We start from the raw sequence: 141,811 nt of genomic DNA, 5'->3' as shown, positions 1-141,811 counted from the left end.
GTAAAAGAAAAACCTAATAAAAATGTATCACTTTATGAGTGGGGCACCTTTTGGATCCCAAATATATTTAGTGATTTTTTATTTATCTTTTCACTGTGATTACTCAAAAATATGAAAGAATTCAAATCAATGGTGTCCTGCATTATTGATCTTTTAGGGCTCTAATTACTAAATAGTGCATATTTCAGTTTTACTTTAAAAAAACTAGGTTGTTTTTGACAGAAAAGCCATAAAAAAAAATGTGTTTTAATTTGTATTACTTTATATAAACTTGAAGTTGATAAAGAGATTTACTGTAAGCGTTAAATAATTTAAAAAAAATAATAATCTGATTTATTTTTAACATTTTAATGACTGAGACCCTTTATAAATAAAAAAAAATGTATATATTTTGTTATGGTTTGAAAATGAAAAATATCAAAATGGCCCCCACATGCTTTAATTTTTCCGTGTGCGGCCCTCAGTGGAAAACGTTTGGACACCCCTGGTGTAGACGGTTAGTGTTGAAATACTTATCCCAGGACAAAACGAACAGATAATGATTATTGTAGTTATTTATTTGTATTTGTTTTGGGTCAAGTTTTTTTTTACACTGGGGATTAGATTGCAAACTACTGTCTGAACCACACTCCGGAACACAAGGTGGCGGTAACGCACCATTAAGCTGGATGCTTTGTTACCTTTGCGCATGCGCGTTGCACATATAGCGCATGCGCAAACTTATCGGGTGACACAGACATTCTAGCATTTGTTGACAAGTCGTTAGCGTGTCAGTGTGCTCGCTACAAGACATCAACATGTTGAAAGAGTTGGTGAAAGAGCGACTAATGGCGGCAGCTGATGAAATATTCGCGCTGTTTGAAAGCACGATAACGTCGTACGAGGAGGAACTTTCTCGAACGAGAAAGGAGAAGGAGCGACATCGACAACAACTGGAAGCTGCTCGCAAAACTCAAATTGTGCTACACGTTGAAGGTATTTTTACACTTTCATCATCCTCATACTTCATCTTTTACACGACGTTATGTCGCTAATATACGGGAGAGGTGAAACAACATGGAAGAGTTTGACATTCTGTCGATCTTGAGTCACAAATAGATGGTCGGAGGAGGAACTGTAGCTTTATTTAGAGATGTGAGAGAATCATGAACGACTCGTTCAAATGTTCTACTGATGAGAGGGCTTCGGGTTTTCCTACATTTCCCACAATGCATTGCCGTTTGTACCACGCTCATTACAGCTAATCGTTTAACTACAATACTAACAATGTGTGTGATCGTCAACTCCCACGATCGAAGTGAGAGAAGTAGTACTAGCTGTTATCGCATTCGTGAGAGTATTTATGGACAAATGGAAGCGGCTAAAATAAAAAATACATTTCTTTATTTTCAATTTTATAAACCTTTATTTATCATATGCAACATTTATAATAAAAATAATAATAAACGAAATTAAAGCTGCAAGCAGCGATGGACGGGACCGACTTTGACGGCACATAAAATCCAAACCGGAGCAGTATTAAAACTCTTTCATCAATTTTAATCAGAAGGGTTCAATTTCTCTCCTGTGGTAGTTTGAAGCCGACACGACAAACGCACTCAGAGGAGATAATGTTTGAAAAAAGGTGACTGTTTTTACTAAACTTTTGTTTTGAAGGGGGAATTGCAAACTTCCTGTTGATTTTTGCTGGGGGTTGTCAATATATGAAATGTAGGTCTAAGTGAGACCTACATAGAGGTTTTTGTTTCATGTCTCTACGACATTCCTACTGGAAGTTACAGGCAGTTTTGTCTGTGTTTTCTTCCTTGGAGCAGTTTTGTCTGTGTTTTATTCATAGGTGGCTCTAGAGCGCAATTTTGAATTTTGGGGTTTGGTTTTTTGATTAGATCGCAATTTTCGCCAGTCCTGATGTGTGTGTCGAGTTTGGTGAGTTTTGAAGCATGTTAAGGGGGTCAAATTACAGCTCAAAGACGCAAAGGTGACTGTTTTTACAAAACCTTTGTTTTGAAGGGGGAATTGCAAACTTCCTGTTGATTTTTGCTGAAGGATGTCAGTGTATGAAATCTAGGTCTAAGTCAGACCTACATAGAGGTTTTTGTTTCATGTCTCTACGACATTCCTACAGAAAGTTACAGGCAGTTTTGTCTGTGTTTTCTTCCTAGGGGGCGCTAGAGCGCAATTTTGAGTTTTGGGGTTTGGTTTTGTGATTAAATCGCAATTTTCGCCAGTGCTGATGTGTGTGTCAAATTTGGTGAGTTTTGAAGCATGTTAAGGGGGTCAAATTACAGCTCAATGACACGGCGGTATAATAATAAAGAAAGAAATAAAACCTTACAATTACAATCGGGTCCTCTGTCCCAAAGGGACATTCGGTCCCTAACAAGTACAGAAACAGTACAAAACAGCGCCAGGGGGTTGTAAACTTAATAAAGTAACTCGAATAGAATGCAAATTATATATATCCATCTACCGCATGTCCCTTTTGGGGTCGCGGAGGGTGCTGGAGCCTATCGCAGCTGCATTCAGGCGGAAGGCGGGGTACTCCCTGGACAAGTCGCCACCTCATCACAGGGCCAACACAGATAGACAGACAACATTCACACTCACATTCACACACTAGGGCCAATTTAGTGTTGCCAATCAACCTATACCAGTGGTTCTTAACCTGGGTTCGATCGAACCCTAGGGGTTCGGTGAGTCGGCCTCAGGGGTTCGGCGGACGTCAAGACACACCCGACTCATCGTGTAAATAAAAACTTCCCTCTAATGTATGTATGTACGTACGTATGTATGTAAGTGATATTTCACTTACTCACCCTGCTACTACTAGTTGCATTAAAAAAAGGAAACCAGGTAATAGGCTATTAATTGTGCAACTGTTAGTCCAACTGCGACTGTACAAACTTATATGAAAAAACAAACCTCGGTTTTTTGTGTCAAACCATCTCTCCTTTGCCCTTCCTGTCCGAGTTAAATCACAGTGGTTCGGCGAGAATTTTCATGTGTTATATTATGACAAAGTCAAGTACTTACGACCTATGGGTGGCAGTTAGGAATGTAACAATATGAAAATGTCATATCGCGGTTCTTTTGACCAAAATGATCACAGTTATCATTATTTTTGCGGTATTGTTGAAAAAAAGTACTTATACACACACTAAAAGTCTTATGAGAATCATATTTTTTAAAATAACAAAAAAAAATAGACTGGTTATTATTTTGCATGTTTTGTGTTTTTTTATGCTTTACTGATAGTGTTTTAGTCTTAGTATTGTATTTTAACGGCTAAGCTTTTATTGTTTCAAATATTGGTTTGTATTGTAGTCCTTTCAGATTTATTTAAATGAAAAGTGTGTAACAAATAAAATATGTTATTATTTCTGGCGTGCAATGTGGCGACCTACTTTGTTCAGCGGTCCTTAAACGCATCGTGAAAAAAACATCCGTCTATCACTCTGTTCTAAGAGAGCTCAGACTGTAGGTTCAATGTGCACAATTGAATATCTTAGTTACTCAGAGAGTAATGTGTTTGTACATGTTTATATTGGCGTTTGTGTTTTCTAAATGGGGAAAGAGCTTAATGTCTCTTGTTTTCTTGTTAGCAATTAAGCTAGCGAGTTAGCGCCAGTCATTACGTGAGTTTATCAAAGGGAAGTTATCAATCACAGTTTTTCCATTTTAAAAGGATAATACTAACCATCGGAAGTTTTACCGCGGTTATCATGATTCCCGTTTATCAATACATCCCTTGTGGCAGCAATTTCATTGACCTGAGCTGGAGTTTTTGTTCCATCTTTCCGTATTCTCACTTAGTTTTCCTCAGTCGTAAAGTTGGTAGCGCTGGAAATGACGTAAAATTGGAGCAAATATGATCGGTTGGTCCGACCAGTAAGAGTAATTCGGCAAGTCTAACGAATCAGTGTGCGAATCTATCAATTTAAAAAATATTTGGCACAGATTAATGTATAACTTATATTTTAAAGGGATTCCAATTAAGTTTATACTCATTGTAGATTTTTTGCAGGGAGCCAAAACAAAAGTATTGCGTTTATCTTTTTGTTCGGTATCAGAGGTTTTCATATGACGTCACATCTGTTTTTCTTCTTCGCGGCTTAATTCACACGATGGTCAAGCAGCTTCAGCGTAGCATTTAAACAAGTGAGAGTGGGTGTAGAGTTTGATCAGAAAATGCCGTATTGCTGTTCTGTTCTTACAGTCATTCAAATAGAGAGATACGAAATGACTTTCATAGAGTCCCGAAAGAAGTGGCTCATAAAGGTAATAAAGTCAGGAAAAAACGAAATATGTTGGAAGAAATTGCTCTCCAAAATATCACTTTCGTCATGTTGTAAAATACAATCGGACAGTTTGTGTCTGCAGTGATCACTTTGTAAAATGTTTATTTGAACATTTGATTTGTTTGAGAAACTTTCTGTGATGCAATCAAGTGATAGCAGAACCAAACGTAAATAAATGACAATCGATCACATTAGTTTGTTGTTCTTTTGTGGTTGTTATGCCTGAGTATAACTACAAAGACCTGGTTGTGCAAATAAACTAATGTCATTGTGGAGGGGGGCGTGGTCAGCGCGCCTCCTGCGGGAAGGGCGTGTGTATGGACTGGCTTCGAAGCAGCTGACAGGTGAGTGGATTCCCCAGCTGAAGCGATTTATCTAATCACCTGTCTCCTTTATCAGCAGGGGCCGAGGCCATGAGAGGGAAGAGAGAGCACAAACGAGCGAGCAGGAGGCCGCGAGCGAGACAGCCCTGATCATCAGAAAAAGCAAAAAAAAAAGGTCCCATCCTTTTGGCAACCACAGAGAACCCACACGCACAAGAGACTTTCACAACTGCCTCTTACCGGGACGCAATATGTCTCTCCCGGGCCGGGGGAGGGCGCTGGAGGGCCGACAACCCGGATCACCTGTCCCACCTCCATGAGTGACCGGGCTGCCCGCACCTCCAGCATGCCTGCCCAGGTGTTCGAGGTGCCGTCTGCGGGGGAAGCCCCATATCAGCAGCGACCGGAACCTGGGAGAGGGCAGAGGGCAAGTCAGACATGCAGCGCCACGGAACCAGCAGCGTCACCTCTGGTTCGCGCTCTGTCTGCGGTCCGGTCCTCAGCGGTGCAGCCGGTCCGGTCCAGCACCGCCCTCCTCAGGTCCGGGAAGTGCACACGGGAGTCCGGGAAGTGCACACGGGAGGCCGCCGGTAGGCTAAGCGCTGCCCGCTGCGCCTCCCCTGCCAGCAGCGGCAGCAGGCGCACCCCCCACTCTTCTTCTGGCCACCCGCATGCTGCCGCCGTGGCTTCAAAAATACTCAAAATGCATGACCTGGAGATGGAGCGAGACTCCGACCGTAAGAGGATGGAGGAGCTGTTGGAGGAGAATCTTGTGCATGAGATGGCCCACAAACAGGGTCCGGGAATCCATTGCAGGTGATGATGGTTGCATAGGAGACAATGGAGGTCTTGGCCAATCGAGGAAGTTTGGGGTCGGAGCGATTGACGTAGAAAAAGCCAAACCTTTCTGAAAAGCCGGTGGCCCACTCCAGGTTGTCCTTCAACGACCAAGCCGTGTAACCTCTAACGTTCACGCCGTCCAACAAGTAAGCTTTCAACACCTGGTTGATGTATTTCTCATAATAGTAGCTCCTGTGGACGTCATTCAGGTCTACAGGCCCACGCTCTGAGATGCCATTCTCAGTGATAATGACAAGTGGATTTCAATATTCCTCCTTAATGAACTTTAATATTCTTCGGAATCCAAACGGGGAGACCTTTAGCCAGGATGACCCTGAATCTAGATAAGTGCGATCGGCAATCGTTCCTGCGCCTCTGTCAGCATCATAATGCTGAAGGTTTCCGTAACCCTCAGGGAAGGCCAGGACTGTAGTGTAATGGTTGAAACCAAAATAATCATAAGTTCCCTTGATTCTTTCAATCTCCTCTGAGGTAAATTCCGGCAACCAAGATTTTGGTAGACCAGCCGCTAAACTTCGCCTGCGAATGATCGTCTTCATTATATCGCTGTAGTCTCCGTTAAATATGGGATGGGCAAACCATCCGATGTACAACTGCACCACTCGTCTGGCAGCATCAATATACTCCTGCTTATATGGGTTTCTCGGCTCTGACCAGTCCGAGTTGATGGTGATGGAGATGATTCCTCCCTGTCTGGACCGGAACTTGTCATTGTAAAGGTGCCAGGCCTCAGCGTGAGCTTTTATCAAGTTATGGCCCACAATGTAAGGCAAAGTGCCCGGTCTAAAACTGATCCCTGGTGCAGCAGCTCCATAGCCATGGCCAATATTTGCGATATTGTAAGGCTCATTTATGGTAAACCAAAATTTCACTTTGTGACCCAGTCGGTTAAAAATTAGGTTAGCATAATCCCTGAATTTAACGATAATTGTTTCATTCTCCCATCCTCCCAAGATCTTGCAGAGCTTGCGGAAGATCCCAGTGGTAGAGAGTGATATGAGGTTGGATGTTTGCATCAAGCAGGGCATCTACCAGTCTAATGTAGTAGTTTAGTCCTGCTTCATTTATGTGTCTGGTGGTGCCATCAGGAAGAATCCTTGGCCATGATATGGAAAACGATAATGGGTCACCTTAAGTTGCTTCAACATGGAAACATCCTTGTCTATCTTGTGGTAACTGTCGCGAGCAATGTCCCCATTATCATCGTTGAACACTCGGAGGGGAGTGTGAGCAAACTTGTCCCATATGCTGAGACCTTTTCCGTCTGCTCTCCAACCTCCTTCGATCTGACATGACGCTGTTGCAATACTCCAGATAACGTCTTTGCAGAAATGTCCATAAAGTGGCTTTTCGTCCTCTGGTGTAGGAAAACCATTGTTCTTTATGACTTGGTAGTAATAGTGGGCAGAGTACTTAGGAGTTCTCGGGCGGTTTGGGTTCTGGAAGTCAACATGGTGTAACCCAAATCCAACTTTGAACCCATTAAGCCACTCAAATGAATCCATGAGAGATGTCGCTATGTATCCTTTCACCTTCACTCCATCAAGATCATAGGCTTTGAGAGCCTCATTAATATAGGTCTTTGTGAAAGTCTCTTCTGCGCGTGGGTTCTCTGTGGTTGCCGAAAGGATTGGACCTGCCGTCCAGGGCAAAGTCTTTTATTTTGCTATTTCTGATGATCAGGGCTGTCTCGCTCGTGGCCTCCTGCTCGCTCGTCTGTGCTCTCTCTTCCCTCTCATGGCCTCGGCCCCTGCTAACCCGCTTCAGCTGGGGAATCCACTCACCTGTCAGCTGTTCCGAAGCCGGTCCATACACACGGCCTTACCGCAGGAGGCACGCCGACCACGCCCCCCTCCACAGTCATATTAAAGGCCTACTGAAATGAGATTTTCTTATTTAAACGGGGATAGCAGATCCATTCTATGTGTCATACTTGATCATTTTGCGATATTGCCATATTTTTGCTGAAAGGATTTAGTAGAGAACATCGACGATAAAGTTCGCAACTTTTGGTCGCTGATAAAAAAGCCTTGCCTGTACCGGAAGTAGCGTGACGTCACAGGTTGTGGAGCTCCTCACATCTGCACATTGTTTACATCATGGCCACAAGCAGCGAGAGCGATTCGGACCGAGAAAGCGACGATTTCCCCATTCATTTGAGCGAGGATGAAAGATTCGTGGATGAGGAAAGTGACAGTGAGGGCAGTGGAAGCGATTCATATAGGGAAGATGCTGTGAGAGGCGGGTGGGACCTGATATTCAGCTGGGAATGACTAAAACAGTAAATAAACACAAGACATATATATACTCTATTAGCCACAACACAACCAGGCTTATATTTAATATGCCACAAATTAATCCCACATAACAAACACCTCCCCCCTCCCGTCCATATAACCCGCCAATACAAATACCAATACAAGCGATCAAATGTTTGGAAGCCACAGCTGCGTACTCACGGTAGCGCGTATCCAACTCAAAGTCCTCCTGGTAAGAGTTTTTGTTGTCCCATCTCCACAAGCATGCGTATCCAACTCAAAGTCCTCCTGGTAAGAGTCTATGTTGTCCCAGTTCTCCACAGGCCAATGGTAAAGCTTGACTGTCATCGTTCGGGAATGTAAACAATGAAACACCGGCTACGACGTAGCTGCTACGTGTTTGTGTTGCTGCAGCCGGCCGCTAATACACCGCTTCCCACCAACAGCTTTCTTCTTTGCTATCTCCATTGTTCATTAAACAAATTGCAAAAGATTCACCAACACAGATGTCCAGAATACTGTGGAATTTTGCAATGAAAACAGACTACTTAATAGCTGGCCACAATGCTGGCCCAAAATGTCCGCTACAATCCGTGACGTCACGCGCAAACGTCATCATACCGAGACGTTTTCAGCAGGATATTTTGCGGGAAATTTAAAATTGCACTTTACTAATCTAACCCGGCCGTATTGGCATGTGTTGCAATGTTAAGATTTCATCATTGATATATAAACTATCAGACTGCGTGGTCGGTAGTAGTGGCTTTCAGTAGGCCTTTAAGGGAGTTTTGTCGAGCGTAAACCTGCCAAATTTTGTCGGCACGTTGTGGTGCGAGTACTTGTCCAACCCGAAAATTTGGATGTCCTAGATAAACTAGGATACGATTCTACGTCATGAGTATTGGTGTATGTATAGCTGTGACGAAAAAAACAGAAACGAAGTTGAACTGTGAAAACAGCAGTGCGGTCGCTGCTCACGATGGCGTATTCAAGCGTGAATTGGGACGAGCGACCACTGCGGCGGTCCAGCCAGCGATGAATACACAAATACCTACCCCATGTCTGGAGAGACTATGTCTCACACCTGTCCTGGGGATGCCTTGGTGTCTCTGCGGTGGAACTGGAACTCACGATCAGGATAAGCGGAAGAAAATGGATGGCTCGAATCTAATAAATCTAATATTGTAATTTTGACCGCTGATGTATCAACAAACAGTCAAAAGGAAAACAAAACACATGTCCAAGCTACGGTGTGTTTGTGTCCTACAGACGTCCAGCAGCTGAGTGGTCGTCAAGAAGAACGTCTCCCTACACCACAGGAGGGAAGCTCCACTTTGAAGCAGGAGAATCCACAGCCCCCCCACATTAAAGAGGAAGAGGAGGAACTCTGGATCAGTCAGTCAGGAGAAGAGTGTCTTCTCTGGCCGCAGGAGGCTGATCTCACCAGGTTGCCTCTGACCGGTGTCTCTGTGAAGACTGTAGACCATGAAGACAAACCACAAGTTGACCACCTCTTAGCTCCACTATCAGATAGTGACAAAGTAACGTCACAATCTGCTATGGATGGAGACAAGGACTACACCCAAGAACCTTTGAGAAGTGATACAGACTCTGAGGGTGATACGAGGACTCACATTGACAACAAACACCCTGAACGCTCTGAAAAGAAGACCGGTAAAAAAGGTTTTACCTGCGCGTTTTGTGACAAAAGCTTTTGTAGTAAAACTAATTATGCTCGACACATAAGAACACACACAGGAGAAAAGCCGTTCAATTGCTCAGTTTGCGGTAATACATTTTCTTATAAGGCCACGTGGACTGCACACATGAGAACACACACAGGAGAAACCCCTTTTAATTGCTCAGTTTGTGGTAATACATTTTCTTACAAGGCCACCTGGACTGCGCACATGAGGACACACACGGGTGAAAAACCTTTCAAATGCTCAGTTTGTGGCGATCATTTTTCTCAAAAGGGCACCTTAACTGCACACATGAGAATACATACAGGAGAGAAACCTTTCATTTGTTCAGTTTGCGGCGATAAATTCTCTCGGAGGTTCAGCCTGAAATTGCACACGAGAACACACACAGGAGAAAAACCTTTCAGTTGTCCAGTTTGCGGCGAGAAGTTTTCTTGGAGGTCTAGCCTGTCATTACACATTAAAAAACACAGAATAAAAACATTTTAGTTGTCCAGTTTTGTGATAAAGATTATTCTGATAAAAAAGCAGAGTTTGACAGCACACATGTCGACACACAATGGAGAAGAAATGTTTTCCTGTCCAGTTTGTCAAGTTGTAGGAGTGTAATGTCTCCCGTGATAAGTAGTAGTAGTTTATTCCTGACATTTATTCTGCCGTGATGATCTGTTGTGTGTGTGTGGCGCCAGATTCCCTCATGAGTTCCAGGTTAGTGTGCCACTAAGAACAGCAGCTACATTATTTTAAATAAACTCTGAAGCAAATGGGAAATGTTGACTAAAGTGTTTAGACATTCTTCTGATTAAAGACAACATGGATGGAGTTTTCCCTCACATCAAAAGTGTGTTTGTTGTATTATCTGTCTTTATGTTGGCACAAACATATGTTTCATCAGTTCTTTCTTTATTTGAAGAACATGTATCATGTAATATGTCTTACTGTTACCTTATTTGCCTTCTGGCACTCTCTCTGTTATTTCTGCCTGCCACTGATGTGTGTTTGTAGGAAGTCTAATACATTAAACGTTCAGCAAAATGTGTTTTGTTGTTGTATTAGTTTTGTTGCTGGTCGGTTAGTTAAAAATATTAATACAAAAAGTACAGTGTACCTTTTAATATAGTGACATGGATTGTTAAAGGCCTACTGAAATGATTTTTTTTTATTTAAACGGGGATAGCAGATCCATTCTATGTGTCATACTTGATCATTTCGCGATATTGCCATATTTTTGCTGAAAGGATTTAGTAGAGAACATCAACGATAAAGTTTGCAACTTTTGGTCGCTGATTAAAAAAGCCTTGCCTGTACCGGAAGTAGCGTGACGTCGCAGGTTGAAAGGCTCCTCACATTTCCCCATTGTTTACACCAGCAGCGAGAGAGATTCGGACAGAGAAAGCGACGATTACCCCATTAATTTGAGCGAGGATGAAAGTTTCGTGGATGAGGAACGTAAGAGTGAAGGACTAGAGTGCAGTGCAGGATGTATCTTTTTTCGCTCTGACCGTAACTTAGGTAAAAGGGCTCATTGGATTCCACACTTTCTCCTTTTTCTATTGTGGATCACGGATTTGTATTTTAAACCACCTCGAATACTATATCCTCTTGAAAATGAGAGTCGAGAACGCGAAATGGACATTCACAGTGACTTTTATCTCCACGACAATACATCGGCGAAGCACTTTAGCAACGGAGCTAACGTGATAGCATCGTGCTTAAATGCAGATAGAAACAAAATAAATAAGCCCCCGGCTGGTAGGATAGACAGAAGATCAACAATACTACTATCAGGAGACACCGAACCAAACACTGGACCTGTTACTACATGGTTAATGCTGTGCCGCCTGTCGAAACCTAGCAATGCTGTTGCTAACGATGCCATTGAAGCTAACTTAGCTACGGGACCTCGTCAGAGCTATGATAAAAACATTAGCGCTCCACCTACGCCAGCCCTCATCTGCTCGTCAACACCCGTGCTCAACTGCGTTCTAGCAATCGACGGCGCGACAAAGGACTTCACCCGATCATCAATGCGGTTGGCGGCTAGCGTCGGATAGCGCGTCTGCTATCCAAGTCAAAGTCCTCCTAGTTGTGTTGCTGCAGCTGGCCGCTAATACACCGATCCCACCTACAGCTTTCTTCTTTGCAGTCTCCATTGTTCATTAAACAAATTGCAAAAGATTCACCCAACACAGATGTCCAGAATACTGTGGAATTTTGGGATGAAAACAGAGCTGTTTGTATTGGGATACAATGTGTCCGAATACTTCCATTTCAACCATCGACGTCACATGCATACGTCATCATACATAGACGTTTTCAACCGTAAGTTTCGCGGGAAATTTAAAATTGCACTTCATAAGTTAACCCGGCCGTATTGGCATGTGTTGCAATGTTAAGATTTCATCATTGATATATAAACTATCAGACTGCGTGGTCGGTAGTAGTGGCTTTCAGTAGGCCTTTACACACTGTCTAAATCAACAACATTGTACTCGGATCAGGGTTCGTACGGGTGCTTAAAAACCCTGAAAATGCTTGGATTTTAATGTTGTGTTTTCAAGGTTTGAAAAATGCTTGAATTTTGGGTGAAGTGCTTGGAAATGTTCATCATATTTCTCGGCACTCTGACTCAATAGGCTAATTATTAAAAAGGGGAAAAAAATAAAATAAGTTTCCTTAAAATTGAAAGCTACACCATTGATCTGTTGGCTTTGCACGAGCCCTTACATTAGGTTGTTGTCATGCCAGAGACGTATAAACGGCTCTGTGCCGCCCCCAAGAGGTCAGTAGTGCATCGGTCCATCATGCCGGGAGGTTGTCGTTTTAATGAACAATGGAAGGAAAATGACAAATGCAAACTTTGGATAAAACGTAGCCTGCTGCAAAGTATGTAAAAAGGAAATCCAACATGGTTCGATGTATTTTTTGCTCCATTATTTTGGTTGTCTACTTAACTTGTCTGACTACCTCAGTTAAAGCAAACAAGTTACATTTTGTCGTTTTGGTTAATTGCATTAAAATGGTTAAATTATTGGACTTGTTTCTACTGTGAAGGTCATGTAATGTATAATTTGTAACCTTTTTCACAACTTAGAGCTGAGTTAATATGAATGATGATGTAGTTTTTACACAACATGGTTGTATGCATTTCTTGCTCTATTATTTTCGTTGTCTACTTAACTTGTCTGGCTACCCCCAGTGAAAGCAAAAAAAAGTCAACTTTTATCTTTTTGTTAATTTGTTATCATAGCCACAGTTGTAAGGCTAGATATGCTTATTGAAAGGCGACTGAAGTCTTGTGAAACAAACAAAATATTTTCCTTTATTATATTATCCTTAAAATTAATGCAGTTCACCCTGTCGGATGAAACTGTTTATAGAAGCGAGCACAAAGAGAGGGCGAAACGTTGGAGTATACAGAAGCCAAAAAAGTGAGGTTGGCGTGACTCGAACCTGCAAATGTGGAACTTGAAGCCAAGCTAGTTCAACATAAATTGAGTGCTTGACCAAATAAACCATAAAAAAAATGTCCCCGGCCAGCTGGACCAAACGCCATCGAGTGAGTCACATTTTAATTTTAATATCGATCATGATGGATGACAAAAGGACGGAAAAACGCTTGCAGCAGGGAGAATACATTGTATAGAACATTTATAACACAAAGGTCTACGGAGGCAGAAAACAAGTACAAAACGTATAAAAACAAGCTAACTGCCATATTACGAACACGCTGCAGTGTTTATGGATTTATCAAAAGCATTTGACACAAACAATCATAATATCTTACACAAATTAGAATGATATGGCATCAGAGGGCTGGTCTTGAACTGGATAAGAAGCTACTACTACAGGAAGCAAACACACATCTACAGCGCTAAATATATCTTGTGGCGTACACCAAGGATCAATACTGGTACCAAAATTGATCAGTCTTTATATAAACGACATTTGTAAAGTTACAAAGGACCTAAAGTTAGTACAATTGCAGATGACCAGACTGTGTTTTATTCAGGAGAGAACACACAGAAGATAATACAAATAACAGAAGAAGTGAACAAATTATAAAGATGAGTTGACAAAAAACAGACTATCTTTGAATGTCAGTACAACAAAAATAATGCAATTTGGAAATGTCGAACACAAATACACCTGGGGATAGGTTGATTGGCAACACTAAATTGGCCCTAGTGTGTGAATGTGAGTGTGAATGTTGTCTGTCTATCTGTGTTGGCCCTGCGATGAGGTGGCGACTTGTCCAGGGTGTACCCCGCCTTCCGCCCGATTGTAGCTGAGATAGGCTCCAGCACCCCCCGCGACCCAATAAGGGATAAAGCGGTAGAAAATGGATGGATGGATGGATGAACACAAATACAAATAGACGGAGTCGATTTTGAAAGGGTAAAAGAAAATACACTTTTGGGTTTAATAATAAATGATCAAATGAATTGGAAATCTCATATAAAAAATATACAACATAAAGTAGCAAGAAACACATCAATAATGAATAAAGCAAAATATATTTTAAAACAATAATAATTCCATGATCTCTACTGCTCGCTAGTGTTACCATTTCTGAGTTATTGTGCAGAAATATGGGGAAATAATTACAAAAGTGCGCTTGCGGCTTTATTCACTAACGGTGTGACAAAAAAGATCAATTATAATAGTACATAATGTTGGATATAGAGAACATACAAACCCTTTAATTATTGAATCAAAAATATTAAAATTTAAGTGAAGTGAAGTGAATTATATTTATATATTAATATAAATTCAACGACTTGGTGCATTTGCAAAATATAACCTGCTACCCAAGGATTTACGACAATTCTTCTGGACAAAGGAAAATAAATATAACCTAAGAGGGAAATGTAGTTTAAAACATTTTGGATGCACGTACAACACTTAAAACCTTTACCATATCAGTATGTGGGATTAAATCAGGGCCGGCCCGTGGCATAGGCCGTATAGGCAAATGCTAAGGGCGCCGTCCATCAGGGGGCGCCACGCCAGTGCCACAAATGTTGGAGGAAAAAAAAAAAAAAAAAGTTGGTACTATTATTTCTAAATACATAAAATAATCCCACGTTAATTAAAATGCAAAGTAAAGCATATTTAATAGAAATATTATTTGTTACAACATTACGCCCCCCTCCCCCCGCACGGTGCGCCCCCTCCCTTCCCGTATCATGACTCTTTTTGGACGTCACCACATCAAAAAATCAACACAAGATGTCAAAACGGCCAAAACTGTCAGGTGCCCAGGGAAGAAAAAAGAGAAAAGAAGAGGAGGAGAAACGAGAAAAAGACAGAGGTAGCAGGGAGGTAACGTTAGCCTACATGAAATTATTTGTCTGTTACAGAATGTGATAGTAACCTTTAGCATTAAGCTAATGTTACGTGATTCGGCAATTGCTAATCAATAAACAGCTAGTTCTGTTTTAACGTCGGGTTAATATTGTGGAGGGGGCTAAATTGTTATGGAAAATAATAATGTAACGTTAGGTAATTACAGTACTCCCTGGTGTACAGTAATTTGTAAGTCATTCTAGTTAATGCAATATTAAAAAGCACAAATAGAGAACTCTGTAGGATCCCCTTTTTTGTAATATAGTTGTTAAAGTCATACTGGTTTGATATCTTGTTTTGTGCAGTGCCTTATTTATATTGTATTTTTAATTTATTTTATGCAACTTGTTGACACGTTTTATTTTGTGTTTATGTATGTAAAAAATATTGTATTTGATATATTCATTTTTTATTTTTTGTATTCATTTATTTATCCATATTTTTTTTTTATCTTGTTAACTATTCTGATTGTTAATTTGCTTTCTTTAAGTAAAAAAAAAGGTCAAAGACAAAGCTATTCGGTTTCTTGTGAGTATATACACTTCACTGCCGATGTGGGGGGGCGCCACCTAAAATCTTGCCTAGGGCGCCAGATTGGTTAGGGCCGGGCCTGTATTAAATTCAGGAATGTATTAAGCAAGGAAATCAAACAAAGTACTAATATGGTTCAGTTTAAGAAATTGTTCCAACTACAAGTGTTCACAAAGTACAAAGAAGAAGAATTATAATAAACATCTTGAACCTTAAAAAAAGAAATTGATAATGTCATTCATCTTCTATGTGAACCATAAATGATTTAACTATTTATTTATGAGAACTTTAATTATTGTGTATATGTTTTTACGTCTGTTTATTTGTGTATTTGATATGTGCTTACTTAATACATATTAATTGATTTACTCCTTTATTTATTCACTGTTCTGTTACAAACCGTGAACAAAGAAATGGGATAAAACTGCTATGATACCAAAAGGGCTTCTTCCTACTCCTTTTCGGACGTGCTTTCATGAAACAACTGGAAGTATGTGATGCATTACATTGTTGTGGTCACAGGCGTAGAGCGATAAACAAAAAATACGGCCTCTCTCCTGTTTCCTATTTCCTCAATTTGACAGGTCAAATGCACGTCCTTCAATACCCCCTGTCTAGTGAAAAAATACAATAACAACCTGATAAAGTATTATTCGTCGGTGGAGTTCCCAAAGATTTCGAACTATCGTGTGCTCCGAACATCATTCTACATGAAAAAACGGATAAAAACTTGGAAAAGCATGGAGGTCAGCAACTTGTTTGTGTGTGGCTGGGTCAAGGACATTGGTGTTAAGACTCTCCCAGGTAAATATGCACAGTTTTTACTCGGGTAAGGTTGCATTCCATGATTTAACTTGGTGTCTACTGCCATGTTTGTTGTTGTTGTTGTTGTTGCACACACTGTTTACGAGTAGCGTGTTTTTCCCCGTCTTTATCAAAATATAACTATAGATGTCAACATTGTGTATGTGCTGAAAGATTCATTAATGAATGTTTATCAACATATAACTAAAGATGTCAACATTGTGTATGTGCTGAAAGATTCATTTAAGATTGATTATTAAGATATAATTACAGATGTCAACATTGTGTATGTGCTGAAAGATTAATTTATGATTGTTTATTAAGATATAATTATAGATGTCAACGTTGTGTATGTGCTGAAAGATCATTTATGATTGTTTATCAAAATATAACTATAGATGTCAACGTTGTGTATGTGCTGAAAGATCCATTTAAGATTGATTATTAAGATATAATTATAGATGTCAACATTGTGTATGTGCTGAAAGATTAATTTATGATTGTTTATTAAAATATAACTATAGATGTCAACATTGTGTATGTGCTGAAAGATTAATTTATGATTGTTTATCAAAATGTAACAATAGATGTCAACATTGTGTATGTGCTGAAAGATTAATTTATGATTGTTTATCAAAATATAACTATATACGTCAACATTGTGTATGTGCTGAAAGATTCATTAATGAATGTTTATCAACATATAACTAAAGATGTCAACATTGTGTATGTGCTGAAAGATTCATTTAAGATTGATTATTAAGATATAATTACAGATGTCAACATTGTGTATGTGCTGAAAGATTAATTTATGATTGTTTATTAAGATATAATTATAGATGTCAACGTTGTGTATGTGCTGAAAGATCATTTATGATTGTTTATCAAAATATAACTATAGATGTCAACGTTGTGTATGTGCTGAAAGATCCATTTAAGATTGATTATTAAGATATAATTATAGATGTCAACATTGTGTATGTGCTGAAAGATTAATTTATGATTGTTTATTAAAATATAACTATAGATGTCAACATTGTGTATGTGCTGAAAGATTAATTTATGATTGTTTATCAAAATGTAACAATAGATGTCAACATTGTGTATGTGCTGAAAGATTAATTTATGATTGTTTATCAAAATATAACTATATACGTCAACATTGTGTATGTGCTGAAAGATTCATTTATGAATGTTTATCAAAATACAACTATATACGTCAACATTGTGTATGTGCTGAAAGATTCATTTATGAATGTTTATCAAAATACAACTATATATGTCAACATTGTGTATGTGCTGAAAGATTGATTTATTATTGTTTATCAAAATATAACTATACATGTCAACATTGTGTATGTGCTGAAAGATTCATTTATGAATGTTTATCAACATATAACTATAGATGTCAACATTGTGTATGTGCTGAAAGATCATTTATGATTGTTTATCAAAATATAACTATAGATGTCAACGTTGTGTATGTGCTGAAAGATCCATTTAAGATTGATTATTAAGATATAATTATAGATGTCAACATTGTGTATGTGCAAAAGATTCATTTATGATTGTTTATTAAGATATAATTATAGATGTCTTATTTGGGTGTTACCATTTAGTGGTCAATTGTACGGAATATGTACTGAACTGTGCAATCGACTAATAAAAGTTTCAATCAATCAATATCTGACAGGAATGGGTTTTTTGTATACATAGTAAACGTTTTAAATCTTTGTGTTCGACTCATGTAAAATGGGAGCCAAAACAAAAGTGTTTATCTTTTTGTTCCGCATCGGAGGTTTGCATATGACTTCACATCTGTTTTTCTTCTTCGCGGCTTAAGTCACACGATGGTCAAGCAGCTTGAGCGTAGCATTAAAACGAGTGAGTGTAGAGTTTGATCAGTTCTGTTCTTGGGTGTTACAGTCGTTCAAATAGAGAGATACGAAATAGCTTATAGAGTCCCAAAAGAAGTGGCCCAGAAAGGTAATAAAGTCAGGAAAAAACTGAAATGTGTTGAAGGAAATTGCTCTTAAAAATATCACTTTCATCATCTTGTAGAATACAATCAGACTGCTTGTGTCTGCAGTGATGACTTTGTAAAATGTTTATTTGAACATTTGATTTGTTTGAGAAACTTTCTGTGATGCAATGAATTGATAGCAGAACCAAACGTAAATAACTGAATCAATATAACTACTATGCCTGAATATAACTACAAAGACCTAGTTGTGCAAATAAACGAACGTCATTTTAAGTCCTTGTAATAAATGTTGTGATTGTTGGTCTGTATTTTTGTTGTCGATTTTCATAACAGAAACTAAAAGCTTAGTTGATGTTCAGGACAGTCAAGTGCTTTATTATAACATTGGTGATATTTGTTAGCATCAAGAAAATATACTTAATAGTATTAGTAAAGACATCTGCTGTCCTCTCCAAGGTTTCTCATTGTCATCCCAATGGGTTGAGTTTTTCCTTGCCCTGATGTGGGATCTGAACCGAGGATGTCATTGTGGCTTGTGCAGCCCTTTGAGACACTTGTGATTAAGGGCTGTATAAATAAACATTGATTGATAAACATTGAGTATGTGGAATTACATTATGGAATGGATTAAGCAAAGAAATCAAACAATGTACTAATATGATCCACTTCAAGAAACTCTTCAAACTTAAAGTGTTTACAAAGTACAAAGAAGAAGAACCATGTTCATTCATCATTTTCAAAATAATCTTACTCATTTCACCATATGAAATGTAACTTACTTCACCGAGTATTATTCATTTATTTATTTATTTTTATTGCGATTACTTATGGAGTATATTGGGAATAAATTTAGAACAGGAAGTGAACAAAGGTTTTCACAACTGTTATGTAAAAGAAAAGGGGTAGGATTAAATAAGCTCTGTTTCTTCCTACTCCTTTTCGAACATGTATGAAAAGAGAAACTGGATGTTGTGATGTATCATGTTGTATGCATGCATGTTCCAAATAAGCTCAAACTCAAATCTTTTTGTTCTCTAAATACCATAAATGCAAGTGAAGTGAGGTAGCAGTAAGTAGTAACCTCCTGGTGATGATAAATGGTTCAAATCTTAAAAATAATATATAGTGTAAAAATCCACTCCATCCCATTTTAAATATTTTTTCATGCTCGCTTTTATATTTGCCTCTAATCATTTCATAATGAACCTAAATCTGCACGGATTCAGGTAAATAAACAGTAGCCTAATGGGGCTGAGAAACCCAGAAGTGCCCGGATGTGCCTCTAAGTCACGTGATTACAACCCACCTTTACAAGCAACCAGCTCTATTTCTTCTTCTTAAGGTCAACTTGCAGCCATGACTTGAAAGATTCATACTGTCACCTATACTGTCTCCAGAGCGACCTGGAGACTGCTATCCACGCCTTCATCACACACCGGCTAGACAACAACAACTCACTGTACGCTGGCATTGATCAGGCATCACTCCGCCGTTTGCAGCTTGTGCAAAACGCGGCTGCCCGTCTCCTCACCAGCACCAAAAAACGCGAGCACATCACCCCAGTCCTGGCCTCACTCCACTGGCTCCCTGTCCGTCACCGCATTGGTTGTAAATTGCTTTTAATTGTTTTTATATCCCTAAATGGTCTGGGCCCACAATACCTGACCGAGCTTCTGCATCATCATACCTTGTCTAGAGCCCTAAGGTCAGCTGACCAAATGCTGTTGGCGGTCCCCAGATCCAGGCTAAAGACCAGAGGGGACAGAGCCTTTTCCGTTGCCGCCCCTAAGCTCTGGAACAGCCTTCCCCTCCACATTAGGTCAGCCCAGAGCCTGGGGGTCTTCAAAACCCTTCTTAAGACCTACCTCTTCTCGCTGGCCTTTGACCTGAGCTGAGTCCGCCCACTAGGCCACCATTTCTAGTCCCCTCACCACCCCTTCGCTTTAGTTTTATTTTTAAATGATAAATAAATAAATGGGTTATACTTGTATAGCGCTTTTCTACCTTCAAGGTACTTAAAGCGCTTTGACAGTATTTCCACATTCACCCATTCACACACTGATGGAGGGAGCTGCCATGCAAGGCGCTACCAGCAGCCATCAGGAGCAAGGGTGAAGTGTCTTGCCCAAGGACACAACGGACGTGACTAGGATGGTAGAAGGTGGGGATTGAACCCCAGTAACCAGCAACCCTCCGATTGCTGGCACGGCCACTCTACCAACTTCGCCACGCCTTCCCCTTTTTTCAATTTGTCGAACTTTTATTATTATTATTTTTATTTAGCAAATTTTTACTTTTTATTCGACCCCTTTTACCGTATTGCTTTTGCACTATCTTGTTCAGCTCATTCATTGTTTATGTTCTTTGTTTGTTTTTTTTTTGTTTTTTTTTTGTTTTTTGCTCTATGCTTTTTTAACCTGTAAAGCACTTTGGTTCAATTTAAAAGTTGTCGTAAACGTGCTATATAAATAAAGTTGACTTGACTTGATTGTACAGTGTAGATCAGGGGTGTCCAAAGTGCGGTCATTTGCGGCCCGCAGCTAATTGTTTACCGGCCCGCCACACATTCTGGAAATGCTATTGCAAACATTTTTAAATAATTAAAAAAAAGTGGACTGAGGTGAAATCTCACGAGAGAAAGTTGCAATGTTGATACAAAGCTGCCATGCAGGCTGTTTTTTTTTTCTCTTTTGTCTTTATTTTTCTTTTTTTGCTATTGCTCCCCAAAAAAAATTGTTTTTCAAAAATGAATGTTATAATGAATTATTGGCCTATTCAAGGCTGCAATTACTTAAAATATTTCACTTTAAAATGTTTTTGTGGAAAATATTGCATATGTGGTTGCGGTATAAAAACAACGTTTTCTTTGACAAAAGGGCATAAAACAACCAAAATAATAGTTCAAACGTAAAATTGACAGATATATCTGAGGTTGATCTCGTAACTTAAGTATTGAAAGTAAAACAAATAATAATAAAAATGTATCACTTTATGAGTGGGGGACCTTTTAGATCCCAAAGATATTTAGTGGGATTTTATTTATATTTTCACTGTGACTGATTACTCAGAAAAAATAATAAATGTAAATCCATGGTGTCCTGCATTATTGATCTTTTGAGGAATCCAATTACTTCACATCAAACATTCATCATCATCATCATCATCATCATTTCTTTTTATTCCTTTCATGAAAATGCATATATATACAAGCCATGTACAGTTGACACTTTCATTGTTTTTTATGTTTCTTATACATTTCCATGATCAGAAAGGAGCAGATGGAAGAATACTATTCTTATATTTATCTGCCCCCTTTTTAACACAAATTGTTTAGATGACTTTATCACTGTTCCCTCCACCAACACCCGAACTCCAACATACTTTTAATTTTCGTTTAAGCATTTTCAAAATGACACGTTCCAATCAAAATCAAAAAGCAGTTTGATATAATTCCAGTTGTCTCTTTTTGTAACTCTTTTTAAATTCAAAGATATTCTTGCAACTTTTTAAGTCTTTGTCTAGAGAATTCCATGCTTTCACACCAGCAACAGACAAGCACATTTGCTTCAAATTTGTTCGCACTCCTGGATGTTTAAAATCATACAGCCTTCTGTGGTTCTCATCTTCAGACGTGAACACAAATAACGTTTGTAAGTCCTTCGGAAGAACTTTATTTCTAGCTTTGAACATCACTAATAGACTATGCAATTCTACAATGTCTTTTAGTTTTAATGAAGAGTGGATTTGTGTGGTCTCTATATCCTACTGTAAAAATGATACGAATTACATTGCTTTCTGAATGTTTTGGGCTGTGGGGGAAATACTGCATATTTCAGTTTTACTATGAAAAACAAAGTTGTCTTTGACAGAAAAGGCATAAAACCTTTTTTTTTTTTTTTTTACTTTATATCAACCTGAAGTTGATATAGAGATTTACTGTAAGCGTTACATTAAAAATTAAAATAATAATTGGACTTATTCTTAACATGTCAATGACGGAGACTTATGGTCCCCGGGAGCCCTGAAGGTAAAAACAAAACAAAAAATCCATATATTTTGTTATGGTTTGAAAATGAAAAATTTCAATGCGGCCCCCTCATGCTTTAATTTTTCCGTGTACGGCCCTCAGTGGAAAAAGTTTGGACACCCCTGGTGTAGATGATAGTGTGGGCCATAGAACGAGGAACATTCCATTAAAGGCCTACTGAAACCCACTACTACCGACCACGCAGTCTAATAGTTTACATATCAATGATGAAATCTTAACATTGCAACACATGCCAATACGGCCGGGTTACCTTATAAAGTGACATTTAAAATTTCCCGGGAAATATCCGGCTGAAACGTCGCGGTATGATGACGTATGCGCGTGACGAAGTCAGTTTAACGGAAGTTATGGTACCCCGTAGAATCCTATACAAAAAGCTCTGTTTTCATTTCATAATTCCACAGTATTCTGGACATCTTTTGCAATTTGTTTAATGAACAATGAAGGCTGCAGAAAAGAAAGTTGTAGGTGGGATCGGTGTATTAGCAGCGGACTACAGCAACACAACCAGGAGGACTTTGTTGGAGAGCAGACGCGCTAGCCGGCGACCTCACCTTGACTTCCTACGTCTCCGGGCCGCCAAACGCATCGGGTGAAGTCCTTCGTCCTTCCGCTGATCGCTGGAACGCAGGTGAGCACGGGTGTTGATGAGCAGATGAGGGCTGGCTGGCGTAGGTGGAGAGCTAATGTTTTTAGCATAGCTCTGTGCGGTCCGGTTGCTAAGTTGCTCAAATAACTTCAATGGCGTTGTTAGCACAGCATTGTTAACCTTCGCCAGCCTGGAAAGCATTAACCGTGTATTTACATGTCCACGGTTTAATAGTATTTTTGATTTTCTATCCATCCATCCGTCAGGGGTTTATTTTTTTTGTTTCTATATGCAGTTAAAGCACGATGCTATCACGTTAGCTCGTAGCTAAAGCGTTTCGCCGATGTATTGTCGTGGAGATAAAAGGCACTGAATGTCCATTTCGCGTTCTCGACTCTCATTTTCAAGAGGATATAGTATCCGAGGTGGTTTAAAATACAAATCCGTGATCCACAATAGAAAAAGGAGAGAGTGTGGAATCCAATGAGTCAGCTTGTACCTAAGTTACGGTCAGAGCGAAAAAAAATATGTATTTCACTGCATTCTAGTCCGTCACTCTAACGTTCCTCATCCACGAATCTTTCATCCTCGCTCAAATTAATGGGGTAATGGTCCGAATCGCTCTAGCTGCGTTGAAAACAATAGGAAAATATGAGGGAGTGAACAACTGACAACGTCACGCTACTTCCGGTAGGGGCAAGGTTTTTTTTATCAGAGACCAAAAGTTGCGAACTTTATCGACGTTGTTCTATACTAAATCCTTTCAGCAAAAATATGGCAATATCGCAAAATGATCAAGTAGGACACATAGAATGGATCTGCTATTCCCGTTTAAATAAAAAAAAATTCATTTCAGTAGGCCTTTAAGTACCTGTGGAGGGCAGCAATACGCCTGAAATGTTATACTCGTCTGCTGGAAATTGAAAGAAGAAGAAGAAGAAGAAGGAAGAGGAAAAAGCAAAATGGCGTTTGACGGAGAAGGGTTAGACGTAGCCACTGGCTATTATATGTACTGTATTTGGAATTAGTCTGTACATTCACACATATATATTTCGTTTAATAGAGTAAACAATAACTGTTTGTACATTAGACTGAGCGCACTGTGACGCTTCTCGTGCTTGCTAGCTTGTCTTAAGCCTTAAGCTAACTAGTTAGCTTAGCTCGTTAGCTGCTAACAAAGCGACGACATATATTTGCACATCCATGCACGGCGTAAAAACACGGAACTGGTTCTCAGCACATCGCTAAGCAGATATCAGGTGTGCGTTGCGTGTAAAGTGTTGTGATATTGTGAAAGAACGACGGCAAAATAGGAGGAACTTTTCTCCAACAAAAGAGGACAAGGCCCGACAACATCAACTAGTTAACTCTGTTTTCAAGATACATCAATTAGTCTGACACAGAACAGGTTTGTTTACTCTTACTCTCTCATCTTTACTTGTTGATTTGGATTATTACATTATTTTCAGATACACGGTTTCAGAGACACACTATTTATGACAGTTTGATGTTCCTCTCACTTTGTAACAATGTGTATCAACATTGTTTACACAAAACTCACACAGTCAGAAAATGTATTTCACATTGTAATCAGTATAGTTAATATTTGTCTGACTAATTTGACCTCCCGATTCTGACCTACATGCATCAATAACTGAAAGTAAACATTTATTATCAATCATCTGTCAATAATGAAATGAGTCAGCCCTGGATTTATTAAAAGAACATGAAGGTGACTGTCCAGTAGGGCTGCGAATCTTTGGGTGTCCCACGATTCGATTCAATATCGATTCTTGGGGTCACGATTCGATTCAAAATCGATTTTTTTTTTATTCAACGCGATTCTCTATTCAAAAACGACATTTTCCCGTTTCAAAAAGATTCTCTATTCCAGGGGTCACCAACCTTTTTGAAACCAAGAGCTACTTCTTGGGTACTGATTAATGCGAAGGGCTACCAGTTTGATACACACTTAAATAAATTGCCAGAAATAGCCAATTTGCTCAATTTACCTTTAACTTTACGTTATTATTAATAATTAATGATATTTATCTTTGTGGAAACACTGATCATAATGATTTCTCACAATAAATATATATAGAAACAGATAAATATCAATATGCAACACTTTATTTTTATATTTTCTCTAAGTGCACATTTTTCAAATTGAACATTTTCAAATGATCACTTCTAAGACAGTCTTGTGAAATCACAATACCATTTTAACTAGCTAGCCACTAACATTTTTTAAAAAATCATGAATTACTTTGAACCATGTTTGTACAAATAATAACTCATGTAAAATACAAAAGTCAACTCTCAAATTTTTAAATAAATCATGCCACACTTTGAACTGGACACCAAATCTGTTATATGTTTCTTTGTCAGTTAGTGAAGACCAAGTCTTTAAAATATTTTCTTGGATTTTCAAATTCTATTTGAGTTTTGTCTCTCTTAGAATTAAAAATGTCGAGCAAAGCGAGACCAGCTTGCTAGTAAATAAATACAATTTAAAAAATAGAGGCAGCTCACTGGTAAGTGCTGCTATTTGAGCTATTTTTAGAACAGGCCAGCGGGCTACTCATCTGGTCCTTACGGGCTACCTGGTGCCCGCGGGCACCGCGTTGGTGACCCCTGCTCTATTCATTCAATACATAGGATTTCAGCAGGATCTACCCCAGTCTGCTGACATGCAAGCAGAGTAGTAGATTTTTGTAAAAAGCTTTTATAATTGTAAAGGACAATGTTTTATCAACCAATTGCAATAATGTAAATTTGTTTTAACTATTAAATGAACCAAAAATATGACTCATTTTATCTTTGTGAAAATATTGCACACAGTGTGTTGTCAAGCTTATGAGATGCGATGCAAGGGTAAGCCACTATTGTTCTTTTTTTTTTTTTTTTATAAATGTCTAATGATAATGTCAATGAGGGATTTTTAATCACTGCTATGTTGAAATTGTAACTAATATTGATACTGTTGTCGATAATACTCATTTTTGTTTCACTATTTTTGGTTTGTTCTGTGTCGTGTTTGTGTCTCCTCTCAATTGCTCTGTTTATTACAGTTCTGAGTGTTGCTGGGTTTGGTTTTGGAATTGGATTGCACTGTTATGGTATTGCTGTGTATTGTTTTGTTGGATTGATTAATTAAAATGAATTTAAAAATGAGAATCGATTCTGAATCGCACAACGTGAGAATCGCGATTCGAATTCGAATCGATTTTTTTCCACACCCCTACTGTCCAGGGTGTAACCCACCTTCCGCCCATGTGCAACTGGGATAGGCTCCAGCACCCCCCGCCACCCCAAAAGGGACAAGCGGTGTAAAATGGATGGATGGAAGGTGACTGACTTAACTTCAGTGTGCCGTAGATCGTCTCCAAGTGAATGTGGGGCCTGTGCTCTAAAAAGTAATTGATGATGGGAAAACACCATACAGTAAGACATGTTTTGGAAAGAGTTCCTTTTTGTGTGATGACAAAAACATAGTATGAATGTTTTGAAGTAGTTTACGAATGAGCATTGTTTTTATTTCCTTTATCCTCTTAAGGCCCAAGCTGTTTACATGATTTTTTTTTTATTTCTCTTTGCCATTTGGGCTTACTGGACCCTAATTAGAATAAAAACTAAAAATAATATTTTTATATGATGTACTTAGTCCATAAGTAACAAACGTGTACTTCATGTGTAGTGACTTGCTAATTTTTATTTATGCACTTTTTTTCCAAATTCCATTGTATGTTATACTCTTCTGACACCACCAGAAAGCAGTATAAGTGTCCATATGTCGGCATAAGACCCCAATTCAGTAGTGTACACAATTTTGGTAATAAGAGCTAAAAGGTGCTGTCCACGCATGTGGCCACTAAGGCCTTTAGAGGTTATATTTAAGTTAAGGACTAGTGCCATTACTAGGTTATTGTTAAGGTTGGAGATAAGGTTTAGATGTAATAGGCCGACATGTATACAGGAAAAAATGGTTACTCACTTTACACCAGTTAGTGTAAAGTTAAGAATGCCTCGATCAATGCTGGCTCGTACTTATAAAGGCTTTACAAATTTCCAAACCTGTTTTTTTTACTCACTGTACCACTTTCTAGAGCACCACCACCTTATAGGAAGAGAAGGAACTGTGGATCACTGAGGAGAGAGGGGGTCTTCTCGGGCAGGAGGAGACTGATCTCACTAAGTTTCCATTTACCGTTGTCTCTGTCAAAACTGAAGAACATAAAGACGAACCTGAGTCCTCACAGCTTCATCAAAGTCCAAGTAAGCAGAATATCCAGATATCATTTTATTCTCAAGGCATTCAATCGATCACAACTGGACTGTTCAGTTTGTCTTAGAAGACATTTGGCCTCTCATCCAAGTAGGCTTCATCAGTTCATGGTCATAGACTTAAAGTCTTAAATCTAATCATTTGAATTTAAGGCCTCACAATTCCTATCAAAATGTCGTAGAAGGTAATAAATATGTCCTTGAAAGGTCTTTAAATATTTTTATTTCAAAATAAAGGCTTAAACTAATTAGCTGTACAGCCTGGTCAGAATTTATGGAGGAAGACGAGTGTGCAGTGCTGTGTATGTTTACAGCAGAGTTGAGCTCGCGGCAGGTATTACGGAAGCCCACAGCAAAGCAGAGTCATTTGTGTCAGATGGTAAGTGCACGTTCAACCATTTTTGGCTGTAGAACAAATAACTTAATGTGTGATTGATGACAGTGAACAGAAACAAAAAAATTTCACCAATGTCACCACTCAAGCCATCGTGGAGGACAGTTTGTAAACATTGTGGTAAAAGGGAATGGAAAAATGATGAAAAAGTCAAAAATTCTGGACAAGTCCGTGTCAAATGATGCTGAAACACCTGTGCATGTAGATTATACTTGGTATCGACATTTGTATCGATCTGCCAAGCTTTGTTTACATTCAAGAGCTCTAGCTTGGGGTTAGCATATCCTCCTATGGGGTGTAGTGTAGAATGTTTAATTATTCCTCGTCCTCCAGTAAGTAATTAAGTACATTTTATTTATAAAGCACTTTTCACAGATACATTCACAAAGCGCTGAACAAAACATAGGTGAAGTAAAACAATTCAATTAAAACAACAGGGCCAACATCATAAAAAGGACACAAAGTGGATTAAAATTGATAGTTAAAAGGTGCATTAACTAAAATCTTTATTAAAAAGAGAAGTTTTCAAATGTTTCTTAAAAGTTTCAACACAGTCAAGATCACGGAGGGACTGGTGCAAGTTGTTCCAGAGTCTGGGAGTTATAGCCTGGAATGCCAGGTCTCCACGGGTATAAAACAAGGTTTTGGGATCTTAAGAAGACCCTGGCCTGAAGACCGGAGGCTGAAAGGGAAACTTCGGTTTTTTTCAACCTGGGCCCTGTTTTCATAATTTTTTCTGTATATGTGAGTGCTGGATAAAACATTTTTTGAGGTCGCGCCAGTATTGAGCAGGGCAGGCAGCCTCCAGCCCAGCTAACGCTCGTACACAGGGCAACTGGCTCTCGTCAAAATTCGGCCTATAAACATGCATTTTTTTCACACTGACAGGCTCAGATAGTTACAATGAGTGTCCGACAACATACTAGAAAGGAGAAATTAACGTATGTCTCTACCTTTAGCTGGAGATCGCTGTTTTTTGCGAGCTGTGTCCAAATCTCACCACGCTACAAATCTCGTTCCGAAATCTCGCGATAACTCGCGACAAAACACCGGTGGAAAAACAGTTACCTGACTGAGGTGAAGAGAGATGACTGAAGTGATTTTCTGTTGGATTACCGAAGACTGTTATTTTAGTTTTATAGAAAAGTTTGTTTGTTTGTCTGTCATGGCTCTCTTCACCTCAGTAGTAGGGGCATAGCAAGTCAGTGATGTACTGCAATGCACGAAATGTCAGGACTAAAATCTTAAAGTCAATGCGGAATTTAACTGGAAGCCAATGAAGACTGGATAAAATGGGGGTGATATGGGCTGTTCTGGGTGCACCGGTCAAAAGTCTGGCTGCCGCATTTTGTACAGTCTGAAGTCTCTTTAGCGTTGACTTGTTGAAAAGAGAGAAAAGAGAATTGCAATAGTCGATACGAGACGAAATGAACGCACGAATGATCATTTCGAGATCCAATTGACAACAAATTTGTCACTTTAGCAATATTTCTGAGATGATAAAAAACGTTTTTGGTCAGTTGACGGCAGTGACCCTCTAAAGACATTGACTGATCAAACACAACCCCAAGGTTTCTGAGGCTGCTTTTAACAGATGCACCCAAAGCACCAAGGGAGTTCTTGATCAGGGGGATCTTTTTATCCGAAGCAATTATCAGTTTCCGTTTTGTTAGAATTTATCTGGAGGAAATTTGAGGACAACCAGTTTTTAATACAGGATACGCACTCCAAGAACTCAGATAAAAAGATAAACTGAATCATTGAAGGAGCATAACAGTTGAATATCATCTGCATAGAAATGATAAGAAACATTTTTAAAACCACTGATCTACCTCCCAAGCGGCATCATATACCACACAAATAAAACAGGCCACACCACAAGACAGGTTGGGCAAATTGGACATTATATAATTAAAAGCAACATTAAAAGTTATTCCATGTATATAAGAAAGTGTTTTTCAACCACTGTGCCCCGGCTTTGTTTTATTGTCTGGTGTGCCGTGGGAAATTATGCAACTTCACCTAATTGGTCCAAAAAATAGTATTTGCAAATCAATAATTATAATCTGCAAATAATGTGCCGTTGTCTAGTGTCTGTGCTGTGTAAAACTCGGCAGGGTAACCATGTAATACTCCATATCAGTAGGTGGCAGCAGGTAGTTCATTGCTTTGTAGAAGTCGGAACGCGTCGAGAATGGTTTGTTGTGATCCCAATATGCAGAGCACAGCGGGAGACAGCGTGCAGGTAAAAAGGTATGTTACGCTTAAACCAAAAATTAACAAAGGGCAAGTCCCGCTAGGAAAAGGCACAGAAGCATAGGGATGGCTATGCAAAATGAAAGTAAAACTGAACTGGCTACAAAGTAAACAAAAACAGAATGCTGGACGACAGCAAGGACTTAGTGTGTGTCCGTACATGACATGTAAGTCACCAAAACCAAAATCACCAAAAATGATTCCCGGGCGCGGCCACCCCTGCTGCCCACTGCTCCCCTCACCTCCCAGGGGGTGAACAAGGAGATGGGTCAAATGCAGAGGACACATTTCCCCACACCTAGTGTATGTGAGACAATCATTGGAACTTTAACTTACCGTATTTTCCGCACCATAAGCCGCCCCGTGTTATAAGCCGCACCTTCAATGAATGGCATATTTCAAAACTTTGTTTACCTATTAGCCGCCCCGTGTTATTAGCCGCACCTACGCTACGCTAAAGGGAATGTCAAAAAAACAGTCAGATAGGTCAGTCAAACTTTAATAATATATTACAACCCAGCGTTCTAACAACTCTGTTCACTCCCAAAATGTAATGTGCAAAATTGCAATTACAAAAATAGTAACACTCAAAATAGTGCAGAGCAATAGCAACATCAATAACTCAACGTTGCTCATACGTTAATGTCACACAACACACAAAATAAACATTTAAAGCTCACTTTCTGAAGTTATTACTCATCCACAAATCCCTCGAATTCTTCTTCTTCGGTGTGCTTCACTTGTTTTTTGACACCATCTGTGATGTGGACGCGCATGCAGTCATAGATCAACAGGGACGGAGCTGCGTGAAAAAAGTCACCCGGTCTCCTCGCTCATTTTTTCTTCATCCATCCATCCCTTCGAGTTAGCTTTTATGATGACGCCGGCTGGAAAGTTCTCTTTTGGCAAGGTCTTCCTTTTGAATATCACCGTGGGTGGAAGTTTCTGGCCGTTAGCATGGCAAGCTAACCACAGTGAAGGACGACTTCTCATTCCCTGTGGTGCGAATATTCACCGTACGTGCTCCAGTTGTATCCACAGTGCGGTTCACATGAATATCAAAAGTCAGTGGAACCTTGTATGCGTGTCTCTTAGTAGGAGCCATTTTGTGGTCTTTACAGAAACACACAAATGAAATGAAACGTAATATCCGCGCGATTCTTCTTCTACGGGGGTGGGTGCTCACCTTGGCGGTTGCTTACAGTAGAAGAAGCGCTTCCTCTTCTATGGGGGCGGTTGCTTACCGTAGAGGAAGAAGCGCTTCCTCTTCTACGGGGAAAAAAGATGGCGGCTGTTTACCGTAGTTGCGAGACCTAAACTTTATGAAAATAAATATTAATATTAATCCATATATAAGGCGCACCGGGTTATTAGCCGCACTGTCAGCTTTTGAGAAAAATTGTGTTTTTTAGGTGCGGCTTATGGTGCGGAAAATACGGTAATGAAAATCAACAATGTCCCCACAAAGAAAGATATTGTCTGCACAACTGAAATAGTCTTGTTTGCCAAGGTCAGACAATAGCACTCAAAGGAAGGCGTGAAGCTGCTACAGGAAAACATTAACAAAACAAGAAGAGCCACCAAAATAACAGGGCAAGACAGGAACTAAAGCACTACACACAGGAAAACCACAACGAACTAAAAAAAAAGACAACCTGGTGGAGTTTCATTTTTTAACGTTTCTGCTGGTGGTGTGCCTCTGTATTTTTTCAATGAAAAAAATGTGCCTTGGCTCAAAAAAGGTTGAAAAACACTGATATAAGAAGTAAACCACTGGAGAACAGAACCAGAAAACCCCATCTCAGATTTGAGGTGATCTATCAGTGTACCATACCATACCATACCAACTTAATTTATAAAGCCCTTTAAAAACAACCACAGTTGAACAAAGGGTTGTACACCACAAAGAAATACAGGCAAAGGACAGACTAAAAAATAACATTTAAAACAGAGGTAAAATACACATTGAAAAAGCAAATACAATCTATCTTAAGAACAATTTGTTAGATAAAAACAGTTAAAAAAGTTAAAAACAGTTTAAAGTCTCCTGCTGGGTTAAAAGCCAGTAAATAAAAATGGGTTTTAAGAAGGGTCTTAAAAGTAGCCAAAGAAGCGGCCTGTCTCACATGGAGAGGGAGATCATTCCAGAGTTTGGGACCCACAACAGAGAAGGCTCTGTCCCCTCTGAGCTTGCATACCTCCAGGAGCAGCTGATCAGCTGACCTGAGGGACCGGATGGGGGCATAGAGGTGGGGCAGCTCAGAGAGGTAAGGTGGGGCAAGACCACGTAAGGATTTAAAAACGAATAAAATAATTTTTAAATGGACTCTAAAAGACACAGGCAGCCAGTGGAGGGAGGCTAAAACAGGAGTATTGTGCTCTCTTTTTCTTGTGTTAGTTAAAAGTCGGGCAGCTGCATTTTGAACCAGCTGCAGACGTGAGAGGGAGGATTGATTAATTCCAAAATACAAAGAGTTACAGTAATCCAGCCGAGATGTGATAAAGGTATGGATTACTGTCTCAAACTGTTGCCTTGAAAGAAGGTTTTTAACCTTGGCCAGCTGACGTAAATAAAAAAAGCTGGCTTTCACCACTGTGCCAATCTGACGGTCCAATTTAAAATCACTGTCAATAGCTTAATGACAATGAACAATGTCCCCACAAAGAATGATATGGTCTGCACAACTAAAATGTCTTGTTTGCCAAGGTCAGACAATAGCACTCAAAGGAAGGTGTGAAGCTGCTACGGGAAAACAAAACAGGAAGAGCCACCAAAATAACAGGGTAAGACAGGAACTAAAGCACTACACACAGGAAAACAACAACAAACTAAAATGGAAAAGACAACCTGGTGGAGTTTTATTTTTTAACGTTTCTGCTGATGGTGTGCCTCCGTATTTTTTCAATGAAAAAAATGTGCCTTGGCTCAAAAAAGGTTGTAAAACACTGATATAAGATGTAAACCACTGGAGAACAGAACCAGAAAACCCCATCTCAGATTTGAGGCGATCTATCAATATACTGTGTTATCCACAGTATCAAAGGCAGGTGTCAAATGGAGTAAAACCAAAACCAGAGTCGGCGGTCATTATCACGTCACTGGAAACTTTGAAAAGAGCAGTTTTTGGTGGAGTGAAATAACCTAAAGCTAGATTGGTATTTATCATAAAAATCATGCTGTTCCAAAAATGAGGTTAGCTGCTTAGCTACCATTTTTTCAATAATTTTTGACGTTAAGGGAAGTTTTGATATCGGCCAGTAATTTATAGGCTCCCCCGGATCAAGATTAGGTTTTGTAAGAATTGGATTCACCACAGCATGTTTAAAAAAGCTGGGGATTGAGACAGACTGAAGTGAAAGGTTTATCAATTTCACCACCCAAGGACCAACATCAAAAACATTTAAGAACAGTGGAGTAGGAACAATGTCCACAGGGCTCGATGTGGGTTTCATCTTGCCCACTAAAACCTGAACATCCTGTAGGCTGACGGGAGTAAAGGAAGACCATGTGTACACTGGAGTAGTGTACACATTTTCCAAGGGAGGACATACACTACCGTTCAAAAGTTTGGGGTCACATTGAAATGTCCTTATTTTTGAAGGAAAAGCACTGTACTTTTCAATAAAAATAACTTTAAACTAGTCTTAACTTTAAAGAAATACACTCTATATATTGCTAATGTGGTAAATGACTATTCTAGCTGCAAATGTCTGGTTTTTGGTGCAATATCTACATAGGTGTATAGAGGCCCATTTCCAGCAACTTATTGAACAACCGGGAAAACCGGTTTCGAGTATCATCCCTAAGCAGGACCAGGCGGTCGGTATATTTAAAAACAAAGTAAAAAGAGTGTTTCTTTCCAACCTTGCACGTCTGAAGCTCGAATGACTTTTACGGGTTCGTGTCCATCAGTCTGCAGCAGAAAGAGTCCCGTAAACAAAGACCAAGCCGCCGCCTCGGCGAGTAAGCCGAGGGGTCCCAAGCACAGAAAAAAGTACTCGTTCTCCCGTTGCCAAGTTTCCATGAGGCACATAAAATCCAACTCGCGGGACACGAATAGGTCGCTCGGGAGATGTGTTTTGTTAGCTATCAACCTGGCATTTTGCAGGCACAGGCGTAGAGTTGTTGCCTCGCTAGCCAAAGGAGAGTTGCGGCACAGCGGCCGGAGGCATCCGTGGTCCACACAGCGATGTCGGGATAGGCGTCCGTGCAGCGGCGCTGCCAGCGGTAGATGATGGAGGCAGGTGGCCAGACGCGCAGGGCTCACGGGCTGGATCCACCACCGCAATCTGTGTGTTTCCGGGTATTCGGGTGGAGAGGACAGGAGCAGTCCCAGCATGAGACTTCCAGTACGCCTTGATTTTTGCCAGAAGACCTCTGTGTCTCCCCCTGTTTTTGGCCCGCTTCCTCCGCAGGACAGGTGAGCGTAGCAGGTAGGCAGGTACCGAGGCTCGGTAGGAAGGCATTTTAGACGCCTGATCCCCAAAGTGTTGATTCTGGCACATCTCATACAGTCGATTTAGATCGACAAGTGCCTGGCGGTCGAACAGTATTAAGCCATTGCAAACCAACTGCATTTTTGTCTGGACTGGAGCCTGCAATGCCTCAGACTGGAAGTCTCTGCAGAGAGTGGTGAGGACGGCGGAAAAAATCATCAGGACTCCTCTTTCTCCTATCCAGGATATCGTAAAAAGCCGCTGCCTGACCAGGGCTCAGAAAATCTGTAAAGACTCCTCCGACCCCCATAAAGGACTGTTTTCACTGCTGCACTCTAGAAAGTGGTTCTGCGGCCTCTGTAGCAGAACCTCCAGGTTCTGTAACAGCTTCTTCCCTCAGGCCATAAGACTCTTGAATGCATCAAAAGAATCCCCTCAATTCCCCCCCAGAAACGGATTAACTCGCTGGAATATAAAGACAATATAACATAAATCCATAAACGTGGATGCATATGCAAAAGTGCAATATATTTATCTGTACAGTAATCTATTTATTTATATCTGCACCTCATTGCTTTTTTATCCTGCTCTACCATGAGCTAATGCAATGAAATGTTGTTCTTATCTGTACTGTAAAGTTCAAAATTGAATGAAAATAAAAGGAAGTCTAAGTCTAATATTTTGGCACAAAATACAAAGCAAAGCAGCAATAAATAGTTCAAGCAGAGCAGGCAGACTGCGGCCGATACGCGCTGGCGCCATCTTGTAATAATGATTCTTGTAAGAAACGTATTATATTTGTCACCATGGAGACGAGGACTGACTTAAAAGGGACTTTGCACTGTGGAAGGACATTAGCTGCCAGCGAAGACGCTCCAGTGTGTCATCAACATGGATTATCACAATATACCGATAACACAACACAGACACTGTAAACCAGGGGTCCCCCAACCTTTTTTGCACCACGGACCGGTTTAATGTAGGCATTATTTTCAGGCACCGGCTTTCCACTTGTGCCAGATAAATACAGCAAAAATAAGTGCGTGAAAAATACAACTTACTGTAACGCTGAAATAGTGGGAGACCTGGGCTTGTTTCTTTGCAATGAGATCATTTCATGGTCCAATTTGGCCGCCGGACCGCCAGTTGAATAACACTGCTGTAAACGGTAGGGCTGCGCAATATAGACGATATAAATTTGTCAGACGATAGAGCTTTTATTGCTTCCGTGATAAAAAATGTTGATGAAACGTTCTAGCTGTGCCCGCAAATTTGACGGCGACAAGCAAACAAACGCGTCCTCAACGCACTGTAGCATTCAAGCTAGCGAGCTAACGTCCCTACGAAGTGCAAAGCCACTTCTAAATCAGCCATCCTTGCCTCCATAGCGACAAATGAACTACGTTTCTTGCACGGAGGATATTCTAACAGCTAACCAGAAGCTAGAGCTCTTGAATGTAAACAAAGATGGGTGGATCGATATGAATATGGACAGTAATGATAAGTATGGTAGCATTATATTTTTAGTACTAGTGTGGTTAAGTTGGTATTTTTTTAATTACCGAAATCTTTTGTCATTTTTGTTTGCAAACTCAGGAAACAAGTACCCGGACACATGAGGACTTGAGCTAAAATGAAAGAATTTAAAACAAGGCTAATAGTGGGAAATAATTTAAATATTTAATTTATAGTTTTACACCACCATCCTGTTTTGGTTAGATTATAGTTGTGTTTAGAAAATTGAAACATTCAATGATTTTGAAAATATGAAGTATCAGTATCCACTTTGGTATGACCAATACTGCGCCTGTAACTACTTTATAAAATATCCATACAACTAGGGCTGGGTGATACGGCCTTTTATTAATATCTCGACATTTTTAGGCCATGTCACGATACACGATATATATCTCGATATTTCGCCTTAGCCTTGAATTAACACTTGATGCATATAATCACACCAGTATGATGATTCTATGTGTCTACATTAAAAAATTATAGTTCATACTGCATTAATATATTCTCATTTTAAACTTTCATGCAGAAAGGGAAATCACAACCAAGTCAATTGACCAAAACTGTATTTATTAATCAGTTATTAAGCAGTGGCACAAACATTCATGTAATTTATTCATGTATTTATTTATTTCAGGCAATGACATAAAAAAGTACAAAATTGACAACACATAATATAAATTAATATAGTGCAAAAGGTAATGTATAGTATGTAATGCATGATTGTCCAGTTTTGCCTGAAAGGGAGTGGGAAGAAGATCATTTATTTAATCCCACCCCCAGTTCTCCATTCAGTGATTATTCACATGAGTTTCACTCTTACTTTGTTCAAGGATTATAATACAGATGTTGGCACCGGCCGGAGATGTTGACATGCGGAGTTTCAAGCACTTTTTATTCTCTAGCGAGTGACTTTTCAAATGATGCTACAAATTAGTAGTGCTGCTACTTTTAGTAGCAACACTTTTGCCGCATACTTGACATATTACGGTTGTCTGTTCAACATCTTCCCGCTTGAAGCCAAACCACCGCTACACGATGGACCCCGTGCTGTTTTTCATGGAAATTAATTCCATCCATTTTCTACCGCTTGTCCCTTTTGGGATTGCGGGGGGTGCTGGAGCCTATCTCAGCTGCATTCGGGCGGTAGGTGCGGTACACCCTGGACAAGTCGCCACCTCATCACAGGGCCAACACAGATAGACAGACAACATTCACACTCACATTCACACACTAGGGCCAATCAACCTATCCCCAGGTGCATGTCTTTGGAGGTGGGAGGAAGCCGGAGTACCCGGAGGGAACCCACGCAGTCACGGGGAGAACATGCAAACTCCACACAGAAAGATCGGGATTTAACTCAGGACTACTCAAGACCTTCGTATTGTGAGGCACATGCACTAACCCCTGTTCCACCGTGCTGCCTGGGAATTAATTATTCTTCCTCCATTTGTTACCAGATTCGCATCGTTCTTTTTCTCGTATTACCACTCGTACTGCTCCGCTAGCACCACAGCTAACTTTATCCATGCCGCTACCTCTCTGCTCGGCGAGGGCGTATGACGTTGCACGCGCGACAGCATGTGACATATGTAACAAGGTGCGCTTGTTTTATGTCTCTGTGAGAAGGAGAGACAAGAAAGAGTGAGAAAAGCATGTAGTGTAATGCCCGCAGCTAAAAGCAACTGCGTGAGAACGTATACTTGAATACTCACGAAATAGTCATTTTCTACATCGCACAATGACAAACCAGCGATATACAAAATATATATATACACTACCATTCAAAAGTTTGGGGTCACCCAAACAATTTTGTGGAATAGCCTTCATTTCTAAGAACAAGAATAGACTGTCGAGTTTCAGATGGAAGTTCTCTTTTTCTGGCCATTTTGAGCGTTTAATTGACCCCACAAATGTGATGCTCCAGAAACTCAATCTGCTCAAAGGAAGGTCAGTTTTGTAGCTTCTGTAACGAGCTAAACTGTTTTCAGATGTGTGAACATGATTGCACAAGGGTTTTCTAATCATCAATTAGCCTTCTGAGCCAATGAGCAAACACATTGTACCATTAGAACACTGGAGTGATAGTTGCTGGAAATGGGCCTCATACACCTATGTAGATATTGCACCAAAAACCAGACATTTGCAGCTAGAATAGTCATTTACCACATTAGCAATGTATAGAGTGTATTTCTTTAAATTTAAGACTAGTTTAAAGTTATCTTCATTAAAAAGTACAGTGCTTTTCTTTCAAAAATAAGGACATTTCAATGTGACCCCAAACTTTCGAACGGTAGTGTATATATATTTATATCGAGTATATTCGATATATCGCCCAGCCCTACATACAACAGAAGAATAAGTGCTTTTAACATTTTAACAGAAGTGTAGATAGAACGTGTTACCACAAAAAGTAACCAGATATTAACCGTAAATTAGCAAGTAGATTAATTATAGTTTTGAGAAAATAATACCACTGGAAATGATGTAATATGTTACTGCATATGTCAGCGTTAAAATTAGGAGCCTTTGTAACCCATTTTTAAAATGTTTTTGTTATGAATGCTTTATTAAATAATATATACAAATATAGATTTTCCCATCCTGAGTAATAATAATAATAATACCTGGGATTTATATAGCGCTTTTCTAAGTACCCAAAGTCGCTTTACATGTTTTTCTGAACCCATCATTCATTCACACCTGGTGGTGGTAAGTTACTTTCGTAGCCACAGCTGCCCTGGGGTAGACTGACGGAAGCGTGGCTGCAATTTGCGCCTACGGCCCCTCCGACCACCACCTATCATTCATCATTCATTTCACCGGTGTGAGCGGCACCGGGGGCAAAGGGTGAAGTGTCCTGCCCAAGGACACAACGGCAGCGATTTTTTAGATGGTAAGAGGCGGGGAGCGAACCTGCAACCCTCAGGTTTCTGGCACGGTTGCTCTACCCACTACGCCACGCCGTAGTGGGTAGAGCAGTAAAAAGTCCCCCCGCCCTGACTTGTTCTTTCCCTGTAAATAATGTTGTAAAGAGCAGAGTGTTTGTCCCCCACTGAGATTTTAGGCCAGTTCATACAATAACTTGGTTTTCTTTGGTACATGTATGTGAATGTACTGAATGCCTCATGTGGCTGAGCAAATCTGAACGTTTCTAAAGCATGTGTTTGTCTTCTTGTGTCCTGCAGGCGTCTGTGAAGAACATCCTCTCCCTGAGCAGCACGAGTGGAGCTTTAGAATGGAGCAGGAGGAGCCACAAACCCCCTACGTTAAAGAGGCGGAGGAAGCGCCACAGCCCCCTCACATTAAAGATGAAGAGGAGGAACACCGCATCAGTCTGGTGGGAGAGCGGCTTGAAGTGTTGGAGGAGTTCCCAGTGATTGGTAAGATTGAATTGAATAAGATTAAAGGTGAAAGTGAGGAGACTAGAGAGGCGGAGCTTCCAAGCAGCTCAACTCAACACATGACAACAGAAGCTGATGGAGACCACTGTGGAGGATCACAAGTCGACAAGATCTTCGCTCCACTATCAGATAGTGACGACATTGATGATGAAGACTCTGATGCTGATAAAACATGCCACACTGACAACACACACTTAAAATGCTCTTTCTGTGGCAAAGCCTTTAAATACCGTAGTGATCTAAAAGTACACACAAGAATACACACTGGAGAAAAACCTTTTTCCTGTTCATTCTGCGGTAAAGGTTTTGCTGTAAAACATGTGTTGAAAGACCACATGAGAATACACACTGGAGAAAAGCCATTTACCTGTGCAATCTGCGGTAAAGGTTTTGTACAAAGACAACAATTGAAAGTGCACATGCGAACACACACTGGAGAAAAACCTTATACTTGTTCAATCTGTGGCAAAGGTTTTGTACAAAGACATTATTTAAACTTACACATGAGAAAACACACCGGAGAAAAACCTTTCTCTTGTTCAATCTGTGGTAAAAGCTTTATAAAAAGTCCCAGTTTGAAAGTACACATGAGAATACACACTGGAGAAAAACCGTTTAACTGCTTAATCTGCGGTAAAGCTTTTTCGCAAAGTCAACAATTGAAAGTACACATGAGAATACACACTGGAGAAAAACCTTTTACCTGTCAAATCTGCGGTCAAGGCTTAGTACAAAGTCAACATTTGAAAGTACACATGAGAAAACACAATAGTGAAAAAACGGATTCCTGTTCAATCTGCAACAAAAGCTTTGCTGACCGATCAACACTTGTAAAACACATGAGAATACACACCGGTGAGAAAGTGTTTAGTTGCAGTGTGTGTAATGAAAGTTTCGCTTATAAGTACCAGTGTAGGAAACACAAGTGTGCTGGTGAGAACAGCAGCAGCCAATGAAGCTCCAGGATTTTCAATAAACTGTCAACTTTTTGTTAACGCTGACTCTCCAACATCAGCACACATAACATGTAAGACATCATTGTTTGTGTAACACAATCTTGTTCATATACTTTTACCTCTTATAGATTAGATCAGAGGTTTTTCCAAACATTTTTCACCAAGTACCACCTCAGAAAACACTTGGCTCTCCATGTACCACCATAATGACCAACATTAAATTAAAGCAGCATAGTAGGCTTAAGTATTCCTTCCAAACAAGGCAGACATTTTATTTAACAATTATATTTAATATTTTTGGCCACTGTAACATTACAGTTTGAACAGTAACAGTGTTTGAATACAGGAAAATAATGATGAAGGGATTATTAGGCGTACCACAGTTTGAGAATCTATGGGTTCGATATTTTAAGATGTGCCTTTATTTCAGTCATTAATATATGTCATTTTTTCATTTTATTTAAAAATGTACAGAACAATTTGACTGAAAATGTTACATAAAATAAAAAAATATTTTATGTGTATATAGAGATGTATAATTAACTTTTGTGCTTATCCATACGAGTGCTTTTATATAAGCTTTCGAAATTGTCACATAATTTAATTTCTATTTGCAAATGATTCCATAGATGAACTCATTTATATGATACATATATTTTATATTTTTTTCATACCTTTGCTTTTGAATGCACAAACATTTCTTAGTAAATATTTACTGGTTCACATCTGAAACGTCTTCTGGACCAGTTCTGGAAGCATCTTATTTACTCAATTCATCATTTGAGAAGTTGTGTTTTATACAAGATCGTTTACTTTTGAAATGAGCACTTTTCTTAATTATTTGTTGGTTCTCAATAATCCATTCTAGTAATTCTCTTGATTACTCTCTTTTGTGATATGAATATTGTTTTGTGATTGTTTTATATGTATGTCCCCAGTCCTTTGTACAATATGTAATGTATGCTTCACCAAAAGTTGGGTACAATAAATGTAGTCAATATTTATTGAGTATATATTTTGTTGTATTTAATATTGCAGTCATTTTTGATATGTTGTTCATTGTATGATCTTGATGTAGTTCCCAACTCAGTTTTTGATCTATGATAAATTCTGATATATTTAGTTTTATTGAAGTTTAGTGACAGATTATTGAAGTCCAGCCATTGTTTTATGGTCAAGTTCTCTCAGTGTAAAATAAGATCAGAGCTACAAAACCCAAAAGCAGTGAAGTTGGCACGTTGTGTAAATGGTAAATAAAAACAGAATACAATGATTTGCGAATCCTTTTCAACTTCTATTCAATTGAATAGACTACAAAGACAAGATACTTAACGTTCGAACTGGAAAACTTTATTTTTTGCAAATATTAGCTCATTTGGAATTTGACGCCTGCAAAATGTTTCAAAAAAGATGGCACAGGTGGCAAAAAAGACTGAGAAAGTTGAGGAATGCTCGTCAAACACTTATTTGGAACATCCCACAGGTGAGCAGGCTAATTGGGAACAGGTGGGTGCCATGATTGGGTATAAAAGCAGCTTCCATGAAATGCTCAGTCATTCACAAACAAGGATGGGGCGAGGGTCACCACTTTGTGAACAAATGCATGAGCAAATTGTCAAACATTGTAAGAACAACATTTCACAACGAGCTATTGCAAGGAATTCAGGGATTTCACCATCTGCATAATAATATCAAAAGGTTCGGAGAAATCACTGTACGTAAGCGATGATATTACAGACCTTCGATCCCTCAGGCGGTACTGCATCAAAAAGCGACAGTGTGTAAAGGATATCACCACATGGGCTCAGGAACACTTCAGAAAACCACTGTCAGTAACTACAGTTTGTCGCTACATCTGTAAGTGCAAGTTAAAACTCTACTATGCAAAGCGAAATCCATTTATCAACAACACCCAGAAACGGGTGAAATGGGCCCAATCTCGTCTAAGATGGACTGATGCAAAGTGGAAAAGTGTTCTGTGGTCTGACGAGTCCACATTTCAAATTGCTTTTGGAAACTGTAGACATTGTGTCCTCCGGAACAAAGAGAAAAAGAACCATCCGGATTGTTATAGGCGCAAAGTTGAAAAGCCAGTATCTGTGATGGTATGGGGGTGTATTAGTGCCCAAGGCATGGGTAACTTACACATCTGTGAAGGCGCCATTAATGCTGAAAGGTACATACAGGTTTTGGAGCAACATATGTTGCCATCCAAGCTACGTTATCATGGACGCCCCTGCTTATTTCAGCAAGACAATGCCAAGCCACGTGTTACAACAGCGTGGCTTCATAGTAAAAGAGTGCGGGTACTAGACTGGCCTGCCTGTAGTCCAGACCTGTCTCCCATTGAAAATGTGTGGCACAATGTGAAGCCTAAAATACCACAACGGAGACCCCCGTTGTTAAAAGGAAAGGCCATGTAACACAGTGGTAAAAATTCCCCTGTGCCAACATTTTTGCAATGTGTTGCTGCCATTAAATTCTAAGTTAATGATTATTTGCTAAAAAACAAAAGTTTCTCAGTTTGAACATTAAATATCTTGTCTATGCAGTCTATTCAATTGAATATAAGTTGAAACGGATTTGCAAATCTTTGTAGTCTGTTTTTATTTACGAATTACACAACGTGCCAACTTCCCTGGTTTTGGGTTTTATATATCAAGCAGTAATAAAGATAAAAATGGAAAGTCATCATATACATAATTATATATAAGTGCACTCAGTACCAACATTGCAAGTCTTGTGGGAAATGTAGCAACTTTATGGTGGATGTTTTGGAGACATGAAAGAACGTATCACACTGCAGTTGACAGTACAGAAGTCCCAGCTGCAGTCAGAGCAGAGAGAAGAGCAACATTAGTTGTGCATTGTTCATGTTAATGAGCCAGTCAGTAGATCAAGTTACTCAAATTCCTTGTGTGTTGAAAACATGCTTGGCAAATAAAGCTGATTCTGATTTATGTTTGGGTGTTCTGTGCATTTGACGTGGACTCTTACTGACACCTTGTGGCGAGATGATGAATGTTGGATATTGGAAAAAGAATGATCACCCATTTGCTTTTTGATTGTCTCTTCTCCCAGTTGTGTTGGACTGAACTTTCATTTGTTTTGTTTAGTACTTACAGTGATGGGCAAGCTACTTGGGAAATTTAGTAAACTAAGCTACAAGGGAAGCTATCCTCAGAGAATTGTAGCAAGCTACACGGCAAAAAAGTAGCTTTCTGGCACTTTCTGACTTGAAATTGTTTACGACGGAGCTTCTGCTGGTCATATTATGTGATATTTGATAGTGTTATTGTTTTGTATGAAAAAAATAGCTTACATAAAGCCAACACTAAACAAAACACTGTGAATTAAATGTATATCTGCGGCCTAACAAAAAGTACACTTTTAAATGATCAGTGTCAATAACTGATAACAGATAACTGCCGTAAAACAAGTTGGACCAAAGTGACGTAACTTCACGCATGCGTGGACCAATCGTGTAGGAGGGAAAAGCAAGATGGCGTTTCATGAAGAAGACGTTCGTGTGTCTATAATAGTTTTGTCTTCTTAATCAGTGCGTACATGTACACATATATGTTGTTTGATAAAGAAAACGTCGTTAATGTTTCGTTAATGTGCACTTTGACGCTTTTCGTGCGAGCTTAGCTTGTTACTTAATTAGCTTAGCATGTTAGCTGCTAACACGTCACTAAGCAGAGATCAAGTGTGAGTGTGAAGTGTTGTGATTGTGTCAAACTGTGCGAAAAAACGTACGAAGAGGACATTTCAACAAAAGAGAAGAACGAGCGACGACATCAACTGCTGGACGCTGTTTTCAAGAAACATCAAGTTGTGTTACACAGAGCAGGTTGGTTTACTGCTTACTCTCACATGTTTACTAACTTTATATTTCATTATTAACACTATTCCTAAATACATATATTGTGCCCTATGCTTGCGCTTTTTTATGCCGTGTCTATTACCTGACACATTCTATGTTAGCTACCTCTCTTTGTTTATAATGTATATTTTCTGCTGGATCTACTCTCTATTTTATGCTGCCCTTTTTTTTGTTCCAGCTGTTACATATACTGTAATATTGTACATGGTAATTGGAATTTTTTATATATTGTATATGTTATATTAAAATATAATATCAGTATATATTATATACTGTATATATAATATTTAAATATTATATGTTAGATTTTATATTGCTACTATGGTAAATTTTTTGTCTACTTTTAGTCTACTTTTGTTTTCGCCCTCTTTTTGTGCCCTTGTGTGCATTATCTTTTCCATCCTTACCATCCTTTGTAACTGAGCTACTGTGTGGAACAATTTCCCTTGTGGATCAATACATTTGTCTAAGTCTATACCAATTTGCTTGACCCAGCCACACACAAACAAGTTGTAGACCTCCATGCTTTTCCAAGTTTCGATCTGTTTTGTCAGGTAGAATGATGTCTGGAGCCCTTGCGTAATCAGATAGGTTGAACTTTGTTTGCTGCACAGTAGCGATATTGGTTTAGTGGCCCACCAAGTTGTTTACTTCCCTTCAAAACTCACGTGACAGAATACAACCTATAGGAAGATGGATTGTCTTGTAAGGATGATGCACTGCTTTGTTTTGATATTGTTCATGAAAACTGGACCGTTTCGGACACAATATTCATGAGAGTTTGATGTTCCTCTCACTCTGTACCAATGTGTATCAACATGTTTACACAAAACCCACACAGTCACCACATATCCTACGGAGACCTGGTTGTGCAAATAAACTAAAACTACAAGTTCTCGTAATAAATATTGTGATAGTTGGTCCAATCCACGGATTTTTTGTTGTTGATTTTCAAAACAGAAACTAAAAGCTTAGTTGATGTTGTGCAGGAACGGCAAGTGCTTTATTATAGCGTCTTTGGTGATATTTGCTAGCATCAAGTAAATATCCTTAATAGTAAACTGGATGAAAAAATATATTGTGTGCTCAACAGCAGATACTGAATCTTGATATCTCTAGCAAACATTGCTGAACATTAGGGGCGTCTATAGCTAAATAATGAGACAAAATAAGAACTTCACACCACGAAAACAACTGCAGACATGAATTATGGATATTCGTAGCAGGAAATAAACTTCAAACAAAAGTATCCTTTTTCTAATGAGCGTCACCCATACTTGCCAACCTTGAGACCTCCGAATTCGGGAGATGGGGGTGGGGTGGTAGCGGGGGTGTATATATTTTCAAGTATTTCTTATTTTCTTATATACTATATATATATATATATATATATATATATATATATATATATATATATATATATATATATATATATATATATATATATATATATATATATATATATAAAACAACAAAAACAACACAGTTTTTCGGCATTTTGGAGGCAGAATGACGGGTTTAACCAGCATAGGTCGACAGGTTAAAGAGTAATGGCAACGGTTTGTTTTCAACGCCAGTCTGGTTGCTGTGGCTCGAAGAACCCGTATGTAGCTCAGTTGCCCGGATGTCGGCCCTCACCTATGGCGTCACAATCACTGCAGCACAGCACGCGTTATTTCAATCAAATATGTTACTTACTGACGATGACGAATAAGTCCAACTTTTTCTTTCACGGATTAATGCTTAATTTGTGGACCCCTCCGATGTAAATACATAATGTGCCTCCAATCTTTTTTTCTCTAAATACCAAGGGAAGTGAATAAATGGTTTAAATATTTGTTTGAATATATTTTTCTTGAGAGTGTAAAAATCCACCCCATCTCAATAAAAAAAAAATTCATGATCGATTTTATATTTGCCTCTAAATACTTCTAAATATGCCCAAATCTGCACGGATTCGGGGAAATAAACAGAAGCCTAACGAGGGTTGGACCCTCGCCTGAAACACAGAAGTGCCCGGATGTGCCTCTAGGTCACGTGATTGCAACGTTACAAGCAACAAGCTCTATTTCTTCTTATTAAGGTCAATTTGCAGCCATGACTTGAAAGGTTCATACTGTACTGTAGAAGGTAGTGTGGGCCATAGGACAGAACGAGGAAATCCCGTTAAGTACCTGTGGAGGGCAGCAATACGCCTAAAATGTTATATTAGTCTGCTGGAAATTAAAAGAAGAAGAACGAGGAAAAAGCAAAATGGTGTTTGACGAAGAAGGGCTAAACGTGACCGCTGGCCATTATATGTACTGCATATTTAATTAGTCTGTACATGCACACATATATATATTGTTTAATAGAGTAAACATTAGTAATTGTTTGTATCCGCGTACATTAGACTGAACGCACTTTGACGCTTCTCATGCTTGCTAGATATGCTAACTTGTTAGCTAGTTAGCTTAGCTCGTTAGCTGCTAACAAAGCGACGACATTTGCACATCCATGCACGGCGTAAGAACACAGACTGGTTCTCAACACATCGCTAAGCACAGAACAGGTTTGTTTACCCTTACTCTCACATCTTTACTTGTTAATTTGGATTATTATATCATTTTCAAATAGACAGTTTCAGACACGCAATATTTATGACAGTTTGATGTTCCTCTCACTTTGTAACAATGTGTATCAACATTGTTTACACAAAACTCACACAGTCAGCAAATATATTTCACATTGTAATCAGTATAGTTAATAGTTTCATGGCTAATTTGACTTCCTGATTCTGACCTACATGCATTAATAACTGAAAGTAAACATTTATTATCAATAATCTGTCAATAACGAAAAGAGTCAGCACTGGATTTATTAAAAGAACATGAAGGTGACTGACTTAACTTCAGCGTGTTGTAGATCAGTGGGTCCCCATCCACCAACTTTTTTTAAATTAAATCAACATAAAAAACACAAGATACACTTACAATTAGATCACCAACCCAAAAACCCTCCCTCCCCCATTTACACTCATTCGCACAAAAGGGTTGTTTCTTTCTGTTATTAATATTTCTGGTATTAATATTTCCCCCCCACAGTATGACTGTTTTTATGTAGTTTTAGAATTATAATTGTTTTTATTTCCTTTGTGAAGTGAATTATATTTATATAGCGCTTTTCTCCAATGACTCAAAGCGCTTTACATTGTGAAACCCAATATCTAAGTTACATTTAAAGCAGTGTGGGTGGCACTGGGAGCAGGTGGGTAAAGTGTCTTGCCCAAGGACACAACGGCAGTGACTGGGATGGCAGTAGCGGGGATCGTACCTGCAACCCTCAAGTTGCTGGCATGGCCACTCAACCAACCGAGTTATACTGCCCCCTTTATATTTAAGTTATGGTTAGGACTACTGCCATTACTAGGTTAAAGTTATAGATAAGGTTTAGATGTAATAGGCCGAAATGTATACAAGAAAATGTATACAAGAAATGGTTACTCACTTTACACCAGTTAGAGTAAAGTTAAGAATGCCTCGATCAATGCTGGCTCTTACTCATAAAGGCTTTACAAATCGCCCCCGTCAAATTTCCAAACACCTTTTTTTTATTCACTTTCCAGAGCACCACCAGCTTATAGAGGAAGAGGAGGAACTGTGGATCACTGAGGAGAGAGAGGGTCTTCCCGGGCAGGAGGGGACTGATCTCACTAAGTTTCCACTGACCGTTGTCTCTGTCGAGACTGAAGACCATAAAGACAAACCTGAGTTCTCACAGCTTCATCAAAGTCCAAGTAAGCAGAATATCCAGATATCATTTTATTTTCAAGGCATTCAATCGATCACAACTGGACTGTTAGTTTGTCTTAGAAGACATTTGGCCTCTCATCCAAGTAGGCTTCATCAGTTCATGCTCATAGACTTAAAGTCTTAAATCTAATCATTTGAATTTAAGGCCTCATAATGTCCTAATTCCTATCAAAATGTCATGAAAATAAATATGTCCTTGAAAGGTCTTGAAAATATTTGTATTTGAAATAAAGGCATAAAGTAATTACCAGGAGCTGTACAGCCTGGTCAGAATTTATGGAGCAGTGCTGTGTATGTTTACAACAGAGTTGAGCTAGCGGCGGATATTACGAAAACCCACAGCAAAGCAGAGTTATTTGTGTAAGATGGTTCAACCATTTTTGGCGGTAGAAAAAATGATTTAATGTGTGATTGATGACAGTGAACAGAAACGTATAAAAAATGTTCACCAACGTCACAACTCAAGCCTTCGCGGAGGACAGCGTTTGTAAACATTGTGGTAAAAGGGAATGGAAACATTATGAAAAAGTCAAAAATTCAGGACAAGTCCATGTCAAATGATGCTGAAACACCTGTGCATGTAGATTATACTTGGTATCGCTAATGTCAACATTTCTATTGATCTGCCAACCTTTGTTTAGCATATCCTCCTATGGGATGTAGTGTAGCATGTTTAATTATTCCTCGTCCTTCAGTAATAATGATTCTTGTAAGAAACTTAGTGTATTTGCCACCATGGAGACGAGGACTAACTTAAAAGTGGCTTTGCACTGTGGAAGGACATTAGCTGCCAGCGAGGACGCTCCAGTGTGTCATCAACATGGATTATCATAATATACCGATAGCGTAACACAGACACTGTAAACCAGAGGTCCCCAACCTTTTTTGCTCCACGGACCGGTTTAATGTAGGCATTATTTTTATGGACCGGCTTTCCACTTGTGCCAGATAAATACAGCAAAAATAAGTGCATGAAAAATACAACACACTACAGATGGAAATCAGCCTTTGGCTACAATCTGTCACATATATATTTAAAGGCCTACTGAAACCCACTACTACCGACCGTCTGATAGTTTATATATCAATGATGAAATCTTAACATTGCAACACATGCCAATACGGCCGGGTTAACTTATAAAGTGCAATTTTAAAATTCCCGCTAAACTTCCGGTTGAAAACGTCTATGTATCACGTATGCGCGGGACGTTAATCGTTGAAACGGAAGTATTCGGACCCCATTGAATCCAATACAAAAAGCTCTGTTTTCATCTCAAATTTCCACAGTATTCTGGACATCTGTGTTGGTGAATCTTTTGCAATTTGTTTAATGAACAATGAAGACTGCAAAGAAGAAAGTTGTAGGTGGGATCGGTGTATTAGCGGCGGACTAAAGCAACACAACCAGAAGGACTTTGAGATGGATAGCAGACGCGCTAGCCGCCGACCTCACCTTGACTTCCTCCGTCTCCGGGCCGCCGACCGCATCTATGATCGGGTGAAGTCCTTCGTCCGCTCCGTCGATCGCTGGAACGCAGGTGAGCACAGGTGTTGATGAGCAGATGAGGGCTGGCGTAGGTGGATAGCTAATGTTTTTAGCATAGCTCTGTGAGGTCCCGTTGCTAAGTTAGCTTTAATGGCGTCGTTAGCAACAGCATTGTTAAGCTTCGCCTGCCTGGAAAGCATTAACCGTGTAGTTACATGTCCATGGTTTAATAGTATTGTTGATTTTCTGTCCATCCTTCCAGTCAGGGGTTTATTTCTTTTGTTTCTATCTGCATTTAAGCCCGATGCTATCACATTAGCTCCGTAGCTAAAGAGCGTCGCCGATGTATTGTGGTGGAGATAAAAGTCACTGTGAATGTCCATTTCGCGTTCTCGACTCTCATTTTCAAGAGGATATAGTATCCGAGGTGATTTAAAATACAAATCCGTGATCCACAATAGAAAAAGGAGAAAGTGTGGAATCCAATGAACCCTTGTACCTAAGTTACGGTCAGAGCGAAAAAAGATACGTCCTGCACTGCACTTTAGTCCTTCACTCTCAGGTTCGTCATCCACAAATCTTTCATCCTCGCTCAAATTAATGGGGTAATCGTCGCTTTCTCGGTCCGAATCGCTCTCGCTGTATTGTAAACAATGGGGAAATGTGAGGAGCCTTTCAACCTGCGACGTCACGCTACTTCCGGTACAGGCAAGGCTTTTTTTTATCAGCGACCAAAAGTTGCGAACTTTATCGTCCATGTTCTCTACTAAATCCTTTCAGCAAAAATATGGGAATATCGCGAAATGATCAAGTATGACACATAGAATGGATCTGCTATCCCGTTTAAATAAAAAAAATCATTTCAATAGGCCTTTAATATGTCCATTAATATGCGTTGTATCATGTCACAAAGTTATGACAAATGGCAACTTCCTATGAGTTTTATTGTACATCTATAAACAAGCTTATTGGTGTGTGTAGTGCATCAGGCGAAAGTTTAGCCGGAGAAAATGCAGTCGTTCATAAATTATTTAATGTTTCTCTATAGCCCAGTAGCAAATGTGTCACAGACAGGATCGGTGGTTGGGGACCACTGCTGTAAACCAGTGTTTTCCCCTGGAGGGCCGCCCAGACATATTTGTTTCTCAGCAGTGGTACTCAGTTGTAATACACTTTTGCACCACTTGTGGGAGTAATACCTCCAACAAACAGAAGAAATCTGGAGCTAATTTCATAGAGAAATTTCTTAAGCGCTAAAATCATGACTAGAGTGGTGAAGCTGTATTTCATTTGCACTTTAATTTTATTGACACTATTACAACAGTATTGATATTATATTATTAAAATTGTGTTAGAATTTATTTATATTAGCATTGTACATTTATTTTTCATAATTTTTTTATGAGTCTCTTCTTTTGCAGTAAATTTGATTAGTATTTATTTTGTAATGAGCCTGACCTAAGTCTTAAAAATAATCTTGTGATTAACACATGCTTTTATACCATTTGACAAGGTTTATCCCGTTGAACTCTAAATAGGTTCGAGTAAGATTACTAATTCAGTGGTAATATTTGAGTGGGACCCGAGCCCCTCTGTAGTGAAAAAGTCGGCCCTGGGGGAAAGAAACCCTGCTGTCAACGACCTACTAATATTTTATCCAAGTTTATATATCAATAAATGACATTTAAAGCTATAAAGGAACACAACACCATCATGTGGTTTGTAATGAAATAGTCTAATAAAAAATAATAAATCAATGTTATCAAGGACAAATATTTGTGTTTTTGTTCATTGTGAGTATCAACGCTTCAGCTATTTCTCAATACATGATACCTTAAGCTATACTTCTCTATTTTTTTTCCCCCAACTCTTTTTTTATTGACAATCTCAAATAGACAGAAAGGATTGCAAGTCGAAACGGTACAATTCTGAAGTCAGTAAATTCTTCACACCCTTTCCCTTGAACACACACCCCACTCAGGTCACACCAACAAGGGACATATGGCACAAACCTACAACAAATAAGACAACAAAAACATACACATTGACACACACACTCATACAAAGCCAGAGACCGACAGACAGAGGCTGAAAAAAATGAAATAAAAAATATTAAAATTAAAAGGAAGGTAAAGGGAGATTATTCCTCATCTGCGTCTGGGGATAAGTTGAGAGAGCTTTGAAACGCTTCAGCAGAGCCTTTTAGCGAAAACCTAAGTTTTTCCAGTTTTAGACTGTAGAGAACCTCTTTAATCCAACGGCCATGTGATGGGGGCGAGCAAGCTTCCAATTAAACAAGATAAATCATCTGGCCAGTAAGGTCATAAAAGTAACAGCGCATTTTAGTGGTACAGGGCACGTGTTATCAGGGCATGTGCCAAAAATGGCTGATAATGGATTAGGGGGAATGTTTTGACCGTATGCCTTTCCGATTGTGTCAAAAATGTTCTCCCAAAAGGAACATAGATTAGGACAGGACCAGAACATATGGACATGATCAAACGCTGAGTGTTTGCATCTATTTCAGGTTTTGCTGACAGTGGGGTTGATTTTGGATAATTTTGAATTAGTGTAGTGAATTTTGTGGATTACTTTACATTGCATAAGGCTATGACGGGCACATATCGTGGAGGAGTGGACCAGATTCAGGGCAGAGTTCCAGTGTTGATCGGATATGTTGGTATTAAGATCGCTCTCCCACAAGGCTCTTATCACTGATAGAGAATTTGGAGCAACTGAACCTAAGCAGGTGTATAGCACAGAGATGCATTTTTTATGATTAGGGCTCATAGATAACAATGTATCTATCAGAGTTTCCGGAGGACGATTTGGAAAGTGTGGGAACTGCTTCTTTACCAAGTCTCTCGGCTGAAAAAAACGAAAAAGGTGGGAGTTCGGCAAGTCGTATTTGGAAGAGTTCAGCGAAGGATGAAAAAACTCGTTCTGCATAGAAGGTCTTTCACAGTGGTGATACCATGATCGTGCCAAGTTATGAATGCGGGGTCAGTACAGGAAGGTTTAAATAATTGTTTTTTAAGTAGCGGGGTCAATGTAGACGGACCCTGCAAACTCAAGTGTTTTCTTAACTGGTTCCATATTTTCATGGAGATCGATGCAATGGTGTTTGCGCTTTGAAGTTTAAATGGAAAAAGGAGTGACGAGCATAAGCAAGAACGTAATAAGAAGTGTGGGGTTGCCGTTTCAAGGTATACCCCGGCCGGAAGGGGCTGAGAGCTTCCATCATACTTGCCAACCTTGAGACCTCCGAATTCGGGAGATTGGCGGGATGGGGGGTGGGCGGGGTTAAGGGGGAGGAGTATATTTATAGCTAGAATTCACTGAAATTAAAGTATTTCTTTTATATATATATATATAGTACAGTAATGAAAACACAGTTGTTCTACTAACTGTACTGTACTTGCTGCTTACTTAAAAAAAAACACTTACCTTTCACTATTTGAGTAGCTTTTGTTCTGCCATTTGAGTACTGGCGAGTGATCTCTGAATCCAGGAACATATCCTTCACGGATTTGTTGAAAACATCCGCAAATGAGAACGGAATGTTGCTTGCAAGGTGGCCCATAATACTGCGTTGTCACCGCCTGGTGCTTCTCTGACCGTTCATGAGTGACTATATCCATTCGGCCACCATGTTATGGGATATAGATAAACCTATGGATAACGGAGACATATATAATAGTCTCCTTTTCAGGTGAAAGAGGACGCTAAAGGCAGCTCCAATGTGTGTCTATCCCTTTTCCCAGCAAAACTCGAACACCCACTTCCTATTAACAACGTCACTTCCCTATCTTTCCCGGAAGTCCCGCCCCCCAGCCACAGTCATTGGCTAACACCCCGTAGCCAGCCGCTACAGTATTAATGTGCCGGCTGGAATAAACACACGCTGAGAAATAGCTCTGTGCCTGCCTACTTTATGGGTTATAGATAAACCTATGGATAACGGAGACATATATAATAGTCTCCTTTCCAGGTGAGAGACGACGCTAAAGGCAGTGCCTTTAAAGCACGCCCCCAATATAGTTGTCCGGCTGGAAATCGGGAGATTTTCGGGAGAATGGTTGTTCCGGGAGATTTTCGGGAGAGGCACTGAAATTTGTGAGTCTCCCGGAAAATTCGGGAGGGTTGGCAAGTATGGCTTCCATCCATCCAGTATAGGAGTTTCTTCACATTAGCCGGCCAATAGTATCGTATAAAATTGGGGAGTGCAAGTCCTCCTTCAGAGGAGTTTGCCAGTGCCCTCCAGTTGCTTAAGTCTGGAAAAGCTCTGGGGCCTGATTCAATCTGCCCAGAGCTGATAATCTAATGTCCTGGCTAAACAAGTTCCTATCTTCCTGCATGCGCTCACTCAAGCTTCCAAAAATCTGGAGAAGAGCTTTAGACAGACAGACAGACAGCAGCTTTATTTGTCCATTCTTAACATGTACAAGACACATAAGAACTGAAATTACATTTTCGGCACAATCCCGCTAAGAGCAGACATACGTTACAGGGAGACAAGACGGGACCGCCAACGGATCAGCCACTTACGGCGCTCCTTAAAATGTTGGGAAAAAGGTGATATTGGGAAAGGGGGAAGAGTAAAAAAAATATCAGTCTGAGGCTGGACCCTCAGGAGTGGTCCAGACTGAGTCAGAGGAAAAAAAACTCACATAGCATGGCACACATAAACATGGTACATGTAATCACAACAACTCGCAACAAAGGAGGGGAGATTTAGGACCCTGGAGGCCGGCTGCCGCTATTAAAGCGCTACTCAGCCCCCACAACCCCGGAGGAATTAAGCAGTGGTGAAGGCGTTACCACCCTCACCAAGAGGCAAGACATAGTGGTCGCCATCCCAAAACTGGTGAAGCCACTAGAGCAGGGGTGTCAAAGTCAAATGGACGGAGGGCCAAATAAAAAATTTAGCTACAAGCCGAGGGCCGGACTGTTCGAATGTTCATTGAAAAATTTTTAAATGACGCATATAGTCTAGTGAACCTAATTGAACCTACTGAAAACCTAACAAATATATTCCAATATGATCAGATAAATAAAGCAATATTTTCTTATGGCTCTGTCAGTAATCTTTAATTTTCAACAGACACAAAAGACAAATTTCCTTTATATAAAAATCCCCATAACATGAACATTAAATGAAAGAAACCGGTATTCAAGGCACCATCAGTAGCCTATATTTTCTATTTTAGCAAAAGTGGGCTAAATTTACTTCAAAGAAAAAAACAATAATAGCAATTTTCTATCATCCACTCAACTGAAATATTTTTAAAATATAATTAAATTGAAATACAATAAAATAAAGTGCAAAAATCTATAAATCAAAAACAACACTTTGTTTAAGGAGAAGTAACATGCAGTGAAAACAAATATTAAACTTTAACTTTTAAACTTGAATTGAGTAAAAACTCTAAATATGTGATTGCACAGTAATGTTCACATTAAACCCCCCTCCTCCCTCCGTGGGAGGGAGGCGAGTTGGGTGCCCGAAACCCCCCGCTGGTTTCGGCCCGCCCCTTGGCGCGCGTGGCACGGCGGGCTCCGCGACCCGACGGCTGGCCCTCGTGGCTTGACGGCGGGCGCGTCCCGACGGGCCGCGCGTAGGGGTCAAACGCATAAGTCTCAGGGCCTCGTGGTGAGGGGGTGGCCTGCGGGTTTCGGCCCGCTTGACCCCCCCGCTCCGCTTGGCGCGCGCGGCACATGACGGGTTCCGCCACCGACGCTCGGGCTGCAGCCCGACGGTGGTGCGGGCCCGGCGGTGACGCGCGGTTTGGGGAAACAAAGCAGAAGTCTCAGGGCCTCGGGGCCGGGTTTCGGCCCGCCCCCTTGGCGCGCGTGGCACGGCGGGCTCCGCGACTGACGGCCGGGCTGCAGCCCTTCGGCCGGCAGGCGCGTCCCGGCGGGCCGCTCGCCCCCTTTCGGAACCTTGGACCGGCATCCGCTTGGTGCGTGTAAAAGATCTGCGGTCTAAAAAAAAATAAATAAATTAAAAAAAAAAAAAAAAAAAAAAAAGATCTGCGGTCTGCGGGCCGGTTCTAATAATAAATCAAGATCATCCCAAGGGCCGTAAAAAACCTTCTCGCGGGCCGGATATGGCCCGCGGGCCTTGACTCTGACATATGTGCACTAGAGGATCCAAAGAGTTATAGACCTATCTATTTTTTGTGTATCCCTTTCAAAATCATGGAGAGACTGATCTACGCTAGTGTCTAAGCTATTATCGATCCACTGATCCCTCAAGAGCAAGCTGGATTTCGGCACGGAAGATCAAACAGTGGATCAAGTTACTCTCCTGACTCAAGAAATGGAGGACAGCTTCTCGGCCAAGAATAAAGCAGGTGCTGTGTTTGTTGATCTTACAGCAGCCTACGATACCGTTTGGCACCGTGGCCTTACCTGCAAGCTTTTGCGCCTACTGCCGGACAGGCACATTGTCTCTTTGATCATGGAACTCGTCCAAAACCGCAGTTTCACCCAAAAAACAGGTTGCGACGTCTGAGAAATGGCGTCCCTCAGGGATCAGTCCTGGCTCCCCTCTTGTTTAACATCTACAAATATGATCTGCCAGTAACAACTGCCAAAAAGTTTGCATATGCAGAAAAACTTGGCAATTATGCATCGTGCAAAAAACTGGCAGAACTTAGAGGGGTCTCTTAGCCAGGACATGGCGACCTTATCCACTTATCTCCAGAAATGGAAGTTGAAGCTCAGTGTAACCAAAACGGTGACGGCAGCCTTCCACCTTCACAACAGGGAGGCACAACGTGAGCTTAACATCACTGTTGATGGACGTCCTCTACCCTTTTCTGCCGAACCAACATATCCCGGCAATAATCATCCCAATCGCATAAGGTTATCCAGGATAAATCACAACTAACCATATCCGTATCCACACACAACAATGGCACTGTTTAAGACCCCCGCCCTCTCCGTCCGCCGACGCAACGCGACCTAGTACGCATGCGCGGAAAATGCACACGTCATAGTCAAATCCAGTGTTGCTTTGTGTGCAAGATGAGTGCTAGCTCAAAGCCGTTGCCTAGCAACCCCGAAGCCAAACAACAAAACCATGAGAGTTGGAAAACTTTTAAGCATTTCTACACAGTGCAAAGCCACTTCTAAGTCAGCAATCCTCGCCTCCATGGCGACAAATGAACTACGTTTCTTGCAAGGAGGATATGCTAACAGCTAACCAGAAGCGAGAGCTCTTGAATGTAAACAACAGTGGGCGGGTCGATATGAATATGGACAGTAATGATAAGTATAGTAGCAGTATATTTTTAGTACTACTGTGGTTGAATTGATATTTTTTTTATTGAAAATCTTTTGTCTTTTTTACTTACAAATTCAGGAAACAAGTCCCTGGAAACACAAGGACTTGATGAATTAAAGGCCAAAAGATTTAAATCGAAGCCAACAGTGGGAAATAATTTAAATATTTGATTGATATCGTTACACCACCATCCTGTTTTTGTCTGATTATAATTGTGATTTGAAAATTGAAGCATTCAATGATTTTGAAAATATTAAGTATCAGTATCCACTTTGGTATGACCAATACTGCGCCTGTAACATCTTTATGAAGTATTCATACAACAGAAGATTAAGAGCTTATAACATTTTAACAGAAGTGTAGATAGAACGTGTTACCATAGAAAGTAACCAGATATTAACAGTAAATAAGCAAGTAAATTAATTATAGTTTTGAGAAAATAATACAACTGGAAATGATGTAATATGTTACTGCATATGTCAGTGTTAAAACCAGGAGCCTTGTAACCCATTTTAAAATGGTTCTCTTATCAATGCTATATTAAATAATATATCCCATCCCGAGTAAAAAGTCCCCCCGCCCCGACTTGTTATTTTCCTGTAAATAATGTTGTAAAGAGCACAGTGTTTGTCCCCCACTGAGATTTTAGGCCAGTTCATACAATAAATTGTTTTTTTTTTGGTACATGTACGTAAATGTACTGAATGCCTCATGTGACTGAGCAAATGTGAAAGTTTCTAAAGCATGTGTTTCAGATTCAGATTCAGAAGTACCCTATTAATCCCCGAGGGGAAATTGAGATTTTCAGCACAATCCCATTCAAAATCAGACAAACATTACAGGGAGACCGAAAAAGGATCGCTGACGGGTCTGCCAACTTCCGGCGCCACTTACAAAAAAAAGGTGAGAAGCAGATAAACGTTGGGGGGCGGAGGGGAGTAAAAAAATATTCGGTCAAAGGCTGGACTCCAGGGAGCGGGTCCAGACTGAGGCCAAGGGGAAAAGAACTCATAGCCATAGCACACATAAACAAGTTACATAGAATCAACAAAACTTGCAACAGAGGGGAGGGAGTGGGAGCTACGGAGGCCGGCTGCTGTATAAGCGCTACTCAGCCGCCCATCGCCCCTAAGGGTAATCAAGCTGTGGGGGGGGGGGGGGGGGGGGGGGGGGGGCTTATGCCCATTATCCAGAGTGTAGTGTGGTTGTGTCTATAGGCCTGGAGCCGCTCTGCAGGCAGTGCAAGCAAAGTTCAACTCCCAGGTGTTGTTGAGGAGGGAGGGAGGTCAGAGCGTCCATCACTGAGGTGTCCTCGAGGGATGTTTTCAAAACAGCCTTCTTCTGTTTTGAGCAGCGTCAAGGCCATTCGAGGGAGTCAAATCGTAGATTAGGATTGTTGTTTTTCCAAGCGAGCAGACATTTCCATGGCTTGTCTGTTCTACTTGTCCGTGCCGGCTCTCATATCCAATGTTTGCATTTCAACAAGCCTCTCCATGATGTGATCCAACTTACGATTCAGTTCAGAAATCGCCACAGTCTGTGATACCACAGCTCGACCCATGCCTTCCATTGCGACAAACAGCTTTTGGGCTCCTTGAGTGGCTGCCATCGTCTTCCGAATTTGACGAATGCTCAGCCCAATCAGCAGATGCCCCGCAATCACGGTTTCAAATAGGTAGATGTCTTCCACGTCCTCGACGGAAAGCACTGAGAGGCACATGATTCTCCATTTCTCCCAGGAGTCTCTCATATACCCCACAGCAATTGTTCCGTCAGGGCAGCCAGGTTCCCCAGAATTTTGTCAATTGAGTCGAGAGTCCAGCTAATCAATTCCATGTCTGGTGTTTAGATTTCGGAGGACACCGCAGAGAAAGAGGCTCTAAAAAGTATAGGCAAGACAAAGAGAGCAAGGAGGGAGAGACAGGAGGGGGGAAAATACGACCGCCTCCACCAAGTGCCAAGGCAGAAAAAAGTATTGTCTTCTTGTGTCTTGCAGACGTCTGTGAAGAACATCCTCTCCCTGAGCAGAGTGGAGCTTTAGAATGGAGCAGGAGGAGCCACAAACTCCCTACATTAAAGAGGAAGAGGATAAGCCACAGCCCCCTTACATAAAAGATGAAGAGGAGGAACACCGCATCAGTCAGGAGGGAGTGTTGGAGGAATGCCCAGTGATTGGTAAGATTGAATCAAATAAGATTAAAGGTGAAAGTGAGGAGAAGAGAGAGGTGGAGCCTCCAAGCAGCAGCCCAACTCAACACATGACAACAGAAGCTGATGGAGACCACTGTGGAGGATCACAAGCAGACAAGCTCGTCGCTCCACTATCAGATAGTGACGACACTGATGATGAAGACTCTGATGCTGATAAAACATGTCACACTGATAACACACACTTAAAATGTTCTCACTGTGGCAAAGCCTTTAAATACCAAAGTGATCTAAAAGTACACATAAGAATACACACTGGAGAAAAACCGTTTTCCTGTTCAATCTGTGGTAAAGGTTTTGCACAAAGACAACAATTGAAAGTACACATGCCAACACACACTGGAGAAAAACATTTTACTTGTTCAATCTGTGGTAAAAGTTTTGTACAAAGACAACAATTGGAAGTACACATGCGAACACACACTGGAGAAAAACCTTTTACTTGTTCAATCTGTGGTAATGGTTTTGTACAAAACCATTATTTAAAATTACATATGAGGAAGCACACCGGAGAGAAACCTTTCACTTGTTCAATCTGTGGTAAAAGCTTTATAAAAAGTCCCAGTTTGAAACTACACATGAGAATACACACTGGAGAAAAACCTTTCGCCTGTACAATCTGCGGTAAAGGTTTTGTACAAAGACAACAATTGAAAGTTCACATTCGAACACACACTGGAGAAAAACCTTTTACTTGTACAATCTGTGGTAAAGGTCTTGTACAAAAACGTTACTTAGAATTACACATGAGACAACACACTGGAGAAAAACCTTTCTCCTGTTCAATCTGTGGTAAAAGCTTTATAAAAAGTCCCAGTTTGAAAGGACACATGAGAATACACACTGGAGAAAAACCTTTTAATTGTTCAATCTGCGGTAAAGGTTTTTCACGAGGCGAACAATTGAAAGTACACATGAGAATACACACTGGAGAAAAACCTTTTACCTGTCAAATTTGCAGTCAAGGTTTTGTACAAAGTCAACATTTGAAAGTACACATGAGAAAACACAATGGTGAAAAAACGGATTCCTGTTAAATCTGCAACAAAAGCTTTGCTGACTGATCAACACTTGTAAAACACATGAGAATACACACCGGTGAGAAAGTGTTTAGTTGCAGTGTGTGTAATGAAAGTTTCGCTTATAAGTACCAGTGTAGGAAACACAAGTGTGCTGGTGAGAACAGCAGCAGCCAATGAAGCTGCAGGCTTCTAAATAAACTGTCAACCTTTTGTTAAAGTTGACTATCCAACATCAGCAAATATAACATGTGTGACATCATAGTTTGGGTAACACAATCTTGTTTATATGCTTTTTACCTCTTATAGATTAGATCAGAGGTTTTTCCAAACATTTTTCACCAAGTACCACTTCAGAAAACACTTGGCTCTCCAAGTACCACCATAATGACCAACATTAAATTAAAGCAGCATAGTAGGCCTAAGTATTCCTTACAAACAATGCAGACGTTTTATTTAACAATCAGAAGTAAATGCATTAATATACAACATTGTGTTCTTTTAGATAAAAATGTACAGAACAGTTTGACTGAAAATGTTACATACAATAAATAAACATTTTTTGTGTATATAGAGATGTATAATTCACTGTTATGCTAATCCTTACGAGTGCTTTTATATAGGCTTTCGAAATTGTCACATATTTTCATTTCTAATTGCAAATGATTCCATAGATTAACTCATTTATGAGATACATATTGTATATGTTTTCATACTTTTGCTTTTGAGTACACATACATGTCTTAGATAATATTTACTGGTTCACATCTGAAACGTCTTCTAGACCAGTCATGGAAGCACATACATAATTTGAGCAGTTGTGTTTTATACAAGATTGTTTACTTTTAAAATGTGCACTTTTCTTAATCATTTGTTGGTTCTCAATAATCCATTCTAGTAATTATCTTGATTACTCTCTTTTGTGATATGAATATTATTTTGTGACTGTTTTATATGTATGTCCCCAGTCATTTGTACAATACGCAATGTATGCTTCAACAAAAGTTGGGTAAAATAAATGTAGTCAATATTTGTTGAGTATGTATTTTGTTGTATTTAATATTGCAGTCATTTTTGCTATTTTGTTCTTTGTATGATCTTAATGTATTTCCTAAATCAAGCAGTAATAAAGATGAAAATGGAAGGTTATCACATACATAATTATATATAAGTACACTCAGTACCAACATTTCAAGTCTTGCTGGAAATTTAGCAACTTTTTGGGGGGATGTTTTGGAGACATGAAAAAAGGTATCACACTGCAGTTTACAGGCGGTCAAGTTGACAGTACAGAAGTCCCAGATGCAGTCAGAGCAGAGAAGAGCAACATTAGTTGTGCATCGTTCATGTTAATAAGCCAGTCAGTAGATCAAGTTAGTCAAATTCCTTGTGTGTTAAAAACATACTTGGCAAATAAAGCTGATTCTGATTCATGTTTGGGTGTTACTAACACATCGTGGCGAGTTGATGAATTTTGAATATTGAAAAATAATCATCACCTATTTGCTTTTTGATTGTCCCTTCTCACGGTTGTGTTGGACTGAACTTTAATTTGTTTTGTTCAGTACTTGCAGTCTTCTTCAAGTCCTTTGCAATCTCAGATGACATTCTGCCAGTATCTGGCACAGGACACAGCTGTTGGAGTGGGTTCAGCCAGGTCCTGGGGGCTGCATTGGTGGGCGTCGCCACATTCCAGCAGGTGGGACATTATCTGTACTGCTCCACAGCCACACGTGTCCTCTGTGTGATAGTTCCATGTTTTCAACAGTGCTTTGCACCTCCCCTGCTCCACCCGTAGTCTGTTGAGGGTCTTCCAGGTCGGCCATGGTAGGTCGCGTCCACTGTCGAGGCATTCAGTAGGTGTTATTCCTCTCTCCGTCCATTCTTGGGTTCGGGTGTACGGGAGTTGGTTCCATTCAAGCCTCCAGATGTTGGTCCGTGTCATCTCCTTGGTGGATTGGAGAGGAGGGACTGTATGCTTGAAGCTGGCCCTGGATTTCAGTCTGGATGGAGGTGCTGTGTGTCCTGTGCTCTCCGCTCGTCTAGGGCGACGATGGAACGCCTGATGTGGCGGGAGGCAATGCCGGCCAGTGCCTAGAGGCACGGGACTGACGTTGACTTTATGCAGCCCGAGATGATGAAGCAGGTGTCCTTGAGGGCCGTATCTACCAGTTTGGTATGGTGGGAGCGGCTCCACAGCCTGTGGAGAAACACAGGGCTGTTGTACGGATGGTTGGTGGATCAGCGCCCCATTTTGACTTGACCAGTTTGCGGAGGATGTTATTGCGGGTGTTAACCTTGGCTTTGTTGTTCTGAAGGTGGGTTTTAAGAGAGAGTGTCCTATCGAGTGTGACTCCAAGTTACACAGGGTGGGGGTTGGTTCAGGAGTTTGTGGCCATCCCTTGAGACGCTCAGTTCTTTTCCTGCATCTCGGTTTTTCAGGTGGAAACTACACAGCTGGGTTTGGGATGGGTTGGGTTTCAGGTGGTTGTTATTGTAGTAGGTGGACATCTCTTGGAGGGTACTTTACAGGACGGATTCGATTTTGTGAAAACTCTCTTGTTGGGTGGTGATGCAGAGGTCATCAGCGTAGATGAAACGACAGCATTTTGGGGGAGTGGTTGGTCATTGGTGTAAATGTTGAACAAGAGAGGGGCCAGTACGCTGCCTTGTGGTAGGCCGTTCTTTTGGGCTTTCCATTTGCTCTTCTTGTCGTTTAATTGAACGAAGAAGCGCCTGTTGTTAAGGAGACTTTCTACAACTTGGCAGAGGTCAAGGTCGCCAGTCATGTCCATAAGTTTCCTAATCATGGCGCGGTGCTGGGCAGTGTCATAGGTAGCGATGAGGTCTATGAAAGCTGCTCCGGTGATGAGTTTGTGCTCAAAACCATCTTCGATGTGTTGGGTGAGGTTCAGTAGCTGCCCAGCACAGGAGCGGCCAGGACGGAAACCAGCTTGATCTCTGGTGAGTTTGGAGTCTATGAGTGGTGTTAGGTGTTGGAGTAGCAGCCTCTCATATAGCTTGTAGGTTATGCACAGGAGGGAAATCGTTCTGTAGCTCTTTGGTGATGATGGGTCCTTTCCGGGTTTGGGGATAGCGACAGTCTTGGCGGGTGGGGTGGTTTTCTTTGCCATGCATGAGTTCAGCATTTCCAGGAGCCAGGTCTTTGCTTTTGGTCCCAGGTGCTGAATCATTTCCGCCAGTACTTTGTCAATTCCTGCTGCTTTCCCGGGTTTCAGCGAGCACAGTGCTGTTTCAAGTTCTTCTGGATCGAAGGGCTTGGTAAGGGCACTTGCTGGTTGTGGGTGGTCCGGTACCGCTGTCCGCCGGTATTCTCCTGTGGGTCTGCGGCGAGCTTGGCTGCGCCCGTTCAACACCAGCTGTGCTGCAACCGAATTTGCTGTGACTGTTGTAATTGTGGGTGGTGTGGTGTGGTCTGCGCCAAGGCGGCGAATCGTGGCCCACGCCTTCCTGCTGTTGTTGGTCGTGATGGTATTTTCTATCAGCTCTTTCCAGACTTGCCTGTGATTTTCCCCAACATTGTTTACTAGGATCTCTCCGAGTTCCGTGGAGGAAAAAGGGTCCTCGTAGTATGCAGTGTGATAAGCTTGGAGTAGGTCAGTATATGTTTCTGACAACCCGGGGATGTACTGGCTCTGGCATCCTCTTGGGATGTGTCGTCTGGCTGACCTTTTCAGCAGGTCTGTAAACGTGGTATAGCTGTTAGGGTGGATGCTGGGGATTGAGTCTTCAATCTCCTGTTGGTATGATGGCCAGTCAGCCTTCCGCAGGTTGAACCTTCTACGGAAGGGGACGGTTGTTGCTTGGAGAACGGATCGAATGGTTATGGTGATGGGTCGGTGTTGTGAGTGGGGGATGGGGTCTAGGACCTCTTTCACTGCTCTGAATGCTAGTTCGCTGCTCACACAGACAAGGTCTGGGTTATATCCTTGTTTCCATCTGGCGCTATGGAAGGATTTTGGCAGTTTGGCGTCATGGAGCAGGGTCAGTACTTACAGTGATGGGCAAGCTACTTGGAAAATGTAGTAAGCTAAGCTACAAGGTACTCTCCATTAAATGTAGCTAAGCTACAAGGGAAGCTATCCTCTGAGAATTGTAGCAAGCTACACGGCAAAAGTAGCTTGCTACATTTAACTGAATTTCTATATATGAGCCCACATGTATAATATCAATGTTAATGTAACTGAGCGTGTACAAATGGACCCAGTAAAGGTCTGTTACTATTAACTATCTGTCATTTAGCTGGGTACACCCTACAAATACCTGTGTCCTTGAGCAAGGCACTTCACCCATGCTCCTGATGGGCCGTGGATAGGGCCTTGCGTGGCAGCTCCCGCCATCAGTGTGTGAATGTGGAAATAGTGTCAAAGCGCTTTGAGTACCTTGAAGGTAGAAAAGTGCTACACAAGCACCCCACTGTATGTATTTATTTAGTTTGCCTTTTCTTTGGCCCACCCCATAATGTTATTTGTTTTTTGTACCTACAGTAAAAACAAAAAGAAAACAGCATCGACCTATATCTAATTTCCCCTCTGGGATTAATAAAGTACGATCTAATCTAATATCTTGCCAAAAAATTAAAATAAACAATGACTTGTGTGTTGTTTGGGAACAGGTGGTAATGGTTATGTGCAGTAAAACTTTTCATGAGATTACCTTAATGTGTGTTCCTTAAATTTGTGTTCCGCGTCTTCGATTAAGAGAACTGTTATGATTTTGGTTTACAGGGTAAACAACTAAAAACTAAGTTTGGGGCAATGTTTTCTCTAAACGCATACATTTGTCTTGAATATGGCCAAAGACGCGCATTATTGTGGGTTTCCTGCACGTCATCTTTATTACTTAAGTATTTTTTTTTGAGTGGTCAGCTTGAAACGGCCCTCTGTCTCCGACTCCTTCGTCATCATGTGACATGAGTGTGGGCCTCTGATTGGCCAGTCCGTAAAGTTTCACCTTAATCTTAGCCAAATGTGAGTCATCATACGAACACCAACCAATTCATGGATTTTCTGCATATTTTCGGGACCTGGATTCGCAGTCCATTGTCTCTTTTTGTAGTTTGTAGCTTTGATGTAAACTACCTAGCTACATGGGTTTAAAAGTAGCTAAGCTACAGGAAAAGCTACTTGTTAAAAAAGTAGCTAAGCTACCGCCAAACTACTGTAAAATGTAGTTAAGCTACGTAACTTAGCTACATGTAGCTTGCTGCTGCCCATCACTGAGTACTTACCATACAATTTTGAGTTCTAAAATGTTTTTTTTGTTTTTACATTGTAAGCTTAATCAAGAGTTGTGAAATCCAATCAAACGGTTATGTCTTTTAGGTAAATTTCATATTCATGAATCCAGAATATTAGCATGCAAACCAAATATTTTTTTGTATATTATTCTGAATTTAAAAATGTGTACAACTTACTACTAATAATAAAAAAGGCCAGTATAACATACATTGTAAAAATAATTATAAAAACGATCACCAACAGAGAACATTTAAATATAAAGCCTGATAATTTTAATTGCTTTTCATTTATTCAAGTTATCTCTCGCACATGTTATGTTCCTTGTTTTGTTTTTTATTAGGGACAGAGTCCCTTTGGGACAGAGGACCCTATGTATTTCTAGCGTTTTATTATTATACCGCCGCCTCTTTGAGCTGTAATTTGACCCCTTAACATGCTTCAAAACTCACCAAATTGGACACACACATCAGGACTGGCGAAAATTGCGATCGAATCCAAAAACCAAACCCCAAAACTCAAAATTGCGCTCTAGCGCCCCCTAGGAAGAAAACACAGACAAAACTGCCTGTAACTCCCAGTAGGAATGTCGTAGAGACATGAAACAAAAACCTCTATGTAAGTCTCACTTAGACCTATATTTCATACTCTGACAACCCCCAGCAAAAATCAACAGGAAATTTGCAATTCCCCCTTCAAAACAAAAGTTGTGTAAAAACAGTCACCTTTTTGCAAACATTATCTCCTCGAGGGCGTTTGTCGTGTCGGCTTCAAATTAGCACAAGAGAGAGATTGAACCCTTCTGATGAAAGAGTTTTAATTACTGCTCCGGTTTGGATTTTATGAGCCCTCAAAGTTGGTCCCGTCCATCGCTGCTTGCAGCTTTAATTTTATTTGTTTCTCCTTTGTGTGTTACAACTTCCTGTTAATGTACAAAATAATTGATTGTCGTTATTTTTAATTTGTTACATGTCTGTATTATACTGTTATTAAATCAAAGTTTTTAAAACAAACAAAAAACGATCAGTCCACGCATGCGCTAACAGTACATCACTTTCTGACTTGAAATTGTTTACGACGGAGCTTCTGCTACGTCATATTCTGTGATATTTGAATGTGTTATTAATATTTTTTATTAAAAATATAGCTTACCTATGGGTATAAAGGAACAAGAATATAAACATGAACAATTGGAACTTCCACTCGTCTGTCATTGCAATGATAGACGCACGGGGGCGCCACTGACTCCCATCGCGCAGAGCCATCGCGTATTTATTTTTTTAAATGTTGATTTGTTTTATTTTTATTTTTTAAACAAAACACTTACTGTAACTTAAATGTATATCTGGCCCTAACAAAAAGTAGACTTGAATTATCAATGTTGTGAATTGATGTATTTGATGTTAAAGTAGTAAAAAAAAAAAAGATCGATTTATTTGCTGAGCACATAGTTCAGGTTTCTGTTCGGTTCGAAAATAAATACTGTATTTTTAAGTAATGTTTGTTTTTTGTTTGTAATTTTTTATGTGACATTGTTATTCAAATAAAGATTACAAAAAAAGAAAACCATGGTAACTGTGAGGGCGGGCACGATAATAACTGCCGTAAAACAAGTTGACCAAAGTGACGTAACTTCACGCATGCGTGGACCAATCGTGTAAGAGGAAAAAACAAGATGGCGTTTCATGAAGAAGACGTTAGTGGGTCTATAATAGTTTAGTGTTCTTAATCAGTGCGTACGTGTACACAAAAATGTCGTTTGACAGAGAAAACGTCGTTAATATTTGTTTGTGTCCGATACATCGGTCAAAGTGCACTTTGACGCTTTTCGTCCGAGTTTAGCTTGTTACTTAATTAGTTTAGCATGTTAGCTGCTGTCACATCACTTAGCAGAGATCAAGTGTGAGTGTGAAGTGTTGCGAACGTACGAAGAGGACATTTCTTCAACAAAAGAGAAGAACGAACGAACGACAACTACTGGACGCTGTTTTCAAAAAACAAAGTTTATTGAAAACACAGAAGTAAACACAGAACAGGTCTGTTTACTTCTTACTACCCCATGTTTACTAACTTTATATTTCATTATTAACACTATTCTTAAACATATATATTGTCTATAGGTTGTATTCACCTGACGTCACGTTCTGCTCATTAACTATGCGAGACTAGAAGTGGTGGACCAACGAGTCTTTTGTCATAGCGTTCTGGTCGGCGTTTTGATTGATTGAGACTTTTATTAGTAGGTTGCACAGTGAAGTACATATTCCGTACAATTGACCACTAAATGGTAACACCCCAATAAGTTTTTCAACTTGTTTAAGTCGGGGTCCACTTAAATTGATTCATGATACAGAAATATACTATCAGATCATAATACAGTCATCACACAAGATAATCACATTGAATTATTTACATTATTTACAATCAGGGGTGTGGAGGGGGGGGGGTAGGATATGGACAGAGAGAGAGAGAGAAGAAGGCATAAGAAAAAGTATCTGCATTTGATTGTTTACATTTGATTATTAACAATCCGGGGAGGGTGTTAGTTTAGGGTTGTAGCTGCCTGGAGGTGAACTTTTATTGCGGTTTTGAAGGAGGATAGAGATGCCCTTTCTTTTATACCTGTTGGGAGTGCATTCCACATTGATGTGGCATAGAAAGAGAATGAGTTAAGACCTTTGTTAGTTCGGAATCTGGGTTTAACGTGGTTATTGGAGCTCCCCCTGGTGTTGTGGTTATGGCGTTAAGGAAGTAGTTTGACATGTACTTCGGTATCAGGGAGGTGTAGTGGATTTTATAGACTAGGCTCAGTGCAAGTTGTTTAACTCTGTCCTCCACCTTGAGCCAGCCCACTTTGAAGAAGTGGGTAAGAGTGAGGTGGGATCTAGGGTGGAGGTCTAGAAGTAACCTGACTAGCTTGTTCTGGGATGTTTGGAGTTTAGATTTGAGGGTTTTGGAGGTGCTAGGGTACCAGGAGGTGCATGCGTAATCGAAAAAGGGTTGAACGAGAGTTCCCGCCAGAATCCTCATGGTGCTTTTGTTGACCAGAGAGGAGATTCTGTAGAGAAATATCATTTGTTGGTTAACCTTTTTGATTACTTTGGTTGCCATTTTATCACAGGAAAGATTAGCCTCTAGAATGGAACCTAGGTAGGTGACCTCATATTTCCTGGTGATAACAATGTCACCCACTTTTATAGTGAAGTCACTGACTTTCTTAAGGTTGATGTGGGACCCAAACAGGATGGATTCTGTTTTACCCAAGTGTATGGATAGCTTGTTGTCAGCGAGCCAGGTGCAAGTTCTACAGAGCTCAGCACTGAGGATTTTCTCCACCTGTGCCTTGTCCTTGCCGGATACCAGCAAGGCAGAGTCATCCGCAAACAAAAACAATTCACAGTCGCATGCTGATGACACGTCGTTTATGTATATTAGGAACAGTAAAGGTCCCAATATACTGCCTTGGGGGACTCCACAGCTCACCGAGAGGGGGGGGGGGGCACAGTGCCGTTCACCTCTACCACCTGCTCCCTCCCTTCCAAGTAAGATCGCATCCAGCTCCATGAGGTTTTGTTAAATCCGATTGCTCTGAGTTTATCCAACAGTATAGCGTGGTTAACGGTGTCAAAGGCCTTCTGAAGGTCCAGCATGACCATGCCGCAGTATTTGCCCGCGTCCACCTCATGTTTGATTTTGGTCGGTCAGATAGAGAAGGCATGTGTCAGTGGAGTGGTTAGTTCTGAAGCCGGATTGGAATTTGTACATGAGTTTATTAGTGGCAAGGTAACTATCGACCTGTTCATAAACTATTTTCTCCATTACTTTTGAAATGGAACTGAGAATAGAAACAGGTCGGTAGTTGCCAGGTTCCAATTTGCTTCCTTTTTTAAAGAGGGGAGTTACTCTTGCTATCTTAAAATATTTTGGTACTTGGCCTTGTGTAATTGATAGGTTTATTATGTGCGTGATGATCGGGGCAATGATGGAGGCAGAGTCCCTGAGGAATCTGGAGGGAATATTATCAAGGCCGGTGGCCTTGTTTGGGTGGAGCGCGCTCAATTTTTTAAACACCTCATCAGCTGTGACCATTTCTAATTTGAAATCATCGTTGGATACTCCTAGCTTTCTGTAGAAGGCTTTAATGTGTTCTACACCAAAGCGACCAGAGTGGTGGGACAGCTTGTTGACAAGAGTTGCGGCTATGCTGGTGAAAAAGGTGTTATGTCTGCTAGCTACCTCTATTTTGTCTGTAATGAGGGAGGCACCCTCCTTGATGCTGATGTTGGTGAGTCTGGTTTTAAGTTTCTGGACCCAAACAACTTTTGCATTGAATATTGAACAAGCAAGGCTTATATAACTTTATAGTGACATGCAAAATCGAGTTTCAAATAATAATAATAATAATTAAAAAATATCAATGGCATATCAAATACAATTTAAATAAAAATTGAATGCCTCTTTTCTATTTGCAGCCTTCTGAATTAAATATCAACATTAACTTTTTCCACAGGCTAATAAATTTGAAAATAAAATAACAATGAATAAACCAACCATTCAGGACTTTAAACTGCTCAGTTTGCAACACACTGATCTAATCTGATGTGCCCAAGCCAGATACCTGCCATCTTTTCTTGGATGCTAGTTCATTAATGTCGGGGCTCAGGCTTTGAGCTGAGGCAACCTTCATTATCGAACGAAGGTGTTCATCAGTCATTATATCTCGTAGTCCACCCGGACCACAGTCTTGGGGGCGTGCCTTAAAGGCACTGCCTTTAACGTCCTCTACGAGCTGTCGTCACGTCGGCTTTTCATCCATTCTAACAACGTGCCGGCCCAGTCACATGAAATGTGCGGCTACTGTACACACACACACACGTGAATGCAATGCATACTTGGTCAACAGCCATACAGGTCACACTGAGGGTGACCGTATAAACAACTTTAACACTGTTAGAAATATACACCACACTGTGAACACATTTCGGGAGGACATCCGCACCGTAACACAACAGAACAAATACCCAGAACCCTTTGCAGCACTAACTCTTCCGGGACGCTACAAAATACACCCCCGCTACCACCAAACCCCACACACACCTTGTAGCGTCCCGGAAGAGTTAGTGCTGCAAAGGGTTCTGGGTATTTGTTCTGTTGTGTTTGTTGTGATACAGTGCGGATGTTCACCCAAAACGTGTTTCTCATTCTTGTTTGGTGTGGGTTCACAGTATGGCGTATATTTCTAACCGTGTTAAGGTTGTTTATACGGCCACCCTCATTGTAGCCTTTATCGCTGTTGATCAAGTATGCGTTGCATTCACTTGTGTGCGTGCAGAAGCCGCACCTACCATGTGAGTGGGCCAGCACTCGTTGGACTGGATGAAAAGCGGACGTGATGATTTTCGGGAGGGGCACTGAAATTTGGGAGTCTCCCGGGAGGGTTGGCAAGTATGAGAATTAGCGGTGAATGCGGTGTTACCACGGCACCGCCACTGTATATAATCGGCGGGCCAGCTCTAGTGTTAATTTGATATCGCCTCAAGGGCCAAGTGAAATTACACGGCGGGCCAAATTTGGCCCGGGGGCCAGGGTTTGACACCCATGTTCTAGAATGATACTTGTTTTTATTTCCTTTATATTTAAATTTAAAGTTAAAAGTACCAATGATTGTCACACACACACACTAGGTGTGGCGAAATTATTCTCCGCATTTGACCCTTCACCCTTGATCACCCCCTGGGAGGTGAGGGGAGCAGTGGGCAGCGGCGGTGGCCACGCCCGGGAATCATTTTTGGTGATTTAACCCCCAATTCCAACCTTTGATGCTGAGTGCCAAGCAGGGAGGTAATGGGTCTAATTTCTCGGCCAAAGGGTTTGAACTCACAACCTACCGATCTCAGGGATTGGTAGGATCTGAGTTATGGTTAGAACTAGTGCCATTATGCACTTATCTCCAACCTTAACCATGAGGTTAAGGTTGGAGATAAGGTTTAGATTTAATAGGCCGACATGTACACAGGAAAAAATGGTTACTCACTTTACACCAGTTAGTGTAAAGTTAAGAATGCCTCGATCAATGCTGGCTCGTACTTATAAAGGCTTTACAAATCGCTCCCATCAAATTTCAAAACCTGTTGATTTTACTCACTGTACCACTTTCCAGAGTACCACCACCTTATAGGAAGAGGAGGAACTGTGGATCACTGAGGAGAGAGAGTGTCTTCCCGGGCAGGAGGAGACTGATCTCACTAAGTTTCCACTGACCGTTGTCTCTGTCAAGACTGAAGACCATAAAGACAAACCTGAGTTCTCACAGCTTCATCAAAGTCCAAGTAAGCAGAATATCCAGATATCATTTTATTCTCAGGGCCTTCAATCGATCACAACTGGACTGTTCAGTTTGTCTCAGAAGACATTTGGCCTCTCATCCAAGTAGGTTCATCAGTTCATGCTCAGACTTAAAATCTTAAATATAATCATTTGTATTTAAGGCCACAGAATGTCTTAATTCTTATCAAAATGTCATAAAAAGTAATAAATATGTCCTTGAAAAGTCTTAAAAATGTTTGTATTTAAAATAAAGGCATAAACTAACTAGCTGTACAGCCTGGTCATAATTTATGGAGCAGTGCTGTGTATGTTTACAGCAAAGTTGAACTAGAGGCGGCCCCAACTTGTTCTTTTCCTGTAAATAATGTTGTAAAGAGCGCAGTGTTTGTCCCCCACTGAGATTTTAGGCCAGTCCATACAATAACTTGGTTTTCTTTGGTACATGTATGTGAATGTACTGAATGCCTCATGTGGCTGAGCAAATCTGAACATTTCTAAAGCATGTGTTTGTCTTCTTGTGTCCTGCAGGCGTCCGTGAAGAACATCCTCTCCCTTAACGGCAGAAGTGGAACTTTAAAATGGAGCAGGAGGGGCCACAAACCCCCTACATTAAAGAGGAAGAGAAGGCGCCACAGCCCCCTCACGTAAAAGATGAAGAGGAGGAACACAGCATCAGAAGGAAGGGAGAGCGGCTTGAAGTGTTGGAGGAGTTCCCAGTGACTGGTAAGATTGAATCAAATAAGATTAAAGGTGAAAATGAGGAGAAGAGAGAGGCGGAGCCTCCAAGCAGCTCAACTCAACACATGACAACAGAAGCTGATGGAGACCACTGTGGAGGATCACAAGTCGACAAGATCTTCGCTCCACTATCAGATAGTGACGACACTGATGATGAACACTCTGATGCTGATAAGACATGCCACACTGACAACACACACTTAAAATGTTCTCACTGTGGCAAAACTTTTAATCGGCATTCTCATCTAAAAGTACACATGAGAATACACACTGGAGAAAAACCTTTTAACTGTTTAATTTGCGGTAAAGCTTTTTCACAAAGTCAAACATTGAAAATACACATGAGAACACACACTGGAGAAAAACCGTTTACCTGTTCAATCTGCGGTAAAGGTTTTGTACAAAGACAACAATTAAAAGTGCACATGCGAACACACACTGGAGAAAAACCTTTTACTTGTTCAATCTGTGGTAAATGTTTTGTACAAAGACATTATTTAAAATTACACATGAGAAAACACACCGGAGAAAAACCTTTCTGTTGTTCAATCTGTGGTAAAAGCTTTATAAAAAGTCCCAGTTTGAAAGTACACATGAGAATACACACTGGAGAAAAACCTTTTAACTGTGCAATCTGCGGTAAAGCTTTTTCTCAAAGTCAAATATTGAAAGTACACATGAGAATACACACTGGAGAAAAACCTTTTATCTGTCAAATCTGTGGTCAAGGCTTAGTACAAAGGCACCATTTGACAGTACACATGAGAAAACACAATGGTGAAAAAACGGATTCCTGTTCAATGTGCAACAAAAGCTTTGCTGACCGATCAACACTTGTAAAACACATGAGAATACACACCGGTGAGAAAGTGTTTAGTTGCAGTGTGTGTAATGAAAGTTTCGCTTATAAGTACCAGTGTAGGAAACACAAGTGTGCTGGTGAGAACAGCAGCAGCCAATGAAGCTCCAGGATTTTCAATAAACTGTCAACTTTTTGTTACCTGTGACTTTCTAACAACATCAGCACATATATCATGTAAGACATCATTGTTTGTGTAACACAATCTTGTTTATTTGCTTTTAACCTCTTTTTCAAACTTTTTTCGCCAAGTACCACCTCAGAAAACACTTGGCTCTCCAAGTACCACCGTAATGACCAACATTAAATTAAAGCAGCATAGTAGGCCTAAGTATTCCTTACAAACAAGGAAGACGTTTTATTTAACAATTATATTTAATATTTTTGGCCACTGTAACATTACACACAGTTTGAACAGTAACTGTAAGGAAGGGATAGTAGTTCTTTTAGAGTTGGGACACGATGGACAGATTCCGGCCAGAGAATCCTTTAATCATCTTTATTGCTGAAAGGTAGATGTGAATGTGTGTGGTTTTGTGTGTGTGGTCTAAACAAATAAAGAAAAGAGGAAAAATTACAATCCAATTATATACTCATTAATATGCAGCAATATACATGGATATGCATACATAATATAACATAATATAATATAATATAAAGGTGTGCATAACAACAACATATATACTGCATTTAACTATGTATGAACTTCCAACAAGTTTCTAAGCTTCAGAGCCATACATGGCGATTATGTGGTCTCTGTCGCCATCTAAAGGCCAAACTCCGCCATCGCAGTTGCAATGACGTTAAATAAACTACACGTGAATGTAAACGCCGTCAACGAGACTAATTAGCTCTCAATTGACCCAAAAACAACTGATCTTAGCATACAATGCACCAAACATTTGCAGAAGTAGCAAGGCACGACAGTCAGTTCAAATGCTGTAACAGTATGTGACGAAACTTACATTTAGTCGTCAACGCACACAAGGCTGGCTGCCACCACTGATTGAAACCGGCTATTCTGACAAAGACGTGCTTTAAAGGGGAAATGACGTCACAGATTGACCTATCAACCTAAATGCATAGGAACATTACAAAACAGGTTAAAGGCACACAATAGGCTTTCGTACAGTAACTGTTCGAATATAGGGGGGAGACGTGATTATTAGGCGTACCACCAAGTGGTACATGTACCACAGTTTGAGCTTTCGAAATAATGAAATGTCACATATTTTCATTTCCCCCGCAACCCCGAAAGGGGCAAGCGGTAGAAAATAGATGCATGGATCGATATTTTCATTTCTAATTGTAAAGGATTTTATATATGAACTCATTTATATGATACATATTTTACATTTGTTCATACCTTTGCTTTAGAGTACACATAAATCTCTTAGTTAATATTTACAGGTCCACATCTGAAACATTTTCTGGACCAGTTCTGGAAGCATATTATTTACTTAATACATCATTTGATCGTTTACTTTTAAAATGTGCGCTTATCTTGATCATTTGTTGGGTCTCAATAATCCATTCTAGTAATTATCTTTATTACTCTCCTTTATGATATGAATATTGTTTTGTGATTGTTTTATATGTATGTCCCCAGTCCTTTGTACAATACGCAGTGTATGCTTCAACAATAAATGTAGTCAATATTTCTTGAGTATGTATTTTGTTGTATTTAATTTTGCAGTCATTTTTGATACGTTGTTCTTTGTATGATCTTGATGCAGTTCCCAACTCAGTTTTTCAGCTATAATAAATCCTGATATATTTAGTTTTATTGAAGTTTAGTGACATATTGATGTCCAGCCATCTTTTTATGGCCAACTTCTCTCTTTGTAAATTAAGATCCGAGCTAAGTCAAGCCGTAATAAAGATGAAAAACTGAAAGTTATCATACTCATAATTCTATATAAGTACACTCAATACCAACATTTCAATCTTGCGACAAACGTAGCAACTTTTGGGGGATGTTTTGGAGACATGAAAGAACGTATCACACTGCAGTTGACAGTACAGACGTCCCAGATGCAGTCAGAGCAGAGAGAAGAGCAACATTAGTTGTGCATCGTTCATGTTAATGAGCCAGTCAGTAGATCAAGTTAGTCAAATTCCTTGTGTGTTATAAACATGCTCGGCAAATAAAGCTGATTCTGGTTTATGTTTGGGTGTTCTGGCGAAGTTGGTAGAGTGGCTGTGCCAGCAATCGGAGGGTTGCTGGTTACTGGGGTTCAATTCCCACCTTCTACCAACCTCGTCACGTCCATTGTGTCCTTGAGCAAGACACTTCACCCTTTGCCTCTGATGGCTGCTGGTTAGCGCCTTGCATGGCAGCTCCCGCCATCAGTGTGTGAATGTGTGTGTGAATGGGTGAATGTGGAAATACTGTCAAAGCGCTTTGAGTACCTTGAAGGTAGAAAAGCGCTATACAAGTATAACCCATTTATCATTTATTTATTTATTTGTTCTGCGCATTTGATGTGGACTCTTACTGACACCTTGTGGCGAGGTTAGGAATTTTGGATATTGGAAAAGAATCACCCATTTACTTTTGATTGTCTCTTCTCCCGGTTGTTTTGGACTAGTAATTGTTTAGTACTTACCATACAATTTTGAGTTGTAAAAAAAACATGGATTTGTTTTTACATTGTAAACTTAATCAAGAGTTGGAAAATCTAAATGAACGGTTACATTTTTAGGTAAATTTCATATTCATGAATCCAGAATATTGGCATGCAAACCAAATGTTTTATTCTGAAATGTAACAATGTGCACAACTCACTAATAATGAAAAGGGAAAAGGCCATGATAAAAAAATATTTTTATATTTATTTTTTTATCATGGCCAATCACAATCAAAGAAAATGTAAATGTATTTGTTTTGATTGTATTCTAGTGTTATCCCTCGCACATATTATGTTCCTTGTTTTGTTTTTTGTTTTGTTTGTTTCTCCTTTATGTTTGTGTGTTACAACTTCCTGTTAATGTACAACATACTTAAATGTCGTCATTTTAATTTGTTACATGTCTGTATCATACTGTTACTAAAAAAGGTTTTTGAAAAGAAACAGTCCACGCATGCGCAAATGCTACGTCACTTTATGACTTGAATTTTTTACGACGCAGCTTCTGCCACGTCATATTCTGTGATATTTGAATGTGTTACATAATAGCTTATTTGGGGGTATAAAGGAACAACAATATAAACTTCCACTCGTCTGTCATTGCAATGATTGACGCACGGGGGCGCCACTAACTCCCATCACGTATTTATTTTTTAAATGTTTTTTTTTTTTAAACAAAAAAAACACTTACTGTAACTTAAATGTATATCTGCGGCCTAACAAAAGGTAGACTTTCAAATGATCAGTATTGTGAACTGATGTAAATAAAGTATTTAAAAAACGATCGATTTATTTGCCATTTATTTGCTCTTTTCGGTTTCAAAAGACTGTATTTTTAGGAACGTTTGTTTTATTTTGTAGTAGTCTTTTATATGACATTGTTATTCAAATAAAGATGACAAAATAGAAAACCATGGTAACTGTGAGGGCGGGCACGATAATAACTGCCGTAAAATAGGTTGGACCAAAGTGACGTAACTTCACGCATGCGTGGACCAATCGTGTAAGAGGAAAAAACAAGATGGCGTTTCATGATGAAGACGTTCGTGTGTCTATAATAGTTTTGTGTTCTTAATCAGTGCGTACGTGTACACAAAAATGTTGTTTCATAGAGAAAACGTCGTTAATATTTGTTTCTGTGCGATACATTGGTCAAAGTGCACTTTGACGCTTTTCCTGCGAGTTTAGCTTGTTACTTAATTAGCTTAGCATGTTAGCTGCTAACACGTCACTTAGCAGAGATCAAGTGTGAGTGTGAAGTGTTGTGATTGTGTCAAACTGTGCGAAAGAACGTACGAAGAGGACCTTTCTTCAACAAAAGAGAATAAACGGGACAAGCGGTAGAAATGGATGGATGGATGGATCAACTACTGGACGCTGTTTTCAAGAAACATCAGGTTTCTTGAAAACACAGAACAGGTTGGTTTACTTCTTGCTACCACATGTTTACTAACTTTATATTTCATTATTAACACTATTCTTAAACATATATATATTGTCTATAGGGTGTATTCACCTGACGTCACGTCCGGCTCATATAACTATGTGAGCCTAGAAGTCTTCAACAAAAGAGAAGAACGAGCAACGACATCAACTACTGGACGCTGTTTTCAAGAAACATCAAGTTGTGTTACACAAAGCAGGTTTGTTTACTTCTTACTCTCCCATGTTTACTAATTTTATATTTCATTATTAACACTATACTTAAACATATATATTACCTACAGCAGTGTTTTTGCGGCACACTAGTGTGCCGTGAGATACAGTCTGGTGTGCCGTGGGAGATTATCTAATTTCACCTATTTGGGTTAAAAATATTTTTTGCAAACCAGTAATTATAGTCTGCAAATTATGTCTTATTGTTGAGTGTCGGTGCTGTCTAGAGCTGGCAGAGTAACCGTGTAATACTCTTCCATATCAGCCGGTAGCTAATTGCTTTGTAAATGTCGGAAACAGCGGGAGGCAGCGTGCGTAAAAAGGTGTCTAATACTTAAACCGAAAATAAACAAAAGGTGAGTGCCCCTAAGAAAAGGCAGTGAAACTTAGGGAAGGCTATGTAGAACAAAACTAGGCTACAAAGTAAATAAAAACAGAATGCTGGACGACAGCAAAGACTTACTGTGGAGCAAAGACGGCGTCCATAATGTACATCCGAACATGACATGACAATCAACAATGTCCACACAAAGGATAAAAACAACTGATATATTCTTGATTGCTAAAACAAAGTAGATGCGGGAAATATCGCTCAAAGGAAGACATGAGACTGCTACAGGGAAATACCAAAACAAAAGAAAAAGCCACCAAAATAGGAGCGCAAGACAAGAACTAAAACAGCAAAAAAGTCCAAATAAGTCACGGCGTGATGTGACAGGTTGTGACAGTACACCTACCGTATTTTCCGCACTACAAGGCGCACCGGATTATAAGGCGCACCTTCAATGAATGGCCTATTTTAAAACTTTGTTCATATACAAGGCGCACCGCATTATAAGGCGCATAGAATAGACGCTACAGTAGAGGCTGGGGTTACGTTATGCATCCATTAGATGGAGCTGCGCTAAAGGGAATGTCAACAAAACAAATAGTGATTGTACTGACACTTCTACTTGCTGCTCTCTGTTCAACAACCCACTGTTCCAGTTTGTCCTCCAACTGTAGCCATCTCGCTTTGTTCCCTCGGAAACTCTGTTTAGTCTTCTTTACTTGGCGCAGGTCATCATGTTGCTTCCTCCACTTCCGCACCATTGATTCGTTAATGTTCAATTCTCTCGCTGCTGCTCTATTCCCGTGTTCTACTGCGTGACTGATCGCCTTGAGTTTAAACTCTGCGTCGTAAGCGTGTCTCTTAATAGGAGCCATTTTTGGGTCTTTACATAAAGTTTAGGTCTCGCAACTACGGGACTTCATTTTCCCCCGTAGAAGTAGAAGTTCTTCTTCTACGGTAAGCAGCCGCCAACTTAATTTTCCCCCGTAGAAGAAGAAGCGCTTCTTCTTCTACGGGGGAAAATTAAAGGCCTACTGAAATGATTTTTTTTTATTTAAACGGGAATAGCAGATCCATTCTATGTGTCATACTTGATCATTTCGCGATATTGCCATATTTTTGCTGAAAGGATTTAGTAGAGAAAATCGACGATAAAGTTCGCAACTTTTGCTCGCTGATAAAAAAAGCCTTGCCTGTACCGGAAGTAGCGTGACGTCACAGGAGCGAGAGAGATTCGGACCGAGAAAGTGACGATTACCCCATTAATTTGAGCGAGGATGAAAGATTCGTAGATGAGGAACGTTACAGTGAAGGACTTGAGAGGCAGTGATGGACGTATCTTTTTTCGCTCTGACCGTAACTTAGGTACAAGGGCTCATTGGATTCCACACACTCTCCTTTTTCTATTGTGGATCACGGATTTGTATTTTAAACCACCTCGGATACTATATCCTCTTGAAAATGAGAGTCGAGCACGCGAAATGGACATTTAAAGTGACTTTTATCTCCAAGACAATACATCGGTGACACACTTAGCTACTGAGCTAGCGTGATAGCATCGTTCTCAAATGAAGATAGAAACAAAAGAAATAAACCCCTGACTGGAAGGATAGACAGAAGAGCAACAATACTATTAAACCATGTACATGTAACTACACGGTTAAAAATTCTCAGCCTGGTAAGGCTTAACAATGCTGTTGCTAACGACGCTAAGGCTAATTTAGCAACTTAGCAACCGGACCTCACAGAACTATGATGAAAACATTAGCCCTACGCCAGCCAGCCCTCATCGTCCCATCAACAGCCGTGCTCACCTGCGTTCCAGCGATCAACGGCGTGACGAAGGACTTCATCCGTGGGTTTGGCGGCAAGCATCGGCTAGGCGTCTGCTATCAGGGTAAGTAGTCCTTGTTGTGTTGCTGTAAGTATTGTACTTAGCCGCTAAGACACCGATCGATCCCACCTACAACATTCTTCTTTGCAGCCTCCATTGTTCATTAAACAAATTGCAAAAGATTCAGCAACACAGATGTCCAGAATACTGTGGAATTTTGTCGAAGAAAACAAGAGGTTTTTGTATCGGGTCCGACGGGGTCCAACCACTTCCGTGGATTTTCTGACGTCACGCGCATAAATCATATCCAAATAAGTTTTTCAACCGGAAGTGTGGCGGGAATTTTAAAATTGCACTTTATATGTTAACCCGGCCGTATTGGCATGTGTTGCAATGTAAAGATTTCATCATTGATATATAAACTATCAGACTGCGTGGTCGCTAGTAGTGGCTTTCAGTATGCCTTTAAGCAGCCGTAGGAGGGGGAAAATGAAGTCAGCGTAGTTACTGTAGTTGCGAGACCTGTTGTGGCTCAATATTGGTCCATATATAAGGCGCACTTTCAGCTTTTGAGGAAATTGGAGGTTTTTAGGTGTGCCTTATAGTGCGGCTCATATAAAAAATATACAACATAAGGTGGCAAGAAACATTTCAATAATGAACAAAGCAAAATATGTCCTGAACCAAAAATCACTTCATGTTCTCTACTGCTCACTAGTGTTGCCATATCTGAGTTATTGTGTAGAAATATGGGGAAACAACTACAAATGTGCGCTTCATTCATTAACCGTGTTACAAAAAAGATCAATTAGACTGATACATAATGTTGGGTACAGAGAACATACCCAACAAACCCTTTATTTATTGAGTCAAACATATTGAATTTCAATGATTTGGTAAAATTGCAAACAGCTAAAATGATGTACAAAGCAAACTATAAACTGCTACCCAATAATGTACAACAATTCTTCTCAACTAAAGAGGAAAAATATAACCTTGGAGGAAAAGCTAACTTAAAGCATTTGTATTAGCCTTTGACTTAGACTTCCTTTTATTGTCATTTCAATTTGAACTTTACAGTACAGATAAGAACGACATTTCGTTGCATTAGCTCGTTGTAGTGCAGGATAAAAGAGCAATGAGGTGCAGATATAAATAAATAGATTACTGTACAGATAAATATATTGCACTTTTGCATATGCATCCACATTTATGGATGTATGTTATATTGTATGCTCGTACGACACTAAAAACCTTTAGCATATCAGTATGTGGAGTTAAACAATGGAATGGATTAAGTAAAGAAGTTAAACAATGCACTGATATGATCCAGTTTAAGAGGTTGTTCAAATTAATAGTGCTTACAAAGTAGAAAGAAGAATTATGAGAAATATCTTCAACCTTATTGAAAACGGGATATTCTTCATTTCAGTATGTTTATCACGACTGACTTAATTATATATTGCAAGAACTGCTGTATTAATTATTCGATGATGTAACTGTGTTACAAAAAGAAGACAGTAAATGAACATATGTATTGTAAACGCTCTGAAGTGGGAAAGTCCTACTCCTTTTCGGACATGATGTAAAGAGAAATGATATGACATTTTGTGATGTACTATACTGTAAGTGTGTTAGAAATTGAGAAAAGAAAGAAAGAACGGCCCGTGCAACAAACATGGCTGTACACGCAAAGTTAAATCATGTAATGCCACCTTACCCGAGCAAAAACGATGCACAATTTATCCAGGATAATCTTGATACCAATTTGCTTGACCCAGCCACACACAAACAAGTTGTAGACCTCCATGCTTTTCCAAGTTTTCATCTGTTTTGTCAGTTAGAATGATGTCACTGGAGTTTGACATGTCTGGGATCGCGACAGACAAATAATCCTTGGGATCACTCGACAAATCTTTGTATTTTGATAACGTATTGGGGTAGATTGCATTGCATAGTTACATTTTTTTGCTCGTATCTTCTTTTAGTAGTCAGAGCGAGACCCCTTGCGTAATCAGATAGGTGGGACTCTGTTTGCTGCACAGTAGCGATATTGGTTTAGTCGCCCACCACTCTGTTTACTTCCCTTCAAAAGTCACATGACAGAATACAACCTATAGGAAGATGGATTGTCTTGTAAGGATGATGCACTGCTTTGTTTTGATATTGTTCATGAAAACTGGACCGTTTCAGACACAATATTCATGAGAGGTTGATGTTCCTCTCACTCTGTACCAATGTGTATCAACGTGTTTACACAAAACTCACACAGTCCCCAAATATGTTTGACATCGTAATCAATATAATTCATAGTTTCATGGCTAATATCACTTCCTGATTCTGACTTACATGCGTCAATGAGTGAAAGTAAATATTTATTGTCAATCATCTTTCAATAGCCAAAGTAGTCAACACTTGAATTATTAAAAAACATACAAGGGACGGACCTTCCTTCAGCGTGTCGTAGATCGTCTCTCAAGGTGAATGTGGGAGCTCTGCTTCTAAGAGGAATTGTTGATTGAGATACTCCGATATTAGAACATGTTTTGATAAAAGTTCCTTTTGTGGCTAGGACAGAATAGTTTTTCCATATTTTGATCAGTTAATAATAATAATAATAATACATTTGACTGCTAAGGAGCCTTTCTCGGCACTCAAGGACACCGTACAAAAACCAAACAATAAAATCAATTGGATAAAAACAACAACAAAAATATCTAACGTTTACAGTGAATAAGCAGTCAGGAATAGGTGTGTTTTGAGTCTTGATTTAAAGAGGGAAATTGAGACTATACCCTGTTGATATATGTATGCATGTGACAGAATAAAAATTTAAGTTTAAAAAAAAAAAAAAAGCTCTGTTTTCATCTCAAAATTCCACAGTATTCTGGACATCTGTGTTGGTGAATCTTTTGCAATTTGTTTAATGAACAATGAAGACTGCAAAGAAGAAAGCTGTAGGTGGGATCGGTGTATTAGCAGCTGGCTGTAGCAACACAACCAGGAGGCCTTTGACTTGGATAGCAGACGCGCTAGCCGCCGACAGCACGGATGATCGGGTGAAGTCTTTCGTCCTTCCGTCGATCGCTAGAACGCATGTGAGCACGGGTGTTGATGAGCAGATGAGGGCTGGCTGGCGTTGGTGGAGCGCTAATGTTTTTATCATAGCTCTGTGAGTTCCCGTTGCTAAGTTAGCTTCAATGGCGTCGTTAGCAACAGCATTGTTAATCTTCGCCAAGCTGGAAACCGTGTATTTGCATGTCCATGGTTTAATAGTATTGTTGATTTTCTGTCTATCCTTACAGTCAGGGGTTTATTTCTTTTGTTTATATCTGCATTTGAGCCCGATGCTATCACGTTAGCTCCGTAGCTAAAGTGTTTCGCCAATGTATTGTCATGGAGATAAAAGTCACTGTGAATGTCCATTTCGCGTTCTCGACTCTCATTTTCAAGAGGATATAGTATCCCAGGTGGTTTAAAATACAAATCCGTGATCCACAATAGAAAAAGGAGAAAGTGTGGAATCCAATGAGCCAGCTTGTACCTAAGTTACGGTCAGAGCGAAAAAAGATACGTCCTGCACTGCACTATAGTCCTTCACTCTCACTTTCCTCATTCACGAATCTTTCATCCTCGCTCAAATTAATGGGGTAATCGTCGCTTTCTCGGTCCGAATCTCTCTCGCTGCTGTTGTAAACAATGGGGAAATGTGAGCAGCACTCCAGCTTGTGACGTCACGCTACTTCCGGTAGGGGCAAGGCTTTTTTTTTATCAGCGACCAAAAGTTGCGAACTTTATCGTCGTTGTTCTCTACTAAATCCTTTCAGCAAAAATATGGCAATATCGCGAAATGATCAAGTATGACACATATAATGGATCTGCTATCCCCGTTTAAATAAAAAAAATTCATTTCAGTAGGCCTTTAATATAAAGGGGCAGTGAGATGGATGGGTGAAGAGGACCTTAGGGAATGTGAGGGCGTGGCGACATGATATGACGGGGAAAGGTTATGAATAGCTTTGAAAGTGAGGAGAATTATTTTAAATTGGATACTGTGTTCGATGGGTAATGTGGAGAATATGGAGAAGAGTATATTTTTAAGTGTTCTTTCTTTAGCCATGGTCATGTTTAAAGCAGCTAATATTTTCCCATGTGTACACTTTGTGTTTTTGCCTTATGCTCGTTAGTGAACTCTGTGTTTCACCTTGAAGGCCTGGAATGTCAGCTGGGAGTATAATGTACTCCCTTTTTGTGGAGAACAACCAGGCTGTATTTCTCTCTGGGCCGGAGGAGCTGTTTTCGTACTAAATAAGCTGACTCTTTCCGTTTAATTTTTAGACCGCTTCATGCTGCTGATATTGTCACACTGTAGGGGCGGGTCTCCTAAAGCTTTATTAAAACTGTCAGTCAAGTCACTTACTTGGCGCTGACCAGAACCGTACGTGTGTGACAGTCCATTACATCGTCGACTGGGAATTTAAAAGTGCCTGCCTGCAAATGTAATTTTTATCTGAGTTTGATACATTTGTATTATTTGCACAGCTATGTTATTTATTTTACGTAGAAATAATTTTTTCTGTGCTGTTAATACCCATCTTGACTAACTGGGTTAATAAAAGTGTTTACAGTACAGTTGTCATTCACTTCAATTTCAGTGAATCTAGCTCAAAATGTAACATCTTTATATGCATACTTTCACCGGAAAATATACAGAGATATATATCCGATATCGAGTTTAAGTAAAAATATATCGAGATATACTTTTTCGTCCATATCGCCCGGCGCTACCTACAAGTAAGATTTCGGCTTTATTACTGTTGAGTTGGAGGAAATTGGATGAGAACCGCTGTTTGGGTTCACCGAGGCAGCCTGTAAGGGATGAAGGAGGAAGAGAAGCAGTGGGTTTGGTAGAGAGGTAGAGCTGGGTGTCATCCGCATGACAGTGAAAATGTATTTTAAATCTAAGGAAAATATTGCCAAGGGGAAGAATGTAGATCAGTGGTTCTTAACCTTGTTGGAGGTACCGAACCCCACCAGTTTCATATGCGCATTCACTGAACCCTTCTTTAGTGAAAAATAAAATGTTTTTTTTTGTCAAATTCAAGACAAAGTTATATGTTTTTGGTAACACTTTAGTATGGGGAACATATTCTAAGTAACAAAGACTTAATTTAGAGTTATTTGGACACTAGGGGAACATATTCTAAGTAATAAAGACTTAATTTTGAGTTATTTGGTTAGGGTTAGGGCATACTTGCCAACCTTGAGACCTCCGAATTCGAGAGATGGAGGAAAGGGGGGGTTGAGGTTGGGGGCCGGGGTTTGGTGGTAGCGGGGGGTGTATATTGTAGCGTCCCGGAAGAGTTAGTGCTGCAAGGGGTTTGGTGTGTGTTCACAGTGTGGCGCATATTTGTAACAGTGTTAAAGTTGTTTATACGGCCACCCTAGTGTGACCTGTATGGCTGTTGATCAAGTATGCTTTGCATTCACTTAAGTGTGTGTAAAAGCCCCAAATATTGTGTGACTAGGCCGGCATGCTGTTTGTTTGGAGGAACAGCGGACGTGAAGACAAGTTGAAGAGGACGCTAAAGACAGTGCCTTTAAGGCAATATTGTTGTCCGGGTGAAAATCGGGAGAATTTTGGCAGAATTTCGGGAGAATGGTTGCCCCGGGAGATTTACGGGAGGGGCACTGAAATTCGGGAGTCTCCTGGGAAAATCGGGAGGGTTGGCAAGTATGGGTTAGGGCCAGGGTTAGAGGGTTAGGGTTATAATAAGGCCATGCTGAATAAGGCTATAATAAGTACTTAATAATGACTAGTTAAGAGCCAATATGTTACTAATTTGCATTTTAATAAGCAACTAATTAATGGTGAATATGTTCCCCATACTAAAGTGTTACCATGTTTTTTTTACTGGTGCATAAAATGAACCGTGCATGAACATCACCTTGTTCAAACAACAAAACCAACACAGTGCATAAACTCACAACAAATAACACACCTGCAAATCAGTCAGCTGTTGCCGTATCTGTAATACGCCGATGGGGAGAAGTTTGTATTTACACGATGAGTCGGGTGTGTTTTGACCTCCGCCGAACCCCTGAGGCCGACTCACCGAACCCCTAGGGTTCGATCGAACCCAGGTTAAGAACCACTGATGTAGATGATAAAAAGCAGGGGATCAAGAACAGAGCCCTGGGGCACACCAGAGAAAACGGGAGACGGAGGGGATTGGATGAACAGAGTTTAACAAACTGAGTGTGGTGCAGTATTTCATTGTGTCAACAGTGTCGGTCAAAAACTACTTCTATTGTCTATTCATATTATTTCTTTATTATTTCTTTATTTACCCAACAGACGTCCAGCAGCCTCCTCAAATAAAAGAGGAAGTGGAGGAACTGTGGGTCACTCAGGAGGAGGCTGATCTCACCATGTTTCCACTGACTGTTGTCTCTGTGAAGACTGAAGACCGTGAAGACAAACCACCTGAGTCCTCACGGCTTCAGCACAGTCCAAGTAAGCAGAACATCCAGATGTCATCAAATTCAATGTTTGAAAAACAGATGTTCATTCACAGACCACAGTTGTGACTAAAGAAGGAGATATACCGTATTTTCCGGATTATAAGGCGCACTGCCGACTAATGGTCTATTTTCAATCTTTTTTCATATATAAGGCGCAACGGATTATAGGGCGCATTAAAGGAGTCATATTAATATATATTTTTTCTACATGGTGGTTCTTTGGTCAAAATGTTGCATAGATGATGTTTTACAGATCATCTTCAAGCCGCTTTCTGACAGTCGCTTCTGGATGCAGCGTTTTGTGGGCGGTCTTATTTACGTGGCTCACCTTCGACAGCGTCTTCTCCCCGTCATCTTTGTTGTAGCGGTGTAGCGTGCAAGGACGGGAGTGGAAAAAGTGTCAACAGATGGAGCTAACTGTTTTAATGACATTTAGGCTTTACTTCAATTAATAACGGAGCAGCATCTCCTCCCGTGAAAAAAAGTAAAACTAACTAAAGTTCCTTGGGTGAATAATGTAAACTCACTACACCGGTATGTTTTAGCGCTTTCATGGCGAGTCTACTGAATCAAAAAACACAGGACGAGATGTTGAACAGTCCCGTGTGCCAAATGTGGTGAGTACTCACTCGAGATGTCCTTGTTGTTGGGAGTGGTAGACAGACAGGTGGGGGGTGGGATGTTCTTATGAGTTGTGTGGGATATGAGACTTGGTCAGGGTTCAATTCCAGGACAATTGGACAAGAGACACATCTTCAGTAGTGTGTGGTGGATTGTCCAAAGCTTAAACAGCAACAAAAATGAGTTTAGTACAAAAAGTTTATTTACCCTTATTCAAAAGTGCAAGTCGGATTGAGCTGTCCCTGCAGACAAACAAAACGTCCTCCGGAGGACACACGAATCAAGCAATCTTTCTGAGTCCTGGTCTCCTGGCCATTTTTATCTGTTTCCCCATGCGTTTATCTGTTTTCCTCGTGCGTCACGGTTTTGTTGTTTTCGACCTGTCTGTTTCATAACAACCTCGAATCCCTTAGTCATACTTAGACAATCAAAACATTTTGTAGACAGGTTGGCACGACTTCATATTCAACTTTGTCCTACATCTGGTCTATTCAATGGTATAGAATAGAAGAGAAATGAAATGAGCAGACATTCTTAAAGGCCTACTGAAATGAATTTTTTTTATTTAAACGGGGATAGCAGATCTATTCTATGTGTCATACTTGATCATTTCGCGATATTGCCATATTTTTGCTGAAAGGATTTAGTATAGAACAACGACGATAAAGATTGCAACTTTGGGTATCTGATAAAAAAAAGGCTTGCCCCTACCGGAAGTAGCGTGACGTAGTCAGTTGAACATATACGCAAAGTTCCCTATTGTTTACAATGATGGCCGCATGAAGTGAGAGAGATTCGGACCGAGAAAGCGACAATTTCCCCATTAATTTGAGCGAGGATGAAAGATTTGTGGATGAGTAAAGTGCAAGTGAAGGACTAGTGGGGAGTTGAAGCTATTCAGATAGGGAAGATGCTGTGAGAGCCGGGGGTGACCTGATATTCAGCTGGGAATGACTACAACAGTAAATAAACACAAGACATATATATACTCTATTAGCCACAACACAACCAGGCTTATATTTAATATGCCACAAATTAATCCTGCATAAAAACACCTGCGTGTTTGTTACGCCTTAAAAGGCCTTTAAAGGCCTTTAAAGGCCTACTGAAACCCACTACTACCGACCACGCAGTCTGATAGTTTATATATCAATGATGAAATTTTAACATTATAACACATGCCAATACGGCCGGGTTAACTTATAAAGTGACATTTTAAATTTGCCGCTAAACTTCCGGTTCGAAACGCCTCTGAGGATGACGTATGCGCGTGACGTAGACCGGCGAACACGGGTATGCCTTCCACATTGAAGCCAATACGAAAAAGCTCTGTTTTCATTTCATAATTCCACAGTATTCTGGACATCTGTGTTCGTGAATCTGTTGCAATCATGTTCATTGCATTATGGAGAAGGAAGCTGAGCAAGCAAAGAAGAAAGTTGTCGGTGCGAAATGGACGTATTTTTCGAACGTAGTCAGCAACAACAGTACACAGCCGGCGCTTCTTTGTTTACATTCCCGAAAGATGCAGTCAAGATGGAAGAACTCGGATAACAGAGACTCTAACCAGAAGGACTTTTGACTTCGATACACAGACGCCTGTAGAGAACTGGGACAACACAGACTCTTACCAGGATTACTTTGATTTGGATGACAAAGACGCAGACGTGCTACTGTTAGTATGCAGCTTTGGCTTCTAAACATTTGATCGCTTGACCGTATGTGCGCAACTTTTTTTTGCGTATGTACGTAACTTTTTTAAAATATATAAGCTTTATGAACCTTGGGTTAGGTGAACGGTCTTTTGGGCTGAGTGATTGTGTGTGTTGATCAGGTGTTTGAATTGTATTGGCGTGTTCTATGGAGCTAGGAGCTAGCATAGGAGCTAGGAGCTAGCATAACAAACACGCAGGTGTTTTTATGCAGGATTAATTTGTGGCATATTAAATATAAGCCTGGTTGTGTTGTGGCTAATAGAGTATATATATTTCTTGTGTTTATTTACCGTTGTAGTCATTCCCAGCTGAATATCAGGTACCGTGAGTATGCAGCCTTGGCTGCTAAACATTTGATAGCTTGACCGTATGTGCGCGTCACGTACGTAACTTTTTAAAAATATATAAGCTTTATTAACCTTGGGTGAGGTGAACGGTCTTTTGGGCTGAGTGATTGTGTGTGTTGATCAGGTGTTTGAATTGTATTGGCGTGTTCTATGGAGCTAGGAGCTAGCAGAGGAGCTAGGAGCTAGCGTAACAAACACGCAGGTGTTTTTATGCAGGATTAATTTGTGGCATATTAAATATAAGCCTGGTTGTGTTGTGGCTAATAGAGTATATATATGTCTTGTGTTTATTTACTGTTGTAGTCATTCCCAGCTGAATATCAGGTCACCCCCGGCTCTCACAGCATCTTCCCTATCTGAATAGCTTCCACTCCCCACTAGTCCTTCACTTGCACTTTACTCATCCACAAATCTTTCATCCTCGCTCAAATTAATGGGGAAATTGTCGCTTTCTCGGTCCGAATCTCTCTCACTTCATGCGGCCATCATTGTAAACAATAGGGAACTTTGCGTATATGTTCAACTGACTACGTCACGCTACTTCCGGTAGGGGCAAGCCTTTTTTTAATCAGATACCAAAAGTTGCAATCTTTATCGTCGTTGTTCTATACTAAATCCTTTCAGCAAAAATATGGCAATATCGCGAAATGATCAAGTATGACACATAGAATAGATCTGCTATCCCCGTTTAAATAAAAAAAATTCATTTCAGTAGGCCTTTAATAGACATGAAATATAGTTCAAAGGTCAGAAATTCTACTACAAGTGTGCCCTTGCATCATTGGGTGTTTCGGCCTTCAAACACTAGATAGATAGATAGATAGTACTTTATTGATTCCTTCAGGAGAGTTCCCTCAGGAACATTTAAAATACACCGTCCACAAGGGTGGCCCGCCAAAGGATGATCAGTCCTCAGCTTGTGTCCCGTGCTCAACTGTTCCCGAAATTCACCCTGTTACACTGCTGTTTTCGGGGCCCAACCGGGGTCGTTCCGCTTGAGGCTGCTTCTTTCAGTTGCCTCTGAGACTGCTCTGATGGTCCTCCGCAGAGCCTGACCGTGGCTGCCGAGTTCCCTCAGCAGTCTGATGGTAGACGACGCCACAAATCCTCGGCATCCCACTTCAACTGGATAGACTTTGGTGTTCCAGCCATGCTGCCTCGCTTCTTCTGCGAGCTCTGAGTAGCGCAGCTTCTTACGTTCGTAGGCCTCCTCCACAGAGTTCTCCCATGGGACTGTGACCTCTATGATGTAAGCAGTCTTCACCAAAGGGGACCAGAGCACCAAGTCTAGCCTGAGGTTGGTAGAGGCAATCTCAGGTGGGAAAACTAGCTGTTTGCCTATGTCTGCCAGCATCTTCCAGTCGCGAGCCATGTACAGGTGTCCTGCTTCTGGTTTGGTGGAAATCTGTTTGGGTGTTTTCCCGCTCTCTCGGACAAACATTGTTGTCTTCAAGGGATTGGATACTCTTGTTGGGAACTACGCATGCTCTCCAGGGCTGATGCCAAGCTCTTGAGGACCTGGTTGTGCCGCCAGGTGTATCTCCCCTGCGTGAGACAGATATAAGTAAGAACTTTACACTACTTTTATATTAGAAATGGCAACAGTGGAGGATGAATGTCCCATAACAAGTAGATAGAGAAAAAGAAGAAGCTTATCGACTACGGTGTCGGCACAGACTACAAAGGCGGACCCGCGCAATTTTTCAGGATTTATGCAGATCCCAAATACAGATCACAAGTTAAGAAAAGTTGCTTTTGCACAATATTGCGAAACAAAACGTTAAAGTTAAGTTAAAGTACCAATGATTGTCACACACACACTAGGTGTGGTGAAATGTGTCCTCTGCATTTGACCCATCCTCTTGTTCACCCCCTGGGAGGTGAGGGGAGCAGTGGGCAGCAGCGGTGGCTGCGCCCGGGAATCATTTTTGGTGACTTAACCCCCAATTCCAACCCTTGATGCTGAGTGCCAAGCAGGGAGGTAATGGCTCCCATTTTTATAGTCTTTGGTATGACTCGGCCGGGGTTTGAACTCACAACCTACCGAGGGCGGACACTCTAACCACTAGGCCACTTAGTAGGCTTAATAGATAATATGAGACAATATAAGATAATGTCTTACCTTATACACACACCATGGTAATACTCGTATGTTTAATGCGCCGACATTCCATCAAGCGGTGCGGCTTCATAGCTTATTAAAGTCGTACTAAAACATTTTGATAGATTTTTGAGCAGCGTGTGTAATGTTCTATATTTTCAATGGAACATATAAAATGTTGATGTTGTTTACTTGAGTCATATTATCATCATAGTGCAGCCTACACGTATCTCTTATGTTTGACTGCCATCTACTGGTCACACTTGTCATTACACCGTGTACCAAATAAAATTGCTTCGCGGTCGGTAAGCAAAACCAGAATCATTCCGTACATTAGGCGCACCGGGTTATAAGGCGCACTGTCAAGTTTTGAGGGGAAAAGGGGGATTTTAAGTGCGGTTTTGTCATTGTCAATAATTCTCCCCAAATATGTTTTGATATCTGACAGGGCATTTATTGGAGTTTTAGTGAGAATGCTTCTTCGGTCTGCTTTCACTGCAGCACTCACGTGGCAGTGATAATAGTATTTGTAGGAAATACATTTTATTTGTTGCAGTGGAGGTGGTATTGACACTCGGCACTGAGTATGGATATAAACACAGTTAGCAGTAGATGCTAGCAGTAGCTTCCCCAGTCAAGTTCATCCACACCAGACTCGGTCATCCATGTCTTTATGGACCTTGCTTTGTGCACTGGTGCACAGTCATGTTGGAAGAGGAAGGGCAAACTATTCCCACAAGGTTGGGGAGCATGGAATTGTCCAACATGTTTTGGTATCCTGGAGCATTCAAAGTTCCTTTCACTGGAACTAAGGGGCCAAGCCCAACTCTGGAAAAACAACCCCACACCATAATTTTTCCTCCACCAAATGTCACACTTGGCACAATGCAGTCCGAAATGTAGCGTTCTCCTGGCAACCTCCAAACCCAGACTCGTCCATCAGATTGCCAGATGGAAAAGCGTGATTCATCCCTCCAGAGAAGGCGTCTCCACTGCTCTAGAGTCCAGTGGCGACGTGCTTTACACCACTGCATCCCACGCTTTGCATTGGACTTGATGTATGGTTTAGATGCAGCTGCCCGGCCATGGAAACCCATTCCATGAAGCTCTCTGTGTACTGTACGTGGGCTAATTGGAAGGTCACATGAAGTTTGGAGCTCCATAGCAACTGACTGTGCAGAAAGTCTTTGCACTATGCGTTTCAGCGTCCGCTGACTCCTCTCTGTCAGTTTATGTGGCCTACCACTTGGTGGCTGAGTTGCTGTTGTTCCCAAACTCTTCCATTCTCTTATAATAAAGCCGACAGTTGACTTTGGAATATTTAGGAGCGAGGAAATTTCCAGACTGGATTTGTTGCACGGGTGGCATCCCATGACAGTTCCACGCTGGAAATCACTGAGAGCGGCCCATTCTTTCACAAATGTTTGTAGAGACAGTCTCCATGCCTAAGTGCTTGATTTTATACACCTGTGGCCGGGCCAAGTGATTAGGACACCTGATGTCCTATTCAAATTTTAAAACTATGGAATATGACAGAATCAGATGATTGCCGATTTTGTTGTCAGGAGCCTGAATCCACCCTACATTTGTTTTGGTATTGTCATATTGTGTCTTCGTTTTGGGTAGAAGTTGAAAAAATGTGTTTAAAGATTGGCTTGTTTATGTGGTTTCTGTTATTTTAGGAGAGTTCATTGACAGTCATGATTTAGTCAATTTATTTATAGTACTCGGTAAAAGGTTTATTTTTAAGGCCAAAAACAGATATTCACTTAGTATTTCTTTCTTTAAAACATTTATTCAGAATTTTTTAACTTTAGAAAGTTATATGGTTGAAAATGATAATGATGCCAAAAAACATAAAAAAAGATGGGAAGTCCTCAAAGGCTTATTTTGAAAATGTAATTTTGTTTATATATGATATGCAATCTGTTGTTGTGTTCCCTACTTTAAGTGTACATAAATGAAGGTGTGTGTTGCTGAAAAAAATAAATAATAATAATAATAAAAAAATAGTCTCCATTCCTAAGTGCTTGATTTTATACACTTGTGGCCGGGCCAAGTGATTAGGACACCTGATTCTGATCATTTGGATGGGTGGCCAAATACTTTTGGCAATATAGTGTATGTAAGTGCAGGACAATAATTGGACATTTCAAAAGTGTGTTTGTCTTTTTTTGTCCTGCAGACGTCTGTGAAGAACATCTTCCCGAGCAGCAGGAGTGGTCCCTTAGGATGAAGCAAGAGGAGCCACAGCAAACCCACTTTAAGGGGGAAGATGAGGACCCTCAGCCCTCACAAATTAAAGAGGAAGAAGAAGACCCACAGGCCCTTCATTTTAAAGAGGAAAATGAGGAGCCACAACCCCCTATGTTAAAAAAGAAGATGATAAGCAACAATCTCCTGCCCCACATTAAAGAGGAAGAGGAGGAACACAGCATCAGTCAGGAGGGACATTATCTTGAAGGACTGGAGGAGGTTGACGTCACCAAGGTGCCATTGACTGTTGTGATTGTGAAGAGAGAAGATGATGAGGTCAAAGGTGAAAGTGAGGAGAGGAGAGAGGTGGATTTTCCAAGCAGCAGCTCAACTCAACACGTGACAACAGAAGCTGACGGAGACCACTGTGACAAGCTTTTAGCTCCACTCTCAGATAGTGACGACACAACGTCACACTCTACTGACTCTGACGATGAAGACTCTGATGCCGATGAGACATGTCACACTGACAACACACGCTTTAAATGTTCTCACTGTGACAAAACCTTTAATTACCGGTGCAATCTGAACTCACACGTGAGAATACACACTGGAGAAAAACCATTCATGTGCTCCGTTTGTAATAAAAGATTCTCCCGGAAGGATTATTTGATAACACACACCAGTATGCACACAGACGAAAAACCCCTTGTATGTTCAGTCTGCGGTAAAGGTTTTGTGCAAATTCGTAATCTGAAAGTACACATGAGAACACACACTGGAGAAAAACCTTTTATGTGTTCCGTCTGCGGTAAATGTTTTTCTCAAAATTGTGATTTGAAAAGACACATGAACTCACACACGGGAGACAAACCGTTCGTGTGTTCAATTTGTAGTAAAAGGTTCACCCAGAAAAGAAGCTTGATTAAGCACACAAGAGTACACACTGGTGAAAAACGTTTTGTGTGTTCAGTCTGTGACAAATGTTTTATACAAAATGGGGATTTGAAAAGACACATGAGAATACACACTGGGGAGAAAATGGTGAGTTGCAGTGTGTGTAAGGAAAGATTCGCTTATAAGTACCAGTGTGACAAACACAAGTGTGCTGGTGAGACAGCAGCAGCAAATGAAGCTGCAGAATTAAAAAAAACAACATCACACATATAACAAGTGTGACATAATTGTATTGCGCGTAACACAATCTTGTTAATATGCTTTTACCATTTATAGATTAGATTTTTAGGATTAGTGGTATTATTATTAATATACAACATTGTGTACATATATTAGTAAACAATTGTCTATTTTATGTACCCTTGTTTCATGTTTTTTTTTAATAAAAACAGAACAAATAAATATTGAGTATGTATTATGTTTAATGTTGCATTTTTTTAAATTATTTATATAGTTTCCGGCTTAGTTTATCATTTATAATGACTCCTAAAAATGTGCTTACCTTTATGATTCAAATGGAAGAAATATTGAATAAGAGATAGATGAGATGAGGTGGAGACTTGTCCAGGGTGTACCCCGCCTTCCGCCCGATTGTAGCTGAGATAGGCTCCAGCGACCCCAAAAGGGAATAAGCGGTAGAAAATGGATGGATGGATAGATGAGAGGTAATTTGTGTGTCTGAGTAATGGTGCAGGGACAATAATTATTGTGTTAACAGGAATTGAGTCAGTTTTGGATTAAATTCCATCCATCCATCCATCCATCTTCTTCCGCTTATCCGAGGTCAGGTCGCGGGGGCAGCAGCCTAAGCAGGGAAGACCACACTTCTCTCTCCCCAGCCACTTCGTCCAGCTCTTCCTGGGGGATCCCGAGGCGTTCCCAGGCCAGCCGGGAGACATAGTCTTCCCAACGTGTCCTGGGTCTTCCCCGTGGCCTCCTACTGGTCGGACGTGCCCTAAACACCTCCCTAGGGAGGCGTTCGGGTGGCTTAGATTCCGAAATAGACAATCAAGTATGTATTTTATACGATATAAATATTTACAAGTAATAACACCTAACTTATTGGCGCCCTGCTCACTTTTCTGCTTCAATGTGCTTTTACGACAGTTGGCACACTTGACGTTACAAGGCAGCTCTGCTCTCGCATACGTGCCATGCGCAGAAGACTGCGTCTCGAAACTTGATGGCTTAACTTCGTTTAAAACGTTATTTGCAATAAAAATGAAAAAAATCGTATTATTTTTGTTGATAGTGTTACTTTAACTAAAATTATTGACATGCATTATTTAAAACGTTACATTTTTTTGTGTTTTGAAATATTTTTCTCGTGCAGTAACCCACAGTCGCCGGTAGATGGCAGTACAGTATTGTAATCTACAGAGCATGGGAAGGTGCGTCTGCCTTGCGCATGCGCCGGTCGATCGCGGTGTCATAAAACGCAACATAGCAGTGTGGTCTTTAAGCCTGCATTCATTCCTCCATTTTTACGTTTGTACTCATTCGTCAATCGTATGAAGAACTGAGTTTAATTAATCCTTCGTGTCTGGATTAACTCAAATCGTCTCAGTGAACGTTGAAGTGTCTCGTCTCAGGCTTAGCTTGCTAGCTAGCTTAGTTTAGCTTGCTAGCTGCTAACAAAGAGACACGAAAGTGATCAACACATCGCTAAGCAGAGATCAAGTGTGAGTATAAAGTGTTGTGATTGTGTAAAAAAAAATGTATAATATAGCAATGGTAAGACTAGTGTTGGTGAATCAGCGACTAACTGGCTGTTGAATAAATATGTGTAGTGTTAGAAATAACGATTTATTTTTTTTGATTGATTTAAACTTGTATTAATAGGTTGCACAGTACAGTACATATTCCGTACAATTGACCACTAAATGGTAACACCCCAATAAGTTTTTCAACTTGTTTAAGTCGGGGATTGATTCATGATACAGCTATATACTATCATCATAATACAGTCATCACACAAGATAATCATCAGAGTATATACATTGAATTATTTACATTATGTACAATCCGGGGTGTGGGATATGGAGGGGGGGAGGGGGTGGGGGGGTTAAGTTTGGTTGGTATCAACACTTCAGTCATCAACAATTGCATCATCAGAGAAATGGACATTGGAACAGTGTAGCTCTGACTTGGTAGGATATGTACAGCAAGTATTGGACACAGAGAGAGAGATCAGAAATTATAAGAAAAGGTGTCTACATTCGATTGTTTACATTTGATTATTTACAATCCAAGGAGGTATGAGGAAGGGAGGGTGTTAGTTTAGGGTTGTAGTTGCCTGCAGGTGTTCTTTTAGTGCGGTTTTGAAGGAGGATAGAGATGCCCTTTCTTTTACACCTGTTGGGAGTGCATTCCATATTGATGTGGCATAGAAAGAGAATGAGTTAAGACCTTTGTTAGATCGGAATCTGGGTTTAACGTGGTTAGTGGAGCTCCCCCTGGTGTTGTGGTTATGGAAGTAGTTTGACATGTACTTCGGTATCAGGGAGGTGTTGCGGATTTTATATTCTAGGCTCAGTGCAAGTTGTTTTACTCTGTCCTCCACCCTGAGCCAGCCCGCTTTGGAGAAGTGGGTAGGAGTGAGGTGTGATCTGGGGTGGAGGTCTAGAAGTAATCTGACTAGCTTGTTCTGGGATGTTTGGAGTCTAGATTTGAGGGTTTTGGAGGTGCTGGGGTACCAGGTGCATGCGTAATCGAAAAAGGGTTGAACGAGAGTTCCCGCTAGAATCTTCATGGTGCTTTTGTTGACCAGAGAGGAGATTCTATAGAGAAATCTCGTTCGTTGGTTGACCTTTTTGATTACCTTGGTTGCCATTTTATCACAGGAAAGATTAGCCTCAAGAATGGAACCTATGTAGGTGACCTCATCTTTCCTGGTGATAACAATGTCACCCACTTTTATAGTGAAGTCACTGACTTTCTTACGGTTGATGTGGGACCCAAATAGGATGGATTCCGTTTTACCTAAGTGTATGGATAGCTTGTTGTCAGCAAGCCAGGTGCAAATTCTACAGAGTTCGGCACTGAGGATTTTCTCCACCTGTGACTTGTCCTTGCCGGATACCAGCAGGGCCGAGTCATCCGCAAACAAAAACAATTCACAGTCGCATGCTGATGACATGTCGTTTATGTATATTAGGAACAGTAAAGGCCCTAATATACTGCCTTGGGGGACTCCACAGTTTACTGAGGGGGGGGGGGACACAGTGCCGTTCACCTCTACCACCTGTTCCCTGCCCTCCAAGTAAGATTGCATCCAGCTCGATGAGGTTTTATCAAATCCGATTGCTCTGAGCTTATCCAACAGTATAGCGTGGTTAACGGTGTCAAAGGCCTTCTGAAGGTCCAGCATGACCATGCCGCAGTATTTGCCCGCGTCCACCTCATGTTTGATGTGGTCGGTCAGATAGAGAAGGCATGTGTCAGTGGAGTGGTTAGTTCTGAAGCCGGATTGGAATTTGTACATGAGTTTATTAGTGGCAAGGTATCTATCGACCTGTTCATAAACTATTTTTTCCATTACTTTTTAAATGGAACTGAGAATAGAAACAGGTCGGTAGTTGCCAGGTTCTAATTTGCTTCCTTTTTTAAAGAGGGGAGTTACTCTTGCTATTTTGAAATTTTTGGGTACTTGGCCTTGAGTAATTGAGAGGTTTATTAAGTGCGTGATGATGGGGGCAATGGTGGTGGCAGAGTCCCTGAGGAATCTGGAGGGGATATTGTCAAAGCCGGTGGCCTTGTTTGGGTGGAGCGTGCTCAATTTTTTAATCACCTCGTCAGCTGAGACCATTTCTAATTTGAAATCATTGTTGGATACTCCTAGCTTTCTGTAGAAGGCTTTAATGTGTTCTACACCAAAGCGACCAGAGTGGTGGGACAGCTTGTTGACTAGAATTGTGGCTATGCTGGTGAAAAAGGTGTTAAGTTTGCTTTCTACCTCCATTTTGTTTGTAATGAGGGAGTCACCCTCCTTGATGTTGATGTTGGTGAGTCTGGTTTTAAGTTTCTGGCTGCAACCAGGAAGCTGGTTGTTGAGGATTTTCCAGAGCTCACGTGGCTTATTTGTGTTTTCATCTATTTTGTCGGAGGCGGAACTTTCTAGAAAAAAAAAGTTTACTTGATTATTACCATGAAAGAACAAGTTGGAATAAGTTAACTTTATGCATGCACATTGCACATTACATTTCAGACGAGCATTGTCAAGAAATGATAGTAGTTGGTTGTGGTTATAATATAAAAATTGTATTTGCACAAAACTAATAACAATAGTTATATAATAAGAACAACTGCATTGTTTCCCTCATGGCAGCGGGCAGTATTGAGCATACGTCATCTAATTTGCATAATTGAATATGTGGCATTTTATCTGTATCAATGTGTCCTTTTCTTGTTACGTGATCTCTTTTTGCTTGATTTTCTAGATGAGTTTGGCAGATAAGTAAACAGCCCTTTGAATTAGAAATGAACAACAAATTGAGGTTGTTTATTGATTAATATCCACAATAAAGTGACAGTAAAAGTAAGTACACAAAGGAAAGTATGTTAATATACACACAAAGGAAGGAAGGAAGAGACCAGAATATGTTGATTGACAGTCTAAAAGTAATCACTCCTTATTTTCGCAGTTTTATGCATTTTTATGTATACATTATTAAAAATTCAAATCCAATTGCAATTTTGGAGAGAAAAATCGCAATTAGGTTTTCTTGTCAAAATCATGCAGCCCCAATGTGTGTATGATACATGATTGACAGCCAGGAGAGCCCAAGTTTGACAAACATAAACATCATTATGCTTAAACCATTATTGCTAACATATGCTAGCCTTTGGTGGTGTTTATGTATTTTTTGCTTTAAAAATGCCATCTTAGTCGTGACATACACCATCTTTAAATACAAACCCCAAAACCAGTGAAGTTGGCATGTTGTGTAATTTCTAAATAAAAACAGAATATTATGATTTTCAAGTCCTTTTCAACTTATATTCAATTGAATAGACTGCAAAGACAAGATATTTAATGTTCCAACTGACAAACTTATTTTTTTTTTGTGCAAATAATCATTGACTTAGAATTTAATGGCAGCAACACATTGCAGAAAAGTTGTCACAGGGGCATCTTTACCACTGTGTTACATGGCCTTTCCTTTTAACAACACTCAGTAAACCTTTGGGAACTGAGGAGACACATTTTTGAAGCTTTTCAGGTGGAATTCTTTCCCATTCTTGCTTGATGTACAGCTTAAGTTGTTCAACAGTCCGGGGGTCTCCGTTGTGGTATTTTAGGCTTCATAATGCGCCACACATTTTCAATGGGAGACAGGTCTGGACTACAGGCAGGCCAGTCTAGTACCCGCACTCTTTTACTATGAAGCCACGCTGTTGTAACACGTAGCTTGGCATTGTCTTGCTGAAATAAGCAGGGGCGTCCATGAAAATGTTGCATGGATGGCAACATATGTTGCTCCAAAACCTGTATGTACCTTTCAGCATTAATGGCGCCTTCACAGATGTGTAAGTTACCCATGCCTTGGGCACTAATGCACCCCCATACCATCACATATGCTGGCTTTTGAACTTGGTGCCTATAACAATCCAGATGGTTCTTTTCCTCTTTGTTCCGTTGGACACGACGTCTACAATTTCCAAAAACAATTAGAAATGTGGACTCGTCAGACCACAGAACACATTTCCACTTTGTATCAGTCCATCTTAGATGAGCTCGGGCCCAGAAGCAACAAACTGTAGTTACTGACAGTGGTTTTCTGAAGTGTTCCTGAGCCCATGTGGTGATATCCTTTACACACTGATGTCGGGTTTTGTGCAGTATGCCTGAAGGATTGAAGGTCACGGGCATTCAATGTTGGTTTTCAGCCTTGCTGCTTGCGTGCAGTGATTTCTCCAGATTCTCTGAACCTTTTGATGATATCATGGACCGTAGATGGTGAACTCTCAAAATATCCTTGCAATAGCTGGTTGAGAAATGTTGTTCTTAAACAATTTGCTCAGGCTCAGGCATGTGTTCCCAAATTCAAATTCAAATGACAACGACTACGACCAAAAATATCAATGGAAGTGCTGATTTAACACAGACAAACCATTCTTAACCACAATCAATGTGCTTGTTTTGTAAAGGTAGTGCTAATATTAAAGTCCAAAACCTAAAACCAGTGAAGTTGGCACGTTGTGTAAATGGTACATAAAACACAATGCAATGATTTGCAAATCCTTTTCAACTTATATTCAATTGAATAGACTGCAAAGACAAGATATTTAATGTTCCAACTGGAAAACTTTATTTTTTGCAAATATTAGCTCATTTGGAATTTGATGCCTTTAACATGTTTCAAAAAAGCTGGCACAAGCAGCAAAAAAGACTGAGAACGTTGAGGAATGCTCATCAAACACTTATTTGGAACATCCCACAGGTGAACAGGCTAATTGGGAACAGGTGGGTGCCATGATTGGGTATAAAAGCAGCTTCCATGAAATGCTCAGTCATTCACAAACAAGGATGCGGCGAGGGTCACCACTTTGTCAACAAATGCGTGAGCAAATTGTTGAACAGTTTAAGAACAACATTTCTCAACCAGCTATTGCAAGGAATTTAGTGATTTCACCATCTACGGTCCGTTATATCATCAAAAGTTTGAGAGAATCTGGAGAAATCACTGCACGTAAGCGATGATATTACGGACCTTCGATCCCTCAGGCGGTACTGCATCAAAAAGCGACATCAGTGTGTAAAGGATATCACCAAATGGGCTCAGGAACACTTCAGAAACCCACTGTCAGTAACTACAGTTGGTCGCTATATCTGTAAGTGTAAGTTAAAACTCTCCTATGCAAGGCGAAAACCGTTTATCAACAACACCCAGAAACGCCGTCGGCTTCGCTGGGCCTGAGCTCATCTAAGATGGACTGATGCAAAGTGGAAAAGTGTTCTGTGGTCTGACGAGTCCACATTTCAAATTGTTTTTGTAAACTGTGGACGTCGTGTCCTCCGGACCAAAGAGGAAAAGAACCATCCGGATTGTTCTAGGCGCAAAGTTGAAAAGCCAGCATTTGTGATGGTATGGGGGTGTATTAGTGCCCAAGACATGGGTAACTTACACATCTGTGAAGGCGCCATTAAGGCTGAAAGGTACATACAGGTTTTGGAGCAACATATGTTGCCATCCAAGCAACGTTACCATGGACGCCCCTGCTTATTTCAGCAAGACAATGCCAAGCCACGTGTTACATCAACGTGGCTTCATAGTAAAAGAGTGTGGGTACTAGACTGGCCTGCCTGTAGTCCAGACCTGTCTCCCATTGAAAATGTGTGGCGCATTATAAAGCCTAAAATAGCACAACGGAGACCCCCGGACTGTTGAACAACTTAAGCTGTACATCAAGCAACAATGGGAAAGAATTCCACCTGAGAAGCTTCAAAAATGTGTCTCCTCAGTTCCCAAACGTTTACTGAGTGTTGTTAAAAGGAAAGGCCGTGTAACACAGTGGTAAAAATGCCCCTGTGCCAACTTTTTGCCGTAAAATTCTAAGTTAATGATTATTTGCAAAAAGAAAGTTTGAACATTAAATATCTTGTCTTTGCAGTCTATTCAATTGAATATAAGTTGAAAAGGATTTGCAAATCATTGTATTCTGTTTTTATTTACGAATTACACAACGTGCCAACTTCACTGGTTTTGGGTTTTGCAAATGCCTCATGTGATTGACAAAAGCTGGGTGTTTGTCGTCTTGTGTCCTTCAGAGGTCTGTGGAGAACCTCTTCTCTCCGAGCAACAGAAGTGGAGCTTTAAGATGGAGCAGGAGGAGCCACAGCCCTGCCCCTTCAAAGAGGAAAAGGAGTTGACACAGACGCCTCGCCTTCAAAATGAAGAGGCGGACCCACTGACCCTCCGCCTTAAAGAGGAGGAGGAGGAACACAGCATCAGTCAGGAGGGAGAGCGGCTTGAACGGCTGGAGGAGTTGCCAGTGATCCGTGTTATCGTGAAGAGTGAAGACGACGAGGTCAAGGGTGAAAGTGCGGAGAAGAGAGGGGCGGAGCCTCTGAGCAGCAGCTCAACTCAACACATCCGTGGAGGATCACAATCCGACGAGCTCTTAGCGCCACTGTCAGATAGTGACACTGATGATGAAGGCTCTAAAGCTGATAAGACATGTCACACTGACAACACAAGCTTTCAATGTTCTCGCTGTGACAAAACCTTTAACCACCATTGTCGCCTGAAAGTACACATGAGAATACACACCGGAGAAAAACCCTTCTCCTGCTCAGAATGCGGGAAATGTTTTCTACGGAAAAATGGGTTGAAAGAACACATGCAAACGCACACTGGTAAAAAACCTTTCATTTGTTCAATCTGTGGTAAAGATTTTGTACAGAGACATTATTTAGAAATACACATGAGAATACACACCGGGGAAAAACCTTTCTCATGTTCAATCTGCGGCAAAAGCTTCATAAAAAGTCCAAGTTTGAAACTGCACATGAGGACACACACCAAAGAAACCCCTTTCACCTGTTCCATCTGCGGCAAAAGTTTTGTGGAAAGTAACAATTTCAAAGTGCACATGAGAACGCACACCGGGGAAAAACCCTTCGTCTGTTCAATCTGCGGCAAAGGCTTTGCGCAGAGTCAACATCTGAAAGGACACATGAGAATACACACCGGCGAAAAACCCTATTCCTGTTCGAGCTGCAACAAAAGCTTTTGTGACCGATCGACGCTTGTGAAACACACGAGAACGCACACCGGTGAGAAGGTGGTGAGTTGCAGTGTGTGCGATGAGAGATTCGCTTACAAGTACCAGTGTGAGAAACACAAGTGTGCTGGTGAGAACAGCAGCGGCCAATGAAGATGCAGGATTTTCTTTCACTTTCTAACAACATCAGCACATATAACCATACTTGCCAACCCTCCCGATTTTCCCGGGAGACTCCCGAATTTCAGGGCCCCTCCCGAAAATCTCACGGGGCAACCATTCTCCCGATTTCCACCCGGACAACAATATTGGGGGCGTGCTTTAAAGGCACTGCCTTTAGCGTCCTCTCTCACCTGAAAAGGAGACTATTATATATGTCTCTGTTATCCATAGGTTTATCTATAAGCCATAAAGTAGGCAGCTATTTCTCAGCGTGTGTTTATTCCAGCCGGCACGTTAATACACTGACGCACAACATCCGGATTCCCATCATGCATTGCTTCAAAACTACAGCAAGTGGTAATGTCCAAAAACATAACAGAGACGAAGCAGAAGAACGAAGAAGAGACATGGTGACGACGAGTAAGAAGAAGAAGTACGCTTGCAAGTTCCAAAATGATTGGAAAAAATCATTTTAGTTCCTCCAGGACAGCTGGAAGGGGAAGGGGTATGCTGCCTGCACATTTTGTAGATCAGACTTTTAGGTGTGTGTATAGGTGTAAATAAATGAACACTGAAATTCAAGTATTTCTTTTATATATATATATATATATATATATATATATATATATATATATATATATATATATATATATATATATATATATATATATATATATATATATATATATATATATATATATATATATATATATAATGAAATAAATATATATATATATATATATATATATATATATATATATATATATATATATATATATATATATATATATATATATATATAATGAAATAAATAAATATATATATATATATATATATATATATATATATATATATATAGCTAGAATTCACTGAAAGTCAAGTATTTATTTTATTTACCGTATTTTTCGGACTATAAGTCAGTTTTTTTCATAGTTTGGCCTGGGGGTGCGACTTATACTCAGGATAAATAAATGGGTTATACTTGTATAGCGCTTTGACAGTATTTCTACATTCACCCATAACACAGACATTCACACACTGATAGCGGGAGCTGCCATGCAAGGCGCTAACCAGCAGCCATCAGGAGCAAGGGTGAAGTGTCTTGCCCAAGGACACAACAGATGTGACTAGGATGGTAGAAGGGAGTGACTTATGTGTGAAATTATTACCACATTACCGTAAAATATCTAATATTATTTAGCTCATTCACGTAAGAGACTAGACGTATAAGACGTCATGGGATTTAGCGATTAGGAGTGACAGATTGTTTGGTAAACGTATAGCATGTTCTATATGTTATAGTTATTTGAATGACTCTTACCATAATATGTTACGTTAACATACCAGGCACGTTCTCAGTTGGTTATTTATGCCTCATATAACGTACACTTATTCAGCCTGTTGTTCACTATTCTTTATTTATTTTAAATTGCCTTTCAAATGTCTATTCTTGGTGTTGGGTTTTATCAAATACATTCCCCCAAAAAATGCGACTTATACTCCAGTGCGACTTATATATGTTTTTTTCCTTCTTTATTATGCATTTTCGGCCGGTGGGACTTATACTCCGGAGCGACTTATACTCAGAAAAATACGGTATATATATAAATATATAAGAAATACTTGAATTTCAGTGAATTCTAGCTATAAATATACTCCCCCCCCCCCCCCCCCCCCCCCATCTCCCGAATTCGGAGGTCTCAAGGTTGGCAAGTATGCTTATAACTATGACATCTTTGTTGTGTCAAACACAATCTTGTTAATATGCTTTTACCTCTTATAGATGAGATATTTCAGTCCAGTACATGCATTTATATACAGCATTGTGTACTTTAAAGGCCTACTGAAATGAAATGTTTTTATTTAAACGGGGATAGCAGATCCTTTCTATGTGTCATACTTGATCATTTCGCGATATTGCCATATTTTTGCTGAAAGGGTTTGGTAGAGAACATCGACGATAAAGTTCACAACTTTTGGTCGCTAATAAAAAAAAGCCTTGCCTGTACCGGAAGTAGCGTGACGTCACAGGTTGAAAGGCTCCTCACATTTCCCCATTGTTTACACCAGCAGCGAGAGCGATTCGGACCGAGAAAGCGACGATTACCCCATTAATTTGAGCGAGGATGAAAGATTTGTGGATGAGGAACGTGAGAGTGAAGGACTAGAGTGCAGGACGTATCTTTTTTCACTCTGACCGTATTTTAGGTACAAGGGCTCTTTGGGTTCCACACTTTCTCCTTTTTCTATTGTGGATCACAGATTTTTATTTTAAACCACCTCGGATACTATATCCTCTTGAAAATGAGAGTCGAGAACGCGAAATGGACATTCACAGTGACTTTTATCTCCACGACAATACATCGGCGAAGCACTTTAGCTACGGAGCTAACATGATAGCATCGTGCTTAAATGCAGATAGAAACAAAATAAATAAGCCCCTGACTGGAAGGATAGACAGCAGATCAACAACACTACTATCAGGAGACACCGAACCAAACACTGGACCTGTAACTACACGGTTAATGCTGTGCCGCCTGTCGAAGCCTAGCAATGCTGTTGCTAACGACGCCATTGAAGCTAACTTAGCTACGGGACCTCGTCAGAGCTATGCTAAAAACATTAGCGCTCCACCTACGCCAGCCCTCATCTGCTCATCAACACCCGTGCTCACCTGCGTTCCAGCGATCGACGGCGCGACGAAGGACTTCACCCGATCATCGATGCGGCTAGCGTCGGACAGCGCGTCTGCTATCCAACTCGAAGTCCTCCTGGTTGTGTTGCTGCAGCCAGCCGCTAATACACCGATCCCACCTACAGCTTTCTTCTTTGCAGTTTCCATTGTTCATTAAACAAATTGCAAAAGATTCACCAACACAGATGTCCAGAATACTGTGGAATTTTGTGATGAAAACAGAGCTGTTTGTATTGTGATACAATGGTGTCCGAAAACTTCCGCTTCAACCATCGACGTCACGCGCATACGTCATCATACATAGACGTTTTCAACCGGAAGTTTCGCAGGAAATTTAAAATTGCACTTTATAAGTTAACCCGGCCGTATTGGCATGTGTTGCAATGTTAAGATTTCATCATTGATATATAAACTATCAGACTGCGTGGTCGGTAGTAGTGGCTTTCAGTAGGTCTTTGAAAAAAAATGAACAGAACAATTTGACGGAAAAGGTGAAAGTAAACAGTACAAAACATATGTTACATACCATAAACATTTCTTGTGTATATAGAGATTCATCATTCACTTTTATGCTTCGTTTTTATATAGGCTTTTAAAACAATAAGGTGTTGAATATTTTAATTTCTAGCGCGAAATTATTCCATAGACGAACTCCTTTTTAATGATTTAGATATTTATTTGACATTTGATCACACCTTTGCTTTTGTCACACCGCGGTGAGGGATGTCTTGTCTTGGTTTCTTCTGTCTTGTGAATTGCATGTTTTAGTTTGAAAAGTAACTCCTCTCGTTCCTTTTGTGTCATCAGTCTGATGTCATCCCTGACCCCTGATTGTTTCCACCTGTTCCCATTTACCCTCATGTTTCTTATAAGCCCACGGCTACCTTCTTTTTGTGCCCAGATTGTCTCGTTTATTCGTGCCTCTCTAGCATCCTGTCCTTGCCTTGCCTCGTCTCGTGTTTGAATACCTTGATCCTGAATTCCTTCGTTGATATTTTGAGTTTTCTTTTTCTCCTCCTCAGCAGAGTGATCTTGTGTTGTTTAGTTTTTCAGCCAAAGTGGTGAGTTTTCAGTTTTTCTTACAGTCAATTTTTTGAGTGACATTTTTTGTTAACCTTTATTAGATTAGAGACCGTGTAGAAGTTTCATAGCCATTGTTTATTACTCCTGTTGGAGCGTTTTTTTGTTTGTTTATAGTAAATTTCATAGAATATACGGCGCTAAGTATAATTCGTTGTTGTTTTTGTGTTTTCCTCCTTTCGGAGTGATTTTCGGTTGTTCCTTTTTTTTTGGAACCTTTTTCGCCGACTATTTTAGTTATAGCCTATTTGAATTGCCCTGACTCTGGAAGGGAAAGGAAGCTTTCAAAATAAAAGCCTGCCGAATTCATCCCTACTCTGCATCTGAGTCCTATCTTTTGACCAAACCCTTCTTAGTTCATATTTAGCTGAAACTTCTTCTGGACCACTTTGAGAAGCATTTTGTTATTTACTTTATACATAATTTGAGCAGTTGTGCTTAATACAAAATAATGTCCTTTTAAAATGTGTAACTATGAATTATGTGTTGGGTTTCCATAGTCCATTTAATTAATTGTCTGTATTACTCTCTTTTGTAATATGAATCTTTTTTTTGTAATTATTTATTTATGTCCCCAGACTTTTATTCAATACGCAATGTATGATTCAACAAAGGTTGGGTACAATAAATGTATTTGTTTTGTATGTATTTTTTCTATTTAATATTGGAGTCCTTTTTTGATGTATTGGTCTTTAGGGCGCCGTGACTCAGATGGTCGAGCGGCCGTCTAGCAACTTGAGGGTTCCAACTTGCGTCTAAGCTGGGGAACAATAGTCTGTTGAAGATCAACTGTCCGCCCCCCCCTACTGGAGAGACAGTTAGCAGCTCGGAAAGACGGCACCTGGGACAGTATGGGTTAGCACCCCAGCCTGTATCTTTCGTGAGAAAGAACCCAAAATAAGCTACGGAAAGCCCTACAGAGAAATACCCCCAGGAGATCCCGAGATGGGGGGAGAATGAGATCTCCAATCGGACGGACCCAAGGTTAACGACCCCTGCAAATGAACTGACTACGAGTATGACATGTTTCTGCGGCAGGCTGTGCAAAAATCAACGTGGCTTAAGAATCCACACCAAGCCAGAATGAAATGTTTGGAGCGGGAGAGCGAGGTTCAACGCACAGGTCCTGGACCTGGTGGGACGCAGGAGGAGCCCGGACAGGAGACGCCCCACAGATCCCAGTCCCTCCACACACCGGAGTCTCTCAATCCCAGCAGAGTAGTTCCACAGCAGCGGATTAAATGGCCCCAAGCAAAGAGACGGAGCGAGTGGCTGCAGTTTAATGAGGACGTGTCCAACATCATCCAAGCCACAGCCAAAGGAGATGTCGACAGCAGGCTCCAGGCAATGAGTACCATCATCGTCAGCTATGGCTCAGAAAGATTTGGACGGATGGAGAAGGGCAACACTGAGGCCAACCCCTACACCATGAACCGCAGGGCCACTAAGATACACCAACTGCACCAGAAGCTTCGAACCCTCAGGAAACAGTTCAAGAGAGCTGCTGAGGAGGACAAACAACCTTTAGAAGAGCTGCGCAACATCCTGCGGAAGAAGCTGACAACTCTCTGCAGAGCAGAGTGGCACAGGAGGCGTGGAAGAGAGAGAGCTAGGAAGCGAGCAGCCTTCATTGCCAATCCCTTCCCGTTTGCTAAACAGCTGCTCGGGGACAAGCGCAGTGGCCGGCTTGAGTGCCCAAGAGAGGAAGTGAATCGCTTCCTCCAGAATACCATGAGCGACCCACTGAGGGGACAAGATCTAAGACCCAACAGAGCGCTCATCAGCCCTGCACCACCAACGGCAGAGTTCCAGTTGACAGAGCCCAGTTTGAAGGAGGTTGAAGAGGTCATCAAGGCAGCCCGCTCAGCATCTTCCTCAGACCCCAGTGGTGTACCTTACCTCTTCTACAAGCGCTGTCCAGGGCTTCTCAAGCATCTGTGGAAGACCTTGAAGGTGATCTGGCGAAGGGGGAGAGTGGCCGACCAGTGGAGGTGTGCAGAGGGAGTTTGAATCCCCAATGAGGAGGACTCGAAAAACATCAACCAGTTTCGGACTATCTCGCTTCTGAGTGTGGAAGGGAAGGTGTTCTTTAGCATCGTCTCCCGAAGACTGACCGAGTTTCTCCTCAAGAACAACTACATCGACACTTCAGTGCAGAAGGAGGGGATTCCTGTCTAGAGCACAACGGTGTCGTCACACAGCTCACCAGAGAGGCCCATGAGAGCAGAGGAACTTGCTGTATTGAATAGATAAAAAATTCACCAGCCGCCACTGATTATGATGCATTCTCATTTTAGGCAAAGTATAAGACAATACTTTCTTAACAGTATAATTGTAACCAGGAATAAGTCTTCAAGTAACAATATTCAAATACTAACTGTCATGTCTGTGTTGATCATGTTGTTGTTTGGCCATGTGCTGTTTGTTTTTTGGACGCTTTTTAGTTCCTGGTTTCACTCTCTTGTTTTGTCACCATAGCAACCATTAGTTTTCACCTGTCATGTCACGCACCTGTTTCACGTTTTGAGTCACACACCTGTTTTCACTAATCATGTCACTGTTATTTAAGCCCATTGTTGCCAGGAAGTAAGCCTGGCGACATCACACTCTCTACACACCCTTATGACCCATGCTGCTCTTTTTCATGCCCTTTTCTCGTCCAAGTAAGTTTTCTTTATTCATGCCATAGTTTGCAAGTTTTGTCTTATGTCCATAGTTCTGCCTTTGTGCGAGTTTTTGTTTTTATAGCCAAGTTTTGTACTTCCGCCCTTGTGCGTGCCTTTTGTTTATTCCTTTTTTGAGTCTATTATTAAATCATGTATTTAACTTCACGCCATGTCCGGTCCAAATCATTTGCACCACGGGAGAACAAACCACGCCACAGTCCTAGTCTTGACACTAACATAGTTGGGTAAGACAGAATTTGGTTTTATTCTGAATCCAGTGAAACAGATTGGTGGTTTTAGCTGATATAAAGACTTTCAAGTTTTTATATATGTTTATGTTTAAGTATTTGGCAGACGCTTTTATCCAAAGCGACATACATAAAAAATACATATAAAACAGCCACTGTAAACATTATCATTTAAGGGAAGAATGTAATACAAAATATCAATACAAAGTGTCAAAACAGAATAAACTCTCTGCTGCTGCAGCAACAGAGATACAGTCTAAAGGTCCCTAAGATATATAGATACTGTATCTAATGTATTAATACATTGTTTGTGTCGGATATACGCATGTTTATATAACCTAATCATATTGTTTCTTCAACTTAAAAATAGCTGACCGTTTTTTTCCCCCTTCTCTGGGATTATATTCCCAGTTTTGATCTCGGACGTCTGGTCACTTATAGCATATAAGAATATTCTATTACTGTCAAGCAAACTATGAATAATAAAACACGCCAAAACATGTGTCCTTTATCATAGCTACACGTAGGACAAAAAAACGTGTGAAAATCAGTGGTATTCAGTGAGGTAAGATGAATTAAATGCGCTGACAGTTCATTGCTCCTGCCAAATGAATTGCACTGAGTGGAGCGGATCACCACTCCAAGATGGCGGCCCGCGTCTCGTCAGCGCCAGTAGGCAGTAGCGCTCGATGCTGCGTCTACTTATAAGATGTGTGGAAGTCTTCCTCCCTCCGGGTTCCATGGACCACCAAGGACAGACATGACTGCAGCAGTTTCGTGAATTTGTTTATTTTTCAATAAACCTCTGTGCCCGTCGGGTCGCTTTTCAGCTCCTCCTCCAACTGCTCGCTCTGCCGGTTGCTTTTCAGCCGCCCACGTCGTCCTCTGTGTCGCGCTCTCGGTGGCTTTCGCTCTGCATCCACTGGCTCTCCAACTCCTTCTGCCTCGTCCTCCTCTGCTGCTGCCCTTTTACACAGTGACAGGGGATTACAGAACTGCGCCCAGCTGGGCGATCCGCGCACCTGATGTCCATTTCGGAGCCGGTCCCGGCGCGCCCCGCCTCGCTGCCGGTCCGCCGGCCACGCCTCCTCGCCACCATCTTGGAGTCGGCCTCGGCGTGCCCCACCTCGCTGCAGGTCTGCTGGCCACGCCTCCTCACAGTCCTCCATCGCCAGACGCAAGCCGGGACTCTGACCGGCTGAGCCTACTCCCCCCGCCCCCTTTTTAGGGAGCGGGAAAGGCCGACTGGCCACGGCCACATGTGCCCCCGGTCTTCTCTTCCTTTTTCCCTTTTTGTTTGATTTCTTCATCTTGTTCTTCTTCTTGTTCTTCTTCTTCTACTTCTTCTGCGGCGTGGCGAAGTTGGTAGAGTGGCCGTGCCAGCAATCGGAGGGTTACTGGTTACTGGGGTTCAATCCCCACCTTCTACCATCCTAGTCACGTCCGTTGTGTCCTTGGGCAAGACACTTCACCCTTGCTCCTGATGGCTGCTGGTTAGCGCCTTGCATGGCAGCTCCCGCCATCAGTGTGTGAATGTGTGTGTGAATGTGGAAATACTGTCAAAGCGCGTTGAGTACCTTGAAGGTAGAAAAGCGCCATACAAGTATAACCCATTTATCATTTACTTCTTCTTCTACTTCTTCTTCTTCTCTTTCTTCTTCTTCTTTTTCTTCTTCTTTGTCTTCTTCTTCTGTCTTCTTCTTTTATTTCTTGTTCTTGTTCTTGTTCTTCTTCTTGTTCTTCTTCTCCTTCTTCTTCTTCCCATTCTTCGTCCCAATCTTCATCACAATCTTCGTCCCAATCTTCATCACAATCTTCATCACCTTCTTTTTCCACGGGGGGCCATTTGCTCAGTCGGTAGGTGAATAAAAAAACATGACTAAGTAACCAAAGAAGAAGACTTCAGTATAGACCATGTAAACATTTTCAATAAAGTGTAAGGCCTGAGAAAACAAGCATCTGAAACCTTTTTTTTCTTTTCAAGACAACATAATAACTCTGTTTGACAAGTAAAACAATTTCCAAATGGTTCAACAAAAAGGTCAGCTATTTAAGAAAGATAAAATCGGTGTTTATAAAGTTCACATGACAACACTGATTACCAACAGAAGTGCTGCTGCTTCCTGTTTTTGTCAGTGGCTGCACTTGTGGTTAACACATTTGAATTGTAATTATTACAAGGTTCCAATCCTACATAGCTGGCTTAGTAATTATAAGCAAGTACGAGTTGCCTGTGTAACTCTTCTGGCCTCTAAATTTGGTTTTGCCGCTGCAAAATGGCTACCATCAAATCTTGACTTTGTAAACTAAGATAAGAAAAAAAAACTGGAAGAGGCAATTCCTGGAGGAATGGCGTGTGAACGCTCCAATGCTGAAGTTGAAGTGAAATGCTGACAGAATGTAGTAAGAATGTAAGAATAGTTTGAATGATGACAAGCTGACGCTGAACTGAAATGCTAATGGAGTGTAGGATGAATGTAGAAATGGTTTAAATGTTGAAATCGTTTAAACGCTGAAATGGTTTGAATGTTGGAATAGTTTGAATGTTGAAGAGTTTGAATTTCCAGGGGAACCGGAATTTAGTTTGGAACTTTGGAAAGTGTTAGTTTGAATGTCCAGGATGAGTGGAATGTGTTAATATTGGAATAGTTTCAATTAGGGATGTCGATAAATGCTTTAAAATGTAATATTGGAAATTATCGGTATCGGTTTCAAAAAGTAAAATGTATAGCTTTTTAAAAGGCCGCTGTGTACACGGACGTAGGGAGAAGTACAGAGCGCCAATAAATCTTAAAGACACTGCCTTTGCGTGCCGGCCCAGTCACATAATATCTACGGTTTTTCACACACACAAGTGAATGCAAGGCATACTTGGTCAACAGCCATACAGGTCACACTGAGGGTGGATGATAAACAACTTTAACACTGTTACAAATATGCGCCACACTGTGAACCCACACCAAACAAGAATGACAAACACATTTCGGGAGAACATCCGCACCGTAACACAACATAAACACAACAGAACAAATACCCGGAACCCCTTGCAGCACTAACTCTTCCGGGACGCTACAATACACCCCCCCCCCAACCCCGCCCACCTCCCAAATTCCAAGCTGCTGTTTTGAGGCATGTTTAAAAAAAATAATGCACTTTGTGACTTCAATAATAAATATGGCAGTGCCATGTTGGCATTTTTTTCCATAACTTGAGTTGATTTATTTTGGAAAACCTTGTTACATTGTTTAATGCATCCAGCGGGGCATCACAACAAAATTAGGCATAATAATGTGTTAATTCCACGACTGTATATATCGGTATCGGTTGATATCGGAATCGGTAATTAAAAGTTGGACAATATCGGAATATCGGATATTTTTTTGTGATGTACTAAATTTATTATAGAAAGACAGACCATGACTGAAAAACTGAGGGTACTGGGACCTAATAAATCTTGCGGACTATGAAAATGGAAGGGAAATAGTAGGGGAGTTTTTGAACAATACTGGACTCAAGGAGAGATTGTCATTTGATTATAAAATCAAACTGAAGATGGCAGTAATGCACCACAGATGGATGCCAGCTGCCGTAAAACAGAAAAGAAGAAGAAGGTGCGGCGCATGCGCGAACAGATCGAATGACAAAGACGCTAGCATTTAGCATTAGCGAAGCTTGTCGGGTGTGCTCGCTACAAGACATCAACATGTTGAAAGAGTTGGTGAAAGAGCGACTAATGGCGGCAGCCGATGAAATATTCGCGCTGTTTGAAAGCACGATAACGTCGTACGAGGAGGAACTTTCTCGAACGAGAGAGGAGAAGGAGCGACATCGACAACAACTGGAAGCTGCTCGCAAAACTCAAATTGTGCTACACGTTGAAGGTATTTTTACACTTTCATCATCCTCATACTTCATCTTTTACACGACGTCATGTCGCTAATATACGGAACAATATGGAATAGTTTGACTTTTAGTCGATCTTGAGTTGGATATTTGAATATCCAACGAGGCTGACTTATTGTCAGAAGTGTCGTGAGAAGAGAAATGTGTTTTAAGCTAATACATGCATTTATTGTTCAAGCCCGTGTAAACTACCCTAAATATTTAGACATTAGTACCGACAATAACGTGTAACTTTACGCCGAGTGCGTATTCGATCCTCCATGTGGACATCGCTGTGTGGAGTCTGTAATATTTTTAGGTACTACGATCTCCGATCGGTCCCTGAAGTATACACACATGTGATTGGCCCACGTGACATGAGGCTTCCTGTTTATCGTTGCCAGAGATGTGAAAGGTTATTCCCAAGAGTCGTGAATAAAACTACAGTTCGCAGCACGTCGTCAACTTATTTTCCACACTTGCGTGATAGCATCAAGTCAAGACGTATGATAGGAACATTTATTAATGGCAGACTGCAACAACGAACAGCGCCATGTCCGCCATGTCGTTATCACACACACTTATTGGCGCCACATTGAAACGTCACTTCCTGGTGCGCAGCGCTCCAAAATAAAAGCGTACAATATAACAAGTAAAGGCGCAATCACATTATCACGTTCAACAGAATAATAATATATTTTATTTGTAAAAAGCATTACATTGAGTAAACAATCTCAAAGTGCTACAGTGTATTAAAAAAATAAAACGATACAAAAAATAAATAAAAAGTACAACAATAATAGCTACAACTAGTACCGTATTTTTCGGAGTATAAGTCGCTCCGGAGTAAAAGTCGCACCGACCGAAAATGCATAATAAAGAAGGAAAAAAACCATATTTAAGTCGCACTGGAGTATAAGTCGCATTTTTTGGGGGATATTTATTTGATAAAACCCAACACCAAGAATAGACATTTGAAAGGCAATTTAAAATAAATAAAGAATAGTGAACAACAGGCTGAATAAGTGTACGTTATATGACGCATAAATAGGGATGATACTAGGGCTGCAACTAACGATTCATTTGATAATCGATTAATCTGTCGATTATTACTTCGATTAATAATCGGATAAAAGATACAAACTACATTTCTATCCTTTCCAGTATTTTATTGAAAAAAACCAGCATACTGGCACCATGTTGTGGACATTGGGGGTGCAGCATACACCAACAATAACACAGAAATGTAACTCATCAGAACTGAATCAGATATTGTACACATTTCTGTTGTGAATAATAAAGGATTCATTTTAGGCTGCCTCTAAATAATAGCATGAAATATTCCAGCACCTTCATAACGTTTAGTTATACTAAAGCGTCACTCAAATCTAAATAGATTTATATAGTTTTATCAGCCCGGCTACATTGATCCATTATGAAACCAATCTGAGATATTTCTGTCCGTTACGTTTATTTCGAAATTGGTAACCGTGCGTTTTCTCTCTCAAAACGGAGTCAAATGTGCCGGAGACACATTATCAGCCCCGCGTTGCAACAAAGGCATAACTTTAACGTAACTCACAAAAAAGCTGAACTCATGAATGCTTGTTGCCACTATGGACTTAAAAAGTTACGTACTGTGAGTTGTTCCCTTCATCCATGGCTCCAACATGTTTCCTTTTCAGGTGCTTCTGAAGCAATGTTGTACTTCCGTGCCATTTTGCAGGAAACAGTCTTCTTTGAAGTCTTTAAAGTGAAGTATTCCCACACTTTTGACGACTTAGGTCGTACACTTTTCTCCATTGAAGCAATAACCTCAAGATGTTTCTCCGCTAAACTATCGGTAGTGTTTTCCTGCGCCATTTTTCGAATTTTTCCAGCAAAGGAGACGCCGTCGTCACGTGAGCTGCACATGACACATCATTGGCTAGCTTACGCCACCTCATGAGACGTAGCCTCAGCGCCGCCCTGGCGCTGTTTTGTACTGTTTTTGTACTTATTTTGATTATTGTTTCTCAGCTGTTTGTAAATGTTGCAGTTTATAAATAAAGGTTTATAAAACAAACAAAAAAAACAACAAAAAAATAACCAAAAAAAAAAAAAAAAAGCCTCCGCGCATGCGCATAGCATAGTTCCAACGAATCGATGACTAAATTAATCGCCAACTATTTTGGTAATCGATTTAATCGATTAGTTGTTGCAGCCCTAGATGATACTCGAAGCCGATTTTCCCGGTTGTTCGATAAGAAAAGAACCGAGTCCTCGGACTCAAATCCCTTTTTGAGAACCGGTACCCGTTATCGAGACCACTATAGTAAAGAAAAAGAGTTGGTCCTTTATTCGAATCCCGTCCCGACCAGAAATGCCCCGTGGGACATCACAAGAAATGACGTCACGTAGCTCAGTCATTAGGCGCAGATAGGGAAAGCAGGAAAAACAATGGACCGGAAAAAGTGCTCCAAGATGTAATAAAGTTCAAAACAAAAGGTATAATCCAATGAATAACTTTACTGAGAGATTTGAGCAGGGTAAAACACATGACCAACACTTTTACGACCAACCGGAAACATAGCAACCAGGCTAGCAACGCACCTCCTTTACGGCAGCTGTCGCAACGTTCTTAAAGCAACCGCAGCTCATACATATATATACAACACATCTCCCTTTTTTAACTTTTGTTTTTCTTTCCTTGTAAACAAAACAAAATCACACTGTATATGTGTTGTCTGTCTAATTATAAATAATGCAGACGAGGCGTGTTGGCTGAGTTCTTGACGTTTACTTTCACAGCGTGCTCATAACCTCATTCTCAGCTGCCGGGTGACGACATGCAACAACACTTTTCGGGGCTACCGCGCATGCTCTTCACTCCCGTTGCATGCTGGGTAGTGTAGTTGTTATATTCCCTAGCCTAGCCTAGCTCATAACATCACATCTTTCCCCCTATAAAGAAATAATGTTAACTCAATAAAGTGTATTTCTTTTTTTAGCTTTAACTTTTCATTTTTAGCATTGTAACAACATTTGCAAACAACTTTTCTCTTCATAGAATTTTCTTTCAATAAAGAAATAAAGTGCAAAAATGTCAAAGCATCATAACAAACAGTTATGTCAAATAGCAGCAGAAGTGCACTTTTTGGAGAGCTGTATTATTTTCAGTTTTGTGCCCAAGGGACTGATTTTATTTAACACTATATTATTATTTATACACCTATAGTGATCACAGAGACAGGTTGTTTTTGTGTTACTGTATATATTTGTTTTTCTGAAAAATCCCACTTAATATACTTTGGGTAACAACAGTCAATATTTATTTATTTTATTTATTTTTTTTAGGGGGGGGGGGGTAACAGTCAATATTTATTTATTTATTAGATTTTATTTTTTTCTTATATAATAAAAGTGAGCTTTTGTTAAACCAAATATTGTGTGTTTTTTTTTCCATATACAACAACCCAGCTGGACTCGATAAGAGAATCGATAAGAGAATCGATAAGGAATCTGTTCGATAAGAGGATTCGATAATAGGCTCGAACTCGATCATTTCTTATCAAACATCATCCCTACGCATAAATAACGAACTGAGAACGTGCCTGGTATGTTAACGTAACATATTATGGTAAGAGTCATTTAAATAACTATAACATATAGAACATGCTAAACGTTTACCAAACAATCTGTCACTCCTAATCGCTAAATCCCATGAAATCTTATACGTCTAGTCTCTTACGTAAATGAGCTAAATAATATTATTTTATATCTTACGGTAATGTGTTAATAATTTCACAAATAAGTCGCTCCTGAGTATAAGTCGCACCCCCGGCCAAACTATGAAAAAAACTGCGACTTATAGTCCGAAAAATACGGTATGCATACATCTAAAAAAAAAGGCTTTTTTTTTTTTTTTAAAAAGAAGGGTTTTTAAGCCTTTTTTAAAAGCACCCACAGTCTGTGGTGCCCTCAGGTGGTCAGGGAGAGCGTTCCACACACTGGGAGCGGCAGAGCAGAAAGCCCGGTCTCCCATTGTTTGGAGCTTTGTCCTCGGAAGTTGGAGGCACTGGTGGGTTAGTAGGGAGACTTTTATATTAAATCCTGAGTGGAACAGGAAGCCGGTGAAGGGATTTGAGAATTGGTGTGATATGGTCATATTTCCTAGCAGCACTATTCTGTATGTATTGCAGCTTCTGGATGTTCTTGCTGGGGATCCCGACAAGAAGTGCGTTGCAGTAGTCTGGAAGGATTGTTTGTATACAGCATAAGTGCCTGCGATTGGCCATGCTAGTTTGAGTTAGCTTGTCTACGAGCTACTCCATTGTATGTTAGCATTAAGCTAGCGGCATTATAGCTCAACCTTCATTCTGCATAATTGTATTGCTTTTTTCAGTTTATTTCAAATTATATTATTAATCTAACGTGATTCCTACGTGTATGTGCACTTCATGTGTACATAGAATGTACTTTCTTTAGTGTGGTTAGTTTTACAGTGACTTCATTGTGAAGAATATCAACATAGTCAGAAAGTGCAGGACTTTTTCGAGTACCCCACGAACATTAGACGAATGTGTCAGGGCATACAGGTCATCACGGACTATAAAGCTGCCCCCCGTTCCTGTGACAACAGCAACAGCTTTCTGAACGACCTCAACAACCACTTTGCGAGGTTTGAGGCACTTAACACCACTCCAACGAGGAAATCCATCCCTCGCCCTGATGAGCAGCCGCTCAACCTGGACACAGCGGATGTCCGGAGAACCCTGAGGAGAGTGAACCCCCGGAAAGCAGCGGGACCTGATGACATTCTGGGCAGGGTGCTTAAGGGATGTGCAGACCAGCTGGCTGGGGTTCTCACAGACATCTTCAACACCTCACTGACCCAGGCTGTGGTACCATCATGCTTTAAGACGGCCACAGTCATTCCAGTGCCTAAAAAACACACAATCTCCTCCCTCAATGATTACCGCCCCGTGGCACTCACCCCCATCATAATGAAGTGCTTCGAGAGGCTGGTAAAGCAATACATTGTCTCCAGACTTCTCCCCACATTCGACCCATACCAGTTTGCTTATCGCCCTAAACGCTCCACAGAGGACGCCATCTCCTCTGCACTCCACCTGAGCTTAGAACATCTGGAAGGAAAGGACACACACGTGCGGATGTTTCTGGACTTCAACTCGGCGTTCAACACCATCATCCCGCAGCACTTGGTGAGAAAACTGGCCCCCCTTGGATTCAGTACCCCCCTTTGCAACTGGCTGCTTGACTTCCTCACAAACAGACCCCAATCTGTGAGAGTGGGCAACAACACCTCCAGTGCCATCTCCCTGAGCACCGGCTCCCCCCAGGGCTGCGTACTGAGTCCGCTGCTGTTCACACTGATGACCCATGACTGCTGCACCAGATCCACTACTAACCACATCGTGAAGTATGCGGACGACACGACAGTAGTGGGCCTCATCTGTGACAACAACGACATGGACTACAGGGAGGAGGTGAAACATCTGGTTGACTGGTGCAGAACCAACAACCTGGTCCTGAACGTCGACTAGACCAAGGAGATCATCGTCGACTTCAGGAGGCACCCGTCCAGCCACACTCCAGTCTTCATCAACGGCACAGCAGTGGAGATCGTAAGCAGCCCCAAGTTCCTGGGGGTGCAGATAAATGACAATATGACCTGGTCCCTATTCAACGGAGCTCTTGTAAAAAGAGCTCAGCAGCGCATGCACTTTTTGCGTCGGATGAAAAGAGCACAGCTCCCTCCCCCCATTCTCACCACATTCTACAGAGGCACTATAGAGAGCCTACTGACCAACAGCATCTCTGTCTGGACTGGAGCCTGCAGTGCCTCAGACTGGAAGTCTCTCCAGAGAGTGGTGAGGACGGCGGAAAAGATCATCAGGACTCCTCTTCCTCCTATCCAGGAAATCGCAAAAAGCCGCTGCCTGACCAGTGCTCAGAAAAATCTGCAGAGACTCCTCCCACACCCACCAAGGACTGTTTTCACTGCTGGACTCTAGAAAGAGGTTCCGCAGCCTCCGTAGCAGAAACTCCAGGTTCTGTAACAGCTTCTTCCTTCAGGCCATAAGACTCTTGAACGCATCATAATAATCCCCTCAACCCCCCCCCCCCCCCCCCCCCCCCAAAAAAAAAAAAAACTGATTAACTCGCTGGAACATAAAGACAATATAACATACATCCATAAACGTGGATGCATATGCAAAAGTGCAATGTATTTATCTATACAGTAATCTATTTATTTATATCTGCACCTTATTGCTCTTTTATCCTGCACTACAACGAGCTAATGCAACAACATTTGGTTCTTATCTGTACTGTAAAGTTCACATTTGAATGACAATAAAAGGAAGTCTAAGTCTAATAACACCTAGTTATTTTTTTCCAAATCCAACTCAGAGGACTGTTTACATATTTGGAAAACTAAATGGCAACATTCAGGGAGGGCAGAATAAAATATAGCCTGTGTTACCTTTTACAATAAGTAACAATTGAAACTGCATCGAACAAAGAGAGCACAGTCTACCAAGTCTGACATATCTGAGCTAAAGTGTATTTGTGTTCTGTAGACATCCGGCAGCTGAGTGGTCGTCAAGAAGAATGTCCCTTTATACCACAGAATGAAAGCTCCACTTTGAAGCAGGAGGATCCACAGCCCCCCCACCTTAAATACTGTATCAGTCAGTCAGGAGAAGCGTGTCTTATGGAGCCGCAGGAGGCTGATCTCACCAACTTGCCTCTGACTGGTTTCTCTGTGAAGACTGAAGACCATGAAGACACACCACAAGTTGGCAACCTCTTTGCTCCTCTATCAGATAGTGACGACATAACGTCACACTTTGCTGAGGATGAAAACGAGGACTACACCCAAGAACCTTTGAGCAGCGATACAGACTGTGAGGGTGATATGAGGACTCACACTGACAACCAACACCCTGAATGCTCTGAAAAGAAGACAGGTAAAAAAGATTTTACCTGCTCATTTAGTGCTAAAATGTTTTGTAAAAAAAGTAATTATGCTCAACACATGAGAACACACACGCAAGAAAAACCTTTCAAATGCTCAGTTTGCTGCAATAGATTTTCTCAGAAGGCAACTTTGACTTTGCACATGAGAACACACACAGGCGAAAAACCTTTTAAATGTTCAGTTTGTGGCAATACATTTTCTCTGAGACACAACCTGAAACTACACATGAGAACGCACACAGGAGAAAAACCTTATAATTGCTCAGTTTGCTGTAAAAAGTTTTCTCAGAAATCCAATTTGACTTCACACATGAGAACACATACGCAAGAAAAACCTTTCAGATGCTCAGTTTGCTGCAATAGATTTTCTCTGAAGGCCACGTTGACTTTGCACATGAGAACACACACAGGAGAAAAACCTTTCAAATGTTCATTTTGCGGCGATGCATTTGCTCAGAAGGGCAGCCTGAAACAACACATTAGAACACACACCGGAGAAAAACCTTTCATTTGCTCAGTTTGCTGTAAAACGTTTTCTCAGAAATCCAATTTGACTTCACACATGAGAACGCACACGCGAGAAAAACCTTTTAAATGTTCATTTTGTGGAGATACATTTTCTCAGAGGGCCAACCTGAAATTTCACATGAGAAAACACACAGGATAAATGAAGAAGAATCGATGAAGGTTATTCTGAAAAGCAACGTTTGACAGCACAAACGGTGAATAAATGTGTTGCACAAACTGTCCAGTTTGTGCTCGAAGATTGTCAAATTGTAGAAGTGGAATGTCTTGCCTGAAAAGTAGCAGTAGTTATAGTACTAATAGTTTATTTCTTTTTTTAACTTAATATTCATTGGGATTTTCATAAAATACATAGACTTGATTGGAAAAAAATATATATATAGGTATTTAAACTAAAAAAAAAAGTAGTATAATTGCATTTTGTTTATAATTGAATAAATAATTAAAAAAAATAAAAATAAACAACCCAGTAATAACAATCATAGATAAATGTAACAAAACATGATTGTGGGATCAATATATGTTTTCTTTACACAAGGTTTATTTTCATTTAAAATGTGGTTCTTTACCAAGAATATGTTTTTTTTTTTTTTTTTTTTAACTACATTATCCACATCAACCATCTTTTCTTGAACAGGTCTTCCAAAGAAGGTAGTATATGAGTCATGTTTGTGTTTGGATCATTTCAGTGTGGATTATCTCACCTCGGTCTCTTGCCACCCCAGACAAACCTGGACCTAGGCTTACCCCAGGCTGTTAATAATTGTTTATTTCTGTCATTTATACGTCACTTAGTGATTTGATTTGTATTTTTATTAAGGATCCCCAGTAGCTGGTTGCCACAACAACCCACTAGTCTTCCTGGGGTCCACCAACTCAATACAATTACAAGTAAAAGCATATCATTATAACTACACAATACAGAAACAAATAAAAGCATCAACAAGCAAACAATTTACAGTCACAGAAGGAATCTGCTCCCACACGTTGCGACAAAAAAGGGAAAAAAAATAAAATAATTAAATAGGCATGTTGGTAAACTGCCGACTGGCAACCACCACCGCTGTTCTGTTGTTGCTCTGTCATGCAGCGGAAAAGCGCGATTTTTACGAGGTCTAGCGCAGTGTTTTTCAACCTTTTTTGAGCCAGGGCACATTTTTCCCGTTGAAAAAATGCGGAGGCACACCACCAGCAGAAATCATTAAAAAACAAAACTCCGTTGACAGTAAAAAGTCGTTGTCACAATTGTTGGATATGACTTTAAACCATAACCAACAATAAGCTCTTGTCTCAAAGTAGGTGTACTGTCACCACCTGTCACATCACACCCTGACTTATTTGGACTTTTTTGCTGTTTTCCTGTGTGTAGTGTTTTAGTTCTCGTCTTACGCTTCTATTTTGGTGGCTTTTTCTCTTTTTTTGGTATTTTCCTGTAGCAGTTTCATGTCTTCCTTTGAGCGATATTTCCCGCATCGACTTTGTTTTAGCAATCAAGAATATTTCAGTTGTTTTTATCATTCTTTGTTGGGACATTGTTGATTGTCATGTCATGTTCGGATGTACATTGTGGACGCCGTCTTTGCTCCACAGTAAGTCTTTGCTGTCGTCCAGCATTCTGTTTTTGTTTACTTTGCAGCCAGTTCAGTTTTAGTTTCGTTCTGCATAGCCTTCCCTAAGCTTCAATGCCTTTTCTTAGGGGCACTCACCTTTTGTTTATTTTTGGTTTAAGCATTAGACACCTTTTTACCTGCACGCTGCCTCCCCCTGTTTCCAACATCTACAAAGCAATCAGCTACCGGCTGCCACCTACTGATATGGAAGACTATTACACGGTTACTCTGCCGAGCTCTAGACAGCACCGACACTCAACAACAACACATCATTTGCAGACTATAATTACTGCTTTGCAAAAAAATATTTTTAACCCAAATAGGTCTTACCTTGATAAACCACTTTATTTTTTGCAGCAAGCAACAATACAATTGTTCTCTTGTTTGTTGAATGTATTAAGATTATATGTAAGACCCGTGTTTAAATTCACCTTGGAATTCAACAGTGAGGTGCACTTCCTCCTTTAGACAGCGGGGGGCAGCATCGCCTAGTTTACAGTAATGCCCAAGTTAGCAGTGCACAACAAGCAGTTCCTTTCCGGTCTTGTGCCAAAATGTGAATTTACATTTTTAAGTTATTCATTTTTTATTTATTTTATAAACCTTTACTTATAAACTGCAACATTTACAAACAAGCAAGAAATAATGATAATCAAAATAAGTACAAAAGTAGTACAAAAACAGTACAAATCAGAGCCAGGGGGTTGTAAACTCATAAAGTAACTAAAATAGAATGCAAATTATATTTATATATATATATATATATATATATATATATATATATATATATATATATATATATATATATATATATATATATATATATATATATATATATATATATACAAACAAGCAAATAATATATATATATATACATATATACTGTATATATATATATATATATATATATATTGCATTCTATTTTAGTTACTTTATGAGTTTATATATATATATATATATATATATATATATATATATATATATATATATATATATATATATATATATATATATATATATATATATATATATATATATATATATATTTACAGTTTGTAGTTTGTAAATATATATATATATATATTTACAAACTAGCAAATAATATCTATATATATATATATATATATTTATATATATATATTGCATTATATTTTAGTTACTTTATGAGTTTACAACCCCCTGGCGCTGATTTGTACTGTTTTTGTACTATTTTTGTACTTATTTTGATTATTATTATTTCTCGCTTGTTTGTAAATGTTGCAGTTTATAAGTAAAGGTTTATAAAATAAATAAAAAATTAATAATTTAAAATTTTTAATTCACAAGTGCAAAGCCATAGGCTCACACAAGTTCAATAAATAATTTAAATTTGGAACACAGCATCATCATTTTCACAGCTTTTTGGTTGTTCGAGGTAGAGAGTGTTTTAACGTAGAGTTCTAATTCTTTTTTAAAGGCACAAAAAACAGTTTGGGTATTGAGAAACTTACATTTATGAATATAAAACTTAGCCAATAGTATAATGAGGTTGCCAAGGAAAAATTCATTTTAATTTTTTTTTTTCATACAGTGCCAATCATGCCAAAATGTGAATGCCTGCCAAAAATTGATTAGCGCAGCACTCGCTAAACCTGCATTGCTTGGCCTTTGTCTGTCCACAGCGGATTACTAGGTGTGAGACAAACACTTTATCTTTGTGGTTATAGTAACGCTACGTGTTTGACATTATTTAAGACTTTATCGTGTCCGGAAAATGACAGTTTGCCTTTTCTGTGGTATTAATGAGATTTAAAGGACTGTTGTTAGTCCAATGTTGATGTGATAAAACCTCATTGTTGTTTGGAAGATGCACACAATTGTAACTGTTATTTCTTCCTGCACATAATAAATATGTATATAAAGTGTTTGGATGTATTCATTTATGTAAAAGTGTCATTAAATGTAAAATTGCCTGACAAAAAGTGATTAAACATAATGTTTTGATATTTACACACACGTATTTTACCAGGATACCCTTATGAGCATTACATATATCAAAATCATGTATCTACTGTACTGTTTACTTGTTGAAATACCCTTTTTAGAGCTAAAAACTACCCAAATGGCCACTTTGCTGCTGCCAAAAATGTATTCCAGATAATATTAATAATAATAACAAAATGTCAAAGCATTTCTCTAAAAAAAAACAATATTATACATTCTGAAAATGTGAATGATAGCAAGAATATACCTACAAATTTCAGAAATTGCACGAGCAAACACTTTGTTTAAAAGGTTTTTACTGTACCAAAATTCTAAATAACTAAAGAAAAATCCCTGATAAACACTGGAAAACGGTCACTGAATGTCTTCGTGTGATGTACACGTGCTGAGAGAAAATATATTTCTTATATTTGTGTAATGTTTTTCTTTTTCAAATTGGTCAATTTACAACAAGATAAAGTGTTTGTCTTACACCTGGTAATCCACTGTGGACAGACCAAGCCAAGAAATGCAGGTTTATTTTTGGCAGGCATTCACATTTTGGCACGGCACCTGTTCTATTTTAAACTAGTTCGGTGACGATTGCAAACGTTTCCATCTGCTCAATTCTCATGCCAAACTAAGTATCATCGGTATGTATCGTTGAGTAGCATGGTAATTGTAATAGAGTGATGTAAGTTGCTGTGTTGCCATCTCCTGGTGAATGTTGGATATAGTGTTCTGTGGTTACTTTTTGGTTGGCCAACGATTTATGTTGTAATAATAATAATATAATAATGGATTAGATTCATATAGTGCTTTTCTAGACACTCAAAGTGCCTCACAGAGAAGTGAGAACCGATATTACAACCGGTATTGAGCTACCTGACGACCATAGACATCTTATAAGGGTACACAGCATGGAGCGCTACTGCCTACTGGCGCTGACGAGACGCGGGGCCGCCATCTTGGAGTGGTGATCCGCTCCACTCAGTGCAATTCATTTGGCAGGAGCAATGAACTGTCAGCGCAGTTACAAACCCCGTTTCCATATGAGTTGGGAAATTGTGTTAGATGTAAATATAAACGGAATACAATGATTTGCAAATCCTTTTCAACCCATATTCAATTGAATGCACTACAAAGACAACATATTTGATGTTCAAACTCATAAACTTTTTTATTTTTTTGCAAATAATAATTAACTTAGAATTTCATGGCTGCAACACGTGCCAAAGTAGTTGGGAAAGGGCATGTTCACCACTGTGTTACATGGCCTTTCCTTTTAACAACACTCAGTAAACGTTTGGGAACTGAGGAGACACATTTTTTAAGCTTCTCAGGTGCAATTCTTTCCCATTCTTGCTTGATGTACAGCTTAAGTTGTTCAACATTTAGGCTTCATAATGCGCCACACATTTTCAATGGGAGACAGGTCTGGACTACAGGCAGGCCAGTCTAGTACCCGCACTCTTTTACTATGAAGCCACGTTGATGTAACACGTGGCTTGGCATTGTCTTGCTGAAATAAGCAGGGGCGTCCATGGTAACATTGCTTGGATGGCAACATATGTTGCTCCAAAACCTGTATGTACCTTTCTGCACTAATGGCGCCTTCACAGATGTGTGAGTTACCCATGTCTTGGGCACTAATACACCCCCATACCATCACAGATGCTGGCGTTTACACTTTGCGCCTATAACAATCCGGATGGTTGTTTTCCTCTTTGGTCCGGAGGACACGACGTCCACAGTTTCCAAAAAAAATTTGAAATGTGGACTCGTCAGACCACAGAACACTTTTCCACTTTGTATCAGTCCATCTTAGATGAGCTCAGGCCCAGCGAAGCCGAAGGCGTTTCTGGGTGTTGTTGATAAATGGTTTTCGCCTTGCATAGGAGAGTTTTAACTTGTACTTACAGATGTAGCGACCAACTGTAGTTACTGACAGTGGGTTTCTGAAGTGTTCCTGAGCCCATGTGGTGATATCCTTTACACACTGATGTCGCTTGTTGATGCAGTACAGCCTGAGGGATCGAAGGTCACAGGCTTAGCTGCTTACGTGCAGTGATTTCTCCAGATTCTCTGAACCCTTTGATGATATTACGGAGCGTAGATGGTGAAATCCCTAAATTCCTTGCAATAGCTGGTTGAGAAAGGTTTTTCTTAAACTGTTCAACAATTTGCTCACGCATTTGTTGACAGAGTGGTGACCCTCGCCCCATCCTTGTTTGTGAATGATTGAGCATTTCATGGAATCTACTTTTATACCCAATCATGGCACCCGCCTGTTCCCAATTTGCCTGTTCACCTGTGGGATGTTCCAAATAAGTGTTTGATGAGCATTCCTCAACTTTATCAGTATTTATTGCCACCTTTCCCAACTTCTTTGTCACGTGTTGCTGGCATCAAATTCTAAAGTGAATGATTATTTGCACAAAAAAAAAAAGTTTATCAGTTTGCACATCAAATATGTTGTCTTTGTAGCATATTCAACTGAATATGGGTGGAAAATGATTTGCAAATCATTGTATTCCGTTTATATTTACATCTAGCTCAATTTCCCAACTCATATGGAAACGGGGTTTGTAATTCATTTTACCTCACTGAATACCACTGATTTTCACGCCCTTTTTTGTGATACGTGTAGCTATGATAAAGGACACATGTTTTATTATTCAAAGGGGGGGAAGAGTAAAAAAATATCAGTCAAAGGCTGGATCCCCAAGATGGGGTGCAGACTGAGTCCAAGGGAAAATGTATTCATACATTGTAATCATATTGTTTCTTCAATTTAAAAATAGCTGACCGTTTTTTCCCCCCTTCTCTGGGATTATATTCCCAGTTTTGATCTGGGACGTCTGGTCATTTATAGCATATAAGAATATTCTATTACTGTTTAGCAAACTATGAATAATAAAACATGTGTCCTTTATCATAGCTACACGTATCACAAAAAAGTGAGGTAAGATTAATTAAATGTGCTGACAGTTTATTGCTCCTGCCAAATGAATTGCACTGAGTGGAGCGGATCACCACTCCAAGATGGCGACCCCGCGTCTCTTCAGCGCCAGTAGGCAGTAGCGCTCGATGCTGCGTACCCTTATAAGATGTCTATGGTCGTCAGGTAGCTCAATACCGGTTGTAATATCGGTTCTCACTTCTCTGTGAAGCGCTTTGAGTGTCTAGAAAAGCGCTATATAAATCTAATCCATTATTATATTATTATTACAACGTAAAGTAAATCGTTGGCCAACCAAAAAGTAACCACAGAACACTATATCCAACATTCACCAGGAGATGGCAACACAACAACTTAGATCACTCTATTACAATTACCAAAACGATACATACCGATGATACTTAGTTTGGCATGAGAATTGAGCAGATGGAAACGTTTGCAATCGTCACCAAACTAGTTTAAAGGCCTACTGAAACCCACTACTACCGACCACGCAGTCTGATATATATATATTATATATCAATGATGAAATCTTAACATTGCAACACATGCCATTACGGCCGGGTTAACTTATAAAGTGCAATTTTAAATTTCCCGCTAAACTTCCGGTTGAAAACGTCTATGTATGATGACGTATGCGCGTGACGTCAATCATTGAAACGGAAGTATTCGGACACCATTGAATCCAATACAAACAGCTCTGTTTTCATCTCAAAATTCCACAGTATTCTGGACATCTGTGTTGGTGAATCTTTTGCAATTTGTTTAATGAACAATGAAGACTGCAAAGAAGAAAGTTGTAGGTGGGATCGGTGTATTAGCGGATGGCTGCAGCAACACAACCAGGAGGACTTTGACTTGGATAGCAGACGCGCTAGCCGCCGCTAGCCGCCGACCGCACGGATGATCGGGTGAAGTCCTTCGTCCTTCCGTCGATCGCTGGAACGCAGGTGAGCACGGGTGTTGATGAGCAGATGAGGGCTGGCTGGCGTATGTGGATAACCCTTGACCCATCAGGGGCAAGGGTTAAGTGTCTTGCTCAAGGACTAGGTTGGTAGAAGCTGGGGATCGAACCAAGAACCCTCAGGTTGCTGGCACGGCCACTCTCCCAACCGCTCCATGCCGTCCCTGTGTAGATGCGTGTAGACTGCAAAGAAACAACACTAAAAGGTTATATGTTCCATTGAAAATATAGAACATTACACACGGCACTCAAAAATATATCAAAATGTTTTAGTACGACTTTGGTAAGCTATGAAGCCACACCCCTCGATGGATTGTACTGTGCTTCAACATAGGAGTATTGTTATGGTGTGTGTATAAGGTAAGACATATTATCTGCCGTTTGGTTTCGCAATATTATGCAAAAGCAACTTTTCTCACCTTCTGGTACCTGCTGATCTGTATTTGGGATCCGTAAAAGTCCTGAAAAATTGCGCATGTCCGCCTTTGTAGTCCGTAGTCGATAAGCTTCTTCTTTTTCTCTATCTTCTTGTTATGGGACATTCATCCTCCACTGTTGTCATTTCTAATATAAAGTAGTGTAAAGTTCTTACTTATATCTGTCAGTAAACTTGCCATGAAAGCGCTAAAACATACCGGTGTAGTGAGTTTACATAATTCACCCAAGGAACTTTAGTTATTAGAGAGTTCCGGTCGGACGGACACATTTTGGTGTTGTTCTTTCCAGATTTTCAAGCGTTGACCGGTCCGCAGTTACAAAAAGGTTGGGGACCACTGATGTAGACCACAAGGAAGTGTTTTTAATTCAGAAAAAAATAATAATAATATGACCCCTTTAATGTGCCCTATAATCCGCTGTGCCTTTTGTATGAAAATAGACCTGACTAGACCCACTCCTCGTCAGTGTGCCTTTTAATCTGGTGCGCCCTTTGGTCCGGAAAATACAATAGTTGTTTTTTTCCAAATCCAATTTAGAGGATTGTTTACATATTTGGCAAACTAAATGGCAACATTCAGGGAGGGCAAAATAAAATACAGCCTGTGTTACCTTTTTTTTATTTTATTTTATTTATCTCCTTCATTGATATGCATCTTTGATCGATAGACAATTATACCACAATTATTAAATTATACATTTACACACAAAAGCCTGAGAAGGAGCAGGATGAAGAAAAATCTTTACAATAAGTAACAATTGAAACTGCATTGAACAAAGAGAGAACAGTCTACAAAGTCTGACATGTCTGAGCTAAAGTGTATTTGTGTTCTGTAGACGTCCGGCAGCTGATTGGTCATCAAGAAGAATATCCCTTTATGCCACAGGACGGAAGCTCCACTTTGAAGCAGGAGGACCCACATCCCCCCTACATTAAAGAATGTAGCAGTCAGTCAGGAGAAGAGTGTCTTCTAAGGCTGCAGGAGGCTGATCTCACCATCTTGCCTCTGACTGGTTTCTCTGTGAAGACTGAAGACCATGAAGACAAACCACAAGGTGACAACGTCTTTGCTCCTCTATCAGACGACATGACATCACACTCTGCTGAGGATGAAAACGAGTACCACACCCAAGAACCTTTGAGCAGCCATACAGACTGTGAGGGTGATATGAGGACTCACACTGACAACCAACACCCTGAATGCTCTGAAAAGAAGACAGGTAAAAAAAATTTTACCTGCTCGTTTAATGCTAAAATGTTTTGTAAAAAAAGTAATTATGCTCAACACATGAGAACACACACGCAAGAGAAACCTTTCAAATGCTCAGTTTGCTGCAATAGATTTTCTCAGAAGGCCACTATGATTTTGCACATGAGAACACACACAGGAGAAAAACCTTTCGAATGTTCAGTTTGTGGCAATACATTTTCTCTGAGGCACAACCTGAAACTACACATGAGAACGCACACAGGAGAAAAACCTTATATATGCTCAGTTTGCTGTAAAAAGTTTTCCCAGAAATCTAATTTGACTGTACACATGAGAACACACACGCAAGAAAAACCTTTCAGATGCTCAGTTTGCTGCAATACATTTTCTCTGAAGGGCACTTTGACTGCACACATGAGAACACACACGCAAGAAAAACCTTTTAAATGTTCATTTTGTGGAGATACATTTACTCAGCGGGCCAACCTGAAATTTCACATGAGAAAACACACAGGATAAAAACATTGCAGTTGTCCACTTTGTGATGAAGGTTATTCTGAAAAGCAAAGTTTGACAGCACAAACGTCGGCACACAACGGGGAATAAATGTGTTCCTGTCCAGTTTGTGCTCTAAGATTGTCAAATTGTAGAAGTAGAATGTCTTGCATGGAAAATAGCAGTAGTAGAAGTAGCAATAGTAATAACAGTGTATTTCTTTTTTTTATACTTAATATTCATTGGGATTTGTATAATATACATAGACTTGATTGGAAACAAATATATACCGTATTTTCCGCACTATAAGGCGCACCTAAAAACCTCAAATTTTGTCAAAAGCTGGCAGTGCGCCTTATAATCCAGTGCGCCTTATATATGGACCAATATTGAGCCACAACAAACCTAAACTTCATTTTCATAAAGTTTAGGTCTCCTGAACTACGGTAAACAGCCGCCAACTTCTTTTTCCCCCGTAGAAGAAGAAGCACTTCTTCTTCTACGGTAAGCAGCCACCAACTTCATTTCCCCCCGTAGAAGAAGAAGTTCTTCTTCTATGGTAAGCAGCCGCCCCCGTAGAAGTAGAAGAAGAAGCGCGCGGTGCATGCTGGGATATATGACGTTTCATTTCCATTTGTGTGTTTATGTAAAGACCCCAAAATGGCTCCTATTAAGAGACACGCTTACGACGTTTAAACTCAAGGCGATCAGTCACGCAGTAGAACACGGATGACAGAAGGCGAACACACGTTCACCAAGACAGGGAGACAGCGCCGGATGACATACGCCACTATCTGCCATGGATCGTAAATGCCTGGGCTGATATATCAGTCTCAACTGTGGTCCGAGCTTTCAGGAAGGCAGGAATTGTCACTGAACTGCTAGACAACAGCAGCGACACTGACTCCATTAATGACGACTGTTTAATTCGGACACTGAAGAAGAAGAATTTGAGGGATTCGTGGATGAGGAATAACTTCATAAAGTGAGCTTTACATTTTTATTTTGTGTGTTGTGTTGTGTGACATTAACATTTGAGCAACGTTGAGCTATTGATATATTGTTATTGCTCTGCACTTTTTCGAGTGTTACTATATTGTGATTGCACTAACGTTTGATTTACCGTAACACGAGTAAATCAGCTGTTTATTCGTTTTGGGAGTGAACAGAGTTGTCAGAACGCTGGTTTGTAATCTATTAATAAAGTTTGACTAAACTATCTGACTGTTTTGTTGACATTCTCTTTAGCGCAGCTCCGTCTAATGGATGCATAGGTGCGCCTTATAATCCGGTGCGCCTTATATATGAACAGAGTTTTGAAATATGCCATTCATTGAAGGTGCGCCTTATAATCCGGTGCGCCTTATAGTGCGGAAAATACGGTGGGTATCTAAACAAAACAAAAAAAGTAGTATAATTACATTTTGTTTATAATTCAATAAATACTTAAAAAATAAATAAAAACAATCATAGATAAATGTAACAAAACATGCTTGAGGGATCAATATATGTTTTCTTTACACTAGGTTTCTTATCATCTAAAAGGTGGTTCTTTACTGTCATGTCTGTGTGATCATGTTTTGTTTAAGTTATGTTCTGCTTGGTTTTGGACTCTTTTTAGTTCCTGCTTTTCACTCCCTTGTCTTGGTTACCCATTAGTTTCACCTGTTCCACGTTTGGACTCATTGTGCACTCTTGTTTGTCACCATAGCAACCCATTAGTTTTCACCTGTCCTCACGACTCACGCACCTGTCTTTAATCACTATTTAACCCTGTAGTTGCCAGGCAGTCAGCCTGGCGACATCACACACTCCTGACACTCTGTTTCATGTCCATCGTTCATGCTGCTCCTTTCGTCCGCAAGTAAGTTATTGTTTATTAAGGCCATAGTTAGCAAGTTTTGTTTTCTGTCCATAGTTTACGCCAAAGTGGTAGTTTTCTTTTTCATAGCCAAGTTTTATACCTCCGCTGTGAGCGTCTTTTGTTTGTACTTTTTTGAGTAAATTAAATCATGTCATTACCTTCACGTCGTGTGCGCTCCAAATCCTTTGCACCATGGGAAAACAAACCACACCCTGGTCCTCGTCTTGACATTTACCAAGAATAAGTATTTTGATTTTTTTTTTTCTAAATAAATGATCCACTTCAACCATCTTTTCTTGAACAGGTCTTCCATAGTTTGTAGTATGACTCATTTTTGTGTTTGAATCATTTCAGTGTTGATTTTCTCACCTCGGTCTCTTGCCGCACCCCAGACAAACCTGGAAATAAGCTTATCCCAGGCTGATAATAATTGTTTATTTCTGTCATTTATACGTCACTTGGATAGTGATGATCTGTTGTGTGTATGATACCAGATTCCCTCATGAGTTCCAGGTTAGTGTGCCACTAAGAACAACAGCTACATTATTTTAGATCGACTCTGAAGCAAATAAACAATGTTGACTAACATGTTCAGACAGTCTGATTGGTGGAGGACATGGATGGAGTTTTCCCTCACATCAAAAGTGTGTTTGTTATGTTATCTCTCTTTATGAGGGCACCAATCCGTTCATTCTTGAAGAACATTTATTATGTTATCTGTCTCACTCTTTCCTTCTTTGCCTTTTTTAAGACTCTCTCTGTTATTTCTGCCGGCCTCTGATGTGTGTTTGTATGAAGCCTGGTACATGAAATGTGCTTTGCTGTTTTCAAAAATATTCGTAAAAAAAAAAGTGCAGTATACATTTAATACGGTGACACTGATTTTGTTACATACTGTTTAAATCAACATTTTACTCATATTGTGTTGAAATACGAGAGAGAAGCACGACAGTTTCTACATACAGACGCCATACTGTAACAAATCTAAAATAACTGGAAAATAGCAACATTTTTTGTCTGTTTCAGGTTGAATCCTGCGTGTAGGACTCAAAGGTGCAGCTCTTTGTACCCAGCTCTTGTCTTAAAGGCCTACTGAAACCCACTACTACCGACCACACAGTCTGATAGTTTATATATCAATGATGAAATCTTAACATTGCAACACATGCCAATACGGCCGGGTTAACTTATAAAGTGCAATTTTAAATTTCCAGCGAAACTTCCGGTTGAAAACGTCTCGGTATGATGACGGAAGTATTCGGACACCATTGTATCCAAAACAAAAAGCTCTGTTTTCATCGCAAAATTCCACAGTATTCTGGGCATCTGTGTTAATGAACAATGAAGACTGCAAGTAAGAAAGTTGTAGGTGGGATCGGTGTATTAGCGGCTGGCTGCAGCAACACAACCAGGAGGACTTTGACTTGGATAGCAGACGCGCTAGCCGACGCTAGCCGCCGACCGCATCGATGATCGGGTGAAGTCCTTCGTCGCTCCGTCGATCGCTGGAACGCAGGTGAGCACGGGTGTTGATGAGCAGATGAGGGCTGGCTGGCGTAGGTGGATAGCTAATGTTTTTAGCATAGCTCTGTGAGGTCCCGTTATACTAAGTTAGCTTCAATGGCGTCGTTAGCAACAGCATTGTTAAGCTTCGCCAGGCTGGAAAGCATTAACCGTGTATTTACATGTCCATGGTTTAATAGTATTGTTGATCTTCTGTCTATCCTTCCAGTCAGGGATTTATTTATTTTGTTTCTATATGCAGTTAAGCACGATGCTATCACGTTAGCTCCATAGCTAAAGTGTTTCGTCGATGTATTGTCGTGGAGATAAAAGTCACTGTGAATGTCCATTTCGCGTTCTCGACTCTCATTTTCAAGAGGATATAGTATCCGAGGTGGTTTAAAATACAAATCTGTGATCCACAATAGAAAAAGGAGAAAGTGTGGAATCCAATGAGCCAGCTTGTACCTAAATTACGGTCAGAGCGGGGAAAAAAAAAATACAAATCCGTGATCCACAATAGAAAAAGGAGAGAGTGTGGAATCCAATGAACCAGCTTGTACCTAAGTTACGGTCAGAGCGAAAAAAGATATGTCTTGCACTGCATTCTAGTCCTTCACTCTAACGTTCCTCATCCACGAATCTTTCATCCTCACTCAAATTAATGGGGTAATCGTCGCTTTCTCGGTCCGAATCGCTCTAGCTGCATTGTAAACAATGGGGAAATGTGAGGAGCCTTTCAACCGTTGACGTCACGCTACTTCCGGTACAGGCAAGGCTTTTTTTATCAGTAACCAAAAGTTGCAAACTTTATCGTCGTTGTTCTCTACTAAATCCTTTCAGCAAAAATATGGCAATATCACGAAATGATCAAGTATGACACATAGAATGGATCTGCTATCCCCGTTTAAATTTAAAAAAATTAATTTTAGTAGGCCTTTAAGCTCTAATGCCGCCACAATATGGCAGCAGTGTGATTCATGGATGTTTCGGCTGCTGTAAAACCTCCATCGAAGAAAAACAAGGCAGACTTTTCTGGTTTTATTTACCGATTTACTCACAGACTGTCTATAAGTCTAGTGCAGAGGTCTTCAACAGGCAGTTCGTGACCCCTCGGGAGTCCGCAGAGGTACTGCAAAGGGGTCAAGGACTATTTGGTTGATTAGACTTTTAAAATACGAAACCCAAAACCAATGAAGTTGGCACGTTGTGGAAATGGTAAATAAAAACAGAATACAATGATTTGCAAATCCTTTTCAACTTATATTCAATTGAATAGACTGCGAAGACAAGATATTTAATGTTTGAACTGAGAAACTTAATTTGTTTTGCAAACAGTCATTAACTTAGAATTTAATGGCAGCAACACATTGCAAAAAAGTTGTCAGAGGGGCATGTTCACCACTGTGTTACATGGCCTTTCCTTTTAACAACACTCAATAAACGTTTGGGAACTGAGGAGACACATTTTTGAAGTTTCTCAGGTGGAATTCTTTCCCATTCTTGCTTGATGTACAGTTTAAGTTGTTCAACAGTCCGGGGGTCTCCGTTGTGGTATTTTAGGCTTCATAATGCGCCACACATTTTCAATGGGAGACAGGTGTGGACTACAAGCAGACCAGTCTAGTACCCGCACTCTTTTACTACGAAGCCACGCTGTTGTAACACGTGCAGAGTGTGGCCTGGCATTGTCTTGCTGAAATAAGCAGGGGCGTCCATGATAACGTTGCTTGGATGGCAACATATGTTGCTTCAAAACCTGTATGTACCTTTGTAGTGAGTCTTAGTCTGCGTTGTGTATTTTTTTAAATAAAGGACACTTCACCATGCCGTCGTTTCACCATTTATTGTTGACCTGTGTTGGAAACACAAAACACACACACACAGGTCTCAGCTTTCTGGCAGACTGATTTCCCACACCAGACATCCGGTTCTTCAAAAATAAAAGCGATACTTCAAAATAAAATATAACACCCTGTCTAGTTCATAATATAGCACAACAACATCACACTATTACACCTTCACAGATGTGTAAGTTACCTATGCCTTGGGCACATACCATCACACATGCTGGCTTTTACACTTTGCGCCTATAGCAATCCGGATGGTTCTTTTCCTCTTTGGTTTGGAGGACACGACGTCCATAGTTTCCAAAAACAATTTGAAATGTGGACTCGTCAGACCACCGAACACTTTTCCACTTTGTATCAGTCCATTTTAGATGAGCTCTGGCCCAGCGAAGCCGGCGGCGTTTCTGGGTGTTGTTGATAAATGGCTTTCGCTTTGCATAGTAGAGTTTTAACTTGCACTTACGGATGTAGCAACAAACTGTAGATACTGACACTGGTTTTCTGAAATGTTCCTGAGCCCATGTGGTGATATCCTTTACACACCGACGTCGCTTTTTGATGCAGTACCACCTGAGGGATCGAAGGTCACGGGCATTCAAAGTTGGTTTTCGGCCATGCTGTGATTTCTCCAGATTCTCTGAACCTTTTGATGATATTACGGACCGTAGATGGTGAAATCCCAAAATTCCTTGAAATATTTTGTTGAGAAATGTTGTTCTTAAACTGTTCGCACAATTTACTCACTCATTTTTTGACAAAGTGGTGACCCTCGCCCCATCCTTGTTTGTGAATGACTGAGCATTTCATGTAAGCTGCTTTTATACCCAATCATGGCACCCACCCGTTCCCAATTAGCCTGTTCACCTGTGGGATGTTCCAAATAAGTGTCAACTTTCTCAGTCTTTTTTGCCACTGGTGCCAGCTTTTTTGAAAGATGTTGCAGGCATCAAATTCCAAATGAGCTAATGTTTGCAAAAAATAACAACGTTTTCCAGTTGGAACGTTAAGTATCTTGTCTTTGCAGTCTATTCAATTGAATATAAGTTGAAAAGGATTTGCAAATCATTGTATTCTGTTTTTATTTACCATTTACACAAGGTGCCAACTTCACTGCTTTTGGGTTTTGTATATTTATATTTCCCTTGCAGTTTTTCCCCAAATATAAATAAATGTCTTAAAATACGCATTAACATTGATCCAACACATTGTAGTTTAATTGCATTGAATATGAACATGAATTTTTATCTAATGTTCATGTTATCATTTAAGATAGCTAGCGATTAGCGCTTCAATGGCAGCTTAGTGGTTGGCGGCTCTCGATGCCATTTAGCGATTAGCGTATTAGTAGCCAGCTAGCAATTACCAAGCTAGTTGTTAGCCAGTGATTAGCATGCTAGTGGCCGCCTAGCGATTAGCGTTCCAATTTCCAGTTAACGATTCACGGCCCTAGTTGTCAACTACTGTGCTATACTGTATTATTTGAATATATTATTACTGCACAATAACAAGGTGTCTTTAAGTGACCCAGCCGGTTCGACCCTGTGCCTTTTTACCGCATTCTGCACTCGTTGGTGTGAGAGGCAAGTGTGCTGACCACTCAGGAACTCCGCCCAGAAGCCAGCACTACTCCTGAAGTCGCCGGGTAGTGAGGTTTTACCAACGTACATGTTAGGGTTTGCAGAGGGAGATGACCAGTGTTGGGTTAGTTACTGAAAACCAGTAACTAGTTACAATTACTAGTTACTTTATTTCAAAAGTAACTCAGTTACTTACACCAAAAAGTAATGCGTTACTGTGAAAAGTAACTATTTAGTTACTTCTTTTTGCCCCCTTTTTTTTAAGGCTCCCATTAATGCCCTTTTAGCCTTCATTTCAGTACTGTTATTGCACTGGAGAATAATACAATGTGTTGATCAACTTGACATGCATTTGCATCACTGAACTCAGAAAGCCATGTGGTCTACATACAACACACAAACAATGTGGTCTACATACAACACACAAACAATGTGGTCTACATACAACACACAAACAATGTGGTCTACATACAACACACAAACAATGTGGTCTACATACAACACACAAAGACAAAGATATGTTTCAAAGGGCCAATTTATTTCAGGCCAGAAAAAATTGACAAAACTATTTTAAATAGCTGCAACATAATGGCACTTTAACTTTAACTCTAAGTAGATAGGATCTTTGATCCAAGACACAACTTACATTTAACTAAAATGTTGTTTTCTTTGTGCTCGACAAAAGAAAAGTATTGAGAATGTCTCCATGTTAAAAAACTCGACTTCTGGCTTCGCCATGATGTCTTGTTAGTTGTTATGAGAGTAGCGTATGTGTGTGTGTGTGTGTGTGGCCCTTTAAGATATGACAGCATGAGAGGTGAGTGACGTCAGTGAGTGAGTGGGGGAGAGAGGTGAGGGAGCGGCGACAGTGAGTGCTTGTAGGCAGGGGCGCCGCTAGGGATTTTGGGCCCCATAAAAAGAATCTTTACAGGGCCCCCAACAGAGCGGCAACATTTTTTGATGCTATTTTACATACAATTATGCATTTTAATGGTATTTTTGACTATCATTACCAAATTTCTGAAAGAAGAACAGCATCACAGTTGACATGTACAGTAGGGGAAGAACTGAGCACTCTGAATACAATGGAATTCATTTTGAGTCATTTACTTGCTGCACCACTGATTCTTAAATTGGAAATAAACTCTTCCATGACATTATTGAATAAGAACAGCTTGATAAATGTTTGACTGGATTGATTATTTAACTAATATAGCAGTAAAATGTAAAAATCCAGAGTTTTCTTGAGCTAACATGGTGAGAAAAGTGAGCTAGCTTATTACCACAGACAGGGACAAAGTTAATATGCATAACTTTCCACCACAACTAACAAACCCACCTTTTTTTTGGAAATATTGGGTGACATATTGTCGACCCTTCAACTCCTTCTCCTCTCTTATTTTCTTTTAATTTCTTTTTTGGCTGCCTGATTTTTGAGGCATACTGCTGTCTCCTCCGCTTTGCCCGCTGTAGTGTGGCGCTGTCTGTGACAAATAGCCGGTGCTCTACCTGCAGCTGATCCAGTCCGAGTTACTGAACCATTTTACGTAAATAGAGGGGGGAAGGGAGGGCCGTGCAGGTGTTGATGCTTCCAAAACAAATAAAGGTATTGTTACCAGGACATGGAAAATAAAACATGTGTGATTATATGTTAGTTAATAACTTAGTGTCATTATTTTTTCTGTATTATAATTTCATCATCATTAGGGGCCTCTCTGGGCCCCCCTCCATCATGGGCCCCTAGAGTCCGTCTCCTTTACCTCCCCTTTTCGGCGCCCCTGCGTGTAGGTGCTCTAGCTTGCTGGATGGCTGCGTGCAATAAAGTCACAAAGTTGCAACAAACCGCCGGGCTCGTCATTCACCCTCAGCTGTAAAGACCCTCTTCCGGGTAAAGTGAAGGTTGTTAGACCCGAAGTACGGCTCTGGAGGAACGTCTCCCCTGCGGGGAGGCGTGCTTTTCTGTGGGTGGGGGAAAGCACGCCTCTTCTTTTCCACCGGAGCGCTCCAATAAAACACACTCAGATCTTCAGTTTCTAGCCGATACTACATAAAAATAACGCAGTAACGCATCATGCAGTAACGGTAACGGAGTTACTGTATATAAAAAAATAACGCGTTAGATTACTAGTTACCGCCGAAACTAACGGCGTTACAGTAACGCGTTACTTAGTAACGCATTAGTCCCAACACTGGAGATGACGGCAACAGACATCAGGAGAATGTATCTAGCTCTGAGATTTATTATATATATATATATATATATATATATATATATATATATATATATATATATATATATATATATATATATATATATATATATATATAATAAATCTCAGAGCTAGATACATTCTCCTGATGTCTGTATTATATATATATATATATATATATATATATATATATATATATATATATATATATATATATATATATATATATACGTATATATATATATATATACGTATATATATATATATATATATATATATATATATATATATATATATATATATATATATATATATGTATATATATATATATATATATATATATATATATATATATATATATATATATATGTATATATATATATATATATATATATATATATATATATATATATATATATATATATATATATATATATATATATATATATATATATATATATATATATATATATATATAATAATCAAACAAGACTAAATATAATAATTAAGGAAATGGAGTGTGACAAAATCCAAGAGTATGTAGTGTAAGACTATGTGTAGTATTTAACTGGAGCGGTTTACCGTATATGTTGGTGAGAGCGAAGGAACGAGGGAGTCCATGGGGCAGGCAGATGGTCCAGGGCGAGAGAGAGGCCATGCGAGGGGTCGAGGATCGAGGGGGGCAAAAGAGAAGTCGAGGCGCACAGCTCGATCATGCGGGGACGAAGGAAGATTGCTGGGGAGGACGACAAGGAAGAACAATGAAACACGGAGGGAGAAACGTAGAGAGAGCATAAAGCTGGGTATCGGCTTATGGTACAGAAGACTATATTCCGGCGCGGGATGGCAGGTTGAGCAGGCTTATGAAGGCAGCTCGTTCATCACGGGCAGGTGCGCAGGTTGCAGATTGTCTGCAGGCGCGAGGAGGCACGCCCGCAGCGGAGAGAGAGCGCCTATGGGCGTGGCCCGCGGTGCGCTCATCAGGACGCAAAGATGAATGCGCCCTGGCCGTGACTTTGATTGATTGATTGATTGATTGAAACTGTTATTAGTAGATTGCACAGTTTAGTACATATTCTGTACAATTGACCACGAAATGGTAACACCCGAATAAGTTTTTCAACTTGTTTAAGTCGGGGTCCACGTAAATCAATTCATGGTAGTAAATCAATTAATTTAACACACATAGCGGTTACACATGGGTTTATATAAGAGCGCATGTGAATGAGGGTGAAGGGTTGTTTGTATAAATATTTTAGTTATTTTTTTGTATTTGTTTAGTGTTTTTATGCACTGGGGATTAGCCAGGAGAGAATCACTCCACAATGTAACCCAGCTGCAGGGTCAATTGTACCTCCTCGTTGGGTTGTTACTTGAATTTTGGAGATGGGCAACCTCCCAGAGTTGACCCAACTAGTAACCAATCCAGCTGGGTTACTAGTTGGGTCACAAAAAACTACCCAACTCCTTAAAAATAACCCATAAGTATGACCCAACAGGCTCAACCCAGAATTTGCGTAGAAAAAAATAACCCATCATTTTTTAGTGTGTACTGGCGCATGGACGAAGGCGGAAGTGGACCAAGGATGTGAGAGTATCAATTGTTTGAATCTTTTTGGCGGTTTTGGTATAATCTGATGTGTGACTGGATGGAGGTGGAAGGGGATAGTGACGGCATGTATGAGGAAGGTATGGACATGGATAGGATAGAGGGGAGAGAGGAAAGAAGGGGAGAGGAGGCAATGAAGGAAAGTCGAGTACTAAAAGAATGCACAAAGATGATGGAGAAGAAAGGAGGAAAAAGATTATGGTAGAAAATTGCAAAATTATATATAAATTTAAGTCAAACAGAGACATGAACGATATTAGCTTGATGACATTGGTTAAGGCAGGCGTGTCAAACCTACGGATCAGGCCCGCGAACGGATTTTATCCGGCCCGCGTGATGAGTTTGCCAAGTATTAAAATGAGCTCCTTTTTTTTTTTTTTTTTTTAAGAAACTGCTGTTCTAAATGTGTCCACTGGATGTCACAATTCTGTCAGGCAAGCAAAGGGTTTATACCGGGCATATACGCCGATCCCGTGGGTGCTTCGGGGCCCGAGCATCCACGGACAATGCGGAGCACCCACGTGGGATTGATGGCAACTTTCAATCTTTAAAATAATTTTTCAAAAATCAATATTGTTGTAGTTAATTTTGTGGCGAGTTTGGTCCGTTTTATAAAATAATAAAGCCACAAATCTTATGGGATATTAACTTCGCTTTTTTTTTAAATACACACACACCGAGCACCCACTGGCAGAAATGTAGATCGGCGCCTATGAGGTACACAGTAAAGGGTGACTGTGGCTCCTCCTCCTCGACCCGCATGAAACTTAAAACCTGCCGTTTTATGTCTTCTGCTTCGAACACGTCGTCATTTGGCACC

At 40.3% G+C, this 141,811-nt stretch overlaps 6 protein-coding genes across 13 annotated transcripts; 5 read left to right on the top strand and 1 right to left on the bottom strand.

Moving 5' to 3' along the window:
- Positions 1 to 4,677: 4,677 nt before the first annotated feature.
- Positions 4,678 to 6,987, bottom strand: LOC133644901 (lactase/phlorizin hydrolase-like). The gene is given in 6 exon segments (XM_062039656.1): positions 4,678 to 4,767; positions 4,862 to 4,995; positions 5,089 to 5,307; positions 5,358 to 6,436; positions 6,438 to 6,594; positions 6,597 to 6,987. Coding segments are annotated over 6 exon segments (2,070 nt in total).
- A 16,644-nt stretch (positions 6,988 to 23,631) lies between these two features.
- Positions 23,632 to 41,014, top strand: LOC133645121 (gastrula zinc finger protein XlCGF8.2DB-like). 3 transcript variants are annotated; one of them, XM_062039942.1, is made up of 4 exons: positions 23,643 to 24,156; positions 26,855 to 27,023; positions 38,823 to 39,017; positions 39,108 to 41,014. In XM_062039942.1, exons 3-4 carry the CDS (start codon positions 38,873 to 38,875, stop codon positions 39,992 to 39,994), a joined length of 1,032 nt encoding a protein of 343 aa, XP_061895926.1. In that variant the 5' UTR covers positions 23,643 to 24,156; positions 26,855 to 27,023; positions 38,823 to 38,872; the 3' UTR covers positions 39,995 to 41,014. The 3 variants fall into 3 exon arrangements, with proteins under 3 accessions (XP_061895925.1, XP_061895924.1, XP_061895926.1); XM_062039941.1 differs by having other exon boundaries at positions 23,632 to 23,730; positions 38,823 to 41,013; XM_062039940.1 differs by having other exon boundaries at positions 23,642 to 24,156; positions 38,823 to 41,013.
- A 2,440-nt stretch (positions 41,015 to 43,454) lies between these two features.
- Positions 43,455 to 74,547, top strand: LOC133645119 (oocyte zinc finger protein XlCOF6.1-like). 4 transcript variants are annotated; one of them, XM_062039936.1, is made up of 3 exons: positions 43,455 to 43,847; positions 47,485 to 47,655; positions 58,445 to 60,815. In XM_062039936.1, exon 3 carries the CDS (start codon positions 58,491 to 58,493, stop codon positions 59,691 to 59,693), a length of 1,203 nt encoding a protein of 400 aa, XP_061895920.1. In that variant the 5' UTR covers positions 43,455 to 43,847; positions 47,485 to 47,655; positions 58,445 to 58,490; the 3' UTR covers positions 59,694 to 60,815. The 4 variants fall into 4 exon arrangements, with proteins under 4 accessions (XP_061895920.1, XP_061895923.1, XP_061895922.1 ...); XM_062039939.1 differs by lacking the exons at positions 43,455 to 43,847; positions 58,445 to 60,815 and adding exons at positions 45,914 to 46,431; positions 71,094 to 71,257; XM_062039938.1 differs by lacking the exon at positions 43,455 to 43,847 and adding an exon at positions 45,927 to 46,431 and having other exon boundaries at positions 58,445 to 58,593.
- A 1,901-nt stretch (positions 74,548 to 76,448) lies between these two features.
- LOC133644849 (gastrula zinc finger protein XlCGF48.2-like) lies at positions 76,449 to 94,172 on the top strand. Its single transcript, XM_062039594.1, has 4 exons — positions 76,449 to 76,906; positions 76,993 to 77,130; positions 85,667 to 85,825; positions 92,803 to 94,172. The coding sequence occupies exons 3-4, from the start codon at positions 85,741 to 85,743 to the stop codon at positions 93,981 to 93,983; spliced, it is 1,266 nt and encodes a 421-aa protein (XP_061895578.1). The 5' UTR covers positions 76,449 to 76,906; positions 76,993 to 77,130; positions 85,667 to 85,740; the 3' UTR covers positions 93,984 to 94,172.
- Positions 94,173 to 95,207: 1,035 nt separating this feature from the next.
- Positions 95,208 to 107,650, top strand: LOC133644890 (gastrula zinc finger protein XlCGF17.1-like). Of its 2 annotated transcripts, XM_062039644.1 has the most exons (3): positions 95,208 to 95,452; positions 101,542 to 102,560; positions 107,131 to 107,650. In XM_062039644.1, exons 2-3 carry the CDS (start codon positions 101,592 to 101,594, stop codon positions 107,191 to 107,193), a joined length of 1,032 nt encoding a protein of 343 aa, XP_061895628.1. In that variant the 5' UTR covers positions 95,208 to 95,452; positions 101,542 to 101,591; the 3' UTR covers positions 107,194 to 107,650. The 2 variants fall into 2 exon arrangements, with proteins under 2 accessions (XP_061895628.1, XP_061895627.1); XM_062039643.1 differs by lacking the exon at positions 107,131 to 107,650 and having other exon boundaries at positions 101,542 to 103,220.
- A 5,363-nt stretch (positions 107,651 to 113,013) lies between these two features.
- On the top strand, positions 113,014 to 133,332 carry LOC133644888 (oocyte zinc finger protein XlCOF22-like). 2 transcript variants are annotated; one of them, XM_062039641.1, is made up of 4 exons: positions 113,014 to 113,229; positions 119,815 to 120,204; positions 129,510 to 129,893; positions 133,269 to 133,332. In XM_062039641.1, the coding sequence occupies exons 1-4, from the start codon at positions 113,052 to 113,054 to the stop codon at positions 133,271 to 133,273; spliced, it is 957 nt and encodes a 318-aa protein (XP_061895625.1). In that variant the 5' UTR covers positions 113,014 to 113,051; the 3' UTR covers positions 133,274 to 133,332. The 2 variants fall into 2 exon arrangements, with proteins under 2 accessions (XP_061895625.1, XP_061895624.1); XM_062039640.1 differs by lacking the exon at positions 133,269 to 133,332 and having other exon boundaries at positions 129,510 to 132,531.
- The last annotated feature ends 8,479 nt before the right edge of the window (positions 133,333 to 141,811 follow it).

This window comes from Entelurus aequoreus, linkage group LG28, assembly GCF_033978785.1.
Source record: "Entelurus aequoreus isolate RoL-2023_Sb linkage group LG28, RoL_Eaeq_v1.1, whole genome shotgun sequence".
Lineage (NCBI taxonomy): Eukaryota > Metazoa > Chordata > Actinopteri > Syngnathiformes > Syngnathidae > Entelurus > Entelurus aequoreus.
This window is presented reverse-complemented; position numbering and strand designations above follow the sequence as displayed.

What these genes read in the sequence shown, in the direction of transcription:
- LOC133645121 (XM_062039941.1), top strand. Translation starts at nt 38,873, where the DNA reads ATGGAGCAGGAGGAGCCACAAACCCCCTACGTTAAAGAGGCGGAGGAA.
- LOC133645119 (XM_062039936.1), top strand. Translation starts at nt 58,491, where the DNA reads ATGGAGCAGGAGGAGCCACAAACTCCCTACATTAAAGAGGAAGAGGAT.
- LOC133644849 (XM_062039594.1), top strand. Translation starts at nt 85,741, where the DNA reads ATGTTTCCACTGACTGTTGTCTCTGTGAAGACTGAAGACCGTGAAGAC. An exon ending in ACGGCTTCAGCACAGTCCAA is followed by an intron (nt 85,826 to 92,802) that starts GTAAGCAGAACA and finishes TTTGTCCTGCAG; the next exon opens with ACGTCTGTGAAGAACATCTT.
- LOC133644890 (XM_062039643.1), top strand. Translation starts at nt 101,592, where the DNA reads ATGGAGCAGGAGGAGCCACAGCCCTGCCCCTTCAAAGAGGAAAAGGAG.
- LOC133644888 (XM_062039640.1), top strand. Translation starts at nt 113,052, where the DNA reads ATGTTGAAAGAGTTGGTGAAAGAGCGACTAATGGCGGCAGCCGATGAA. An exon ending in AATTGTGCTACACGTTGAAG is followed by an intron (nt 113,230 to 119,814) that starts GTATTTTTACAC and finishes TGTGTTCTGTAG; the next exon opens with ACATCCGGCAGCTGAGTGGT. An exon ending in ATGCTCTGAAAAGAAGACAG is followed by an intron (nt 120,205 to 129,509) that starts GTAAAAAAGATT and finishes TGTGTTCTGTAG; the next exon opens with ACGTCCGGCAGCTGATTGGT.